General features: G+C 46.8%; 1 protein-coding gene across 4 annotated transcripts; it reads left to right on the top strand.

Annotated features, from left to right (window-relative positions):
- Window positions 1–60,476: 60,476 nt before the first annotated feature.
- On the top strand, window positions 60,477–121,246 carry STARD8 (StAR related lipid transfer domain containing 8). Of its 4 annotated transcripts, none has more exons than XM_012460834.2 (14): window positions 60,477–60,547; window positions 60,709–60,742; window positions 108,455–108,526; window positions 111,903–111,966; window positions 112,738–114,143; window positions 114,752–114,925; window positions 115,789–115,948; window positions 116,437–116,635; window positions 117,054–117,264; window positions 117,564–117,678; window positions 117,931–118,155; window positions 119,093–119,310; window positions 119,412–119,588; window positions 119,771–121,246. In XM_012460834.2, the coding sequence occupies exons 4-14, from the start codon at window positions 111,910–111,912 to the stop codon at window positions 119,886–119,888; spliced, it is 3,060 nt and encodes a 1,019-aa protein (XP_012316257.1). In that variant the 5' UTR covers window positions 60,477–60,547; window positions 60,709–60,742; window positions 108,455–108,526; window positions 111,903–111,909; the 3' UTR covers window positions 119,889–121,246. The 4 variants fall into 4 exon arrangements, with proteins under 4 accessions (XP_012316257.1, XP_064224983.1, XP_012316258.1 ...); XM_064368913.1 differs by lacking the exon at window positions 60,477–60,547 and adding an exon at window positions 110,847–110,928 and having other exon boundaries at window positions 60,713–60,742; XM_012460835.2 differs by lacking the exons at window positions 60,477–60,547; window positions 60,709–60,742 and adding exons at window positions 81,820–81,849; window positions 110,847–110,928.
- Window positions 121,247–144,179: the final 22,933 nt, after the last annotated feature.

The following is a 144,179-nucleotide window of genomic DNA, read 5'->3' as shown; positions in this document are numbered from 1 at the left end:
CCCATGTTCAGGAACTAGATGAGGATATCCACTTTCATCACCCCTGTTCAACTTCTATTCAACATTGTAATGGAGATTTCCTAAACAAGAAAAAGAAGTACATAGCATCCAGATTGGAATGAAAGACGTAAACCTATTTCTATTTGCAGATGGCACAATCTTATACAGAAAAATCACACACACACACACACACACACACACACACACACAGATAACCCCATAATAGCTAACAACTAAGTTCAGCAAAGTTGCAGACACTAAATCAATATAAAAAATTTGTTGTATTTCTATACACTAGCAATGAACAAAAGGGGATAAGTAAAAAAGTACAGCTTTTATACATGATTGAACTTAATATGTTATCAGTTTAAAATATATTGTTATAACTTTAAGATGTCTTAGGTAAGTCCCATGGTAACCACAAAGAAAGTACCTATAGAAGACACAGAAAAGAAAATGAGAAAAGAATCAAAGCATGTAATTACAAAAAGTCAGCAAAACACAAAGGAAGACAGAAAGAGAAGAAAAGAGAGTCTAAACACTTCATAAGACAGACCAGGCACAGCAGTCATGCAGATCATTTGAGGTCAGGAGTTTGAGACCAGCCTGAACAATATAGCAAGACCCCCATCTTTACAAAAGTTTAAAAAAAAAAAAGCTGGGAAGGGTGGTGTGCACCTACATTGCCACCTGCTCAGGAGGCTGAGGTCAGAGGATTTCTTGAGCCTAGGAGTTCGGGGCTGCAGTTAGCTGTAATTGTGACACTGCACTCCAGCTGCATGACAGAAAAATACCCTATCACATAACACAAACAAAACAAATGAACAAACAACCCTTAACACAGAAAACAATTAATGAAATGGCAATAGTAAGTCCTTTCCTGTTAGTAATTACATTAAATGTAAATAAATTAAACTCTCCAATCAAATAGACATAGAGTAGCTGAATGGATTTTAAAAACAAGATCCAACTATGCTGTCTACTAAGGACCCATTTTAGATTGAAGTATACAAATATGTTGAAAGTGAAATGATGGAGAATATATTCCATGAAAATAGTAGACAAAAGAAGCAGTGGAATAAACATTCTTTACTGAAGAATATTTATATCAGAGAACACAGATTTTTAAGTAAAAAACTATCAAAAGAGAAAAAAAGGACAATATAATGATAAAAGGTCAGTTTTCTAAGAAGATAATAATTATAACTATGTATGCACTGAGCATCAGAGCACCTAAACATATGGAGCAAACATTGACAAAACTAAAGGAAGAAATAGATGCCAACATAAGAATAGTGGGAGATTTTAATAACTCACTTTTAATAAAGGATAGAATACCCAGACAAAAGATCAATAAAAAAACAGAATTTAAACAACAATATAAACCAAATGGCTCTAACAGAGATATACAGAACATTCTACTCAACAACAGCAGAATACACATTCTTTCAAGTGCACATGAGACATTCTCCAGGACAGACCACACATTTGGTCACAAAATATGCCTTAACAAATTTAAGAAGACTGATGTTATATCAAGTATCTTCTCTTATCATAATGGAATAAAACTAGAAATCAGTATCAAGGCCAAGCATGGTGGCTCATGCCTGTAATCACAACACTTTGGGAGGTAGAGGCAAGAGGATTCCTTGAGCCCAGGAATTTGAGACCAGCCTGGCCAACATAAGGAGACACTGTCTCTACAAAAAAATTATAAAATTAGTCAGGATAGTGGTGCATGCCTACAGTCCCAGCTACTCAGGACGCTAAGGTGGGGGGAACACCTGAGCTCAGCAGGTTGAGACTGCAGTGAGCTATGATCATGCCACTCCAGCCTGAGCAACAGTAAGATATTGTCTCATAATAATAGTAGTAATAATAATAATCACTAGCAGAATGAAAACTAGAAAATTTACACCTCTATGGAAACTGAGCAACACTGTTGAACAACCAATGGGTCAAAGAAGAAATCAAAAGGGAAATTAGAAAATATCTTGAGATAAATGAAAATGAAAACATAGTATGCCAAAACTTATGGGATGTAGCAAAAGCAGGATGATGAAGGTAGTTTGTAGCTGAAAATGCCTGTGTTAACAGAGATGAAAGATATTTGATTAACAACCTATATTTACAACTCAAAGAATTAGAGAAAAAAGAACAAACTAAGCCCAAAGTTAGTAGAAGAGCAGAAATAATAAAGATGAGTAGAAATAAATGAATTAGAGATTAGAAGAACAATAGAAAAGATCAATGGAACTAAGAATTGTTTTTTGAAAAGAAATAAAATTGACAAACCTCTAGCTAGATTAAGAAAAAACGAGAAAAGGCCTAAAAAAATAAAATTAGAAACTAAAGAGAGACATTTCAACTGATGTCATAGAAATAAAAAGAATAGTAAAAGACTACTTTGAGTCATTATATGCCAACAAATTGGATAATCTGAAAGAAATGAATAAATTCAAGAAACATGTAACCTATTAAGACAGAATCATGAAGAAATAGAATCTGAATAGACCTGTAACTAGTAAGGAAATTGAATCAGTAATTAAAAACTTCTTAACAAAAAAAAAGCACAGGATGTGATAGCTTTACTGAAGAAATCTACCAAACATTTATAGAAGAATTGTTACCAATCCTTTTCAAATGCTTCAAAAAAAATCAATACGAGTCAATATTTCCAAATTCCTGTTTGATGCTACAATAGCATCAATAAAATAAAATGAGAAAAACATAGTCAATGAAGTGAAAGATTTGTACCCTGTAAATAAGAAAACATTGTTGAAAGAAATTAAAGAAGACACAAATAAATGGAAAAACATTACATGTTCATGTATTGGAAGAATTAATGTTAAGATATCTAAAGCAATCTGTAGGCTCTATGCAATCCCTATCAAAATCCCAATGGCATTTTAAATAAAAATGGGAAAACAATCTTAAAATTCATATGGAACCACAAAAGATCTCAAATAACCAAAACAATCTTGAGAAGGAAAAAAAGCACAAGGTCTCATATTTCCTGACTTCAAAATACATTACAAATCCACAGTAATCAAAACAGTATGGTACCTGCATAAAAACAGACATATAAACCATATAAACAGGATAGAGAACCCAGAAATAAACACAGACATATACAGTCAAATGACCTTTGAAGGGGATGCCAAGACTACACAATAGAGAAAGAATAGTCTCTTTAACAAATGGTGTTGGTAAAACTTAATATCCACATGCAAAAGAGGAAAATCGTACCCTAATCTTACAATATACAAAAAAATAAAAAAAATAGATGAAAAACTTAAATATAAACCTGCAACTAAAACTCCTAGAAAAAAACATGGGGAAAGCTTTGTAATATCAGTCTTGGCAATGATTTCTTAGATATGACACCAAAGCACAGGCACCAAAACCAAAACTAGACAAGTGGGACTGCATTACACTAAAAATTTTCTGTACAGCAAAAGAAACAAGCAACAGAGTGAAAAGGTAACCTACAGAATGGGAGAACGTGTTTGCAAACCAATATATGATAAAGGAACATTATCCAAATATATCCAAAATATATAAAGAACTCCTACAACTCAGCAAAAATCTCAAATAACTTGATTTAAAAAATTGTCAAGGGACTTGAATTTTTCCAAAGACGACATACAAATGGCAAACAGATATATGAAAAGATGTTCAATATCATTAATCATCAGAGAAATGCAAATTAGATCCACAAAATGATATCACCTAATGCCTGTTAAGATGTCCATTATTAAAAGAAACAAAACAAAACAAAAAACCAGGAAATACCAGTTGTTGATGAGGATGTAGAGAAATTGAAACTCTGTGTATTGTTCGTGGGAATGTAAAATGGTGCCACTGCTATAAATAAGAGTATGGACACTTCTCAAAAAATTAAAAATAGAACTACTACATAATCCAGCAATCCTACCTCTGGGTGTCTATCTAAAAAACCAGAAGCATGATCTCAAAGAGATATTTGCGCTCATATGTTCATTGCAGCATTATTCACAATAGCCAAGGAGTCGAAACAACCTAAGTATCTATTGATAGATGACTGGATTTAAAACGTGGTATACACACACAATGGAATATTATTCAGCCTTTAAAAAGAAGGAAATTCTGTTATATGCTACAACATGGATGAATCTTGAGGACATTACACTAAGTGAAATAAGCTAGTCACAGGACAAATATCGCACAATTCCTCTTGTATGTGATATTTAAAGCAGTCAAACATATAGAAGCAGGAAGTAGAATAATGGTGGCTGGAGGCTTGGGAAAAGGGGAAATGTGAAGTTGCTGTTCAATGGGTATTGAGTTTTCTTATGCAGGATGAAAAATTTCTAGAGATCTGTTGTACAACAATGTGTATATGGTTAATAATACTGTACTGCACACTTAATAATTTGTTAGGAGTATAGATCTTGAGTGGTTTTTACCACAACAAAAAAGAAAAAAAGATAATTTCATTTACAATAGCATCCGAAGGTTAAAATGCTTATGAATAAAATTTTGAAAGATGTGGAAGACACATACATTGAGAATTATAAAACATCATTGAAATAAATTAAAAGATGACCTAAGTAAATGGAAATAAATGCCATTCTCATGGATTGAAAGACTTAATATTATTAAGGTGGCGATACTCCCCAAGTTATAGTATATTGATACAATGAAATATCATTCAGCCATAAAAAGAAATGAAGTACTGTTACATGCTGCAAGATGGATGAACCTTGAAGACATACTCAGTGAAAAAAACCAGACACAAAAGGCCTCATACTACTGGTATGATTCCATTCATATGTAATGTCCAGAATAGGGAAATCCATAGAAATAGAAAGTAGATTAGTGGTTTCCAGGGGCTGGTGTGGTAGGAATTGAAGCTAGTTGCTAACAGATATGGTGATTATTCTTGTGACGTAAATATTCTGTTATTATATAGTGGTGATGGTTGCACATAATGAATATTCTGAAAATCACTGAAGTGCAGACTTAAAAATTGTGTAGTTTTTATTATGTGACTTATATCTCAGTTAAAAAAAATAATGAAATACCTTAACACAGCCACCAGAATGGTTAATATTAAAAACACTGCAATACCAAATATGATGAATGACGTGGAGCATTCATCATATTTGGAAATCTCATACACTGTTGAGAATGTAGAATGGCACAACCACTTTACAAAATTTGACAGTTCTTTTGCAGTTAAACATATGCATTTCATATGATCTAGGAATCTACACCTAAGTTGTTACTCATGAAGAATTTAAACTTATGTGCCCACAAAAACTTGTAGACAAATACTCATAGCTGATTTATTCATAATAGCCTGCATCTGGAAATAATTCATATTCCATAACTTTACAGACTGTGATGTATTCGTACAATAGATACTATTCAACAATAAAAGGAATGAAATTATACATGTAACAACATGAATGAAGCTATAAAATCTAATTAGTAAAAATTTATACATTCTATTGTTTAATTTATATGAAATTCTAGATTATACACTGTTATTTCATTTATATAAAAATCTAGAACTGGCAAAACAACTTCATGTTAGGGAAAATTGGTGATTTCTCTACAGGTCTGGAGCAGGGCGTTGTTGGAGAAAGGTTATTAGGGAGGCTTTCTAAAGTGATGCTAACATTTTATGATGTGATGGGGTTTGGGTTACACAGAGGTACACATTTTCCAAAATTTAGTGAATGTGCAATATGATTTGTGCATTTCACTTTATGTATTTTTTTTTTGAGACAGGGTCTTTCTCTGCCACCCAGGCTGGAATGCAGTGACATGATCACAGCTCACCATAGCCTCAACCTCTCAGACTCAAGCAATCTTTCTACCTCAGCCTTCTGAGTCACTGGGACAAGAGGTGTGTGCCACCACGCCTGGCTAATTTTTAAATTTTTCTTTTTGTAGAGACGGGGTTTTGCTGTGTTGCCCAGGCTGGTCCCAAACTCCTGGGCTCAAGTGATCGTCCTGTCTCAGCCTCCCAAAGTCCCGGGATTACAGACATGAGCCACCACACTTGACCTCATTTAATGTAAATTTCTAATGAAAAAGCTAATCAGTATTGAACTCTAGTTAATTATATGCATGCTGATGTGTTTAAAGGAAAATGTGCTGATGTCTGCAACTTACTTTGAAATGAAGCAAAACCTAAGGTGAGATTTAATAGATAGCTGGACAGATATATGATAAGGCAACTACAGCAAACTGTTCATGTTAGAATCAAAGTGATGAGTATTCACATGTTTATTGTAATGCTTCTTGATTTTAATGTGTGTTTGGAAAAAATCATTATAAAATGTTGGCAAAAGGTCTAAACTTAGATACATCCTTGTGAAATTCCGTAGCCTCAATGAGAGATGATCCTACAATCTCCCAGAAATAAAACGAAAACAAAACCCAAACATGGAACAAAGGACCAAAAATCAAAATGGCACCAAAATAAGATCAGTATCGGACCTCTCTTTAGTAACTGTGGATAACAGAAGACAGTGGAGCAATTCTCTCAAAATTCTGGGAAATATAGACTCTTGCTCTGTCACTAAGGCTGGAGTGCAGGCACCATCTCAGCTCACTGCAACCTCCACCTCCCAGGTTTAAGCGATTCTTCTACCTCAACCTCCTGAGTAGCTGGAACTACAGGCACGCGCCATCATGCCTGGCTAATATATATATATATATATATATATATATATATATATATATATATTTTGTATTTTCAGTAGAGATGGCATTTTGCCATGTTGGCCAGGATGGTCTTGAACTCCTGACCTCAGGTGATCCACCCGCCTTGGCCTCCCAAAGTGCTGGGATTATAGGTGTGAGCCACCGCACCCTGACAGGTTTACCTATCTTTGAATTCATCACTAATAAAAGCTACAAGATTATTTGCATAATGGATTAGAATAATCAGCTGGCGGGGCACAGTGGCAAATCATCTCATGACTGTGAGGGGAACACAGCCCTGGAATAAATTTGATACTATGGAGAGAGACAGAAAGAGCCCAAAACTTCGATGTTACCATGTAATCACTGATGAAACAATCTTTAAGCTTGCCTTCCCTGTGGACTTTCTCTTATGTGACTTAATGTGTTCCTCATTGTTTAAATAAACTTAAATTAAGCTCTTTGTTGCTTGGAGCCAAAGCATCCTCTCTAATGCAAAAAGCATGCATTACTTTTTTCAAAAAAAAATAAGTGAGTAACTTCAAGAAATAAAAAAGAGATGTACAAGAAAGTCATGAGCTAGATAGGAAGCAATCCTTGGAGAATAAGAAAAAATTTATTTGATATTGATGATCAGAACATTCTTCAAATAGTATAGTTTTAGAGACATACAATTAGATTTCCTTCTCTGCGGGCTCAATTACACTACATGATTCTGCAGTAAATAGTAATCGTATAATCCTAATAGTGTAAATACTGTTGTTTTTGGTATTTTACAAATAACACACAAAGCTTAGGCAGCATAATTATAATTATAGAAAATGTAAGTGCCATAAATCTGGAGAATTATAAAATTTCATCAGACATAGATTCTGGAGGTAGAGGGAGGATAGGGGCTGAGGGAAACTAAGGAGTTTAAATTATCTTATGTAAATCTCTTAGGTGAGGACTGCCTGACTTCCAATACTGGCTATACCACTTATTTGCTTTGTGAAACCAAATTACTTAATCTGTCTATGCCTCAGTTTCCTTATCTATAAGATGAGGAAGATAATAGTACCTACATCACAAGATTATTATTAAGAGAAATAAACTAATATTGCATAAAGAGCTTAAAAGAATATCTGTCATTTAGTAAGTGTTCAGTAAGTATAGGTACTATTATTTCTGTTATCTATTCAGAAACTGTGGTTTAAGTATATTATTTAAAGTTATAAAAGTAATTCATTGGAGAATTTAAAACATTATAACTCTAAAAATACAGGAGTAATGCAAATAAGCTAATTTCTTACCTTCGTTACCTTGGGTAAGATACAAGTTATTAAAACAAAGAAATGGATACACATATTATTTAAGGTTATAGAGTAAACCACTTGAAGAATTAAAACTAAATATGGTTAAAAATAGCTAACTCTGGGATGTAAGCCGGGGCAAGAGCCAGAGATTTTACTTTTAATTTCATGTACTCTGTTTTATTTGAAAATGTTCACTATTTGCATGTATTACTAATGTAAAAGTCGAATAGTATATAGCTTTTTTTTTCAAGTGGCTGGCTCTCTTGTTAGGCAGTAAGTGCTAAACTGAGGAGTTTTTTTGTTCTTTTTTTAAAAAAATTATACTTTCAGTTCTGGGATACATGTGTAGAACGTGCAGGTTTGTTACATAGGTATACACATGCCATGGTGGTTTGCTGCATCCATCAACCCATCATCTACATTAGGTATTTCTCCTAATACTATCCCTCCCCTAGACTCCCACTGCCTGACAGACCCCGGTGTGTGATGTTCCCCTCCCTGTGTCCATGTGTTCTCATTGTTCAACTCCCACTTATGAGAGAGAACATGCGGTGTTTGGTTTTCTGTTCCTATGTTAGTTTGCTGAGAATGGTGGTTTCCAGTTTCATCCATGTCCCTGCAAAGGACATGAACTCATCCTTTTAATGGCTGCATAATATTCCATAGTGTATATGTGCCACATTTTGTTTATCCAGTCTATCATCAATGAACATTTGGGTCTGTTCCAAGTCTTTGCTATTGTGAATAGTGCTGCAATAAACATACATGTGCATGTGCCTTTATAGTAGAATGATTTATAATTCTTTGGGTGTATACCCAGTAATGGGATTGCTGGGCCAAATGGATTTCTGGTTCTAGATCCTTGAGGAATTGCCACAGTGTCTTCTAAAGAGCTTCTGCACAGCAAAAGAAGCTATCATCAGAGTGAACAGGCAGCCTACAGAATGGGAGATAATTTTTGCAATCTGTCCATCTGACAAAGGGCTAATATCTAGAATTTACAAGGAACTTAAACAAATGTACAAGAAAAAAGCAAACAACCCATCAGAAAGCGGGCAGAGGATATGAACAGGTACTTCTCAAAAGAAGACATTTATGCAGCTAACACACATACAAAAAAAAGCTCATCATCACTGGTCATTAGAGAAATGTAAATCAAAACCACAATGAGATACCACCTCATGCCAGTTAGAATGGTGATCATTAAAAAGTCAGGAAACAACAGATGCTGGAGAGGATGAGGAGAAATAGGAACTGTTTCACACTGTTGGTGGGAGTGTAAATTAGTTCAACCATTTTTTTCATTTTTTAAACTTTTTTTCCTGTCCCTTGTCTACCCTAAACTTTCTATATTACTTACTTACTTATTTATTTATTTAAGACAGAGTCTCACTCTGTTGCCCAGGCTGGAGTGCAGTGGCATGATCTCAGCTCACTGCAACCTCTGCCTCCTGTGTTCAAATGATTCTCCCGCCTCTGCCTCCCGAGTAGCTGGAATTGCAGGTGCATGCCACCATGCCTGACTGATTTTCATGTTTTTAGTAGAAACAGGGTTTCACTACATTGACCAGACTGGTCTTGAACTCCTGACCTCAAGTGATCCACCCGCCTCAACCTCCCGAAGTGCTGGGATTACAGGTGTGAGCCACTGCGCCCAGCCAAATGTTTTATTTTGAAATAATTATAGATTCACAAGAAGATCCAAAGATAGTACAGAGAAGTCTTCGTATATCCTGATTTCATTTTACATAACTATAGAACAATCAGAAAGATGAAATTGATCAAGACTAAGAAACTGAAATTGGTACAACACTTGTGTATAATTCTGTGTTATTTTTTCTCATGTGTAGATTTGTGTAACCATCACAGTAATCAAGAGACAGAACTATTTCATCACTACAAAATCTCCTTCGTATTATCTTTTATAGTTACCTCCACCTCTTTGCCACATCCCTAAACTCTGGCAACCACTAACACTAAACTGTTCTCCATCTGTATAATTTTGTAATTTCAAGAATGTCATAGAAATGGAATCATGCAGTGTGATCTTTTGATATGGGCCTTTTACATTCAGCACAATATCCTTCAGATCCATTCAAGTTTTTGTGTGTATTAATAGTTCATTCCTTTTTAGTCCTGAATAGTAGTCCCTGGTGGAAATCTGTCCATTTTCTGTTGCTATAAGAGGAATACCTGAGGAATACCTGAGGCTGGGTAATTTATAAGAGATTTATTTGACTCACAGTTCTTCAGGCTGTACAAGAAGTGTGGTCCCAGCATCCACCTCTACTGAGGGCTTCAGGCTGCTTCCACTCAGGGCAGAAGGTGAAAAAAAAAACCCACCATGTACATAGATCACATAGTGAGAAAGAAAGAAAGAAAGAGAGAAGGGAGACATGCCAGGTTCTTCTTAATGACCAGCTCGTGTGGAACTAATAGAACCCACCCTCTCTCCCAGGAAGGGCATTAATCTATTCACGATGGATCTGCTCCCATGACACAAACACCTCCCATTAGGCCCCACCCCCAACAACTGGGATCAAACATCAACTTGAGATTTGGAGGGACAAACATTTCCAGGGGTGTCTAATCTTTTGGCTTCCCTGAACCACACTGGAAGAAGAATCGTCTTGGGCCACACATAAAATACACTAACACTAACGACAGCTGATGAGCTTTTAAAAATCGCTAAAAAAAAAAATCTCATAATGTTTTGAGAAAGTTTATGAATTTCTGTTTGGGCTGCATTCAAAGGCATCCTGGACCTTATGTAGCCCACAGGCCAAGGGTTGGACAAGCTTGATCTCAACTATAGGAGTATAGATGTGCCAGTTTGATTAACCATTTACCTACTGAAGAACATTTGGTTGTTTCCAGTTTTTGGCTATTATAAATAAGCTGCTGTTAACCATCATGTGCAGGTTTTGTGTGACTGTAAATACTCATTTTTCTGGGATAGATTCCCAGGAGTACGGTGGCTAGGTCATGTCGTAATTATATGTTTTAGTTTTGAGAAACTGCCAAACTGTTTTCCAGAGCAGCTGTACTATATTAAATTTTCACCAGCAATGTTTGGATCCAGTTTCTCTGCATCCCTTCCAAAATTCAGTATTGTCACTGTTTTTCATTTTGTCTATTCCAATAAGCGTGCAGTGATATGATTTTAATTTGCATTTCCCTAATAGCTAGTGAAGTTAAATGTATTTTCATGTAGGTTTTTTTGCCATCTGTTTACCTTCCTTACTTCAGCATTTGCTCAAATCATTTGCCCATTTTCAAATTGGATGTTTGTTTTCTTGTTCAGTCTTGAGAGATCTTTATATATTCTACATATGAGATCTTTGCGAGATTTGTGTCTTGCAAACATTTTCTTCTAGTTGTTAACTTATCTCTTAATCCTCTTAGCAGAGTGTCTCACAGACTAAAAGTTTTGAATTTTAATGAAGTCCAATTTATACATTTTTAAATAGATTGTGCTTTTGGTGTCATGTCAATAAAGTTTTCATCCATCACTAGGTCCCGAAGATGACTGATAGCTTTATGTTTTGTGTTTAAATCTTGATCTATTTTGACCTAAGTTTTATGATGTGTGAATTTTATTTTTTGCCTATGGATATGCAGTTGTTCCAGCATCATTTATTGAAAATGCTATCCTTCCTTCATTCAATTCATTTGTACCTTTTTCAAAAATCAGTTGAGCCTAACTTTGCATTTCTATTTATGGGTTCCCTGGTTTGTTCCATTCATCTATGTGCCTCTCCCTCTGCAAGCACCACATTCTCTTGATTCCTCTAGCTATATTGTAAGCCTTACAATTGGGTAGAATAATTCCTCCTACTTTTTCTTCGTCAAGATTGTTTTAGCTATTCCAGGACTTGTGCCTCTGTGCACAAATTTTAGAATAAGCTTGATTATAAAAAAAATGTGTTAAGATTTGACAGGAATTGTCAAATCTCAACAAAATTGTTAACTAACCTATAACTCAGTTTCGAGAGAATTGATGTCTTTATTCTGTTGAATCTTCCAGTCCATGAGCACAATATTTCTCTCAATTTGTTAAGATATTCTTTAATTTCTTCGTCAGTGTTTTGTTTTTTAGAGACAGGGTCTTGCTCTGTGGCCCAGGCTGGAGTGCAGCGGTGCAATCATAGTTTAAGGTAACCTTGAACTTCTGGGCTCAAGCTATCCTCCTGCCTCAGCCTTCCACAGGGGCTCATCACCATGCCTGGCTAACTTTTTTCTTGTGGGGATGGGTTGCGGAGACAAGAGCACACTGTGTTGCTTAAGCTGGTTTCAAACTCCTGGCCCCAAGCAATCCTCCTGCTTTTGCCTCCCAAAGCGCTTGGATTATAGGCATGCGCCATTGCGCCTGGCCTGTTCTGTATTTTTCAGCATACAAATCCTATATATGTACTTTTGCTTGTTTGTTTGAGACAGGATCTTGCTCTGTCACCCAGTTTGGAGTGCAATGGTGCAATCACAGCTCATTGCAATCTTGACCTCCCAAGCTCAAGCAATCCTTTCACCTCCCCAGTAGCTGGGTCTACAGGGGCATGCCACCATATCTGGCTATTTTTTTTTTTAAGTAGAGAGGAAGTCTCATTATGTTCCCCAGGCTGGTCTTGAACTCCTGGACTCAAGCAATATCCCTGCCTTGGCCTCCCAAAGTGCTGAGTTTATAGGCATGAACCAGTGTGTGTAACCTTACACATGTTTTTTTGAACTTCTAGTTAATAAAATTTAAATACATGTTTCAAGTTATTTATCTTAAATTGACAGACATAATTTCAGATATTGCTTCAACATACTAATTTTATGTCTTTTGGAAATGTACCCAGCAGTGGGATTGCTGGATCATATGGTAGTTCTATTTTAAATTTTTTGAGGAACCTCCATATTCTTTTCCATATTGGCTGTACTGATTTACATTCCCACTAGTAGTGTACAAGTTTCTCTTTTCTCCATATTCTTGCCAATATTTTTTAAATGTTTCATTAAAAATTTCTTTTATTTTAATGTTTGTGAGTACATAGTAGGTATATATATTAATGGGGTACATGAGATGTTTTGATACAGGCATGCAATGTGTAATCGCCTCATGTAAAATGAGGTATCCATTCCCTCAACTCTTTATCCTTTGTGTTACAAGCAATCCAAGTATACTCTTTTAGTTATTTTAAAATGTACAATTAGACCAAGCGTGGTGGCTCACGCCTGTAACCCCAGCACTTTGGGAGGCCTAGGGGGGCAGACCACTTGAGGCCAGGAGTTCAAGACCAACCTGGGCAACATGGTGAAACCCCATCTCTACTAAAAATACAAAAATTAGCTGGGCATGGTGGTATGCACCTGTAATCCCAGCTGCTTGAGAGGCTGAGGCATGAGACTTGCTTGAACCTGGAAGGCAGAGGTTGCAGTGAGCCAAGATTGTGCCACTGCACTCCACCCTGGGTGACAGAGCAAGACTCGGTTTCAACAAATAAATAAATAAATAATATTTAAAAATGAACAATTAAATTATTATTGACTATAGTCACCTGTTGCACTATCAAATACTGGGTCTTATTCATTCTTTCTATTATTTTGTACTCATTAACCATCCTCACCTCATCCACAACCCCCCACTACCATTCCTAGCCTCTGGTAACCATCCTTCTATTCTCTATCTCCATGAATTCAATTATTTTGATTTTTAGACCCCCAAAAGAAGTGAGAACATGTGATGTTTGTCTTTCTGTGCCTGGCTTACTTCACTTACCATAATGACTTCCAGTTCCATCCAAGTAATTGTAAATGACTGTATCTCCTTCTTTTTTACGGTGGAATGGTACTCCATTATGTAAAGTACCACATTTTCTTTATTCATCTGTTGACGGACACTTACGTTGCTTTCGAATCTTGGCTATTGTGAACAGTGGTGCAACAAATATGGGAGTGCGGATATCTCTGGTATACTGATTTCCTTTCTTTTTCTTTGTTTTGAGATAGAGTCTTGCTCTGTCACCCAGGCTGGAGTGCAGTGGCGCCATCACTACTCACTGCAACCTCTGCCTCCCCGGGTTCAAGCGATTCTCCTGCTTCAGCCTCCCTAGTAGCGGGGACTACAGGCATGTGCCACCACACCTGACTAATTTTTTGTATTTTTAGTAGAAACGGGGTTTCACCATGTTAGCCAGGATGGTCTCGATCTCCTGACCTCATGATCTGCCCACCTCGGCCTCCTAAAGTACTGGGATTACAGGCATAAACCACCACACTCGGCCTGATTTCCTTTCTTTTGGGTATATACCCAGCAGTGGGATTGCTGGATCACATGGTAGCTCAATTTCTAGTTTTTTGAGGAACCTCCAACTGTTCTCCACAGTGGTTGTACTAATTAACATTCCTGCCAACAGTGTACAAGGGTTCCCTTATCTCCACATCCTCGTCAGCATTTGTTATTGCTTGTCATTTGGATAAAAGCCATTTCAACTGGGGTGATGATGAGATCTTATCGTAGTTTTGATTTTCATATCTCTAATGATCAATGATGTTAGGCACCTTTATATATGCCTGTTTGCCATTTGTAGGTCTTCTTTTGAGAAATGTCTATCCAAACCTTTTGCCCAGTTTTTAATTGGACTGTTAGTTTTTTTTTATAGAGTTGTTTGAGTTCCTTCTATATTCTGGTTATTAATCCCTTATCAAATACATAGTTTGCAAATATCTTCTCTCATTCTGTGGGTTGTCTCTTCATTTTGTTGATTGTATCTTTGGCTGTACAGAGCTTTTTAACTTGATGTGATCCCATTTGTCCATTTTTGCTTTGATTGACTGTGCTTGTGGGTTTTACTCAAGAAATTTTTGCCCAGACCAATGTTCTGGAGAGTTTCCTCCTGTTTTCTTCCAGTAGGTTTACGGTGTGAGGTCTTAGATTTAAGTCTTTAATCCATTTTGATTTGATTTTTGTATATGGTGAGAGATAGGAGTCTAGTTTCATTCTTCTGCATATGGTTATCCAGTTTTCCCAGCACCATTTATTGAAAGGACTGTCTTTTCCCCAAGGTACATTCTTGGCACCTTTGTCAAAAATAAGTTCACTGTAGGTGTGTGGATTTGTTTCTGGGTTTTCTATTCTGTTCCATTGGTTTATATGTCTGTTTTTATGCCAGTACCATGCTGTTTTGGTTACTTACAGCTCTTCAATATAATTTGAAGTCAGGTAATATGATTCCTCCAGTTCTATTCTTTTTGCTCAGGATAACTTTGGCTATTCTGGGTCTTTTGTGGTTCCATATACATTTTAGGATTGCTTTCTTCTATTTCTGTGAAGAATGCCATTGGCATTTTGATCGGGATTGCATTGAATATGTAGATTGCTTTGGGTAGTATGAACATTAACAATATTGATTCTTTCAATCTATGAACATGGAATGTCTTTCCATTTTTTTGGTGTCCTCTTCAATTTCTTTCATCAATGTTTCATAGTTTTCATTCACTTCTTTGGTTAATGACTAGATATTTAATTTTATTTGTGGCTATTGTATATGGATTACTTTTTAAATTTCTTTTTCAGATTGTTTACTATTGTCATACAGAAATGTCACTGATTTTTTTGTTGATTTTGTATCCTGCAAGTTTACTGAATTGATCAGTTCTAATAGTTTTATAGTGGAATCTTTAGGTTTTTTCAAATATAAAATGATATGATCTACAAACAAGGATAATTTGATTTCTTCCTTTCCAGCTTGGATGCCCTTTCTTTCTCTTGTCTGATTGCTCTAGTTAGAACTTCCAGTGCTATGTTGAATAACAGTGGTGAAAGTGAGCATTCTTGTTGTGTTCCAGATCTTAGAGGAAAGGCTTTCAGTTTTTCCCCATTAGGATGATACCTACCTGTGGCTTTGTCATATATGGCTTTTATTATGTTGAGATATGTTCCTTCTATTCCCAGTTTTCTAAGGATTTTTATCATGGAAGAATGTTCAATTTTATCAAATGCTTTTCAGCTTCAATTGAAAGGATCATATGGTTTTTCTTCTTCATTCTGTTGATATGATGGATCATATTGATTGATATGCATATGTTGAACAATCCTTGAATCCCAGGGATAAATCCCATTTGGTCAAGATGAATGATCTTCTTAATGTATTGTCAAATTCAGTTTGCTAGTCTTTTGTTGAGGATTTTTGCGTCAATATTCATGTAGTGTTCCTTTTTTTGATGGATCCTTGGTTTTGGTATCAGGGTAATACTGGCCTTGCAGGATGAGTTTGGAAGTATTCCCTCCTCCTCTATTTCTTGGAATACTTTGAATAGGATTGGCATTGGTTCTTCTTTAAATGTTTGGTAGAATTCAGCAGTGAAGCTGACAGGTCCTGGACATTTCTTTACTGGGAGACGTTTTATTTCTGCTTTGATCTTGTTACTTGTTATTGGTTTGCTCAGGTTTGGGATTTCTTCCTGGTTCAATCTTGGTAGGTCGTATGTGTGTAGGAATTTGTTCATAGATTTTCCAATTTGTTGGCACGTAGTTACACATAGCAGCCACTGATAATCCCTTGAATTTCTGCAGCAGCAGTTTCAATATCTCCTTTTTCAACTCTGATTTCATTTATTTTAGTCTTCTCTCTTCTTTTCTTAGTCTGGCTAAAAATTGCCAATTTTGTTTATCTTTTCAAAAAACAACTTTCTGTCTCATTGAGCTTTTATATTGTTTTCTTCCTTTCAAATTCATTTATTTCTGCTCTGATAATTATTATTTCTTTTCTTCTACTAATTTTGGGTTTGGCTTGCTCTTGCTTTTCTAGTTCTTTAAGATGCATTATTAGGTTATTTATTTGAAGCTTTTCTTTTTTGATGTAGGCATTTACAGCTATGAATTTCCCTCTTAGTATAGCTTTTGCTGTATCCCATAGGTTTTAGTATGTTGTCTTTCTTTTGTCACTTGTTTCAAGAATTTTTTCAATTTTCTTCTCAATTTCTTTATTGACCCACTGGTAATTCAGGAGCATATTGTTTAATTTCCATGTATTTGTATAGTTTCCAAAATTTCTCTTATTATTGATTTCTAGTTTTATTCCATTGTGGTCAGAGAAGATGCATGATGTTATTTCAATTTTTTGAAAATGTTAAGATTGTTTTGTGACCTAACATATGGTCTATCCTTGAGAATGATTCATGTGCTGAGGAAAAGAATGTGTATTCTTTGGCACAAAAGTAGTCATGAATCAAAAAAAAAAAAAAAAGAATGTGTATTCTTTAGCAGTGGATGAACTGTAATGTAAATATCTATTAGGTCCATTTGTTCCATAGTACAGATCGTTTGGTGTTTCTTTGTTGATTATCTGTCTGGAAAATCTGTCCAACATTGAAAGCAAGGTGTTGAAGTCTGCAGCTATTATTGTATTGAGGCTTGTCTCCTTAGCTCTAACAATATTTGTTTTACATATCTGGGTGCTTCAGTGTTGGGTTCATATATATTTAAAATTGTTATATCTTCTTACAGAATCGACACTTTCATCATTATATAGTGATCTTCTTTGTCTTTTTTATAGTTTTTGTCTTGAAATCTATTTTGTCTGATATAAATATAACTATTCCTGCTTTCTTTTTGGTTTTCTTTGATATGGAATATCATTTTTTATCCCTTTATTTCCTTTATTTTCAGCCTATGTGTGTTTTTATAGGTAAAGCATATTTCTTGTAGGCAACAAGTCATTGAGTCTTTTTTTTTTTTTTTGACAGAGTTTTGCTCTGTTGCCCAGGCTGGAGAATACAGTGGCTCAATCTCTGCTCATTGCAACCTCTGTCTCCGAGGCTCGAGCGATTCTCCCACCTCAGTCTCTCAAGTAGCTGATATTACAGGTGTGTACCACAATGCCCAGCTATTTTTTGTATTTCTAGTAGAGATGGGATTTCACCATGTTGGACAGACTGGTCTCGAATTCCTGACCTCAAGTGATCCGTCCCTCCTGGCCTTCCAAAGTGGTGGGATTACAGGTGTGAGTCACCACAAGGTCTTGTTTTTTATCCATTGAGCCACTCTATTTCTTTTGATTCAATAGTTTAGTCCATTTTCATTTAATGTTATTATTGATATGTAAGGACTTTCTGCATTTTATTATTTGTTTTCTGGTTATTTTGTAGTCTTCTCTTCTTTATTTCCTTTTAGTGAAGGTGATTTTTCTCTGGTGATATGATTTACTTTCTTGCCTTTAATCGTTTTGTGTATACATTGTATAATTTTTGGTTTGAGGTTGCCATGAGACTTCTAAATACTATCTTATAACACATTATTTTAAGCTGATAACAACTTAACACTGTTTGTATAAATAAGCAAACAAACAAACAGGAAGAAAAGTAATAAAGATTCTATGCCTTTACGTCATCCCCCTGCTTTTTAACTTTTTATTGTTTCTATTTATATCTTGTTGTACTATGTCTTAAGAAGTTGTTGTAGTTATTATTTTTGGTTAGTTTATTGTATAGTCTTTGTACTTAAGAGATGTTTACACACCACAGTTACAGCATTATAATGTTCTGTGTTTTTCTGTGTACTTACTATTACCAGTGAGTTTTGTACCTTCAGATGATTTCCTACTGCTCATTAACATCCTTTTCTTTCTAATTGAAGTACTGCATTTAGCATTTCTTCTACAACAGATCTGATGATCTTTCATCCTTTTGATAATAACCATTCTGACAGGTGGGAGGTGATATCTCATTGTGATTTTAATTTGTATTTTCCTAATGATTAGTAATATCAAACATTTTTTCATATACCTGTTGGCCATTTGTACGTCTTCTTTTAAGAAATGCCTATTCAAGTCCTTTGGACATATTTTAATAGGGTTATTTGTGTTCTGACTTCTGAGTTGTTTGAGTTACTTATGTATTTTGGATATTAACCCTTTATCAGATACGTGGTTTACAAATACATTCTCCCAATTTGTGGGTTGTTTCTTCATGCTGTTGATTGTGTCCTTTGCTGCACAGCTTTTTTATTTGATGTTATCCTGTCTATTTTTGCTTTTGTTGCCTGTGCCTTTGGGGTCATATCTAAAAAATCATTGCCCAGATCAAGGTCATGGAGGTTTTCTCCTGGTTTCTTCTAGGAATTTTATAGCTTCAGGTCTTAGGTATAAATCTTTAATCTGAGTTGAGTTTTGTATATGGTGTGAGATGAGGGTCTAATTTCATTCTTCTGGATGTGGCAATGGCACTATATTTTACATTCCCACCAACAATGTACAAGGATTCCCATTTGTCCACATCCTTGCCAACAGTTGTTTTTGTCTTTTTTTAAATTATACTTTAAGTTCTGGGGTACATGTGCAGAACGTGCAGGTTTGTTACATAGGTATACACGTGCCATGGTGGTTTGCTGCATCAGTCACCCTGTCATCTACATTAGGTATTTCTCCTAATGTTATCTCTCCCTTAGTCCCCCACCTCCTGCTATCCTTCCCTTAGTTCCCCACCCCCCAACAGGCCCCAGTGTGTGATGTTCCCCTCTTTGTGTCCATGTGCTCTCGTTGTTCAACACCCACTTATGAGTGAGAACATGCAGCGTTTGGTTTTCTATTCTTGTGTCAGTTTGCTGAGAATGATGGTTTCCAGCTTCATCCATGTCCCTGCAAAGGACATGAACTCATCCTTTTTTATGGCTGCATAGTATTCCATGTTGTATATGTGCCACATTTTCTTTATCTAGTCTATCATTGATGGGCATTTGGGTTGGCTCCAAGTCCTTGCTATTGTGAACAGTACCACAATAAACATAAGTGTGCATGTGTCTTTGTAACAGAATGATTTGTAATCCTTTGAATATATACCCAATAATGGGATTGAGGGGTCAAATGGTATTTCTGGTTCTAGATCCTTGAGGAATTGCCACACTGTCTTCCACAATGTTTGAACTAATTTACACTCCCACCAACAGTGTAAAAACGTTCCTGTTTCTCCATATCCTCTCACAATGATGCTCAGGCTGGAGTGCAATGGTGCAATCTCAGCTCACTTCAATCTCTGCTTCCCGGTTTCAACCGATTCTCCTGCCGTAGCCTCCAGAAGTATCTGGAATTACAGGTGTGCCCCACCACATCTGGCTAATTTTTGTATTTTCAGTAGAGACAGGGTTTCACCATATTGGCCAGGTGGTGGCTCACACCTGTAATCCCAGCACTTTCGGAGGCCAAGGTGGGCGGATCACTTGAGGTCAGGAACTATTGTCTTTTTTATTCCAGCTACCCTAGTAGGTGTGAAGAATATCTCATAGTGGTTTTGATTTACATTTTCCTAATGAGTAATCATCTTAAGCATCTTTCTATATGTTTATTTGCCATTCATATATTTTCTTTGAAGAAACATCTATTCAAATTATTTGCCCATTTTTATGTTAGATTATTTGTCTTTTTGTTGTTGAGTTGTAAGAATTCTTTATATATTCTGGAAACTAGATCTTATCAAATATGATTGGCTAATATCATCCCTCATTCTGTGTGTTGTCTTGTCACTATCTTGATAATGTCTTTTGATGCATAAAAGGTTTAAATTTTGATAAAACCAAATTCATGTATGTTTCCTTTGATCCCTTGTGCTTTTGTTGTCATATCTAAGAAACTATTGCCTGATCTAAGGACACTCAGATTTACATCTATGTATTCTTCTAAGAGTTTTATAGTTTTGGCTCTTACATTTAAATCTTCGATCATTTTGATTTAATTTTTGTATAGGTGTGAGTTAAAGATTCAATTTAAGTCTTTTGCATGTGGATATCCATTTGTGCTTGCACTATTTGTTGTAAAGACCACTTTTTCTCCATTGAATATTATTGGCACTTTTGTCTAAAATCAATTGACCATAAATAGAAGGCTTTATTCCTGGTATCTCAATTATATTACATTGGTCCATATATCTGTTTTTTAAAGACGAGGTCTCACTCTGTTATCCAGGCTGGAGTGCAGTGGTGTGATCATAGCTCACTGCAGCCTTGGCCTTTTGGGCTCAAGTGATACTTCCACCTCAGCCTCCTGAGCAGCTGGGATTACAGGTGCACACCACTATGCCTGGCTAATTTTTTGTTTTTTTTTGTAGAGACAGGGGTCTTGCTATGTTGCTCAGGCTGATCTTGAACTCCTGGGCTCAAGTGATCTTCCTGTCCTGGCTTCCCAAAATGCTGGGATTACAGGCGTTAGCCACCGCACCCAACCTAGGTATCTATTTTGATTCCAGTCCTATATTATCTTTTTCTCCAAAATTTATTTATTTTAAATCAAGAGATAACATTTTATATATTCATCATGTACAACATGATATTTTGAAGTACATATACATTATAGAATGATTAAATCTAGCTACTTATAATATGCATTACCTCACATAATTATCATCTGTATGATGAGAACATTTAACATCCACTCTTAGCATTTTTCAAGAATACAATATATCATCATTAACTTGTAGCAGAAGTAGAGAGTAGAATCATATTCATAAAAGGTTGAGGCAGTTGTGGGGGAAGGTTGAGGAAATGTTGGTCAAAGGATACAAAATTACAGTCCTATACTATCTTTATTACTATAGCTTTGTGGTAAGTTTCAAAATCAAGAACTCCAATTTCTGTAATTTTGTTTATTCTTCAATATTGTTTTGGCTATTCTGAGTCTTTCATTTTCCTATGAATTTTCAAATCAGCTTGTCAATTTCTACAATAAAGGGACCAAAATTTTTATAAGGATTGCATTTAATCTTTAGATCTATAGGGAATATTGCCCTTTTAACATTATTAAATTTTCCAATTCACAAACATGAGATATCTTTTCATTTACTAGGTACTTAATTTCTATTTATTCATTTATTTATTTATTTATTTTAGAGATGAGGTTTCACTCGTGGCACAATTACGGCTCACAGCAGCCTCAAACTTTTTGGCTCAAGCAATCCTTCCAACTCAGCCTCCTGAGTACCTAGGACTACAGGCATGCACCACCACACCTGGCTTTTTTTTTTTTTTTTGGTAGACAGGGTCTTACTATGTTGCCTAGGCTGGTCTTGGACTCCTGGGCTCAAGTGATCTGCCTACTTCAGCCTCCAAAGTGCTGGGATTACAACTGTGAGCCCCTTTGACCAGCCCTTCTATTCCTAATTTGTTTAATGATTTTACATGAAAGGTAGCTGAATTTTTGTCAAATATTTTTCTTCTTTTTTTTTTGAGATGATCATGTGGTTTCTGTTCTTCATTTTATCAGTGTGGTGTATTTTATGTACTGATTTTTATATATCGAACCAACCTGACATTCGTGGGATAAATCCCATTTACTAATTTTGTTCTGTTTTCTTTTGAGTTGGGATTTCACTCTATTGCCCAGTCTGGAGTGCAGTGGTGCAATCATGGGTCACTACAACCTTGCCATCCTGGGCTCAAACTATCTGCTTACCTCAGCCTCTCAAGTACCTGGGACCACAGGCTTGCACTTCCACGTTGGGCTAACTTTTTGAATTTTTTAGATACGAGGTCTCATTATGTTGCCCAGGCTGGTCTCGAGCTCCTGGGCTTAAGCAATTCTCTCTTCTCAGCCTCCCGAAGTGCTGGGACTACAGACATGAGCCACTGCACCGATCTATTCATTGTTAATCATCCTTTTTATACGTTGCTAGGTCAGTTTGTTAGTATTTGATTGGGGATTTTTGCATCTATACCCATAAAGGATATTGTTCAGTAATTTCTTTTCTTGTGAGGTCTTTTTCTGGCTTTTCTATCAGGGTAAGACTGGCCTCATAGAATGAGTTGGGAAGCATTACTTCTTTGATTCATTGGAAACATTTTAAAGGATTGGTGTTAATTTTTCATTAAATATTTGATAGAATTGACCATTGAAACCATTTTGGTCTTGAGCTCTTCTTTGTAGGAATGTTTTTATTATTAATTCAATAACTTTGCTTGTTATAGATCCATTCAGATTTTTTCTTTCTATTTTCAGTTCTTTTTGGTAGTTTGTGTCTTTTTAGAAGTTTGTCTATTTCATCTAAGTTGTCTAATATTTTTGGCACAGAGTTGTTCATAGTATTCCATTATGGTATGGTTAATATTGAGTGCCAATTTGATTGGATTGAAGGATGCAAAGTGTTGTTCCTGGGTGTATGTGTGAGGGTGTTGCCACAGGAGATTAACATTTGAGTCAGTGGACTGGGAGAGGCAGACCCATCCTCAATCTGGGTGGGCATCATCTAATCAGCTGCAAGTGCAGCTAGAATACAGCAGGTAAAATAATGTGGAAGGACTTGACTTGCTGAGCCTTCCAGCTTTCATCTCTCTCCCACGCTAGATGCTTCCTGTCCTTGGATATCGAACTCCAAGTTCTTCAGCTTTTGGACTCTTGGACTTACACCAGTGGTTTGCTATGGGCCCTTGGGCCTTTGGTCACAGACTGAAGGCTGTACTGTTGGCTTTCCTACTTCTGGGGTTTTAGGACTCGGATGGGCTTCCTTGCTCAGCTTGCAGACAGCCCTATTATGCGACTTCACCTTGTGATTGCGTGAGTCAATTATCCTAATAAACTGTCCTTCATATATACATCTATCTTATTAGTTTCGTCCCTCTAGAGAACCCTGACTAATACACCTTATAATCCCTTTTGTTTCTGTATAGTTTCTAGTAAGATCCTCTCTTCTGTTTCTGATTTTATTAGTGTTCTCTCTCTGCTTCCCCCTCCCATCTGTCCAGTTAAAGGTTTGCTATTATTTTTGGCCTTCAAAGAATTAACTTTTGGTTTCACCCCAGGGCACCCTGGAAGGAGGAGCTCTGTGCTGACCTCAGAGTCCTGGGCTGGCAGTGAGGGACTCTAGAGCACAGGCCGAGCCAGGCCCAGGACAGGGGACATTCAAGGATCACTTAACCTCTCTGTCCTCGCCCCACCTAAGCTGAGACACAGAGGTATAGGGTGGCTCACCACTGCCTGCAGGCACTTGGACTGGGCAGGTGGAGCTGGAGAACCCGGGCCTGGCTGTTTCCCAGACACGTGCGGGCCTGTCATCTCCCCACAACCAACACCAGGCAATGCGCCAGACTGATGGAAGGCCGGGCCCCGGCATCCACTCAGCATCCACTCAGCAGACCCCTGGGCCATGACAGTGCCACCGGGCCCATTTCACACCCAGAATGGGCCTCCGGACTGATCTGACTAGCCCATCTCCAAGGGGCCAGGGGTCTTCTGCGGCAGGCAGATGAAGCACCACACCCCCCGCCCCTCCGGGAGGTCCGCCTACCCCAGCCCTAACAAATAGGTGGGGTCACCCTGGACAGAGCACTTGGTCACCGTGGTGGCACAGACACCTAGGGCAGGATATCCACCCTGGCGCCCCACCCCATTCCTGCCCTCCAGAGGAAGGTCACAGCATGCAGAGGGGAGATGAGCAAAGGCAAGCCTGCCTCTGACACAGCCCCACACCCCGCAGACAGCAGGCAAGGCCAGGAGCGCTCCCCTCTGCCCGGCTTGGTCTTGACCCTCAGCCCTCAAGCTGGCTCATCCCTGGCTAGGCCCACTTTCCTCATCTGGAAAAACAGGCTGGGCCTTGGCTCTAGGGTCCCTTTCTTCCAGAACGCCCCGCTTCTGTGAGCTCCTCTGTGTGTTCCCGTGGGGGTGAGTATCTGCAAGTCCAGTGTGCGCAGGGCTTCTGCAGAGCACGGGGGTGGGGGTGGCATGAGGGTCCTCTGAGGATGGGGCTACCTGGGGCCAGGGGAGGAAAGTGAGAAAAAGGAAGGGTGAGGAGCCGGGGGGAAAGGCAGGGAAAGGGAGGGCTGAGGTTAAGCCGCCCCACTGCTGGAGCCCTGGTCTCTGCCCCCAGCGTTGCTCCCAGATCACCCTGGGGCTGTGGGCATCCAGAGTCCTTGAGCAACCCTCAGGATCCTGCCTCCTTGCCTGGGATCCCTTCAAGTGTCCCTCCATGGCTCAGCTCCCAAGAAGACACCTGGGAGGGGGAGGAGGAGCAGGAGGAAGCAGAAAGAGAGGCTCTTCCTTCCCACGCACAGCCTCCACCGTCAGGCCCCCACGGCCTGACCCCATGCTGCCACCAGACCCGGTGCCCTGGAAGCTGGAGGGCTGCTTGTGGAGACGTGTTTGGCTTTTATACGCCCTGCCCCCAGCCTGTCCTGGCCAAGCCCTGTGAAGAGGGGTCTCTAGGGCAGGTGAATCTCAATTCAGAGTGGCTGAGCCTGCCCTCGGCCAACCACCCCACTGTCTCCTGACGCTGAAGGGCAGCCCTCAGAGGCCCCGGGATGACATGGAGAGGGCATGGGATGTGTTCGGATGGTGGGGGGCCACTCAGCAAAGGGCTCAGCTTAGCCTGGGAGCCCCTCTCCCCTCTCAGCAGGCCCCTCCCCAAGCACAGCTCCCCCCATCCCACTCCATACACACAGATTTACTAAGTAAGAGTTCTGATTCGCCCTCAGCCAGCGCTGGAACTTCCCCACACACATGCATCAGCCAGTCCCGGAACATCGGCCCCAGACCTTGTCTGTGCTGGGCACTGGGCAAAGGACAGGGGCAGAGAGTGTGGTGGGCAGGCCCACAGCCTGGCTCCCATGCCAGTGGGGGAGGCGATGGCAGCCCCAGACAGAGAACACCTATCCTAGGCAGTTGGGCAGCCAGGTCAGGTCCTGAATGACAGGGAGGGAGGGGCAGCCAGGCTCCCAGGGTGGACGGGACCTGATGACTCTGGACCAAAAGAACTCCAAGAAAGTGGTCCTGCTTCCTGACACCCAAGGCTCCCAGGTCAGGGCCAGGCAGCTGTCACTCTGGCCACTACTTTGTTTCTACCACGGAGGAGCTGTGTGACCTGGGTAAGAGTCTTGTCCTCTCTGGCTCTCAGTGTCCCCATAAGTACAATCAGACACTCTGATTTTCATATCTCCAAGGGCCCCATCATTCAACATGTTCAATTCCAGGACAAATGTATGGTGAGAAAAGCAACCCAGTTTGTTCTTCCCCCTTGCCTATCTGGGGGAAGGAGGAGTGGTGGCAGGAACTCCTGTTACAAAAAGCCTGCGCAGACATCGAAAAAAACTCAGGGATGTCACTTGCTCTCTCAACCTAACCAAGGTCAAGGCCTCCATTTCCCCAAGGATGGGTTCATTTTAGAATGAGTCCTGGGATTCACGACCAGACTCACTCCCTCCTTCATCACTCCAAATGTCAATGTGCTCCCTAAAGGGCTAGTTCAGAGGACTAGGAGTGGGCCCCTAGGGACAGCAGCAGTGCCCACTAAGGTGAGATTTCAGAATACTGCTGCTTTTTGTATGTTACCCAATAAAAGGACTAAAGGATTCACTGGACTATATCCCAGTTTTATTTTACCTCCCTGCCGGCAGGCGTGCACATATACCAGGACATGCAGCACATCTCATGAAAGTGTGACTCCTTATGTTATTCACCACATACTTTTCACGTACTCTATAGCCAGGTCTCCACGTGGCACCTTGTGTGTATTTTCACCTTTATTTTGTACTTGAGGTAACTGAAGCTTAGAGAAATGAATGTGAATGGCAGAGCTGGGCTATGACTCCCAAGACCACACAAACTTGATTCCGGGCTCAGGGCCAGAGGGAGATAGGGAGGTTATGGTTTGCTGAAGCTGCCTGTGAACCCTTCTGCTCCCCCCGTATGCGATTTCCTCATCCTGTGGTGTAGATTGTCTAAAGGCTTGGGTCTGTGGAGATGGCTCCAGGTTGGGGCCTGTACCCTGCCTCAGTTCTTCCCCTTCTCCTTGGTTAGCCCTGGGTCTGGCTCTTATACTCTGGGGATGAAAGCAGGATAGAAAAGGTGGAATGGGAAACAAATCATGGAAGAAAGCTGCAAATAGTCCAAAAGGCAGCATTCCTCCATGGGTATGCAAAATGGAATGGTCTGATCGTTACACAAGGTGGCCTGAAGTGTAAAATAATTTACTGCAATGTGAAATGCCTTTTTGAAAAGTTCCAGATGAGGAATAAAAACAAGACAGGCTCAAATGGATTCAAAATTTCAAAAAGTTAGAAAGTGGAAGGCTCCGTGAAGTGTTTCTCTCTTTCTTTTTCTCCTTCCACCAAAAACTTTCCATCAATCTTGCCTGAAAATTAATGCTGTACAATGAGAAAGGATACTTTTAGAGGTCCTTCTTATAGCATAGATGGGATCTCCTGTTTTAGTTTGAAAGAGTAATGTCTAGAAGACCACAATGGAATGATAGAATGAGCTGTGTCTTGACTCCATAAGGAAGCCTTATTTGAGCTCTAGGTCTGACATTAACCTGCTCTGTTAGCCAGGTCAGTTCCAAGTCACCATTCTCTTATCCATAAAATGGGAATGACGGGGGAGATGTTAGACTAAGTGATCCTTAAAGTCTGTTCTGGTTCTGTAGGTGACGTTTAGCCTGTCTCTTTTATCAAGAGTAGTTTCCTTGTTACAAAATGGAAGCACTGGGCTACATTACTTTGGAGGTCTCTGCCAGTTCTTCCATTTGCGGTCTGAGATGAAGAGACATTCTTGATTCACCTATCTCCTTTTCCAGCTCCCCACATGAGGCACCACGCTGGACAGCTGGTCCTTGAAGCTGAGGGAGAACCCCAGAAGAATGGGGTGTGGGTGCGTCCAGGCCAGAAAGGGAGGAAGAATTGTGGTATCGTGAGGGAACTGCAGAATGGAGAGGAAGACAGCTGGGTTCAACATCTAGTTCCACCGCTTCCCAGCTGTTGTGATTTTAAGCAAGTCACGCAACCTTTCGGAGCCTTACTTTACTTATGGTTAAAACATGCCTTGGGGGATGTTGGAGAGTTCAAGTGAGAGTGAAAGGGCTTAGGAAAGTGTTCATTGCTCTACAAATATCCCTTATGCTCCAGTATGATATTCAGCAGGCACCTACTGGTAGAGGTCCATTCTGATTGGTCAGAGCTTGTGCCGCAGCTGTGAAATATTTCAAGTACCACTTTCTGGGGGTACTAGTATTATTATTACAATTATTATTGTTATTATCCGAGGTTTCTAGAAAGCCACCCTCTTAGAAAAACTTGGAGGACCCCCCTTCCCAAGCCCTTGGGAGTCAAACCAGAGCTGTTCCTCCCTCCTTTCCAGAAGGGTTTGCTCAGAAACAGTTGAAGAGCAATTGACGAGCATGTGTGCTCCTTCAAGCTCTATGGTTATCAAGCGGTCCCTAACAGAGCTAGGTTGGAGGATGGCAAACCACAGTCATATGTGAGATATGAATGCTAAACAGACAAATTGAAAAGACATTTTAAATTGTGATGAAGACAAGCTCTTGGATGGTTTTCCATGAGGTTTTGACAAATGGGAGAAGCCCCACTTGTTTGGACTTGAGCAAATGCTGTCCTCCTTCCATAGAGAGATTAGCAGCCATGCTCTTCAAACTCTCACATGCATGGGAAGGACCTGGGGAATCCAGTGAAAATGCAAGTTCTGATTCAAAGGTCTGGGTTGGGGCCTGAGATTCCGCACTTGTAACAAGCCCCTAGCACTTTGAGGAACAAGTGGTTAGATGACCTCATTGGGACCATGTACCCTGAGATGATTACTTCTTTCTGGAACAAACGAATGAGTGCTAACCTTTGTTTCTCTTCGTCAACTCAAAGACAGAGCCTACTAGTGAGGAGAAAGGGGACGGGACAAGGAAAGTGGTGGCAGAGCTGCAGTATGAATGAAGTGAAGTCTTCTAAGGGCCTCTCCTATCCGTAGAATCCTCCCCTTTCCTGATCTTTGAGGGTTCCAGCCAGCATGGGGTGAAGCAGGGCACTCAGAGAAATGGCTGTTTACCAGCTCCCTCCCAGCTGACTTGGTCAGTTCATTCATTTCCTTATTCATTCACGAATCGATTTAACCATCCACCCTCCCCCCCACCTGGCTCCATGTCATACGCACCTGAGAGTAATAACTTAAGCATACCCTGAGAATGACCCTATGGTCTAAAAAGAATGTGTGCTCAGAGTTCTAAGCAAAGGAATCCAGGAGTGGCCAACCCGGAGATTCATTCCTTATCTATGAAGAACATCGGAACCCCTGGACCAATTCTTGGAACACAGGACATGCAAGAACCGAGGCACTTTGTTTCGGGTTAGATGGAGGTTGCTAGGGGAAGGGTGCTAAGTAAAAATACTGTATAAACTGCATGCTTTTTACAAACGGTAGTGGTTTTCCTGTCCAGCCCACCACTCCTGGACCACCCTGTATGTAAGTCTCCAATAAACCCTGTGTCTTGTTTTCTGGATCCAGCTCTCTTCTGTGGCCTCTCAGACACAGTGCTATCCCTATTGGAGTCAATAGGGGTCTGGCATGACATCCACTCAGTAAAAATTTACTAAGTATACTCTATTTCAAGCCTTGTGATAAGCACATTCATTCGGAAATGAATCAGATATAGCCTCATCCCTCAAGAAGCTCATGGAATAACAAATAAGCTGCAATTCAGTGTGATACATTTTATAATAGAATATTAACAAGATGAAACAGATTCATGAAGGAGGGGGATGTTTGCCATTTCTAGATAAGGATGATGATTAGAAAGGCTTCATAGGGTAGGAGGCGATACTTAAGTTGGGACTTGATGTAAGAGTATTTGTCATGCAGGTACAGTGGAAATACGTTCCAGGCGACAGGGGCACCAGCATGCACAAAGGCATTTACTAGTGTGTTAGGCAACCACAAATGGGTGGAATATGGTATGTATTAGTTTGGATGCTTTCAACTGCAGGTGAGTGGATATCCAACTAAAAGTATCATGAACACATGAACACATTGGCTTAATATCTCACATGATAAGTAGTTCAAAGGTAGGTGGTTCCCAGGCAGGTTCAGTGGCTCAATTACATCATCAAAGATTCAGAGGCTTTCTTATCCTTCTGTTCGATCATCTTTGATTTGTCAATGACATCTCCCTCTTTTTTTTAATTAATTTTTTTTTTTTTTTTTTTTTAGAGATAGGGCCTTGCTCCATCACCCAGGCTGGCATGAAGAGGTATGAACTTTCATCTCTCTTTTTGATTGCAAGATGGTTAGTGTGTGTTGCATGCAGGCTCAATGACATACAGTGACGAATGAGAGGACCCCTTCATTCCATGTGTGTTCTTATAGCAGACAGGAAAACCTTCCCCAGAAGCTCCCCATCAGACATTCCTTTCCCATGCCCTATGTAAGGCCGGTTGCCTTGCCGAGCATGGACGCACACCTCCCCCCCCCGCCCCCGCCCTCGCCGGGAGCTCGGACACACCCCCTTCCCTCTCGGGGAGCTCGGACACACCCCCGTTCACTGGGAGCCCGGAAAAAAAGCCCTGCTAGGACCTACCCGATACCATTTTGTCCCATCCGGGCTCCACTCCCTGCCATTTTGTTCCATCTGGGTCCCACTCCGCGCCATTTTGTCCCACTCACCTTAGGCACAACCAATCAAACTCCTTCACTCCCTATAAAATCCCACATCTGAGAGGAGTCCGCGCGACTTCTCCGGCCCCTCCTGTCCGGCCGCAGAACCTCGTCCGGGACCCTGAATAAAACTCTTCACATTGGATCTTCTTGTGCAGGCCTCAGTTTCTTCCCTTTTAAACTCAGCGAGAACAAACCTTACACCCTAAGTGCAAGACAGGCTAAAACGGTGAGTTTATGGTATTTTTAGCCTTTATAGTGGGAAGCTGTACCACAAGGAAGGGATGGCAGGACAAAAGTCTGAAGAAGTCAGGTCCCAAAGACCCTATTTGCCTGGCTAAGAATTTTGCATTTTTTTTTTTTTTATTGCATTTTAGGTTTTGGGGTACATGTGAAGAACATGCAAGATTGTTGCATAGGTACACACATGGCAGTGTGATGTGCTGCCTTCCTCTCCATCACCGATATCTGGCAATTCTCCCCATGCTATCTCTCCCCGACTCCCCAGCCCCCACTGTCCCTTCCCTATTTCCCCACAACAGACCCCAGTGTGTGATGCTCCCCTCCATGTGTCCTTGTGTTCTCATTGTTCAACACCCGCCTATGAGTGAGAACATGCGGTGTTTGATTTTCTGTTCTTGTGTCAGTTTGCTGAGAATGATGGTTTCCAGGTTCATCCATGTCCCTATAAAGGACATGAACTCATCGTTTTTGATGGCTGCATAATATTCCATGGTGTATATGTGCTACATTATCCCTGTCCAGTCTATCATCAATGGGAATTGGGTTGGTTCCAGGTCTTTGCTATTGTAAGCTGTGCTGCAATGAACATTCGTGTGCACGTGTCCTTATAGTAGAACGATTTATAATCCTTTGGATATATACCCAGTAATGCGATTGCTGGGTCAAATGGAATTTCTATTTCTAGGTCCTTGAGGAATTGCCACACTGTCTTCCACAATGGTTGCACTAATTTACACTCCCACCAACAGTGTAAAAGTGTTCCTATTTCTCCACATCCTCTCTAGCATCTGCTGTCTCCAGATTTTTTAATGATCGCCATTCTAACTGGCATGAGATGGTATCTCAATGTAGTTTTGATTTGCATTTCTCTAATGACCAGTGACGATGGGCATTTTTTCATATGTTTGTTGGCCTCATGTATGTCTTCTTTTGTAAAGTATCTGTTCATATCCTTCGCCCACTTTTGAATGGGCTTGTTTGTTTTTTTCTTGTAAATCTGTTTTAGTTCATTGTAAATTCTGGATATCAGCCCTTTGTCAGATGGGTAGACTGCAAAAATGTTTTCCCATTCTGTTGGTTGCCGATTCACTCTAGTGACTGTTTCTTTTGCCGTGCAGAAGCTGTGGAGTTTGATTAGGTCCCATTTGTCTATTTTGGCTTTTGTTGCCAATGCTTTAGGTGTTCTGGTCATGAAGTCCTTGCCTACGCCTATGTCCTTAATGGTTTTGCCTAGATTTTCTTCTAGGGTTTTTACGATATTAGGTCTTATGTTTAAGTCTTTAATCCATCTGGAGTTAATTTTAGTGTAAGGTGTCAGGAAGGGGTCCAGTTTCTGCTTTCTGCACATGGCTAGCCAGTTTTCCCAACAGCATTTATTAAACAGGGAATCCTTTCCCCATTGCTTGTTTTTGTCAGGTTTGTCAAAGACTGGATGGTTGTAGATGTGTTGTGTTGCCTCCGAGGCCTCTGTTCTGTTCCATTGGTCTATATCTCTGTTTTAGTACCAGTACCATGCTGTTTTGATTACTGTAGCCTTGTAGTATAGTTTGAAGTCTGGTAGTGTGATGCCTCCTGCTTTGTTCTTTTTGCTTAGAATTGACTTGGCTATGTGGACTCTCTTTTGGTTCCATATGAAGTTTAAGGTGTTTTTTTCCCAGTTCTGTGAAGAAGGTCATTGGTAACTTGATGGGGATAGCATTGAATCTATAATATCTAGAAGACTCCATCATCTCAACCCAAAATCTCCTGAAACTGATAAGCAACTTCAGCAAAATCTCAGGATACAAAATCAATGTGCAAAAATCACAAGCATTCCTATACACCAATAACAAACTTAAAGAGAGCCAAATCAAGAACAAACTGCCATTCACAATTGCTACAAAGAGAATAAAATACCTAGGAATACAACTAACAAGGAACTTTAAAGGACCTCTTCAAGGAGAACTACAAACCACCGCTCAACAAAATAAGGAAGGATACAAACAGACGGAGAAACATTCCATGTTCATGGTTAGGAAGAATCAATATCATGAAAATGGCCATACTAGCCAAAGTAGTTTACAGAATTTTGCATTTTCTTATGTAGGCTACTGGAGAGAAAATTGGATCAGAGGAGTAATACAGTCAAATCTGCATTTTGGAAAGATCATATTGCTAGGTACGTACGTATGTGTGAAAATACATAGAAAACGCCTGGAATGATCAATGCCAAATGATGATTATCTCTGAGGATGGGAGTGGGGTTGGCAGAGGTGAAGGGGGATGTGCACTTTTTAGCAATGGTTCTCAATGGGGGGAGATTTTGCCACCCAGGGGATATTTGCCCATGTCTTTAGATGTTTCTTAGTTATCACAACTGGAAGGGTGCTACTGTCATCTAGTGGGCAGAGGTCAGGGATGTTGCTAAATATCCTACAAGACCTAGGACAGCCCCCGCGACAAAAATTATCCAGTCCCAAATGTTAATAGTGCTCAGGACAAAAAACCCCAGGCTAAAGAAGTCTATAGACTTCTTTATTGTTAATACTACTTGCTATAAAAACCTATCCATGTAGTGTTTATGTTTTTGAAATGAAAGCAGAATTGCCTTACCCACAATTTGTAAGCAAATTTGGAAGGAAGACTGGAGGGGTGAAGGGTGAAGGCTGGAGGCAAGGAAAAGGGTTAGGAGGTTGTTTTTTCATATTTAACTGAATAGCTTATTTTCTTTATGCTGCCAGATGAAGTCCCTCTCCTCCCAAGGGCCTCTCTCTGTATAGGATGGCAGTAAGTCCTCCCCCCACTAGTGGCCTGACCTAGTGCAGCTTGGCCTCCTTCTCTAAGGACTTCAGGTGGACCCGAGGAACCCATCCCATCCCAACACTGTGGCAATATGTGTTCACCTTTGACGCCCAAATGACTTAACCTTGCAGACAATTAGGAGTGTATAATTCCGAATTAGAGGATTCTAGGAGGAAATAAAATGACACATTTCCATGGTGTTTTTCAATTTGCAAAAAAAAAAAGAAAAAAAAAGAAAAAATTTAGATGTTTGGATGCGTTGGCTTGTTTAATCCTCAGGATTAAGAATATCTGAAAACCAGTGAGAAAAGTGTTGGATTGTATCCATGTGTCTGCATATTTAAAACTCATGTGTGAGTTTCATTTGATTTAAATGTTTAACTTAGTAGAGGTTGATGTTAAAGTGAAGCTTCTCTCATAAAGTGTTCCAGTCTTATTAAAAAGGTATAAATAAGTTGAAAAGCACAACGCTCTCCTTGTCTCAGTTCGCCTCTCCCACAGCCAGCTTAGCTACTGGGACTTTGATAAATCCCCCCTCCATTTGCATAGCACTCACAGAGTCTCAGTTGCTCTGACATACTTTTTGTCATTTCATCATAAAAATAGCCACTTGGGAAGTGCACGGGATGGAGACTTTTATTGAGATTTTTTAGGAGAGGAGTCCTGGAGTGATGCAGAGATTTGCCCAAGCTCTCCCAGCTATAAGGGGCTGGGCTAGGACTATGAGGTACGCTTACTGTCTCTCAGCCTAGGCTTCCCTCCCTTCTAATATAAAGGTCTGATTTTCTACCTATTTACTTTCTTGTTTATGGTGTGTCTTCCCCACTGGAATGTAAGCTTCAGGAGGGCAGAAGCTGTGCTGCTGTCATTTACCATTGTGTCCTCAGTGAGTAGAACAACGTCTGGCATATAATGATAAATATTTGTTTAAAGAATAAATGAAATGTATACATGCAAGAATTGAGCTCTGCAAAGAAGTGTTTTGTCCCAAATCCCGTGGTCAGGCACTGCTTCAGACAGGACTGGCCCCCACGTCCTTCTTCCTCCTCTGCCAGGACGGTGCTTTCCCTGCTTGCATGGGGTCAGGAGTTAGCTCTAAAACTACTCTCTGTCGATTTGGGGGCTAGGACACTAGAAGACGGGCATCAGGCTTGGTGATCAGGTCCCAGTGCCAACAAGCCGATGGCAATTATTACAGTTTTGAGAAGGGCCACTGTGCCTTCGCTAGAGGAAAGCTCTGGTTCTGGCCACAAGCTGAGCCCCTAGACCTGGCCAGTCAAGGCCCCTCAGTAGTCTGGGGAACTGAAAAGGTTCCCCATCCATGGAAAGCATTTAGAGCGGTGTTTGGCACATAGTAAGTGCTCGATGCATATTAGCCATGGTTGTGGTTATTTTGTTAGAATTCATCATTATACTTTCTTCTTATTGCCCTGTTGTTATTTATTTTATGTTCACCACTCTTATCATTGCTCTTCCTACTCATATTTTGCTTTTTTCTACTTCCACATATTCCATGCATTTTTCTTCCTCCAACTCTATGGCTTGACGGTATATAGGGAAATGGAAGCATATTAGCCCAGCAGTGGCTTGTCCCGGGTCTCATGGTTCACCAAGTCACCAAGAAGGCCACAGCTTCACAGCTCAGGGCTTGCTTTTGCTGAGGCTGGGCCTCTTGAGAAGGCTTCTTGCCATAGTAGCATGATCTGAGTCAAGCTGTACAAGCTGAGTTGTGTCAAATGCGGGGTGGAGGCAGGCACTTCTGGACTGGCCGTGGCCCTGTGAGATGTCTACTAGCTAACCATGCCTGGTGCTCAGCTGCTGCTTACCTCCTTCCCCCGTAGCTGAGACCTTCTGACCCCACCTTCAGGCCCAGCTCCATCTCTGGCCCCCACGCTGACACTGGGCAGCTCTGGGCCGACGTGCTGGTCTTGTCAGACTCTTACTGTGGTTTGGGCTTAGCCCTGTGCCCTGGTTCTAGTCACTGGGCTCTGACTGGAAACAATGACCAAGTCTCTACCTTGCCCACGCCAGCTCTGATCCCTGGGTTCCATCCTTGGTAAACTGATAGCTGAGCTCTGGTTTGCTATTGCTGGTCCCCTCACAGACTTAAGTCTGGCCCCTTTTCCCCCAGCAAGGTCTTCTCACACCCCACCCCCGCCAACCACCAACTGTCCCCTAGAGTATTTGGCATCACCCGTCCCTGGAATCCTCATCAGTTGCTGTGCCTTCCCCAAGACGTTGTGTGAGACTGAAGATCTCTGCTGTTCCCTTGGGTGTCCCCGCTTCTGACTATCGCCTCAGCTCTCCAGAGAGCCTGTTCTGTCTGTTCTGCCTGCCTGACCACGAGTATAGCATAGCAGAGGTTCCCCAGCATTAGCTGCCACTAACTAGGGCTCTCGCTGAGCTCTGTTAGGCCTTGAGACATGCCATTGGGCCATCCAGGGGCCCTAAGAGAAGGCCCAGAGTGTCACTGGCCCAGACCTTGCTCCAAGCTAATCTGTTTCTTTCTCCTGCCCTGTTTCTCAGTCCCCCTCTCCTGATCTTTGACTTCTCTCTTTCCCTCCCCGCCAACCCTGCTCTCTCAGCTCTGCCAGGTTCTGGCTGACCTGTCAGAGCCAAGACAACAGCCCTGATGCCAGAGCATTTGGTGCCACCACCTTGTGCAGAAATTGCTCACGTGCTGGGCTGATGATGACCTACAATCCTGCTGGCAGATGCTTCTGGGATTCAGCCTCCGGTTGCCACCACTTCCTGTGAGGCCCAGCAGGATTGGCCTGTTGGCAAGTGGGCCTCTTAGAGAGGTAAAGTGGATTGGCCCAGGATGGAGGCTGCCAGGTATGGCTAGGAAACATAGCAGAGCCTGGTCCTCGAGGATCTCATATCCTCTGCCCCGACTCTAATTCTCAGCACACCAAGCTGGTTGGAGTAGGAGCCACAGGAGCTAGGAGGCACTGAGTTGACTACTTATGGGCAGTAGCAAATGTGGCAGGAGTCAGGGACCTTGTGTTCCTGAGCTGGGAAGTTGATATTTCCCACCTCAGGCCCTGCTGAGTGGAAGACCATACTTTCCAACAGCGGGAATTTCACTTCTCCAAGGGGTATCTCATGTCTTTTCTAGAGATCATGCTTAGGCCTGCCTCAGTTTCAGGCTGTTTGTCTTGATGGTCCCGTGATACACAGAACCCCAGTCTCCACCCCATCCCAAAAGACTCCTACAAGGCAAAGGACATTTTGCACACACGCACAAAATGATCAGCTGCCTTTCACCTGCCAGAACTCCCTGTAGTATGGGCATTTGGCACGGGACCTTTTGGAAGCTGGGAAAGGAATAGAAGGGGAATTCCAAAGTTTTTTATAGAAATGGTTGGTTCTCACTGGTGAGGGATGCTGGGGGACGGAAGGGACTCAGGGACATGAAAGTAGAAAGGTATAGCCTACCTCTCAGGTATAATCACTCTTGAACCAGTCACAAAGAATATTGGACCTAGGATACTTAGAGCCACCTAGTCCATTGGTTTTCAAACCTAGATGTTCATCACAATCACCAGAGAACCAGATTCTTCTCCCTAAGATTCTGATCCAGGAAATTTGGGGAAGAGCCTGGGAATCTACACTTTGGAATATACTTGTGCACTGAATTTGGAACCATTGGTCTAGTCCAGTGCTCTCACATTACAGGTAGGGGAAACTGAGGCTCACAAAGGCAAGTTTGCAAGATCATTTGGCAATGACTTAACCTGATGTTGAGGGTCCTGTATCATCTGGTTCTAATCTGCCCTTTCTCATTCTAGCTTCCCATTTATGCACTCTTAGGGTTGTTGTATAAAATACACGACACCAGTTAAAGGTGAGTTTCAGACATACGTGTATTAAAATTTATCTGAAATTCAACTTTAACTTGGCATCTTGTACTTTTATTTGCTCCCTATTTTATTTGTGATTCTATGCACCCTACACTGCAGACCTCTTGAATGAACTTCTTCATATGCAACTTCTGAATTCCTACTTCTAGACCTTTGCTTATATTGTTTCTTCTGTCGAGAATACTGATCCCATCACTTCCCCAAATCCTGCTCATCTGTAAACACAAATGCCACCTCTTCCCTCGAGCTTACTTATTCCTTGAGTTGACCCTCGCCTAGCCTCCAATAATACTTTCTCTGTCTCTCTTCTTCTACTCCCTCAAGCTGTATTTTGGATCAAGGCTCTTTGTCTAGTTGGCTTAACTCTCCTGTGGAGCATGAGTCAGCCCTTTGCCAGGGTGTGGGTCATATCTGAGCAGAGGGCAGAGAGTTAAAGAATGGGCTCTGGAGTTGGATGGCTTTTGCTTGAACCCTAGTTCTGTCACTTACCAGCTGTGTGACCTTGGGCAAGATTTCTTACCTCTCTGGGACTCAATTTTCTCATCTGTGAAATGAAAATTTTAAGAGTAATTTCTTCATAATGTTATTGTGAAAACTAAATGAGAGTGCTTAGAATGGGAAGAGTACACAAAAAGTGCCCAGTAAATCTTCGCTATTGTTATAAATCATCATCATAATCATCATCATCATCATCATCATCTCTGTATCCTCAGCGCCAAGCACTGAGTGGTAATCAGTAAGGTCTACTGAATGAACACATGAGCGAAAGTAGAAGGCCTGGGTGTAAGATCCTGTGACCTCATATGGTAGAAGGTGCTAGATGCTAATGTGTGTGGCTCTGCATTGAAAATACACATTCATTGGAATCCCATGTTCCCTCAGGAGAAAGTTTCTGCCCCTGAGGAGCTGTGTAAAATACCATGTTTCTTTCTAGGAGAATAAACTGCTGTCTGGAGATTGTTACAGAAATGTTTTTCTCAATAGGAGGACTTCTACACTTCTATTCTCTACAGTAATTATTGGAAATGGAAATCAAGACTTCTGCCTTTCACAAGTCCCTGCCTTCCTGTGGAATGCTAGAAACTTTATTTTCTTTCCACCGAGCTTTCTTTCCCTCTGTTATAGTGGAATGCATTAATTGAAAATTGGCAAATGCTCAGAGACCAGGAAAAAAAATGATGAAATACAAATGCCAAGTTCTGTTCAAGTTTACTTTTCTGATTCTTCACTATTACTCCTGTGATGGTTAGTTTTAGGTGTCAACTTGACTGAATTATAGAATACCCAGAAACCCGATACAGCATTATTTTTGGATGTTGCTGGAGGAGATCAGGGTATGAGTCTGAGTGGACTAGGTGGAGAAGGTCCACTCTCAATGTGAGCAGGCAATCTGCTAGGGGCCTGCAGAGAGCAAAACAGAAAAGGCGAATATATTGATTTACTTGCTGAAGCTAGGATATAGTCTTCCTCTTCTGTCCTTGGGTATCAGAATTCCAGGTTCTCCAGCCTTTGAACTCTAGACTTACACCAGTGCTTCCTCCCCAACACCAGGGTTCTCAGGACTTCAACCTCAGACTGAGAGTTACACCTCAGCTTCCTTTGTTCTAAAGCCATCAGATTTGGACTCGGCCATGCATGTTACCAGCATTCTAGGGTCTCCAGCTCGCAGACCTTGCAGACAGCCTGTTGTGGGACTTTTCGGCCTGCATAATTGCCTGAGCCAATTCTCCTGATAAATCCCTTCTCATATATCTATAAACATATACATTTATTATAAATATATATTATATGTAGTATATAATATAATATATAATTATATATATTATATATATGTATTATGTATATAATACATATATATATCGTATATAATACACACATGTTATATATCCTATTGGTTCTCTCTGGAGAATCCTGACTAATACGCCCTTCAACACACACAGTAGTCGAGGGTTCATTGGGTTCACAGCACTCACTAAAATGATCATAAAATAAACAGGTAGAGATTGAAATAAAAGGAGATGGGAGAGGCGCTTTTCTACTGCAATGAGATATATTATTCTCATCTGAAATCACTTATGACTTTTATTGGAACAAGGCACCCAGCAAATTGCCTGGCAGAGAGTAGATGTCACATAAACATTTGTCAAATGGATGAATGGATATTATTGAATCAAAAGTAGAATGTAAATAGATACCTAATAATTTTTAACAAAATAAATGAGGAAGAATTCTTCTAATCTTTTTCTGCCTACCATGTCCCTGGCTCAATGTGGAAAAGTGACTGATTTGGCAGTGCCATGGGAACCCTGCCTGAACTGTGGTGTAAGTACCATTTATAGTCACCTCTCTTGGGCTCTTGAGGCTGATAGGAACTCGAGTGGTTAGCTGAGCCAACCCTTTTCTCGTATGCATCTAGTGACAGGAAGCTCACTACCTTATTAGCATCCATGCTATGATCCTTGGATGCTCTGAAAATATCTGACTGCTGCATCAATGACAGGTCTAGTGCTAGAACACAAGCCTCTCTATCTTCCAAACTCGAGGACTCTCCAGTGTATCACAGCTGCCACCCTTAGAATATACAGCTGTATTTTATTCAAAGGTGGTGGGAAAATAACTTCCCTAGGAAGCAGGAAATCTGGATCCAACTCTGAGCTCTGCCACTGACTTTCTGTGTGAAACCGGGTATTCTCTTTCCTTATTTGGACCTCAGTTTCCTTTTTTTGCACAATGAGGGGTTTTAAACAGGATGCTCTGCAAGACTCTTCCAGCTCAGATGTTCCAGGACTCTCTAATGAGGTCTAATTAAGATCTTCCAATGCAGTGGTTCTCAAATTGTGGTCCAAGAATCCCTGGAAAGCCTGGGCAACATAGCGAGACCTTCATCTCTAAATATATTTATATTTATAATATATATTATGTAATATATATTACACAATATATAATAATTATATTAATATATAACATTAATATATGATATATTATATTATATATAATATAGTAATTATAATATTAACATATAATATATATTATATATATCCATGCTGTGATCCTTGGATGCTCTGAAAATATCTGCTACATCAATTTAATGTATATTAAATATATGTTATATATAGTATAATAATATATATTAAATGTATATATATATTAGTCAAGTGTAGTGGTGTGCGCCTGTAGTCCCAGTTACTTAAGAAGCTGAGGCAAAAAAGTTTGAGGCTACAATAAGCTATGATTGTGCCACTGCACTCCAGCTTAGGTGACAGAGTCAGACCCTGTCTCAAAAAAAAAAAAAAAAAAGAAAGAAAAGAATCCCTGGGGGTCACTGAGAATCTTTGCAAGTGTCAAGAAGGTCTTTTCAAACTAATATATCTGCAGGAGGCAGGATTTTCTTCATATACTTCAACACATAGCAGAAGCAGCTATGAGAATCCAGCTGTCTTCTATTAAGCCAAACATCAAAGAGAATAACAACAAATGTAAAATCTTCCCACTCTTCTCAGTAAATTTTTTTGTTTCGTAAAATATTGTTATTCTTCATAAAATATTAAAAATGTATTCCAAAATATTTATATTAACATGTTTAATTTTTAAGGATGTATTTGACAATGAATGAATCAATCAAGCAATATTCCTTAAATGTTTCCATCTTAATTTCTAATATAGTAAATATGGATAGATGTAACCCACATAAATAAAAACTCCTTGAAATCCTTCATAACTTTTAATAGTGTACAGCAGTCCTGTTCTAGTAGCTCTGACTTCCTTTCTCATCCCATGTAATTTTCTCTCTGGTCCCCCAATAGTCAAAGATGTGCTCTGCTCAATATCTGGCACAGGAACGGACACCATGACTTTGGGAGGGAGGCCATTCTTCCTTCCTCATGGGCCTAAGCCATACCAGGCCTGTCTTCTCCTTCACCTGGATTCCTTGGCATAGACCGGTTTCTTGGGCCTTACACAAGACACCCCTTGTGGGCAGTGCAAGTTCTCGGGTGGGGAAATCAAGCAGCTGATCAGACAAGGGTTGATGTGCTAGCCTCCCAGTTTGCCTGTGCACAACTGCCCAGCTCCTCTGGGTTCCACCTTCCCTGACTGCTATGGTCTCCATACCTGCCACTCAAAGAAAGCAGATTTAATGATGGCTATGCCAGTCATAGCAGGCCGTGGTGTGAGGCAAGGGAGAACCTACCAGATTCAGAGCCCCCATGGGGTATGTAGGGAGGAGGGAGATGCGGAGGGCGGACTGGTGTTAACTGAGAGAACCCACTTCACATCAGGCCCTGCATGTTCCTTCTCTCTTTTTCTTTTCTTTTCTTTCTTTCTTTCTTTTTTTTTTTTTTTTTTTTGAGACGGAGTTTCTTTCGGTCTTGTCACCCAAGCTGGAGTGCAATGGCATGATCTCGGCTTACTGCAACCTTTGCCTTTTGGGTTCAAGCGAATCTTCTGCCTCAACCTCCTGAGTAGCTGGGATTACAGGCGCCTGCCACCACACCTGGCTAATTTTCTGTATTTTTAGTAGAGACAGGGTTTCACCATGTTAGTCAGGCTGGTCTCGAACTCCTGACTTCAGGTGATCCGCCCGTCTCGGCCTCCCAAACTGGTGGGATTACAGGTGTTGAGCCACCACACCCAGCCTGTTGTTGCTTCTTTCTCAATGACAAACCTGGGAGGTCAGCAGAGATCTTTATCCTTATTCTCCTATTATAGTCATGGAAACCGAAGTTCCCAGAGGTAAAGTGACTTGCCTAAGGTAGTTACACAGCCAAAAGAGTAGCTAGGCTAGGCTTGGATCTGATTTCACGTCTAATAATGTCAAATCAATGTTCCTTCTGCTTTACCAGAAGGAGGTAGAGCCAGGAACATCCAGAAGATGAGAGAGGAAGGAAGCTAACATTTATTGAACACTTGCTATGTGCCAAGCATGTTATCTCATTCACTCCTAACAGCAGTTCCCTTATGTGAGCAGTGACTCTCAGTTTACAGATGAGGAAACAGGCTTAGGGAAGGGAAGTGGCTTTTGTAAGGGCACGCTGCTAGGAGGTAGCAGAACCGGGATTCAAATCTAAGTCTGTCCGTCTCCAAAGCCTCTGCTTCTTTAATAATACCAAATCACATTTATTTTTAATATTTGTTAATTATTTATGAAGAGAAACCATTTCTTATCCCACATATTTATACTTCATAGTTTAGGAACACAGGTCAGTGACAAACTTCTATGTTATTCAACCCAAATAAATTCTTTATATTCCAAAATCACTTTGTACTCTGAAAGATACCAGCCTTCCTCATCTCCTCAAAATCTTTTCTGTAAAAGTTTGCGTCTGCGGCTGAGTGTGGTGGCTCTTGCCTGTAATCTCAGCACTTGTGGGAGGCCGAGGCGGGCGGATCATGAGGTCAGGAGATCGAGAGCAGCCTGGCCAACATGGGGAAACCCCGTCTTTACTAAAAACACAAAACTTAGCTGGGCGTGGTGGTGGGTGCCTGTAATCCCAGCTACTCAGGAGGCTGAGGCAGGAGAATCATTTGAACCAGGGAGGCGGAGGATACAGTGAGCAGAGATTGCACCATTGCACTTCAGACTGGTTGACAGGGCGAGACTCCGTCTCAAAAAAAAAAAAAAAAAAAAAAAAAAAAAAATTCTGCGCATGCCTTCTTCCTTGGTTTGGCCAGAGCAAACATAGAGAACTGCAACCCTTAGGGAAGCAATAAATGCTCCAATAATATGAAACCCGTGGGTCTGAGGTTTCGTAGAAGCCACGGTAGTTATTGTCCTTGATATGTATGTTAACCTCAACCCCAAGTCCTTCCTGCCTGATGGAGAAATGAGCCACAAATAACATTTATTGAGAACTTACCTTATGCCAGACACTATAGTACATGCTTTAATTCATTCTGTTTAAACCTCCCAAGGAGGTAGGTACTATTATTATTCCCCATTTTATGGATGAGGACACTAAGGCAGTAACAGGCCAAGGTCCCCAGTTATGGAGTAACAGAACTAGGGTTTGAGTCCAGGCAGTCAACTTCCGAGTTCATGGCTTAAAACCACTTCAAGGCTAAACTGGTGTGAGAGACCCAGAACTGAAACTGAAGTCTCCTGGTTTCTTAGCTCAGTGTGGTGTGCTGTGCACTAATGCCTCCTGAATGAATGCCCAAAGGTACAGCTGACACATCTCCTCTGAGGGGCCGGAGTGGAAAGAAGGAGGTGAACCCCAGAGATCAAGAGACTATGAGGCCATCCTAGAGGGGCAGGCAACTTTTCCTGCAATACTTGCTCCCTGGTTCTCCATCCTCAGGCCTCTGGCTGCAGGGCAGGAGGGCATATACTCAAAGGAAAAAACTCTCTCTGGGCTCTGACTCCTCACTTTATTCTGCCCCCACATGCAGAGGGCTTGCCCTCATAAGCCTGTGCTCAGCTGGAGGTGGGTGGGAAGCCACTTGTCGAAAGCTTGCTGACTATCTTCCCGAAACAGCCCAACAGAACTCACATCTGAGACACCTCTGAGATCGGAGTTAGAGAGAGGGTGAGGTCAGTGATTGCAGCCTCCTTGGTACAAATGAGGAGACAGAGGGCCACAGAGTAAGTTGTAAACAGCTGGGGGGACTGTCACAGAGCCTCTGGACAAACCTCTGGACAAAGCCACTGATGAAGAAAGTCCTTGAAGGCAAGCAGAAGTTTGCTTAAAGTAGCCTAGGACCTTCCAGTGTCCCAGGACCTGGCCATTTGCCTGACTAGCTTGGGTCTTTGAAAGAGAAGTGAGGCCAGGGAGAGTAAGTTATTCTGGGCCTCGTGGCGACATGTGTCTCTAGAGACCCAAACCTGGACTTTTGCCATAGGGTCCCTGGGAGCCTTCTGGCTGCCAGCCATGGCACCCTGCCTTCTGAGGTCTGGGGAGGGGCAGAGAGAGGGGGAGGGTTATTGCTTCTTAATGGCTTCCTGCCCAGAAAGCCTCCAGAACTGCCCACTGCTAACTTTCTTTCCTTTGAAAGAACTGACTTCAGGGAATCCAGAGGGTTCAAGTTTAGTTCCAGGCTAAACTTCTGGGCTTAGAAGGTCCTGAGCATGGGACTGGATAAAGGAGGGAAGCCATCATCTCTTCAGAAGATGTTCAGAAAAGCGCATACACCCAGTCTATCAGAGCTGGGAGAGAGCCGTTATGCCCTGAGGCAGGGGGATGGCTGAAATGGCATTTGAGGGCTCAGATTCTCTTTGAGGCAAGACCTGACTTCCTATGGACTCCCAGGAGCAGCAGGGGAGTTCTGAGAGGAACTGTGATTGTCCAGAGTGGAGTTTCTTCGAGACTTGCCCTGTACCTAACCCCAAACAGATTTGCGACTTAGAGACCTCTAACCCCGCATCTCATTGTATCGCTGGGAAAACTGAGACCCAGGAGGAAGGGGCCTCTCCAAGATGCCACGGTGTGTCGAGTCCTCACTTTAGAGTGCTGGAGAATGATCCACTGAGGCAGGGCCAGCGCTCCTGTCTGAGACGGACTCCTAAGGCTGCAAGCTTTTCTTCTTCCTTGGACTGCATTCACACCTTGTTGCGTTCTGCTGGGGCCGGGGCTGTCCTTCCTTGTCCCTTTTCCTTGGCACTCTTTCCACAGGCCCTGTGTGGTCTGGGCCATAACGAGAGGTCCCCAAGGAGAGCTGGCGCGTTAGCCAAGTAGCAAGCAGGCAGGCAATGCCAGCATGCAGGTGGCGGGACTGGCCGGGGAGCCGGCAGGACACCCGGAGCCGGGGAACTGTAATGTTCAGGGAATTTCAGTTGGCATTGCTGTTCCGTTCCAGCCAACTGGTTAACGGTGCCGAGTTTGAATCAGTGACCCGCCTCCTGGTCCCTCCTCCTTAGCCGGCCTCTCTCCCTCCCTCCCTTCATCCCTCCCTCGGTGGCCCTCCAAGAGGCGGGAGGCGCCCGCTGTCGAGGCAGCTGAGCCCCGGCAGCCGAGCCCAGTCAGCCACTGCTCTCCGCCTCTCCCCTCGCGGGGCCGGCTCATGGAGCGCAGGTCCTGGGCTGGCTCTCGCCGAGCTCCGGGTCTCCTCTAGCCTCGTCCCCAGAGAGGGAGGGGCCGGTGCCCGGTACAGTCCTGCGGGCCCCGGCAGCTCCCCACAAGCCATCATGCCTCTGCTGGACGTTTTCTGGTCTTGCTTCAGGAAGGTGAAGGTAAGTGACAGCCCAGCTGCGGCCCATCCCGCTGCTCAGGGGGGAAGGAGGCAGATGCGGACCATTGCGCGCCAGCTGACAAAACAGACCAGATGGGTTTCTGAGACTAACTTAGACTCTCGGAGTTAGAAAGCCTTGGGTTCAAGTCTCGCCTTTGTCACTTAACCAGTTCTGTGACCTTCTGTTGCATTCCCATACAAACAAGTCGGCTAGTTGGCTCTTTATCATAAAACTTGCCTCTGTGGCTTCCCAGATCTTGCCACAAACGCAAGATGCTTAACCTCTGTGAGCCTCAGTTTCCTCTCAGCTTTAGAACGAGGACCATAGTGACACCCACCTTATGGGTTGATGAAGTTGGTGTTATTGTTTACATAGTAAATGTATGCAAATCCAGGAGATAACGAGTGTAAGCTTCCTAGCAGGATGCCTGCTGTGGAGTATCCACACAAGCAATGGTATCTATTGTTATTATTATTAATTTCTATCCACATATAGCAAGGCACCTACTCTGTGCTAGGCACCATGGGAGCTACACAAAGACCAAAAAAAAAGGGCTGGACACAGTGGCTCACGTCTGTAATCCCAGCATTTTGGGAGGCTGAGGCAGGAGGATCACTTGAGGCCAGGGGTTCTAGACCAGCTTAGGCAACATAGGGAGACCCCCCATCTCCATTTTTTAAAAGAAGACAAAGAAGGACATTGCTTTTCCTCAAAGAGAATATAAGAAAAGTGACAAATATTTACCAGGCACTTACTATATGCCGGACATTGTGCTATATAGTCAGTTTGTCAGTATTTGTTGAGTAACTACTATATCCTGGCCATGGGGGATACATGAGCACAGCAGAACCCACAAGGGTGTGTAAAGCATGATTCCACTCTCAAGAACCAAGAAACTAATATTTGTTTAGTATCTACTACATACCAGACCTAGGTACTTTTAATTCATTCATATGGTGGCGACCTTCAGCACAACCCATTGTTTCCCTGCTTTTATAGATAGGGAAAGGACACCGTGAACAGTTAAGAGATATTTATAAGGTTGCTCATATATGACTGGCAGAGCTGGGATCTGAGCTCCTAAGTCCATCCCCTTCTTAACGCTGTATGGCTTCCCACAGTCCAACCCAGTAGGAAGACTTTCAAATGACTAGCCTGACTGACTGCAAGACAGGATAAAAGGAATTCTGGGACCTTCAGGAAGGAAAGGTCCATTCCACCGGGAGGGACTTGGAGCAGTTTCACAGGAGGTCACATTTGGGCTGAGCCTGAGGCTTAAAGGAAGAGAAGAGTTTGTCAGTCCAAAAGTGGGGGAAGGGCATTCCAGGCATGCCTGGCAGAGGGAACTTCGCGAGCTAGAATTTGGAGGCAGTCAAATGGTGGTGGGCTGGGGGAAGGGTTTCTTTCGTGATGTGGCTCACATGTAGGGTAAGAGGGGATAGGGGCTGGAGAAGGGGAATCAGGGACTACTTCCCAAAGGGTTAGGAATTGGTATGTGGATTCATGGTCCTCACCTAGTCGGAGTCCTGCATGAGATTTTTCAACCATCTGTGGTGGAATGAGAGAAGAGTAGGGATAATGTCATGCAGTTTTCATAAACCTAAATTAATTCAACTCAAAGTACTATTCTTTATTTGGAGACTGTTGTATCCTTCCTGTGGGGGTGGGGGTTCAAATGATCTTTCTTCTACAAAATATGAGAGAGAAATTTTTTAAATGTCTGCCCTCAGCAAAATTACAAAGTTTGCGACATGCTGATTGTTTCCCTATTTATTTACTTAAAAACGTTTTCCTTATCCATGAAATCTGAAAGTCTGGTGACTACTGTTTTGGTAGATAAGGGGCTGATTTCAGTACAATAGGGATATAGTTAAGTGGATGGTTTTAGAAAAGGCACTCTAGCAGTAGTCGGTAGGGATGGTGTGGAGGGGCCCAAGCGGAGATGCAGAGGCCAGGAAGGAGTTGGCTGCCGTGGAAATGAAGAGAGGTGGGTAAGAGATGATGGAGAGCTGGATGGAATGGTAACGATGAGGGAAGGGTAAATTAAAGTGTCTTTGAGGTCTGATGCCTGAGAGGCACCTCTGTCCACTACCCTGGTTAACTGTACTAGGTGTTTGACATGGATTTAAATCTCTTTGCACGCATTACCCCAAGTTCTCACATGCCCAGCAAACATGTCCTAACCCCTGTCAGCTTCTTAGAAACTGTTAGGCTAGGTTAGGCGCGGTGGTTCATGCCTATAATCCTAGTACTTTGGGAGGCCAGTTCGAGAGGATTGAGGCCAGGAGTTCCAGACCAGCCTAGTGAGACCCTTTATTAAAAATAATAAAAAAATAGCTGGGTGTGGTGATGCATGATGCACACCTAGAGTCCCAGCTACTTGGGAGACTAAGGTGGGAGGATTGCTTGAGCCTAGGAGTTCAAGGCTGCAGTGTGCTATGATTTTATCATTGCACTCCAACAGCCTGGACTACAGAGCAAGATCCTATCAAAAGAAGAAGAAGGAGGAGGAGGAGAAGGAGGGGGAGGAGGAGGAGGAGGAGGAGGAGGAGGAGGAGGAGGCTGCCAGGAGAAGAAGAAGGTCAGGTATAGTAATTATAGGTGTGGCGTCACCTGTAATCCTGGCATTTTGGGATGCCGAGGCAGGTAGATCACTTGAGTCCAGGAGTTCAAGACCAGCCTGGGCAACATAGTAAGACTCTGTCTCTACAAAAAAATTTTAAAATTAGTCAGGCATGGTGGTGCATACCTGTTGTATCAGCTACTTGTGGGGCTGAGACAAGAGGATGGCTTGAGCCTGGGAGGTCGAGGCTGCAGTGAGCCATGATCACACCACTGCACTCCAGCCTGGCCATCAGACTGAGTTTATGTCTTAAAACAAAACAAAACAAAACTGGTGTGCTAGGACAGCCCCAATAGAAGGTTGAGGATCTCTATCCCAGGTCCCAGACATTTGCACACATGCACACATTCACTCATGTGCATGTCCACAGAGGACATACACGTGCATTTGGGCACACTCAGCCCCACATACATATGCATAGGCGCACCATTCAAGTGTGCATACACACATACACCTGGCACAAACAGGCAAATGCACATGTACACACAGACAGTGCACATTTCTAGCATGATGTAGACTCACACACATATGCACGCATATACAGAGGCAGGCACATAGGTGCATCACATACATACCCTCCAGTGCACAAGTATGACAGACACATAGAGACACAGCCAGGCACATCTCCAACAAATCTGTAGACACACAGAAGCATGCACACAGCGTGAAGGCCCATGTGCATGCACATGCACACACACAGGTCTGTGGTTGCGCATGTCCTTGGCAGGTGTGAATCAACACACAGCTGGATCTCAGGGCTAAGAGGCTTCCTGCCAGATCCACACACAGACTTGGATTGCGTGCTTCCTTTTCCAGTGCTGCTGCTTCAAGGCCCCAGTAAGAAAGGCAGGCTCTCTGGGCTTGGGAGCTCAGTCAAGGGCATGGGCTGCTGTGAGCCACCCTCCCTCTCTGAGCCAGGCCCCCTGAGTGTGGGAGACTGAGGGGTCTAAGCAGGGGGAATGGCCGGGACACAGTCTGTCAGAGCTGAAGGGGCCCTCTCAGATCATCTTATTCAAACTTCTCATGGTCCTGATAGGGAAACTGAGCCCTCTCCCTCCCACACCATATGGAGCCCTCCATCAGCTGAAGAGGTATGAGGAGGGGTGAAGCAGACAAACTTGGGTTTCAATTCCACCCCACACCCACAGGCACAATATTAACTATGTGCCTTTGAGCAATTCCTCTCCGAGCCTCAATTTCCTTGTTTGCCGACTGACACTAATCAGTGCCTGCCTCACAGAAATGTCACAAAAATTTGGTGAGGTTTTGTCTTTTTTTTTTTTTTTGAGACAGAGTCTTGCTCTGTTGCCCAGGCTGGAGTGCAGTGGTGCGATCTCGGCTCACTGCAACCTCTACCTCCCAGGTTCAAGTGATTCTCCTGTCTCAGCCTCCCTAGTAGCTGGGATTACAGGCATGCGCCACCGTGCCCAGCTGATTTGTGTATTTTTAGTAGAAATGGGGTTTCACCATGTTGACTAGGCTGGTCTCAAGTTCCTGACCTCTGAAGTGCTGGGATTACAGGCATGAGCCACCATGTCTGGCAAGGTTGTGTCTATAACGATACTGAGGGCACCACAGCAAACAATGAGGGTTATTCCATATTTGCAAATTCCAGGGTTAGGGTCTCAGGTCTTGTCTGCTCCTTTTCCACAACTCCTCCTCAGCCCTCTACTTTGACTCTGCCTGGGACTAGGAACAGAAGCAACCCATTTGGGAGATGAAGGTTGACACCTCAGAAGCCAGGGATGGTGGGAAGGTGGCAAGAGGCCAGTCCAGGGCTCAGGATTGCTTTGAGCTGCTCTTGTGTTAGGGGCAGCCAAGGGGCAAGACGTTTGAGTGTGAGATGAACCCAGTATAAATAGTTCCATACGTGTCTGCTGTGTCTTCCCCTGGAGGTCAGTCAGGGCCTGGAAGGTATCTATGGCCCCTTGGTACAACCAAACGTGCATATGAGTCAGTTTCTTACCTGCTCCCCATCACACACACACACACCCCACACACCACACACACACACAAATACACACACACACACCACATACACACAGAACCATTTCTTTGATGTGTCCTTTTGCTCCCTTCCAGCACATAGCATGGTGTTATGCACATAAGGGGTGCCCAGAACATAAATCCTATCTCATGTTACTTGGCTTCAGGTGGACATATCAGGTCCTAGAGGGCACTGGCTTGGAAGGTGGGAAATCTGCCTGGAGCACCATCTCAACCATGATCACTGGGTGACGTTGAGAGGGTCAATTCTCTCTCCTGTCCCTCAGTTTCTCCTTCTTATAACATAGGTAGAGAATCACACAAGATCGAAGATGGAAAGACCCTTGGAGATCATCTATTCTTCCTTCTCTCTTCCTCTCTCCAAACTACCAGTGAGAAAACTGAGGCCCAGAGAGGGGAGAGATGTGGCCAAGGTCTCAGAGGGTGTCAGGACACAGCAGGTTTCCAATGAGGTCTGTGTACTATACCGTAATCTCCCTACTTGTTCTGTGGCAAAAATCCAAACACAACTTGTCTCTGGTAAAATCTAAAAGCAGTACTGGGGGGATGTCTCTACACATGTCACACACACACATGCATACATACACATATGTGTTAACAACCCTGCCGTACCTAACCACAAGGCTTCTATGGGAGTTAAAGAAAATTGTGAACAGACAGTCCCTTGTGGACTGAGAAGGCTTATAGAGATGAACTTCCCAGTCATGGGCCGGTATGGGACCCCACACTTTTCCCTAGGCACCATACTCATACACTTAGGTCACGCACATGAGCATGTATGTGCACAAAGGCTTTCCTGAGCTCACCCAGGCATGCATTCTCAAGCATCCTCTCCTGTGACTGCTCTTACCCAAGTATGCATGAGACTTCATGTGGCTGCTCTTATACCCGGCTTCCCAAACACCTGTTCATATGGGTGTGAACTTTCACATCCCCTGTGCAGGCTCACATTCATGCACACACACATGCATGCATGCAAGGTAAGCATGCATCCTCCTTATGTGTGCTTGCCCACACCCCAGCCCCTCTCTGCCCCCAGGCCAGCTCTCAGCTTTCCAGTCTGCCTAGAAGCAGCCTGGCAGGATGTGGGGTGAACGTGTGATGATGACAGGGTGATTCAGCAGTTTCACTCCCAGCCTCCAGGATGTCTCTACTTTTTCATTCCTTTGCCCTTGTGATCCCAAGTAAGTCCAATTTGCCACATGCAGTGTGTTGTGGAAGGGGCAGGGGGAGTGTCGAGAATTCATGGGCACACATGAATGTGTACAAACTCCTGGGGCTGAAAAGGGACCTCAGACACTCCTTGATGCTATCACTACAGCGTCTCCGCTACCGCATCTTACCAAAAGAATGGCCAGACGCTGTTGCACCCCTCCAGTGATGTAGAGCTCACCACTTCCTCAGGTAGTCTCTTTTACCTCAGGTCACTGTCACAGGTCCGTTCATAAGTCTGGTGTGTGTGTGTGTGTGTGTGTGTGTCTGTGAATGGAAGTAGTAATGTAAATGTGTACATATGGGACAGTATATACAGCCAGCCACATCTCAATTACTTGTTCCAAAGAAAGAAATTATGACATAAGACTCTCAGGTTATGGAAAAACCACTCAGAGGGGGAAAGGCAAGGGCCTATACTCCATAGAAGGAAGGCTCACTCACAGGACCTTCTCTGCAGAATTCCACAGCCCACTCAAATAACATGTCAGCTCGGTGATAGGTACCGGCCCCCTACATGTGTGAAAAATCCAGACTGTGGGTTGTTCCTGACATGGTTAATTGTAAGATGCCTAGATGATGGGCATACGCTGTGTATCTCTGAGGTACAGGCACATGGGGTAGAGCAAAATAATAGGTTGTGGTAAGGTTATTGGCATAGATGGAGTTCAAGAGAATCGTGAGGCAGTTTCTGGGTAACCTAGGAAGCTTTTTTGGAGGAGTTTCTGGGACCAGAGTAGAAGGCAGCTTAGTCCAGGAGCATTGGACATAGAGTGAGACTGACCTAGATATTATGTCCACCTCTGCCACATCTAGGCTGAGTGGTCCTGGGTATGTCACCTCTCCTCAGTGGATAAGACTTAATGATATTGCCAGCATGATGATGTCTATAAAAGCCTGGTACGTGGTAGGTGCTCCACTGAATCTGAATCTGAAGGAATGATCTTTGGAAGAAAAGGGCAAGGAGTGTCTTCTATGCAGAGTGAGGTTGGAGACAGGTGAGGGAAGAGTCACAGACCCAAGGGACTTGTCCTGAGTGGAGGTGTTGAGAGTGAATGGTAATGGGAGGAGGAGGAAGAACAAGAGACTTTGAAATTTGTGTGTAGGAGTTTGAACTGGTGTTCTTGATGCAGTGAAAAGACCAAAACATCTACACGGAGTCAAGCCCTACACCTGTCTGAGCCACAGCTTGCTAGCTGTGTTGACCATGAGAAAGTTACTTTGCCTTTCTGAGCCTTAGTTTCTGCTCCATAAAATGTAGATAATAGTAGTACCCACCTTCCAGGGTTGTTCTGAGGCTTAAATAGTTAATATGTATAAAGCTCTTAGAAAAGTGGCACATAGTAAGCATTGACCATCTTTATTATTTGTACATTTACAAGGTTCAAATGAAATAATGATGCCAAAGCCTGTTGAGATGTTTGTTTCTTGTTATGTTGGACAAAATGTATGGGGGATTCTTAGGCTGAGAATAGCCTTAAGGAATTCATTCCTTCACTAGTTCAACCAAACAATATTTATTCAGGACCTACTATGTGCCAGACACTGTGATGGGCCTTGAGGAGATAGAGAATAGTGAGAAAAACCGCCGTAGGTCCTTACCTCATGCAGCTTACTGTCTAGTGGATATAAAATGAGTTTTTCACACTCAACCCCAAGTGCCCTGTTGGTGGGCACGATTGATTCAGTCCAGAAAATTTCAGGATATGAAACTGTTCAATGTGTTAACAGTTTTAGTTAATCTAGTACCTGTGATTGGCGATCCCACCTAGTCCTCAAGACAAAGGGAAGTCTGAGTAATTCCTGCAGCAGCAAAGCCTGGAATAATCTTGGACTCAGCCTGGGAATGAGGATGGGAACCCCTCTGCCAAATTTGCCTGATCTAAAGCTCCTAACCCCTGCTCCAACAGCAAAACTGGTGTGATTTATTCGAGTCATGTGAAATTGGATAATATTTGTTCTCGTGGGTGGAAGAGATGGGGATGAGCACTGGGAAGGTGAGATGGGGAGTAGGAGGCAAAGCTTCAGCTCTGACTTAGGTCTCCTCGGTTACAGATTCTTACTTTGCCTTTAGTTTCTTTGATGCCAAAAGGTATACAAGTGGGAGGTCCTGGGGGGTGGAGGATATACCTCCTATGGCTATGGTGAAAGTTGAGGGAGGCAGAAGTGAGTGGAAGAGGCTGCAGATTGGCAATACCAGGCTTGTTCTTTACCCCGAAAGAGTAGAGAAAGTTAGAACTAATACTGACTAATATTTGCGCTTTGATCTTAGCCAAGAGGTCGAGAAGTGATACAACTAATATGTGCAGAACACATACTATGTGGCGTACGATGTTCCAAACCCTTCACGTATATTAACTCATTTCACCATCACCATAATTCTGCAAGGCAAGCTATCATTCTCATCATCCTCATTTTACTGAAACACAGAAAGCTTTGGAAATTTATCCAAGATTTCAAACCCATTTAGTGGTGAATTTCGGATTTTTAACCCAGGTAATCTAGTTCCAAAGTCCACTATGTTCACGTAATCTGCACTGCCTTTCTCCACCTATAAAATGAGGAGGCTGGATTGGTTTATCTTTGAGAGTCTTTCCAGCTCTGACAGTCTCATTATATTTCACATATAGTTCTATGAACTTCCAGGCCAAATGAAAAAAAAAATTCTGCTCCCAAATGTCAGTGATTTCCACTAAAGTCCCTCGGGAGGAGAGTGGGGAGCCCAGGCTCAGGGAAAAGAGCCGACACTGGAGCTTGGTCTTCCCAGCAGCCTCCAGGGCCTGAGAACAGCTGGGGGCCTGGGAAGCTCTGGGAGCCAGGGCCCGGCCTGCATTTCCAAGTCACTTGTAACAATAACAAGGAGCAGCAGCTCAGGCAGCTTCTGCTGGGATTTGGGGTCAGAGGTTTCACAGTGGGTTGGGGAACGGAGCCCCTCAGTTCCATTCCTCTGGCCAACCCTTGAGCTGCTGCTGCTGCTGCCAGGGCGCTTACAGTCCAGGTCAATCGGCAGTTCCAAGGCTGAGGCTGCCAAGGGGCAGAGGAAAGGGAGTTCTGCACTTGGGGAACGGGAGTTGAGGCCCTGGAAATGGATGCTGACTTTCCCTGGCCCTTTCCTCTACCTTGAGTTGGTTGCCTTCTGGGAGCTGGAGAGAAGAATGTAGCATGATGATACAATGTAGCTGGAAACAGGACCCTGATCTAATCGCCCAGGTTCTGCCTCTTCTTCTCTTCTCTGAGCCTCAGTGTCCTTACCTACAACATGGGGAGACTATTCTCCACTTCATACTTGATTGCGACGATGACCTATGTGAAAAGGCCTGCCTCACAGTGGGTGCTCAGTAAATATGAGTTGGAGGTGAAGATAGTTGATTAATTGCTCTAGGTGACCTTGGGCCCATAGCTTGAACCCTCAGTTTTTTCATCTATAAAATGAGGAAAAATTTTTACCTGCCATTCCCTTGATTCCCTGGCTGAGTAGAGCCTAGAATTGGGGACATCCTGTGGAAGTGAAAGGACAGTAGAAAACACAGATGCGACTACAGTCAGGTTCAGGAAGTGGGTTGTTTAGGCAATTTCCTCATTCCTCGTGTACCTGCCCCTGGTCAGACTAGTTCAGAGTCTGGAAAAGAAGCTCCATCCCACACTGGAATCCTCGTGTCTTTCCCCTTCAGCCCCTTCCTACACTCACCCCTATAGGGCCCCTCTCCCGGAAAGACTCCCAAGTCCTGGGCAGGAAGGAGGGTCCCTGTTGGTTGGTGGGAAAGTCAAGTCTTTGGGATATTACATTCCTGAGATTATCCAGAGAACCCCTGGGGGTTGCAGCTGCTGCTGACTCTCCTCCCTGGCCCTACTCCTGGCCTGCTGTGGAGGCGGGGACAGTAGGGCCCAAGGCTGGAGAAAGATTGGGGGAAAGCGGCTCAAAGGCAAAGAGTCAGGCCTGGAGCAGCCCTGCAGGCCACATGAGGAGTCGGGATGAGGTGGGAGGAAAGGAAATCCTAGCGTGACTGGTAGGAAGGAATTAAGGGGAAAAGCGCCCAAGGCAGTAGGAATTTTTGCCAAGGGGTGGCTTATAAAACCATCAGCATTCCTGAGGCTATAGGTTGGGGGCCCTTTTCGAGGGTGGATGAGTAGGTATTAGACCACAGTCATCCTGGTGGGTAGAGATGGAAAATCAGGCTTTCTGAGAGGCCTTCTGTGAGGCCCACATACTCCAAGCCAGTGTGGGACAGCCTGCATTCCTCAGTGGGGAGACAGAGAGGAGGCAGGTGCTCTGGGGGTTCCTCAAAAGGATGTCTCACACTCTGAGTTCAACAAAAAACCTTCTAGAATTCATTTCTTCCATTGCTCTTCCCAGCTGGGATTGTTCCTCACCCTCTTCCTTGTGATGGAAGAATAAGAATTTTCAGGCACTTACAGGTAACTTTTAGGTAACAAGTCTGAGGCCCAGCAAGGAATTGGTCAAAGGTACAGGGTCAAGCCCAGAATGCCTGTGTCAGTCAGTCAGTCCTTCTCGAAACCAGGTCTCCTCTGCCCTTTTCAGGGACAGGATTGGCATCCTCCAGGGATGTAGCACTTCATCCCCAGCAGATACCACATCCCGAACGTGAGCACATGTCTCCAGCTCATTGACACGGGGTTTAAAAGTGGCACCGTGACACCAGTGCTCCAGTTTAGGACCTGGTGGCAGGCTCAATTGAGCCTCAGCCCACATACCACCCTCTATCTCTACTCAGCTGTCTCTGGACTGTGAGCTGCTGTAAGAAACCAGCCTGTGTCTGATTGACCCCTGTGTCCAGCGACAGTCTGGCTCAATGCAGTCCCTATTCTAGGCCTAGCCTAGAGAAAGTTTACCAAGTGCGTAGAACACGTGTGCACTCTCATGCACGTACAAGTGACCAAACGTACTGCACCCACCTTCCAGCTGAGAGACCCCAAGAGAGAGGAGTCAGCTCCAGAGGGTTCAGGAGAACCTGCTTTTCACAGTGTCATGGTCTGTGTTGGCAAAACTCAGGCTAGGCCTGGGGGTGGTGAGTGCCCACTCTGGAAGAAGGGAGGGCCAGGCTGTGAATAGGGCTCTGTGTGGCCCAGCTGAGAGGGCTGGGGGAGGCTGGAATGTGAAGAACGTGCTCTCATGACTGTGGCCCTAGGCCTGGGTCTATGGCACAAGGTTGGCCAGGGATGGGGGGTGGGGGTGTTGGAGGTGGTTAGGGAGGAAAGGGAGAGGTGGAACAGAGAAACCAGGCAAGGCAAGGACAAAAAGTCTCTCCAGACATCCCCTCATATAGTAGGACAAGGGCTGATCCTAGAGCCTGCAGGCTGAGCGAAGAGTGTGCTGGGGAGAGTGAGCTCCATCCCAGCCACTTGTGGCTGAGGATGGCCCAGTTCTGGACAAAGCTTGTCCATAGCCTTTGCAGCTTGTCTCCAAACCACCCCTTTCAGACCTCCCTACTTCTCACCCAGCAACCATCTTTCTGTTTTTATCCTCCTTTGGGCTCTGGCTTTCTCCTTTGCGCTCTTTCAACGTGTTTCCCTTGTCTCTGAAAAAACTCCTGATCTGTCTTTTTTTTGCCTGGCTACTGTATCTCCCACTACACTGAGAGCTCCTCCAGGGCAGGAGACACATCTGCTTTTGTGCATGTTTGCATCTGCAGGTCTACCCCAGTGTCTAGTGGACTGCTTGGAGCAGATGCTCCACAGACCTTTTTGAATCCAACAGGTCTAAGGGGAAATTGATTACAACAGGAAGATCTCCTTCCCATACACCCCCAAACCACTTTTTCCTCTGTTCCTGACCTCAGTTAATAGCATCAACTTCTACCCAGTTGCCAGGCCAGAAACACTGGGGTCATCCTTGACTCCTCTCTTATCCTCCCACGTCCTATCATTTACTTTGGGTCTACCATGTAAATCATCCATATATTGGTCCCCTTCTTCCTGCAAAGACCACTGCCCAATGGAGTTTCCCTCTCGTTACCCAGGCTGGAGTGCCATGGTGTGATCTTGGCTCACCACCACCTCTGCCTCCCGGGGTCAAGCGATTCTGCTGCCTCGGCCTCCCGGGTAGCTGGGATTACAGGCATGTGCCACCACGCCTGGCTAATTTTTTGTATTTTTAGTAGAGACCGGGTTTCTCTATGTTGGTCAGACTGGTCTTCAACTCCCAGTCTCAGGTGATCTGCCTGCCTTGCCCTCTCAAAGTGCTGGGATTTCAGCCGTGAGCCACCACGCCCTGCCTCTCATCTCCCTTTCTCTAGTTTTGCCTAAGGCCCCCATTCCCAATCCATCCTTCACTCAACAGTTAGAGTAACATTCTGAAACATAAATCTGACTACGTTACTCCTGTGTTTAGGCCCCTTCAATGGCTCCCCATGGGGCTCTAGATAAAGTCCCAAGTTCTTAAGATGGACTACAAGGCCCTTCATGATCTGGCCCCTACCTGCTGCTTCAGATTCATTTCTCACTCTCTGTCTGGCACTCTGCTCTCCATCTAGACTGAGGTCCTAAATGTTACACAGTTCTGGGCAATTAGGAGATGAACTGATGGGTGGGACAAACAGCAGGCTTTGACACCTCCTCACCCTTTTCTATTCTCTCCCTTCTGCCGGCCATGCTCTTTCCTCCTGTCTTCTTGATGAACAACTGCTTAGCTTTCAAGACCTGTTCTAAAAGCTACTTCCTTCATGAGGGTCCTTATGACAATGTACCCCCACTCCTAGCAACAAATTACTCCCTCTGCTCAGTTCCACAAGGCTTTATACTTTCCAATAGCACTCACATTGAATTCTGATGATTTGTGCATGTGATTAACTCCCCATCTGAGCTGTGAATTCCTCAAGGGCAGAGGATATGTCTGATCTGTATGAATTCCTGAGTACCTAGCACAGGGCCTAGCCATGAGGAGGTACCTAGTGAATGAATGAATGAATGAATAAATAAATGAACATATGAACAGATGACCCACTGGATGAAAAGATTGTCACCACTAATCCTGGTCTTCCTCCAGAGTGGCTGTCTTTATAACCGCTGGATTCTTCGCCTCTGGGTTCAGAACCTCCAAGTCAGAGGGATATGTTCTACAACAAGGAAACAAAAAGGGCCTTTACTTTGTAGCAGAACTCTTTGATGCAAAAGTCCATATGCCATCTTCCCCTATAAGTCTTTCAGCTAACAGAGTAGCATCAAGATTAAGGTTAAAAGCAGAGTGGGACTTGTGGTCCTGATCCAATCCAGGTTATTCTGGATGCCAGCGAGAAAAAAATAGAATGCCATAAAATTGGGAGCCAATTGGCCTCAAGCATAGACTTGGTTCTGACATTTACCTTGACCTTTAGCAAATCATTTTACTCTGGGCCCCATTAGCCTTACGTGTCACTGAAGATCATAAAATCTACCATGCAGGATGGTTGTAATGGCCAAAGAAGGTCACTCATTTGCAACCTATAAATCCCTAAATTTAAGGCCTAGTTATCTCCTGAACTATCTGTAATTTTGTTAAAACTATGATGGGTTGCGCTGGTAGGGTAGGGGGTAGGAGATTTAATACGACTAGAACATAGAGTACAATCTGTCCCAACCATCAATTCATCTCTTAATTTTCCAGAACTGTCATATTTAAGACCTCACAGGGGCCTGCTTTGTCCTTCTCTTCTACTCTCTCACCCTTTCTCATTCTTTCTTCCCCTTTTTGTCCACCACTGAGAATTATATTGACTTGCTTAATCATAGTTCCACTTTGTAGCTTTGTAGCAAACTTCCGTATCTGTCGCTCTCTATCGGTCTTGCTTCTCTGGTCATGCCGATCTCATTCTAAAACTTTTTATCTCCTTCACACTAACATCCCTCTAGGGCCCTGCCAGTGAACACTCGGGAGGACCTCCCCCATCCCTCCTCTCTCCTGTGGCCAGTTGTGGCCTTCAAGGGCATATCTGACCTTTAGTCATTTTAGGGTCATCTAAGGCTGAGCCAAATCTCTGAGGATTAGGAATCACTGTGGTCAACTGTCTGTACCTGGTGTGGCAGTCACTGGGCAGAGCGTAAGAGATAGACACATACTATGGCAACTATTTTTCTGATAACCTCTTGTTTAATTTAGAGGCTGGCTGCATAAAAGCAGAATAGGCAAGAAGACCCTTCTGCCTCTAAGAAGTACCCTTCTTTCCTTCTTTCTTTTCTCTCCTCCTGAACTATTGAATGAATGTCTCTACTACTGCCATTTTAGCCCAAGCCACTGACACTGTTTGCCTGAACTGCTGCAAAAGCCTCCTAATAGGTCTCCCCACTTCCACCCCGGCTCTACAATCCATTTTCTACCCAGGAGCCAGAGTGACCTTTTGAAGGTAGAAATCAGATCTTATCACTCTCCAGCTCTATATCTGCCAATGGCTACCTACTGTAATTTGAATCAAAGCCCAAATCCTTACCCTGGCCTTCAAAGCCTCTCATAATTTGGCCTTCCCATCTCTCTTCACCCTCTGCCTGAAATGCTCTTCAGTCAGCTCTTCACACCGCTGACAACTTCTTGTCATCTGTGTCTCTGCTCAGAGTTCAGCCCCTTAGAGAGACCCCTCTGGCCACCTCCCTATTCCCCCTACTCGATCACTCTCTACCTTCATCCTGTCTTTAAAAATTTCTCCTTCTTGATTCTTAGTGATGTCTGAAATTTCCTTATTTCTTTGTTTACTGATTTATCGTTTGTCTCTTCCCACTAGGAGTTCAGCTGCATGAGAATCTCATCTGTCTAGGCCACTGCTGTATCCTTAGCATCTAGCATACTGCTCTGCAGGGCATTGATAGTGTATAAATATTTGTTGGATGTATGAATTTACAGACTGCTTAATCATTTTAAAAAGTGCCTTCATGTACGTTAATTTGTCACAAAGCTTGTGAAGTCAGGATTATTGCTCTCCTAGTCTTATAAATGCAGACGCTGAGGCTCAAGAGGTTATGAGTGATGTTCAATGCCACATAACCAGTAAGCAGGGGAAGGTGGCCCTGAACTCGGGCTCTCCGATTCTAAATATTGCTCTTGCCACCAACACACCCTGCTTCTAGCCTTGTTGATGCTATATATCAAGGATGGTATGTGCCAAGCAAATGTTGACTTATTCTTTGATAATCTTTCTTATCAGGCCTTGAAACAGTACTGTGAGCTGTGGCAGACTGTCTCCAACTCCCTGACCTGGGGGCACTCTCATTCAGGGAGAGTGAAGTGAACCAGCAGGATCAGCCATGGGGTAGCAGAAAGTACACTTTTATGGAGTGGGCTGCCAGGAGTCTAGGTCTGGGCTCCACTTTGGTCCTTACTTTATTTTCCTTTTCTTTGGAGCTCCATATGTCTTTCTGTAAATTGGGTAGATGAAATTTGCTAACTTTAAGATTGCTTTAAGTTCGGATATTTCATCTCTGCACTGCCTTGACTTCTTCTTTGTTTCTTTCACAGTGCTTCCCATTGCTTCAGGTGAAGAAGAATGCTGGTAAGTACACAAGGTGGGCATTGCAAGTGGCATACAAAGAGACTGAGCTTCTCAGTGGTCCTCATGGGACAGCTGGTCAGGTCCCTGGGCAGCAGAGCCAACAGCTGAGATGCAAAAGCCAGAGACATCCTCTCTGTCTCCCTCCACTGGACATCTACTGTCCTACTTGGGCCCAGCTTTTTGGCTCATGTGCAGAGCCTCTTTATTTCTCAGCTGGAAGTTTTGCTCTTGTCGGAGAGCCAGAGGAGGACTTTCCTCCAGAGCTTTCAGCAAGTGGCAGCCACCCATACACAATTCTTGTTTTCAAATGCCCTCTTTCCACTGGGAAGTGTATTAGGGGTGGGAGATGCATCAGGAGGGAAAACAGGTAAGTGGAGGATAAAGGAAGGAGACTTGGCATTTGGGGTTCAGTGTCTATTATATTCCCAGCACTTGCTTTATCTAGAAGGTTTCCAAGAGGAGGTAGGCTTCAGAGTTCATTAGACTGAGGGGAAATGTGTAGCCTTTTCCTTTTGCTCTCTCACAAGTTTCTTTGAGCCCAACTTTCTATCTGCTTGTTGCCTCTGGTGTCCTACTTGGGTGTGGATAAGTGGACGGCATTCTGGGAGCAACTACCTTCCACTGAGGACACAGTTGCCTAGAGAGGGATAACAGCTTTGTGGAGGAAGAGAAAGAAGGCTACTGGCCAGGGAAGAGTTTGGTGCCAGAGCCTGAACTCCTGGTATCAGCTGGGCTTTGCTGAGGTCATCAAGGCCGTCCTCCTGGCTCCAGCCCAACTTCAGCCACTCCCATTGGCTCCAATTTGTCATCAGGATGAGCTCATGACTTGAATGAACGTAGCCCCTAGGTGACAGTTAGGGATGGGGTTGCCAAAACAGAAAGGCATCAATTAACAAGTGGCATGCTAAGGGCCTGTGAGAGGCATCCTGGGAAGACATTGGAAGAGAAAACCAGAACCCTTACTAATAAGGACCTTCCAAAGTAGTTGGAGCTGGTTTGGGCAAATCATACCAGGATGCAGAGAGGGGATTCTAGTGACTTCCCAAGGACCTTTCCATCTTATGACTCTGAGTTTTTGGGTGGTGGCTGCTACAAAACAAAAACTGACGGGGTAAGGGGTTTATTTGCATTGCCATGACAGCAGATAAGTGAGGATTTATTTTGAAGCAGGAACACTGCTTTGATCAGCATGCAGCGTACATCTGCTTCTCTACTTCCCCACCCTGCCTTTCCCCTCTCATCATCATTCCACGGCTTCTTGCTGGGCAGTTTCTGCTTTGCAACAGAGACTTCTGGGGGCACAAGGTCTGTGCACTGCCCATGCTAAGGGAAGGACACACTTCTCCATTTCAGAGACACCAGCTGCAAAGGCTAAAAAGAAACTCCTCAGGCCCTGAAATAGTGACCTCCCCCCCCCAGACGAATGCACTCACAGCTGCCAAGTTACCTCTTTAGAATATCTGTGCCAGTCAGAGATGCCAGCACTGAGGTCTGGGAGGGTGGGCACCAAGTGGCTGGGTGGTCTGTGGCTTCCAGAGGAGACAGGAGTATCCTTTGGGGGGTGGGGTCAGGCAGAGGAGGTTGCAACCTACAAAGCTGAGATGGGACTGGTCTTTCTGCTATTTCTTAGGTTAAAGTTTGAAAATGTCTATTTAAAGGCAAATGGGAACACATTGTCTCAGGCAGATTCAAAAACAATCTAGCGTAAATTATGAGTTTATGTGGATGTGGAAATGGTAGCAGCAAGGCACTGGAAATCAAGGCGCATGGATTTTAGCCCAAATTTCATCATAGATTCACTGTGTGAGCTCAGGCAAGCAGCTTCCTCTGTCTGGACTGGTGTCCACATCTACAAAATGAAGCTTATCGCGTGGGACTCTTATATGGATCACAATACATACAGCACAAATGGCAAAGTGCTGAACAAATGTGATTGATTGTTTCTGAAATTTAGGTCAGGGAGTGAGCAGAACTTTTCATCTGTTTTGTTATGCATTATTTGAGAAATAGGTAATGCCTTCACAGGTTTCAAAATTCAAGAGGTACAAAAATACAAAGTCTCTTCTCACCCCAAGTCCCCAACCACTCAGCAGTCCTCTTAGAGGTGATCAGTGTTAGCAACTTCTTGGCCCTCAATAAGTATAGCAAGTCTGAAGCAAGTGAGCTGTGCTAGATGGGACTGCGGCAGGGGCTGGCACCGCCTGACTGACCTGGGGATGGGGCTGAGGGGAGCTGCAGACAGGGCCGTGAAGCAGGAATCTCGGGACAGGAAATACGGGGTGGTAGACTCAGCATTCTTTTGGGACCCGGTCTTGACTGTGCCACTCATGGTGGAATGATACCAAGTAAGAGCCTTCCAGTCTCTGAACCTCAGTGTTCTCATCTGTACATTGAGCCTGTCGTATTCTCCTATGCCATTTCTCCCAAGTGCTACCAGAGCAGAACAGAAGAGGTAGAGAAGAGGACCAGCGGGGGACATTTTAGTGACAAAATTGTCAAGATACTAACAAGGCTGACAGTTGCACATAATTTCCTTCCTTCTTTCCCTCCCTCCCTCTCTCCCTCCTTTCTTTCTTTCTTCCTTTCTCTTTCTTTTTCTTTCTTTTTCTTTTTCTCTCTCTTTCTTTTTTCTTTCTCTTTCTTTCTTTCCTTTCTTTCTTTTTCTCTCCCTCCCCTCCCCTCCCCTTCCATTTCCTTCCTCCCCTCCTTCTTTTTTTTCTTTGAGACAGGGTCTCTGTCACTCAGGCTGAAGCACAGTGGTGCAACATAACTCACTGCAGCCTCAATCTCCTGGGTTTAAGGGATCCTCCCACTTCAGCCTCCTCAGAAGCTGGGACTACAGATGTGCATCACCATACCCAGCTCATCTTCTTTCTATTAGGATGAATCAAGTAAAGATTTATCTGACACACCATTGCTTTGGTTCTAGTGGTCCCACTGACAGAGGAAACCTTGGAAGGGCTGTCATAGGATTGCTTGGTACCACCTTATAGGAGAGCATTAAGAATGTCCAACTGGCTTCAACACATGTGGTGCTGCCCAGGCCCAAGACTATGACCTGAATTACTTTTGAAGTCCCTGCTATCACAGTCCAAGAAGCCACTAGCACAGTGTTTTCCAAATGTCACTTATTTGTGAACCAGCTTCAGAATTTTTGCCATCGCATCATCCATGGCATTAAATACTTAATATTTTTCTTTCGATCAACCCAATTTTAAATAATAACCTCAATCTAAGCCGTAATATCTATGAAATTAGGTTTGAGGCACTAGTTACGTTTTTCCTAACATGTAGTAAATTAAATATATGTCTATCATGATGCAAATGCCAATATACCGCCCCAAATCATCCTATGCCAATATGTATCAAACACGGAGAAACACAGAGCTAGCGGTAGTAAAACCAGCAGCTCAGGTGGAGGTGCAGGCCTTAGAGACTCACTCTGAGACGTGCTACATGCTCTCAGGCTCCCAGCATCACTTCATATTTCTTCCAGGCCCTCATATCCTGTTGCTTGAGCACTAATTGCTCCTAAGATGGGAAGGAACCCTCTTCCTCCAAATAAAACCTACAATTCAAAACTGCTTCTTAAGTACTGAAGTGAGAATACTTGATTGGGGCCAGAAGCTCTAGTTCCAGTTTTGGCTGTGACCTTTGCCAGCTGTGTGTCCTTGGGGCTGTCCCTTTCCCTCTCTGGGCCTTAGTGTCTCTAACTATAAAATGAATAGCTTGCTCTAAATGACCTCTAAGGTATCTTGCTGCTCTGAAATTCAATGACTCCTTGACTTACAAACCCCACAGTCCGTGGAGTCCATTAGCTCGCTTCCCAGCAGCCTGCAGAGGTGAGGAGGCTGCTGACCTTCTCTCCCATCGCCTTTGCACCAAATCTTCCCCGAGGTCCCCTGCTCCCAGTGCACAAAGCTCCTTTTGTTGCCTGGAGCCATTCAGGACTTCACTTCGGGCTCCTGCTGAAGTGGCTGAGGTGGCCTGGGGGGTAATAGTTTGCCTGTAACAAGAGCCCCTGCTCACAACCCAGCTGGCTCCAGTCTGGCTGAAGGCTTGGCCTCAGCATCAGACTCATCCATCAGCTGCCCCAGACCCCTCCCCCCAGCTCTGAGGGGGCGGGTAGACAGATTTGAAAGGTAGAAAATAGAAACACATACATTTATTTAACATGCTATTTGCTGTCTGTCACCTCCAAGGCTCAGAAGGGCAGTAGACAAAAATACTAAGCATATGAAAGTCATCATCATAATAATAATTCAATCCACATCCTTTCTTTTGAAAATGACCAAATCATTCTTATAACTAAGTCTGGACAGATCTGGTCATTTAACATTTGTTATTTTACAAAGAACATTCGCAGGGCATGGCTTATCTAACATTTGACAGATATTTTACCCAGCAACTTGGAATAGTATAAAGATCTACTTAGTTAAGGGGCATCTGGAATTTATTATCATTTGAGACAGGAAATCTTTTAACCATGATCTATAGTGAATTCCGCCAAGGTAAAAATGCTCGGCTGTGACTTGAGAGACCTAGGATCTAGTCTCATCTCCATCATTAACTCCTTCTGCGACCTTGAGTTAGTCACCTCTGCTCCCTGGGCCTCAGTTTCCTTGTCTGTAAAAATGAGAAGGTTGAACTACAAGGTCTCAAGGTCCTCTGCACTTTGATTTCGCGCCCCCAGCCCCCTCTCCTCCAGAAGTCAGGCTGAAAGGAAGGGGAGGTTGGGGTAGGGTCAGTGGAAAGGGCAATTTCAAGATGTTCTTTGGCATGGGGGAGGGGTTTCCAGGTCTTTGGAGGAGTGTAAGGACTTCCTTTGGGCCCCAAGGGGCTGGGAAGCCCAGGTTCTCAGTTGCTGTTTTCAGGAGTGCAAGACAGAGTTAGGTCTAGGTTTAGAGAGGTAGGTCAGGTATGTGTCTCGAGGCATAGGCTAGATGGCCATTTTCACAGTGTAGGCCAGTCCAAATCAGGGGCTGGAGAGGGCATGGGAACTTCCGGTGGAGAGACAGGTCTGAAAAGGGCCTGGGAATTGCTATTGGACATTTCCACCAGAAGGTCCTACGGATCCTTCAAGCTCAACACTAAAGACCATAATTCTTTATTATTCCTCTGAAAACCTCCTCTTTCTCCAGAATCCACTTTCTTGGTTAAAGCAACCCCATGCACCGATTCACTCAAGCAAGAATCACAGGCATTACCTGGACTTTACCTTTCTAATTTGTTGCCATTTAGTTGTGTGCATGGGACCTCTTTATAAGGCTTCCTAAATCTACCCCTTTTTTGTCACTTTGTTCAATTTTCCCTCCATCTGGACCCTAGCAGCTCTGGACTTGATGCTTGCGCCCACTTCCTAACTGGTCTTCCTGCCACCATGGTCACCCTTCCAGTTTACCGTCCATACTGCTGCCAGAGTTCTCTCTTTAAAAGAAAAATTCCAGCATCCTCAAAAATCTTTGATTGTTTCCTACCTTTGGTCAAAATCCAACTTCTTTGCTCTGGCATTCAAGGTCTTTCAAGCTTAGACAGCCTATCCTTCTTGCTTCCTCTCCCACCTCATTCCTACATTTCTGAGCCCCATGGGACAATTCACTATTTCCTAGACAGACAGTGAATTCTCATATTGGACTCTCCACTGAGTGTGTTTTTGCCAGCCCCCTTCTTGGCCTGTCAAGCCACCTCCTGGCCTCCCTTCCCATCTTGTTCATAGCTATTACATTATAAAACATCACACTGTTCTGCACTGGCCTCTTTTCTTTCCTGTCTCTCCCATAGACCATGAGCTCTTGGTGAACAATGGCTACATCTGACTGACCCCTGGATTCCCAGAACTAAGCATAAGGCCTCACATAAACAATGAGTCTGCCAAAGACTGGCTTTTATTTTTGATGGCATAGCAAAAGAACTTCTGGTAATTGGGCTGGTGACTTCTTCCTTTCAGCGGACTTTCTTCCCTATCATTTCAGCTCTGAAGTAGCTATTACAGATCAACATAGAGTCCCACTGGCTCCAGATGACAAAACCTCTTGAGACAGGGCCTTGAGGGTCCAGTGGCTCCAGCCAATGGTGCAGATCCATGTAAAACACATTTTCGCCAAACTCTTGAAACTTGGAGGTCACCCCACATCTCAAGGCAGGAAGGGCACTTAAGGACTATATTAACCCATGCTTTTGAAACTGAGTACTGAGGAGCCCTAATGTCCCCAGAGATTCCATAGGGGACATGAGAGGAAGACAGAGTTGTTGGATATCTCCTTCCTGCTTCATTCAACCAAATCTATTTGACTTTTTGAAGATCATTTGGAGACTGTAGTTGGCTGCATTAAAGTAAATGTTGGCAATCGTAGCTCGAATCTGATGTTCAGTATTCCCTTTTTTACCTTTCCTGCTACATGCACAACTTGGGCTCTGACCAAACACTTCAGGTATGGTGAAGCATCCTTTTTCATTCTATACCGTTAAAATTTCTTTATACTGAGCCAGAATCTGCCTTATAACAACTTCCACCCAGTGGTCCTATCTTCACCCGTTGGAGTCTCTTTGAAGCAGTCTGTTCTTTCTTCCCCAAGGCCAATCTGCTGGCATTTAGAATTTCCCAAAGTCTAAGGTAGGAGGAATCTTACAGCTCATACAGTCCAATGTTCTCATTGCAGCTGGATAATGAAGCCAGGAGAAAGTAAGTGATCCGCACAACAGCATAGAGTGAGTTGGTGGCAAAACTGAGACTAGAACCCAAATCTCTACTCATCTATAATGCCCTGCCCAGAGTCTGTTCTTTCCGAGCCCCTAAAATCGTTTCTCACAGTCCTGGTCACTCTTCCCTACAAGTACTCCTAACTGACGGTGACCAATGGCTGAAGATCAGCAGCTGAACTTGTGAAAGCTCCATGGCTCCTAAGCTTCGGTCTGCCTGGGGAGAGGGCAGAGGCAAAGCAGAACAAACTGCTGTCAGAAGGAGAGCCGTTCCCTCACCACAGCCTGACAGTCATTCTCTTCTTCCTCCTCTTCTTTCTGTAAAACTAAATTCCATTCAAACAGCCCTCCCCCCATGGCAGGGCAGCCAAGGGGCAGCTTTCAGAGGCCCCTTCTGACCTGTTTGCTAGAGGGTTCCTGCTGTGTGACCTTCCACATCCCAAGCCCAGAAACAGGAAGAGTTAGTTTGGTTTGCGTTTTGAGAAGAAAAATGAAAACATAGGAAGTAGGGCTCCTGAGAACAGAGGCTTCCAACTCTGTGTCCATTTGTCCCTGGAGCAGGATATTTCAGGGAATACATTCCACAGGGGAAGGGAACAGCCTCCCTTATTAAAAACAAAACACAAAGACCTTCAAGGTTTGGAAAAAGAAAAAGGCCAAAAGGAGACCGTTAAGAAGGGGAAGGGCAATTGTTTTCTAACCTCCAGACCTTTACCTCCCTCGGACACTTGGAGCTGTCATACTTTGATCTCACTGCCGTTATCAGCACATCTGGACCCCAGAGGTGTCCTGCTGCCTTTAACCTATGGCCCAAGAAAGAGTCCAGGTCTCCTTTCTTGTTTCCTGGAGGAGGACAAAAGTAGGCTGGCACTCAGAGTCTTCCACTAAAACCAAGAAAAAACAGATAGAAATTAATTACACAACACGCAAACAGCAGAACAACATTCAGGCCTTACTAAGTACATGCTTTTTGTTTTAAGAAGCCCAACCAAAGCAGGGAAGTGCTTTGCCAGTCCCCAGATATCTCCCAGGATAACTACTTCATTGCCCCAGATGTGCTGCCACAAGCTTGCCTGGCTTTCTCCCCTCTCAGCTGTCAGTCACTGGGAGGCAGGTGCCATCTTGTTTCCCTGCCACTGTTGCTAGAAGGGCCAATACAAAAGGTCTTTTAAAAAAAAAACCCTTCCAGAACTCCTAGGGTTCTTTTCAGTTCTGCTTTTTGGGCTGAGGAACATGATGAGTTCACAGATAGTTGCCAGGGTAAAAGTGTGGATCATTTTTGAGTGCCAAAGAAACATATAGCCCTGCAAGGAAACCAGCTCTGCCTACATCTGGAGCTTCTACAGGTACACGTGTACATGTGTCACATGTGTAGTGTGCAAACACACACATAGTCTATTTACCAAAATTTTAGTTTCATGGAATAACACGGTCTTCATCACCCAAAAACATACCGTTGTCTTCCCTGAGGCTATGGGTAAGCTGAACCTCTTCCTAGAAGAGGCTTCCAAGAGCATCTGCTTGGAATGGCTTGTATTTTCCAAAAAGATCTGAAAGATCTGGGGGCAAAATTTTCTTTCTTTTTTTTTCTTTTTTTTTTTTTTTTTTTGCGATGGCCAGACTGGAGTGCAATAGCATGATCTCAGCTCACTGCAACCTCTGCCTCCTGGGTTCAAGTGATTCTTCTGCCTCAGCCTCCCGAGTAGCTGGGATTACAGGCACCTGCCACCATGCCTGACTAATTTTTGTATTTTTCGTATAGATGGGGTTTCACCATGTTAGTCAGGCTGATCTTGAACTCCTGACCTCAGCTGATCCGCCCACTTCGGCCTCCAAAAGTGTTGGGATTACAGACATGAACCACCTCGCCTGGACAAAATTTTCATATCAAAACAAGCATAGAATTTTTGTGGAATAGAATACAAAATTCACATGACTTAGCTGGGCACAGTGACTGACACCTGTAATCCCAGCACTTTGGGAGGTCAAGGCTGGTGGATCACCTGAGGTCAGGAGTTCGAGACCAACCTGACCAACATGGTGAAACCCCATCTCTACTAAAAATACAAAAATTAGCCAGGTGTGATGGCAGGTGCCTGTAATCCCAGCTACTTGGGAGGCTGAGGCAGGAGAATCACTTGAACGCAGGAGGTGGAGGTTGCAGTGAGCCGAGATTGCCCAATTGCACTGCAGCCTGGGCAATAAGAGCGAAACTCCCTCTCATTCACGTGAATTTGTAAGATAAAAGTGGAGACTTGAAAAAAAGATTATCACTTGTGTTTGGCTGTGTGAGATTCTCCTCCAGCTTTTCAGGCCTGTGTGGGGAATAAATTTGTGTTCATTGGAGATACTCTAGGGATGCAAAAGTCTGAGAGCCACAGAGTAAAATGGTAGGCTCCTTGAGGGTAGCAACGTCTCATTTTTCTCTGTATCCTCATGTCTGAAAAAGAGCCAGCCACAGACAGAGTGCTTGGGAACTATTTGCTCCATCCATGCATCCGTCCATCCGTCCGTCCATCCATCCATCCATCCATCCATCCTTACCAAGAAACAAGCAAAAAAGGTAGCCTTAGAGTGGGGTGGAAAGAATACAATTTCTGGAAAATTCATAAACCTCTGGGTCTGAGTTCTGATTTTGTCACTTATTAGCTGTGTCATCACATTTCTAAGCCTCAGTTTTCTGTTTTTTTTTTTCTTTTAGATGGAGTCTTGCTCTGTTGCTCAGGCTGGAGTACAGTGGTGCAATCTTGGCTCCCTGCAACCTCCACCTCCTGGGTTCAGTCTATTCTCCTACCTTAGCCTCCCAAGTAGCTGGAATTACAGGTGCGCACCACTACACCCAGCTAATTTTTGCATTTATTTATTTCTTTGTTTTCTGAGATGGAGTTTTGCTCTCGTTGCCCAGCCTGGAGTGCAATGGTGCTATCTCTGCTCACTGCAACCTCTGCTTCCTGGGTTTAAGTGATTCTCCAGCTTCAGCCTCCCAAGTAGCTAGGATTACAGCCATGTACCAGCACGCCCAGCTAATTTTTGTATTTTCAGTAGAGACAGAGTTTTGCCATGTTGGTCAGGTGGGTCTTGAACTCCTGAGCTCAGGTGATACACCCGCCTCAGCCTCCCAAAGTGCTGGGATTACAGGCATGAGCCACTGCACTCAGCCTAATTTTTGTATTTTTAGTAGTGACAAAGTTTTGCCATGTTGGCCAGGCTGGTCTTGAACTCCTGACCTCAAGTGATCCACCCGTCTCGGCCTCCCAAAGTGCTGGGAGCGCAGACATGAGCTACCGTGCCTGGCCCTAGTTGTCTCAGTTTTAAAATAAGAATCCAAATACCCAACTCCTGGGCTGTTGTGGGACCTTAAGTGTGATAATGGGAGTGGGAGTGCTCTATAAGATCCCAGACAATATACAAATTATAGTTATTTCATGACTATCAAATTACCACCATGACTGGCCCAGGCAGTAGGGTGGGGGGAGGGGAGGATGCTGTCTCCAGCCAGAAGTTTGATTTGAGATTAAGAAAGCAGGAGCTGAGACCTCAGGAATGAGCCCCCGGGCCTCTGGGATGGAGAGGGCAGATGTTGAATCCTGGCTCCAGCTCCACCCCCACTCCAGGAAGGCAGTATGCAGGCCAGAGGGGAACTTGGGGTGGAATGATGGAAGGATCAGATGTGCCTCATACACTTCAGGTCTCCAAAGACCAGATGTGCTTTCCTTCTTATGTCTGCCAATGAGCCCCTTTGAGGCCCGGTTTGCAGCAAGGGTCATTCATCACTGGGGCTGAAATACAACCAGGCATAATGTGTTGACTTGTCTGCTAACAGACTCTGCGTCCTTGGGTAAGTCCCTTTTCTTCTTTGGGCCCCGATTTTCCTATCATTAAAATGAAGGGATTGGATCGGGTGGCCCCTCTGGTCCTTTGAGCTCCTACACACACTGTTTAAGACTTTTTTTGACCTTGATTTTCCAAAAAATGTGAACAATGTGATTTGCCAAAAATTTAATTGGTCTGATCATCTGATAGTTTGACACTGAATCCTGGATGGGCGAAAAAGTTCAAAGCAGTTGTGGAGCAGGGGACGGGCCTGGCTGGGACCCTCTTCTGTTTTTAAGTCTGCTGGTTCCTGTGGCTCCCTCTGTACGTGTCTGTGTTTGGCCAAACTGGCTCGGGTCAGCTGGACATCTCAGAGCAAGCTGAGATTGTAGCCCAGGTAGAGGGCTTGTGGATACAGCAGGTGTTTCCCAAGCCTGGGGCTCCGGCTCAGGTACCTCACAATATAAAATGAGGAAAGGAAGGAAAACAGGAAATCCTACCCACTATATGCAACTAATTGTTTGGGAAGAATTCCTTCTAGGCAAGCCTGTTGTCTCAGAAGTCAGCAACAGCTGCTGAGTTGGAATGGCTAACTGCTGCAGTCTCTGAGATTCTCAGGCTCCCCCCAAACCCCATCTCAATCTGTTTAGACCTCTGCCATTCTCTGAAGCTCAGCTCAAATACTGTTTCCTCCCTCTTTCAAATCCCCGTCTTACTATCTGTATTATAGCATGGATCATGCCTTGTATTTGAGCTATTTCCTTTCACATATGGATTAAAAATAAAATACGTGTTCTGAGTGAAAATTCCAACCCATGATCTTTCACTCTCACTTTCCAGAGTTAGCCACTCTGAAAAGATTTTTTTTTCAGCTTTCCAGAAATCTTCTATTGTCAAAGCTATTGAAAATGCGAGGTTGGGCATGGTGACTTATGCCTATAATCCAGCAATTTGGGAGGCCAAGGTGGGAGGATCATTTTCGTCTAGGAGTTTGAGACCAGCCTGGGCAACATAGGGAGACCCCTTCCCTACCAAAAATATAAAAAAATTAGCCAGGTGTGGTGGCACATGCCTGTAGTCCCAGGTACTCAGAAGGCTGAGGTGGGAGGATGGCTTGAGCCCAGAAGATTGAGGCTTCAGTGGGCCGTAATCACGTCACTACAGGCCAGTCTGGGTGACACAGTGAGACCCTGTCTGAAAAAAAAAAAAATTATGCTTTGAACAGAGCATTGGCTCTGGAGTCTAAGCACTTAGATTTAAGTCTCAGCTCTCCACTTGCTGGTTAGATCAGCTTCAGCAAATTCTATCTCCCCTTTGACCCTCAGTTGTCTGCTCTGTAAATGGGATAAACATTTCCTCTCCTCCTATCTCACAGGGTTGGTGTAAGGGCCAAAAAGACAAGAGATTGAAAGCACCTTGGAAAATGTAAGGGGCGCCCTATTTATCTCCATGCTTGTCACTGCAACTTGACTAAGCACCTTTGAAGCAGAAACTTGGCCCCTCAGGGGCTGCGTCCCCAGTGCCTCTTGTTCCAGTTTGTCCAGAATGGGAGGGTGGTGATGCCGGGGGATATGGAACCGAATCCCCAGGGTCGTGCTACACCTGGAGGTGGTGATGCACTGCTGCTCCTGCCGTGGTTCTGGGCATACAGCTCCTTGACCTTCCTTTGATGCCAAACCCAGCTGAGAGGACCATTTTTCTAAAGTTACTTGGCTTGCAAAATGCTGCTCCTCCACCAAGTGGGCACTGGCCCAGCCTCACTGCCCCAGTGTGCTTTTGTTACTTTGAAAATTCCGCAACTCTTGTTTCCCTTCTCTATCTCCTTCAGCTCCTAGTTCCTCAGATTCTGGCTCCATGTTATGCTTTCAAAGTTCCCCGTGCCCCCCACCCATCCCCCAAAAGTATAATAATACATATATATAGAGGGAAAGGAAGTAGAAAGAAGTGACCAAGAAAATTCCATTTTCTCAGTGGATCAGATGTAAAACTGTTGGAAATTACAGATAGAAAGCTCCTCAGATATCATTTAGTCCAACCTCCATCACTCCCCTTCATCCTTTAACAGACAGGAAACTAAGACCTAGAAAAGGGAAGGGACTTGAGCAGGGAGTTTGTGGCTCTGACAGCCAAGTAAAGGTGGGAAGGGGCAAGACTCTGAAGTTTACCAGTGCGCTGCTGAGAGGGTTAAAGTCAAGGAAACTAGCCTGGGGAGGGTGGGTAGGGTCCAAGAAGGGACGAGTGTGGCCAGAGACGGGAGGATAGATCAGGAGAAATAGTCGGGACTGGCTGCAAAATTCCCCTGGAAAGTGGAAATAGAAGAAACATGAGGTTGTGGTTTAGCAAGTTATTAAGAGTCTTGCTGAGCAAGGAGAGGGAAGACAGAGGAAGAGAAAAGTAGAGGGGGCCAAAACACGAGTGAAAACAGAAGAAGGAAGGCCAAACCAGACGAATGGACATAGAGAGGGATAGGATCAGTGAGGGCTGAAACACAGCAAATCAGGAGAGTCCTGTCCCATGTGGGGCATCAAGCCACCTTATAAGTTCCCACTAGATCTGCTGCCTGGTTTCTTCTTCTAGGCTCCGAGCACATGAGCCAGTCCTTACTTTCTTAGCAAACTCAGCCCTTTCCCACTGCCCACTGTTTGGAGAAGCGGCTTCAGACTGCAGGCTTTTTACCTCAGTAGAGTTGGCACATCAACACAAGGGCACCGTGCAGCCCGGCCTGGCTGCCAGAGCAGGCTCTAGAACACCCACTTTACAGTCATGATCTGATTTTGGTCACACAGTCAGACTGCGAGGCAAACTCAGCCCATTTTATAGATGAGGGGGTACAATAAATCTCAAATGGGAACAACAGTAAGAATAAACCTACATATATATTTGGAAACAATGCATGTACTGATTATGAATGAGGGCACTGGGGCCACATGGCCTGTATTCAGATCTCCATTGTTAGATGTATTCAGATCTGTATTCAGATCTCCCCTCATTAGTTGTGTGATCTTGGCCAGGTTGCCAAACTTCTCTGTGCAGGTTTGGAAGGATCAAATGAGTTGATCCAAGTGTATAGCCTTTGAACAATGCCTGGCACATAATCAGTGTTCAATAAATGGCGGCTATTCTTGCCATCGTCATTATTATGTGCCAGATGCTGTACTAAGTGTTTTACCTGTATTATGTCATGTAATCACAACTCAGAAGGTAACTGAGGCTCAGGTGCAAGAAGAATATATCCGGTTCATTGGCCTTTAAAACTTGGCTAGATGCAGACTTCTACCCCCCAAAATTGAATTCTATGTGACACCCCAATATATAAAACAAATAAAAACAGCATGGCTCTGATTGAAGCAAGCTGGGATAGGGGTGGGACCTGGAGATTCCTGGCTTGGCATTCTCTGTTCTTCCCTCACCCAGCATCCCTACGATAGGCTTTGAGCCTCTTCCCCAGCCGCTGATCTACTCCATCTAAACTTTTTATGCTCAGATAAAGATAATTGTAACTCTGGGAGGGCAAATAACATGCCCAAGGCTAGACAACAAGTCAAAGGCAGAGTGGGATACCAGGTGTGAAGGGGACAATCACCTGGTCAAAGAAAACAGCCCCTTTGGTTAAACTAGAACACAGAACATCCCAGCCTTGGGCAAAGAAGAGCTAGGAAAGGAGAGTGAGCAGGAGGGAAGGGAAGTCCCCGATGTGAGCAGCCCCACTGACTATTCATATCCTGCCAGGGCCACCCCAGACATCAAGATAAGACAAAGCCCTATCCACATGGGGCATCTCGCTGCACAGGGTTTGGGGTTCTGTTGTGACAGGGAATGTAGCCTTCTCTCCCTTAGGTCTCCAGTCTGCAGGATGCAGCTGACTGGGGCCAAATCCCACCATCCAGGCCTTCTGAATGGGCTCCTGCCCTGAGCTGGGGTTGTCACAACGCTCCTTCTCCTCCAGGGTTCTGGGGTGGCAGTCTGAATTCCAATCCATTGTTGTTGGGGGAAGTAAGAGGGGGAAACTTGACACTCTGCCCTTTTCATTGCTCACATGTATGTGTGCCCCTATCTGTTCAAGGCATGCCACTGTTTATCTAAGACCCTGTGTGACGCCAAGTTTTGTTTCCAGGACTTTGGCATGGGTTACCTGGGGACAAATTATAGGAGAAATTTTTCCAGAGAACTTCTTCAGAAACCCTGGGACTTCTCTGGAATTCCTTCTTCTGACCTGATCTCGTGAGCTACTCGGGCTCGTGCTAGTCCTGGAAGACAATCTGCAGGGCTGGGTGAGGGAGGGGCAAATGCTGGAGGTCGAAGCTCAAGTGCAAGGCCCTGAGTTGCTTGCTTCTGTTTGGATGGGCTGCAGGATCTCCGTCCGTCCCATGGCGGGTGGGCATGGATCAGATGCTCTCTGAGGAGCCACCAGCTCCAGGCTGGGCTTGTGTGGAAACCCTGACTACTCCGTGCTCTCTCAGGCACTGGCCTAAAATCCGAGGAGGCCATACCAAGTGATGGAAGCAAACAGGCCCCCCTGGCTTGTCACAAGAGGGCAAGCATGAGGATGCAGGAGGCAGAGTACTGATCCCCAAACTGCAGAACGCTCCTCTGACACCAAAGCAGCTTTTCTTCCTGGCAAGATCAGCTTGCCTGAATGGACAGAGCCCTGGAATCCTGAGCCAGACTGCAAGGCATGTGTTACTGTATGTTGATGCTGTACCCTGCCAGGTGACAGGAAGAGGAAAACAGGCTTATGCAAGTTTAACTGAGGGGAAGGTGTGTGTACTAAGGCCAGGAAGTAGGGGTGGGGGCAGCTGTGTGTGGGCACTGTAACTACTTCCCAGATAAAGGCAGAAGGAATCAGTGAGCATCAGATCTGAGTGGCCTATGTGATACAAAGGAAGGAAGAAAGCAGTGAGGCAGGGTGAAGGGGTAACTGGCGACTTTTCTGTTGGCAAACACTTCTTATTGACAGTTTCACATTTGATCCACCTAACAAACAGTTCAGGGTGGTAGGTATTACTGTCTCCATTTAACAAGTGAGGGAACAGGCTCAGAGTAGTTCTATGACATGTCATCTAGTACGTGTCGAAGCTGATGTTCACATCCAAAGCTGCTTCGAGAGTTGCAGTTCTTAGGGGCCCCTTCTCTGGAGCTGGTAAAATGTGCACACATACACATGTTTCTGCCATCCAGCAATGCTTCTTAGACTTGGCCGCAAAGGCCTAGGAATTATCCTTTCCATTTTACTAAAGCCCAGCAAACGTGAATGATTGGGCCATAGTCATCCATAGCAGGATAGAGACAGGCAAAAGGCTGAGACTGGGGGCCTTCTGACGGAAAACTGCAGCGCGCTGCTAAAAGTGGCACTCCCACTGTGGTTCCACCCGTGTCTGGTCACTTTCCACTTGCAAAGTGCTCTCAGATCCGTCATCTTGAGGTTTATAGGGCAGAAAAAAAAATCCTCAATTTCCTAGGTGAAGAAACTGAAAATCAGTTACTTGCCAAAGGTTACACAGCTACTGAACGGCAGAGTCAGGACTTGAGACCAGAGTTGTGTCCAAACTCCCCTTTACTTTTCTGCCAAGTACATGTGGCCAGCAAGGGAAGGACAGAGTGAGTTCACTGAAACATGTTTGAGACCAAAAGCAACAAACCCCAACTCCTTGGGGGGATATCCAAGCCCTTCACTCTTTTCCATATGAACCTCTGAATTGCAGAGGCCGGCATGCGGCCTTTGAGGGAGAAACAGAAAAGCCAGTGAGCTCAGTTCTCCAGAGCAGACCCCAAGAGCTGCTGGCTTTCGTGGCTAACTAGAAGCCTCATTGGCCCAGTGGCTTTGTGGTCAGGGTGCCAAGGTTGGTCCAGCTACACCAATGGTGGGACTGGGGAGATGTCTTCTCTCTCTTCCCCTCTCACCACCTGTGGTTTTAGTTCATGCTTGGTCATTGAGTCAGTAACATGGGGGAACGAAAACCTCAGATCTCTCAGCCACCATTTGGTTTGGTCAAGGTTGCTCCTGGGCTTTTCATTCACCCACCCACCTACTCACTCACTCTTCATTCAATTTTTTTTTTTTTTTGAAATGAAGTCTCGCTCCGTTGCCCAGGCTGGAGTGCAGTGGCACGATCTTGGCTCACTGCAACTTCCACCTCCTGGGTTCAAGCCATTCTTCTGCCTCAGCCTCCCGAGTAGCTGGAATTATAGGCACCAGCCAACATGCCTGGCTAATTTTTGTATTTTTAGTAGAGACAGGGTTTCACCATGTTGGCCAGGCTGGTCTCGAACTCCTGACCTCAAGAGATTCGCCAGCCTCGGCCTCCCAAAGTATTGGGATTACAAGCATGAGCCACTGCACCTGGCACATTCAATCTTTTAATGAATATTCTCTCCAGTAATAATGCTGTGCCAAATCCCTTCCTGAGCAATGGATATGCCATTAATAATAAAATACAGCCCCTGGCTGAGAGAATTCAAACTCTTATTGGGCAGGAAGACGTAGATAATTAAATTCAATACAGAATGATTGCTGATGTAACTGAGCTGTGGAGTCACCCAGAAAGGGAACAGCTTATGATATTCATAGGAAATACTGTACTAAAAGTGTAAGTTGGACTTTACCAAGTGCAGGAGATAGGGCAAATAATTTAACCTCTTCGTGCCTTCGTTTCCTCATCTGTAAAATGGGATAATAGTACCTACAGGATTTCCGTAAGGACTTTATGAGTTAAAATGGGCAAAGAGCTCAAAATAGCATCATGCACATTGAAAGCACCATATAAAGGTTTGTGAAATAAAGGAAATAGGGATGAGCATTCTTTTGTGAGAGAAGCACACATGTAACACACTGGGTGGGTTAAAGAGGTATAGTGTGTTCTGGGAATGCCACCTGCGTTAACTGGGCAGGCTTGTGTGGTGCTTTGAATGCCAATCTTAGAAGTGTCGACTTCTCCCTGTAGGTGATGAGCAGCCATTTCTAAAGCCAGATCTTTGCCACGGAGGGTGGCAGAGGACTCCTGTGTGAAATGCTAGTGCTGTATCTACCAGCTCAACAGGTGCTAGTTACAAGAGACTGCCACCAGCCAGGAAGCAGTCAGTTGTGAAATCTGAATGGTAGACCAGCCCTGTGCATGGTCCAGCCTCAGGCTTAGCTTCGATATGGGGAAGGTGTCGGTAAGGAGCCCCCTTGTCTCTGCCTTCAAGATGCTGCTCATCTAATTGGAATAAGGTCTGCTTCTGCCAAGAATCAAATCAATCATCCTGGTGGGAAGTGGTGGAGGTAGGCAGGCAAGAGAAACTCGCACGTAACCTGAGAGGGAATATAGTGGTTACTAGCTAAAGCTGACAGTCCAAACTGTGTGACCTTGCGCAAATTATTTAACCTCCCTATGCTGCAGTTTTCCCATTGAAAATGGTAGCAATAATAATTCAGCCTACCATAGAGTTATATATGGTGATTAAATAATATATAGAAAATGCTTAGAATGCTGACTCACATGTCAAACACTCTACAAACCTTAGCTATTCTCAGGGACTAAGGGCCTATGTTTACTGAACCAGGTGTCTGGTGTCCCTGGGGTGCAAGGCCATGGCCTGGAGGCATAGGAAGCTACTAGACTGGTATGGCCCCTCTTCCTGGAGTGCACATTTTCCTCAAAGGCTTAAAGAAGAAAAACATGAATTTTAATAAGAAAACAAGGATGCATACTAGAGTTAACTGAAAATTCAAGTGGGAGTTTAAGATAGGAGCTGGACTTCAAAGACATTCCTGCTTGGAGCCAAAGCCTCAGGTTTCATTATCAGCCCCCCAGGGTTTCCTCACATTCTTCCCTCTTAGCCCTTAGGGGTACTTGCATACAAAAGTTACAGTAACTCAAACACTTGTGAATTCAAGGAACTCTCAAGGGGATCAATCATTCTCTGGCGGTAAGGATGGGTAAGGATGATTATCACTGTTAGGTGGGTGAAGATGGAGACTCAAGGTCCCAATTCTGCCACTGCCACTTAAGAGCAATTTGGATTACCTTTGCTGCTCCTGAGATTCTCCATCTGTAAACTGGGGTGATGGTGATGTTGATGATATATATACTTCAGAGGATTGTGGTAAGAATTAAATAAGCACTTAGAACAATGTCTGGTATAGCTCAGGCTCAATCCACATCAGCTTTTATTAGATCCATTCTTGCGTCTCCTCTCCCAGCACCATTGTCTGCTATGTGTCATACTATGCCCATTATCTGGAGGAGAAACTTGACGCTGTGAAGGTGGGCATTCCTGCCTGGAGTGGGGAGGTGGTGGGAATAGACAACTTCGAATGTACTTCTCAGCTCCAGGGCTCTGTGATTCAAGTGAATCTTTGGAGCTCTTTCATATCAATATTCTGGCTGAGGCTGAAGCAGCAGAACTCAGGAAATAGGGGCGGGACTGGACAGGGAGGGAGATGCCTTAGCAGGGTAGGAAGTGATTGCTGCCGCCCTTCCTTCTAGGCTGTTGCCCTGCCCACTGTTGGAGCTGTGTCCTACACTCCCGCCCAACCAGAGAGCAAAAGGGAAACTCCTCTGCTTGGAGGAAGCTGACTGAAGTGTCCTTTTCCTCAGGGGTTGGGGCTGGAGGGGGGAGCTTGCCCCTGTGGCAGGGGCTGTGCGGGGACTGCTGGACTGCTGGAAACTCAGGAGTCAATGGGGTGGCAGCAGCAAGCTGGGCCCAGAGAGGGGCATCCCAGTGGCTGTTTGTCCTGCCTGGGCTAGTCCAGAATGGGGATTGCTGATAGGCCAGAAGGTGCTGGGAGAGAGAAACTGGCTTCCCATTGATTTATGATCATTTGAAGGAAAAAGAAAAATAATTCCGTGAAGTAGAAATGGCCTAGTAGGAGGAGGAGCAGAGTCAGATCTGTCTTGGTTGTGAAACAAACTCACTCTGTGACCTTGGACAAGTCCTCTTCCCCACATGAAGAATACATTCATTCAGTAAATATTTTGTGAACACCTACTGTGTGCCAGCATTGCCCTGGGGAAAAGGGATGCATGGCATGGAGATCAACATGTTAACCTCTGATTTCCTTCTGGCTCTGACACTGAGTGTATGAAAAGTGGGTGCAAATTTCATGCAAATAAGCACATATCAACTGGAAACTGCACTTCCTTTTTCTAGCTGATCCCTCAGAAATGGAGGAGCTTAGCTCTAGATTCCAGGAACAAGGTATGGAGACAGTAGAGACAGTAGAGGAGCGGGGCTGTGACCCGTATACCCCTTTATTGTTCACAAAGCACATTCATTATTCCCATCGTGTCTTAGGAATATTACCCTCATTTTACAGGTGAGGAAACAGACTCCGAGAGGAGAAATCGTCCAGGTTGTGCCACAGTTAATCCAGAGGCGGCCCTGTTAGAATCTTGATCCCTTTACTGGTCACTAACAGAAGTGGAATGGAAATGACCTGGTCTGAGAGCTGTTGGTAACTTTTGACTTTATCTCCATTGTAAACAAATTTAGCTAGGACCCCCCCACCATCCCCAAGTCAAGTAATGCAAATTTGCTTGCTGAGGTGGGAATTACTATTAGAGGAAAGGTTATGTGCCTTAGAGTCCTGGTCCAGGCTTTTTTTTGTGGCACATGTCAAGGGCTAAAGTCTTTGAGAATAAAAGCTAATCTTTCTTGATGGAGTCTATACTCCGTGCCAGGCACCATGCTCAGTCCTTCAGATCCTTACAAGAGTCCTGTAACATAGCGATAACTGCCCCAGCCTAGATGATGGCCAAGTCATTTGCATTCTTGGGCCTCAGCTTTCCATCTGTAACATAAGGGAGTCTATAAGGACTGTTTCCACTTCAGGATATTCTTGGTAGTAGAAAGATCTCAAAGTGTCGTTGGTGGAACCCAGCTGGTCGGTTGCTCAGGCCAGCCAGTCAGAAAACGGGGTTGCAGGGAGGAATGAAAAGTAGGTGACAGTGAAGGAGGCTGCGGAGTGAGTCAGTCTGCCAAGATGGCCAGAGTCATTGTTTCCTTTTTCCGTACTGCTGTTGCACAAGGTCTTCCTCCATGTCACATGGTTGGTGAGATTTGGGGCAGACAGGAGGTGGAGGGGCTGACCCGATAACTAGAAAGCCCCCCCCAATATCTTGCACTGGGCTATGAGAACAGAAAGGAGAGGAATCGGTGGAGAGACAACTCTCAAATGATGGGGACCAAGGAAAAGGCGAGAAGATGACTCCAACCTGGAAGAAGGACACCGATGGTGATGGGGAGGCAGAGTAGCTGAGCAGATGACTGGAGGCTAGAGAAGGGGGAGTTCCTGCTTGAGATGGGGGCGTGGAACTTTCTAGTCGCGACTGAGGGGGCGGGGCAACACAGGCGTCATCCGCTCAGCCCCTCCCTCCCCGCATTCCCCGCAGGTTCGCTCAGTCCCGGTGCAACTAACCAAGGCGCCCGAGGCGCCAGCGCTCTGGCTCGCCAGCTCGCTCTTGGGCTCCGGGGTCGCTTGGCACGGCGCGGCGCCCGCGGACACATGGCTCAGGCGCGGGGCTGGGGGCCGGCGTTGCGGCTCCCGAAGCCCCGGACGTGGACGCTGTGGGGTGTGAAGGGCACCCAATGGAACGCTCCGCGCTGGAATCCAGGTGAACAGACAGCCGGGCAGCCCCGGGCGGGGAGGTCAGGGCTGCGCTGCGCTTCACCGAGAGCTTCCCGCGCCTCCCTTTCCCGCGCCGGCTCTTCGAAGCTCCCTGCTCCCTCTGCCTCCTTGTTTGGTTCCAGTCCGGTTTTCATCATTGAATCTTATGTCCGTTTGTCTGAAACCTCACCACTGGCCGGCAGTGCCCCCTTTTGAGGCTTTCCATCCCGCACGCCTGCTTTCTTCTAACTTTTTTTTTTTTTTAAAGACGGGGTTTCACCATGTTGGTCAGGCTGGTCTTGAACTCCCGACCTCAGGTGATCCACCCGCCTTGGCCTCCAAAGTGCTTGGATTACAGGCGTCTTCTAATTCTTAGGCAGCTCTTGTCCTGCCCTGTGGGTGCCCCATCCTCTATCCCAGCAGTCTATCTGGCTTCGTCCCCACCCGCCTCTGTCTACATCCTCCCCTCAAAAAGAACACCACTTGGTTACTAACACATGGTAAGCGTTTAGTAAACCGTATGTCCCTTTACTCCCATTCCTCCAGCCACTTTCTTCGTCTCTGCCTCTGGTGTCTGTTCACCCGCCTGTCTTCCTGTCCCACTGTAAGTCTAAACCTCAGCCTATATTTTTTCCTTGTCATTCAATTGTTCGACTGTCCTTTCATCCCCCCTCCTTTTTTTTTTGCTCTCCAGATCCTTGAGTGTTACCACCTACACAGTAGCTCCCTACGTTCCCCTATTACTCAAAGGGCCCCTTACTTTCCCACTCTGTACCCCAGGTGCAGGACACAGCCCAGCAACCCTGGCAGCACCTTTATAGTCAACTCGCATTACCTGGGAGCACCATCCCAAGGAATGGGACTCGGAGAGATCTCCCAAAGTCTCTGGCACTTTGTCTTTTTAAAAATTGAGAAAAGGCCAGGCGTGGTGGCTCAACGCCTGAAATCCCAGCACTTTGGGAGGCCGAGGCGGGTGGGTCACCTGAGGTCAGGAATTTGAGACCAGCGTGGCCAACATGGAGAAACCCTGTCTCTACTAAAAGTACAAAATAATTAGCCGGGCGTTGTGGCGCTGTGGCGGTCACCTGTAATCCCAGCTACTCGGGAGGCTGAGGCAAGAGAATTGCTTAAACCTGGGAGTCGGAGGTTGCAGTGAGTCGAGACTGCGCCATTGCACTCCAGCCTGGGTGACTGAGCAGGATTCCATCTAAAACAAACAAACAAAAAAACCCATTGAAAAAAACGTTTTGGGGCACTTATATTTCCAGAAGTAGCCCACTACTTCTGAGTAATTCTCATACTCACTCTCTCTTGAGACTTGAACTTCTGAGCTCAAGCAATCCTCCCTCCTCAGCCTTCCAAGTAGCTGGGATTACTGAACCTGGCTCTAATTCGCTCTTGATTCCACTCAAAGGTCAGGGAAGATACAGCAAACTGGATTGGGTTTCTCACCATAGATTTAACATGGAATTGAACACTCTGAAACAAAGGATCCTGGGAGATTCTGAGAACACAGTCTCTGATTGTACTTATGGGGACACTGAGAGCCAGAGGGAACAAGACTCTCAGCCAGGTCACACAGCTCCTCCGTGGTAGAAACAACGTAAAAGCCAGAATGACAGCTGCCTGGCCCTAACCCAGGAGCCTTGGGTGTTGGGTCCCAGGACCATTTCCTTGGGAGTCTGTTGATATAGAGTCATCAGGTCCCATCCACCCTGGTGGAAGCCTGACTGCTCTGTCCTCCCTGTCCTCTGGGACCTGACCTGGCTGCCCACCTGCCTGGGATAGGAATTCTCTGTCGAGGGCTGCCATTGCCTCCCACACTGGCTTGGGAGCTCCAGGAAGGCATGGGAGCGCCACCCAGGCTGTGGGCCTGTCCACTCCACTCTCTGCCCCTGTCCCTTGCCCAGTGCCCAGCACAGACAAGGTCTGGAGACCGATGTTCCGGGACTGGCTGATGCATGTGTGTGGGGAAGTTCCAGTGCTGGCTGAGGGCGAATCAGAACTCTTACTTAGTAAATCTGTGTGTATGGAGTGGGATGGGGAGAGCTGTGCTTGGGGAGGAGCCTGCTGAGAGGGGAGACGGGCTCCCAGGCTAAGCTGAGCCCTTTGCTAAGTGGACCTCCACCAGCCAAATGCATCCCATGCCCTCTCCATGTCATCCGGGGGCCTCTGAGGGCTGCCCTTCAGCGTCAGGAGACAGTGGGGTGGTTGGCCGAGGGCAGGCTCAGCCACTCTGAATTGAGATTCACCTGCCCTAGAGACCCCTCTTCACAGGGCTTGGCCAGGCCAGGCTGGGGGCAGGGCGTATAAAAGCCACACATGTCTCCACAAGCAGCCCTCCAGCTTCCAGGGCACCGGGTCTGGTGGCAGCATGGGGTCAGGCCGTGGGGGCCTGACGGTGGAGGCTGTGCGTGGGAAGGAAGAGCCTCTCTTTCTGCTTCCTCCTGCTCCTCCTCCCCCTCCCAGGTGTTTTCTTGGGAGCTGAGCCATGGAGGGACACTTGAAGGGATCCCAGGCAAGGAGGCAGGATCCTGAGGGCTGTTCAAGGACTCTGGATGCCCACAGCCCCAGGGTGAGCTGGGAGCAACGCTGGGGGCAGAGACCAGGGCTCCAGGAGTGGGGTGGCTTAACTTCATCCCTCCCTTTCCCTGCCTTTCCCCCCGGCTCCTCACCCTTCCTTTTTCTCACTTTCCTCCCCTGGCCCCAGGTAGCCCCATCCTCAGAGGACCCTCATGCCACCCCCACCCCCGTGCTCTGCAGAAGCCCTGCGCACACTGGACTTGCAGATACTCACCCCCACGGGAACACACAGAGGAGCTCACAGAAGCAGGGCGTTCTGGAAGAAAGGGGCCCTAGAGCCAAGGCCCAGCCTGTTTTTCCAGATGAGGAAAGTGGGCCTAGCCAGGGATGAGCCAGCTTGAGGGCTGAGGGTCAAGACCAAGCCGGGCAGAGGGGAGCGCTCCTGGCCTTGCCTGCTGTCTGCGGGGTGTGGGGCTGTGTCAGAGGCAGGCTTGCCTTTGCTCATCTCCCCTCTGCATGCTGTGACCTTCCTCTGGAGGGCAGGAATGGGGTGGGGCGCCAGGGTGGATATCCTGCCCTAGGTGTCTGTGCCACCACGGTGACCAAGTGCTCTGTCCAGGGTGACCCCACCTATTTGTTAGGGCTGGGGTAGGCGGACCTCCCGGAGGGGCGGGGGGTGCGGTGCTTCATCTGCCTGCCACAGAAGACCCCGGCCCCTTGGAGATGGGCTAGTCAGATCAGTCCGGAGGCCCATTCTGGGTGTGAAATGAGCCCGGTGGCACTGTCATGGCCCAGGGGTCTGCTGAGTGGATGCTGAGTGGATGCCGGGGCCTGGCCTTCCATCAGGTTGGCGCATTGCCTGGTGTTGGTTGTGGGGAGATGACAGGCCTGCACGTGTCTGGGAAACAGCCAGACCCGGGTTCTCCAGCTCCACCTGCCCAGTCCAAGTGCCTGCAAGCAGTGGTGAGCCACTCTACACACTTGAAAGGATCCCTACACACTCTGTGTCTCAGCTTAGGGAGGGCGAGGACAGAGAGGTTAAGTGACCCCTGAATGTCCCCTGGCCTAGGCCTCACTCGGCCTGTGCTCTAGAGTCCCTCACTGCCAGCCCAGGGCCCTGAGTTCAGCACAGAGCTCCTCCTTCCAGGGTGCCCTGGGGTGGGGAGTGAGGCAGCCATGGTAGTCCCCTGGGTTGCAGGCTGATGGGGGTGCTCCTTCCAGGATGTAGCTTTCTATTCCCCGTCCACACTTGGCAATATGTAGACAGTGAGGCACCTGTGTGGCCCTCACCTTTTCAAGCCCCTCCCCAACACTACATGCCCCCTGCCCACATCTGCCCCTGCTTAGACTGTCTTCTTAGTGCAGGTCTCCCTCTTATGCCCATGGCTCCTCAGGACTTTTTTTTTTTTTTTTTTTTTTAATGAACCATGACTATTCTATATTGTGGGACCTGATCAATAGCCTCCTTTCATGAGTCTGGGCGGGGACCCCAGGCCACCAGGGAGCAGGCGTACAAGTGTCAGTGCCTGTGTGTGAGGCCACCCGTGCTCATGTGCTGGGTGGGACTGGTCTGGGTATAATTCATTTTCCCATCACTGCTCCTACCGCTTTTCTAAAACCTTCCTAGCTGAATTCCCTGAAGTGATTTGCTGCTGTTTCTTTAGCTCCTATGGAAAAAGTAGTAGAAGAGTCTATCTGGTTCCCTCTGGATATTAACCTACCCATTCCAGAGTGGGGGCATGGGTCTGCCTGCAATAGCTCAACAACTGCCACTCCCAGGTGGGGAGGGGGTGGGGACTATTTGGAGTCCTCAGACAGGCTCTCAATGGGACCCAAGGGTCTCAGAGTAAGCCTCAGGGGAATAATATATCCAACTGCTCTTTGCCACAGCCTAGAAGAAAAGGGCTGATAGGTCCCTCAAAAGGTTAGTTCTATAGCACCTTCAGTGCCATCCTGCCACCTGCCACAGGCCTTAACGGTACACTTTCACATTTATTGTCTCCACTCTACCCAGTGAGTATTGTGCTCTAGTCTTGTTTTATAGGTGAAAAAACATGGCTGGAGTGGCACAATGACTTGTCCTGGGTGGTGTAACAAGAAAGCGGTAGAAGTGGGGCCAGCATTTAGCTTTCCTACTTCCTCACCCAGGGCTCTTTCTACCTTTGCTCAGTGCCTCTGTCACCATATCTGATGCTTTATAAGTTCTTACTACGTGCCAGCCATCATTCTAAGTGTCTATTTAGCTTAGTGGACCTACGCTGCAGCGATGTAAGGTCAGTGTTGTGATGATCATTCACACTTTCCAGGTGAGGAAACCGAGGCAGAGTCACACAGCTAATAAGTAGCAGAGGCCATTTTTACCCAGGCCATCTGGCTCCAGAGTCCATTATACTCCCTTTTGTGGGACTCACCTCATCTGTGGTGGTGGTGGTAGAATAAGGAAAGCCTCATGCCTGAGGCATACACACACTCACATACGCAGGCTTCTTTGCCAACCCTCGGCCTGCTTCAAGCACTCTACATTCCCCTGCTTGATGACTGAGCTGGCATCCAGGGTAGCAGCAGTGGCAGCACTATAGGACACCCAGGCAAGAGTGAGGGCTTGTGGAAAAGGGGAAGTCAAGGACCTAAAGCCTCCAGTTATCTCCAGAGCCACTCAGGCTGCAACCTAGAAATGGGCCTGTGAAAAGGTATTCTTTTTCTCATCCATTCCAGGCACTACTAATCCATGCAAGACTCTGGGGCAGGGAGCAGAGACTGGCAGGGGTATTGAAGGGGATGAGCTATCTTTGCCCTACGGAACAGGCTGAGCTCTCCTGGCCAGAAGAAGAGAGGGAGATCCAAAAAGACAAAAAGAAATAGCCCTGATATTGCTTGGGCCGTTTCAAAATGTCACAGTGTGCGTGGCAAATATGATTGTAGCTTTCCCTGACAATTGTGTTCACTGTCATTTGACAAGCATTTTTATTGAACACCTACTCTATGCCAGGCACCGCAAAGTTCTCCTTCTAGGTATTTATAGCAGTGCCCCTTATTGGGGGTAGTTTTTGTACTATACCCTCCTCCTTTTTTGTTTCCTGGTTTGATGGCTTAAAAAAGAAAAACAGCTGGTGTCTCAAAACCTATCATACCTGATTCAGTTAAATGTGTTTACTAAAAGATAAGTTGACTTTGCTCATTAGTCATATGATTGTCATTTACTCTCGGTTGTGCTTTGAATACCTTTGAATATTTATTCATTCATTAGCAAAGAGTACTGAGGAAAGTTCTGTAAGCACTGTGCTTGGTGCCCTGGAGTGGATGGAGGCTTTGACAGGGTTTCTTGCCCTTAGGGAAATGATAAAATCATTGCAGGCCCCCCACTTTTATGTCCTTTTTAGCACTGTGCACAGGCAAGATGCCTTTGACCTCAACTCAGAGCCTTAAGGATACTTACAATTGTTAAAGCCCAGCCTCAGGATGGAGGTCATGTCCCTTCCCACCCACCAGAAGGATTTTGTTTCTGGGATTTACTTCTGGTGTGCAGGTCTCATCCACAGACCCACAGGGACTTGGCTCACCTTGAACAAATTGCCAGAGGGTACCAGCTGCAGTCCTCCCATCAAGAGGAAAAGAGGGATACACGTGGTACACACAGTGGCGGTAGTGTCACTTTATCGTTGCTCTTCTGACTCTCATCAGGGGAGCAGGGAAGGAAGGTGGGAGATTTTCAGTTTGTCCTGGTGAACTGAAGGCTAGACAGGAGAGGGTCACCTGGGGCTGGGTTAGGTCTGGCTCTGTCTTTGCCTGGGTGACCTTGATAAAGTTGCTGCCCTCAGAGACATATTTTTTCTCTCATCTGTATTGGATACTCTAACAAGCGAGTTAGATGGACACGGTTCCCGCCTTGTAGGAATGATACGGAGAAAATAACCATTGTACACGTATTGGCCCTGCCATGGATTTTCTGGGTAAATCACTTGAGGCCAGGAATGTGAGACCAGCCTGGGCAACATAGCAAGACTTCATCTCTAAAAAAAATGTAAACATTAGCTGAGCATGGTGGCACAGACCTGTTAGCTACTCAGGAAGCTGAGGCAGGAGATTTTCTTGAGCCCAGGAGTTCCAGACTGGGTAGCCTTAAGTGAATCACCTCTGCTCGGTCTCTGTCTTTCTGTCTTTGTAAATGTGAGGGATAGCAGTTGAACTGCATGAGATCCTGGATACTCTCAGTCCTGGCTAATAGGAGTCCTCAATTCAATAGTGAAATCAAGGTTGTGAACTTGTATTGGACCCTTGTGATGAAAGGCCAGAGAGAAATGAAAGCCGAACGTTCTTGTTTCTTACTGAATTTGAAGATTCATTCTGGTGGTGCCTGCTATCAGAACTCCTGGAAGCCCTCCCCTGCCACGATTAATGTTGGTGCCCTAAGTTTTCCATGTATTTCTCCACGAAGGTAGAGTTTGGACTGGGGGTAGAGGACAGAAGGCTGGGGTATTGGGGAAGTTGCAGAGCCGCTGGGGCCTCAGCAAGGTAGTGATGGCAGCTTCCTTCTCAAATACCTAATTACCAGGTTTTCCCCTACCAATTGGAGATTTCACAGAAGTTGTGTCTTCTGGACACCCCATAAATTAACCCGAGCAAGTCACCGAACCCTCCCGGGCACATGGAATATGTATTTAAATCCCCCAAACAGTGCCAGACTCATTCAGAAGTCAATAAATATTAGCCTGTGTGCCTGGCTAACTCGATCCTTGAGCTCAGTCGTTGGGCTTGCACCTCGTCCCTGGCAGCAGTGTGACCCCAGGGAAAGGTAGTGGCGCGGGCATTGGAGGACCGGCAGGCAGAGCCCCGCCCACCCAGGTTTGGGCGACTTTCTGGGGAGTCCAGTGGGCCACACTGCGCCCCCATTGGCCGAGGGGAAGTGGGCGGGGCGTCCCTACAGCACAACTCGCCGACGCTCCCTCCCCACCTGCGCGGAGTGGACTCGAGTTGACAACGGCTAAGCAGCGGCGGCAGCTGCTCCTCTGGCTGGCACCGTTACTCCTGCCCGACCCCAGGCCCCACGTGTGCCCCGGACGGAGCAGTCCCTCCTGGGCTCGCCTCCTGCCCGCTCGCTCTGTGTCAGCTCCCGAACCCAAAGGGGTGGACGCGGCCTCCAGGTAGGAGTTGGGGCGACAGCAGGGGGAGAGCCAGACGAACCGGGGCGCCTGGGTTCCGTCACCCCGCCTAGCCTCTCTGGCGCACTCCGGCTCGGCCCCTTTCCTAGCGGTTCCGCCGGACGGCATACGCAGGAGATTGGGAGGAAGCGAGCCGAGCCACCTCCGCCCCTGGGATTGGGGATCAGAGTCGCCGAAATTGGGAGACTCCCGAGCGCAACAGTCGCGTGTCTCCCAGAGAAGCCTCTCGAGTGGGGCGGTGGAAGGCAGATGTCCGCCTGTTACCGCCGGGCGCGCGGGTCTCACAGCCGTTGCTCTGGGGCTTTGGAGGGGGGTTGCAGCTGGACGGGGGCGGCAGGGCTTGAGGCTCTGTGGCCGGGTCGCACCGGTTCTCCTGCCCTCTCATTTCTCTGCTTTCGAGGGCATTTCCAGGAAGCCCCCGTCCAGCTGTATGGGCTTTCCCGTCGGCCACTGCCTCATTGCTTTCCCTTCTGAGAAACGCCCAGGACTTCTTGGTATTAAGGTAGCTGCGGGGAACAAGCGAAAACGTTTGGACAAGTTCTCATCTTTATAGGCCTCATTTTCCCATAAAGTCCAAAATGGATTTGGATTAGAGGAAAGGCCTTTTAGTGGAAGTTTCTGGGATTTCCAAATTAGGTAGTGTGGGGTTCTCTCCATGTTCCTCCTGACACTTGTGAAAGTTGCGCGCTGAATTACGACTCAGGAAACGGGGGTTCAGCCAGTCCATGTGACCTTAGGCGAGTCATACTACTGTGTGGGCCATAGTGTTTTCAGCTGCACCTCAGGTGGCAGCTTGATTTCAGTATCTAAAGGGCCCGGTCTTTTTCACCCTGACATTTGGTCACTTTGTACCTGGGGTCAGGCTCCTAACTGGCAGATAAAGGGTTGTCTCTGAGACACTGGAGAAGACAGGAGCTATGCACATGGAGAGCTTTGTGGTGATTATGCAGCTAAGCCAGCTGGAAAACTAGAGTGTGCAGGCAGGGGTGGGCGACAGCAACCAGACCAAGGTAGGGAGACGTGGGAGTTTTCTTCCAGAGCCTGGGGCTCCAGATGTTGGGGGCCTCAGAGACTGGGCTGGCTTGGAGCCTATGCTTACCCCCAAGTCCCAGGGCCCTGGCTTCTCTCCCAATCAGAGCACAAGCGGAGAGGAGGGGTTAATGAATCACACCCAGGGCTATTTGCAAACCCTGACTCCTCCTGTGTGACCTGCTCCCACCCCCAACACAACCTGTATTCTTGCCCTCTGAGTTTTCCTCTCATTTTCATCTTTCTGGAATGAAAGGGGGACAAATCTTGTCTGCAGATGGGATGGGAAGGTGGGCAGCCCAAAGGCATGGAGAAGAAGGCTGCAGGTGGTTTCTGGGTGGCTTTTGCAGTGGCAACAGTGTGATGGAAGGGTGGTGTTTCACTGTAAGGGGTAGGGGTCGGTAGTGAAACTCCCTCTAAAGGTACAGCTGCCATCTAGCCGGAGATTCTGGGCTGGTGCTCATTTTAGGGATGTGGCCTTTTGTTAATGTGCTGGACTTTGGATTTTGGATTTCTGTTCCCTAGACCCTAGGAAACACCACACTGGACACTGCCTCTCGTGTTCTTTGAGAAGTATGCCAAACCTCTCTGTGCATCTCCAGCTCCCCTCCCCGACCTGGAGAGGTATCTGGAGGCGTTTAGAGCAAGAAGAAGGGCTGAACTGAAGGTGTGCAAATGCGAAGGGGCTCTGTGCCCTGTGTGCTTGCTTGAGACAGGTTTTACAGTGAGTCATATGGGGAGGATGGAAGAGCCTTCCTTATTCAAACACAATACATCCAGAGTTCCAGCAGAGGAGCAAAGAAAGTGGCACCAAGAAGGCTTGAATGTTGTCCCTATTTGTCCTCTTGACATTTTAAAATTCCATTATTGGGACTACAGATTGCAGAGGGAGCGGATGACCCTTGTGTCCAGGTTTAGAGGATAGCAACAGGGACACAAAGGCAAGAAGATCCCAAAGGGAGGAGGGATGGAGTCTCCAATTGGGAAGCTGTTGCAGCTGCAGGGGCTTTGCTGCTAGGAGACTCCTGGAGCTCCATATTTGAGCTATGGAAAGTTCAGGGTCAACAGATGGCAGGTTTATCACAGGCAGGCTGTGCCCTCACCTCTTTTCTGGCTGGAAGAAGGAGTTGCATCTGCCTTGAAAAGAAGAGAGGGACCTTTTCCCTTAGGCTCCCAGTTTAGGCAGGATCAGGTGTCGTGGCCCCCTGGGCCTTAGGAAAGCTGTTCAGCAGATAAAATAGGGACAGAAAATTTCAAAGATGCAAGAGCTTTAGGGTGGGAAGTGTGAGCCCCTGGAGATCTAGGTGAGTTTTACATTCTTCCCCACCCCACAACCTCAGACAGGGTAGCTGAGCACTGGGCTGGGCACACAGTTGCTGGTGTCAAGTGTTTATTAAGGAGTCTTGGTTTGTGTGTGTGCATGTGTGCGTGGGCATGCCTTGGGGGAGGGTCCTGGTAGATAGGAATCAGTGGGCTGGAGGCCACAGCCTGGGCCCTTGTCACAAGTCTGAAGTGCTGTGTTTGTGGGTCGAGTTTCCTTTTGCCCAGCCCTCCACGTTGGTAACTTTCATGCTAAACAGTTGCTGTTCCTGTTTACCTCGACCACACATGGGAATTTTAGAACTGAATGTTAAGTTCCCTAGGAGTCTGGGGTGGCATGGAGCAAAGAACAGGGGATTGGGAGTTGGACACGGGGAGCTTTAACTCCAGACTCTGCAGCCCCCCTCAGATTCTCAAACTCTGGCTTTCTTCTCATTTTTTCCACTTCACTGGATTAAATGAGGGGATCCATGGCTAAGTACTTTGTAAACTATCACGTGCTGTACAAATTATTAGTCATTAAGTTCAGGCTTGGCGCTAGGTCTTATGGAGGACACAGAGTTCAAACCCCCAGCTCCGGGGAATCTACCATCTAGTTTGGGAGTTAGTGGAATAAATAATACATGCCACTAATTATTTATATATTAAATAATAATACCTTGGTGAGGGCTTTTAAAAAATTACTATGAATAATTTCAAACATACATAAAAATAGAGATAATTAGTGTACTAAGACCCCATGTACCCATCACCCAGTTTCAACACCATTAGCCCATGGCCAATCCTGTCCTGTGCACACTCCTATCTGCATCATGCCCTTGTTATTTTGAAACAAATCCCAGATACCTACCTTATCAGTTCATCTGTACATATTTCAATACGTATTTCTAAAAGATAAGGATTCATAAAAAACAACCATTATCACACCTAAAATAGTTTCTTAGTATTATCAAATAACCGGTCAGTGTTCATATTTCCAATTGTTGAGAAGGACATTTTTGCCCTGGGGGTCCATTCTGCCTTGGGAGTCCATTCCAAGGAGTGATTGCTTTTGACTGAGGGGAAGGTGATGGACAGAGATAGTGACATTTGAGCTGAACCTTGGAAGAGAGGCCCAGGAAAGGTCCCGACCCAGATGTTAGCCACCTCTAGGGCTCCAGATCCGGAGGCTGACCCATGGAGGCTTCTTGCGGGACTTCCTGCCTTTGTTTCTCTAGCAGTAAATGACAGTTCTCACTCTCACACTTGCCTCCCCAGTTCCAGGGCACCCAGGAGTTTGGGGTCCACAGGTCTGGGAGAATTCTGGGAGGCTGCTGTCCACCCAGGCCCCTCCTCTGCGCCTGGCCCCTGAGGCCAGTTCAGAGCAAAACAGGATGCATTCAGGATGGACGTCTTTCCCAGCTTGTCATCTAATCACCAAGGCCCAGCTTGGAGCTTCCTCTCTCATTCATGATAAAAACCCTCACTGTCTCTCTTTTCCCTTCCGCCCCAGTAAGGGTGTGCTGACTTCCTCTATATCCGGGCCAGCCCTCTACCCCCATGCGGGGCTGTGGGAGAGATTCCCTCAGTGCAAGACTCTGTCCCCACCCACCTCACCGCAGCCTGTTGGAGAGGGAGAGAAAGACCCCAGGAATGTTCTCCCTGACTGCAGGCTCCTGCTCTTGGGCTGTCCTTGGGAAAAGAGCAGCCTCCTTCCAACAAGCCTGGGGTCCTGCCACTGCTTGGTTAATCATTGAGCCACATAATAACCACCTTGGAAAGTCATCTCTAGGGGATGGTCATTAACTAACTCCCTGTCCACCCCAGGCCTTAAAGAGACCCTATCCTGAACCCTCACCTTCCCCCAAGGGGACATTAACATTCAGTCATGGGAACTTTTGAGGCCAGTTAAAAGTCTGTCCCTCTGTCCTTTACTTGGGCAAACAGAAGCAGTTATTCACACAATTTGAAGGATATAGGTTCAGCTTGGATGGTATTGAGAAGGGGAGGGGAGTGAGTGGGTGCGGATTTAGATGGGCAGTGGGGTCCAGCATCAGAGTTAAAAAGGGGTAGAGGTGTTTCTAGGAGCAGTTGATCCCCTCATCTCAACATGAAAGTCTAAAAGAGCGGGAAATGCCCACCCAAAGGGTCTGCCGATGCTGGGGATGGGATGAGGCCATATGAATGTGTGTCTGTTTTCAGTACAGCAGTGGGTCCCTTTTCACCAGGCTTCGGTGGGAATGGGGACAGCCAACCACACGGTTGCTGCTGAGAGGCTGAGGGCCTCTGTAAGTGGAGGAGGATGCCTTCCTCTGGGAACCTGTATCTACTCAAGCAGTGGCGCTTGGGAAGGGTTGGGCCAGGACCCAGACCCAGACCCAGACCCAATTTAGAAAGCTCCAGACCACATGCAATTTTCTGTAGCTTCAGTGGGAAGAAAAGGAACACCCTACAGGCCTACTACGGAGTTAGGAAACTTGGCTTCTGGTTCTGTTCCCTTTATAGCTTTGTCTCGGTGAGTGATTTTTGCTTTCTCTGAGACTCAATTTCCACGACTATAAAGTGGGTAGAGCAGGTGGCAGGCAGACTCAGTGGTGTCTCAGCCTTCCTTTCAGCTATGCAAGTATGCCTTCCCACTCAAGACCCTTTTCTTACCTACTGGGCAATGGTGATCTGGCTTCAAGTTCAGCCAGGCCCAGTGGCTGAATGCTCTCAGCTGGCTGGGTCAGTTTGAGCTGGCCAGGCCCTGAGTTGTCACAGCTTGGGTTCTTCTTGGGCATGGGCTTTTCTGCAGTTTGCTCTCTGGCCCCTCCCCAAGCCTGTGTCTGTCCCAAGTGGCCAGCCACTCTCTGACCCATTCAGCCACAAGTTAATGATTGACTTGCTCTCCCTGGGTCGCACCAGCCCATGGTGCTGCTGGGATCCCATGTCCCTGTGGGAAGGAGCTGAGGGCCTAGCCAGCTCCAGTCACCTTTATGCTCTCTCCCACAACCCCTCTAGAGGTAGGTATGCAGGCAGAGCTCAGGGGAGAAGGACCTTTAGAGGGCACTAGGTCCAACTTTCCTTCTGAAGCTTGGGGCTTCCTGACAGGTACTTGTGCAGTTCTTGCTCACTCATCTTCAATACCTGGGAGTGTGATATATCTCAAGCAAGTTGCTTTTGTCTTTGGAATGTCTGAAAGATTTTTCTCATGTTGAACTTAACTGTGCCTCCCTGAGGCTTCTAACCCTGGGTCCCGGCTGTGTCCCCTGAGACCTCCTGGACCCTGTCTGCTCTCTCTGACCTTCAGGGGTCTGAGGATGAAACTCAAGTGCACCTGTGTCTTCTCCAGGCCAAACAGCCTTAAAGCGTCTGTGCTCCTCCTCAAACCTGGGGCAGCTCCGTTCCCGGCCTCATCGCTGTCCTCTGTCTTCCCTACATGCTACTCTTTATGGTCCCTTTAACATGGTCCCCTGGGGGCAGGAAATGGGGCACTGGAAACCCCTCAGTCCCCTTAGTTTATTTATAGTCTGAACTTGTCCAGACGACTTCTCCGTAATCCTTTTTGGTTACCCCGACAGGTAGACTCCTAACTCCAGAATCTTGGGTGCAAATACCTTATACAGTGCTCTCTGATTTGTTTCTTGTTCAAGTCCAGCCAGTTCTCATGACTGGAGAGCCCTTGGAAGTTAGGGCCTTCTTACTGGTGCTCCCTTAGTGGAGGACAAGCCTGGTGTGAGTAGGTGTTCCCCTTGATGAGTTGAATACAATGTAATACGTGGGGGGCTTCCAGCATATCCTGCTTTCCTGCCACTGGGTTTTATCTTTGGAGCTGGTGGGGGGTATGGGGAAGGGAATATTTTAGGGAGTACTGAAGCCGGAAATGAGTATGAGCCATACCCACAGTGGGGCCTAGAAGAGTGAATCAGACAGGGAGAAATACCAACTTAGCCATTCCTTCCCCTAGCCGTTGATGATGATGAATGTGAGTCCTCCCACTTCTTCAGTTTTCAAGGCACTTTCACTTCCATGATCCCATTCTGTTCTCAAAGCAGCCCTGTAAAGTAGATGGTATGATTTCCCAGAGTGATCCATGATGGTCTCCGGCTGAGGCCCAGGGAAGGGAGGAACAGTCTCCAGTGAGGGAGGATCTGGAGCCCAGGTCTCCTGACCCTCAGCCCTCCTTGTTTTCCCCAAGCCACACCCAGTAGCCCCAGCAGCCGGGGCTGACTTGGCAGCTTCCTCGCCACAGAGGAACCCCTGCTCCGGCTGCAACTCTGTTCCTGTGAGAGAGTGAGCTCCAAGGGAGGTGGCCTAGGATTTCCTGTCCTTTATCTGGGCTGGCCAAAGGCTGGCCTGTCTGAGGTGTGAGATAGGCACCTGCAGCCAGCCTTTCTACTCCAGGCTAAGGTCAAGTCAGGCTGTGGCAGAGGCAGGGAGCTTATGGGAAGAGCTTGTCCCCAAACATCTGTGCTGAGCAGCGCCCACCGCAGCAGGGTCTTGTAAATGGGGAAAACAAAGAGGGGAATGTGGAAAAGGGGTCAGAGTGGAGCAGAAGTAAAACACATCCTGAGCTGCACACATGCTCTCGTGTACACAGTGCTGGGAGACTTCGGGCAAATTACTTAACTTCTCTGAGCTTTCATTTTGTCAGCTCTAAAATAGAGATATGTACCCACCTCACAGGGTTGTTGAATATTAAATCCAACAATATACATAAAATTATTGCCATTATTGTTGTTTGGTAGCACCTTCTGCTGCCCTGTCATTTTGCTGTTTTTCACTGACCAGGGGGTGTGCAGTGCGCAAACCTGCCACCTCCTAGGCATTCCAGACTCCTAGGTCTGGACTTCGCAGTAATTTCAGAGTTCACCTCATCCAGAAAAGTGCCCACCTACAAGGCTCCCTTCCTCTGGCCTTCTTTAGTGGCATTTATGACACTGCAACAGGCTATAGTAGTGATAGTGACACCAATAATAAGAGTGAACTCTTCTAAATTCTTGACACATTTTAACTTCTTTAGCATCCATAGCAATTCTGTAAGGTAGGTACTGCTATCCTGGTCTCTATTTTACATGTAAAGAAACTTAGGTAAGTAGACATTAAATAAACTTGCCCAAGGTCACATATCCAGGGAATGATGGAGCTGGGATCAGGACCTAGGAGGTCTGAGTCCACCTCCTGATGTCTTTAAGACTCAGCCATGCCTCTCTCTCCAGTTGCCTGGCCAGGAGGCAAGAGCTGAGGTTCGGGTCTCCTTCCCCTCCTGAGTGCTTATCACAGTCACCAGTGATCAGTCACTCCTGGGCCTGCAGTCCGAGATCCTTGCCTGTCTACTCTGTGCACTTCCCCTCACCCTCCATCACTAAGATGGACAGATGGATAGGAGGGAAGACATGGAGGAGTGGGTAAAGTAAAACACTAAAACAGAGCTGCGTTGGGGTGGGAGGGTGTGCAGGAGGGAGTTGGGTGGCGGGAGTGGCTGTGTGGTTCTGACATCAGCACTAGGCCTGCCTGATTAGCACCTTCCAGTATGAGGGGTGGAGAGCAGGGTGCTGGGTGGCATCAGGGAAGAAGAGACATTTGAATACTCTGTCTTGACAACTAGGTTGCATTATTTAGAAGGCGTGGGTGGTTAGGGGCAGGCAGGAGGCTGGCTGGATTAGCTCTTGTGATCACTAGCTGCTGTGTCCCATGCTAGAATTGGGTGGGAGGAGGTTGTCCGGAAGCTCTAGCCCTCCCTGAAGTGCTTCCATCTCAAGGTCCCGGGGGCTGCAAGCTTCCTTCCCTCAGGCTTTACTAGCTGCCAGCTCCATTGCTTCAGGGTTCATTCCCCTTTATCATGCCTTCAAAGCAAGCTCCAGGGAGTGCTATGAAGGCCAGTCCACGTTAGGCTCTGTCTCCCTGAGAAGGATGGGCCTGGAAGCAGCTCTGGCCAAGTGCTGCAGTAGAGTTCAGCTTTTGTTCTGTTTTCAGACCTTGGTGCCCAGTGTAGGGCTTGGCACCAAGTAGATACTTGGGTATTATTAGTTGAATAAATGCACAGATCATGGGGAGTGGATTCTAAGGGGAGAGCCGAGGGAGGCTGAAACGGGAACAGATCAGCACAAGGGCTATGGGTGTAGGTAGGTTTCTGGCCCAATCTGTAGTCCAATAGAAGCTACTTGACCTACTGTACCTCAGTTTCCCCATTTGTACCATAGGCATTACCTGCTTTGGATGAGTTCTTGCAATGACTAAATGACATACAGGATGATCAAGTGCTTTCCTGGCTGATGGGAAGTTAACTTCAGGCTAACCACTCATCCTACAAAAACCCTGGTAGATGCTTTTTGTGGCTGCTGTGTGCCAGGCCCCAGCCTAGGCAGTTTCTTTTCTTTAATGAGGAAGATTCTAACTTGGTAGCTCTGACTCCAGTGCCAGGATTTGCATCTTGGCTCACTACTTCTTAGCTGCTGACCTTGGGCAAGTTGCTCTGTATATCTGGGCCTCAGTTTCCTCCTCTGTAAAATAGAGAGATTATTGGAGCACTTACCTCACAGGTTTGTTGCGAAGACATAAAAAGAACTTAAAGAAGTGCCTGGGACGTAATAATGGCACAATATAAAGTCCGTGGCCCTGGGCACGTAGTAAGTACTCTATAACTATTAGTGTCTGTTATAGTTTATTATTAATTACATTCAGTATCATAAATATTGCTGTCATTAATGAGTAAGAAGTATAGAGCCAGTACCGGATGTGATGGTAGCTCACACCTATTATCCCAGCAGTTTGGAAGGCTGAGGCAGGAGGATTGCCTGAGCCCAGGAGTTTGAGACCAGCCTGACAATATAGGGAGACACCCATCTCTACAAAAAATAAAAAATACAAAAATTAGCTGGGTGTGTGGTGCATGCCTGTACTCCCAGCTACTCTGGAGGCTGAGGTGGGAGGATTGCTTGAGCTGGGAGGTAGAGGCTGCAGTGAGCTGTGGTCGTGCTACTACACTTCAGCCCAGGTAGAGTGAGACCTCATTTCAAAAAAAAAAAAAAAAAAAAGAAGTACAGAGCCGTGACTAATAGGCTATGTCTTCAGGTGGCTAGCCTGTTACTCTTCCCACTGTACCCTGTAACCTCTATGCCCATAGGCCTTACAGAGCTTTAAGACCACGATTTGGGGTTTTTCTTCTCTTGGCCCTACCGTGGCCTGACCATGCAGGTTGTCACTCTTGTCCCCAGAGCCGTAGGCTCCCATCCTCTGCTATGCGCTCAGCATCACAGCCCTCCCTCTGGCTCTCCTCAGGGCTAAGGGAGGGGTTGTGTCTGCTCCCTTCCCAGGGAGGTCACTTCTCTCAGGCCCATTTCCTTTCTGTCAGAGACAATTTTCTCTGGATCTCAGGGTGGGGCCAGGCTCCTTCAAGGCATTTCCTGCCCAGGAGTTTATATTTGGCCTGAGCAAAAGGAAAGGGAAGTAGGCAAGGGGGTGGGATGCAGACGTGGTGGCACGGGGTCAAAACAGACAAGCGCCAAGACTTTCCAGGCCAAGAGAGGGAGGCAGGAGGCAGACAGGCCCCTTCTCTCAGGTGAACTTGGATGCCGTCCCCTGAGCTTAGCAGAGTGGTGAAGTGCTCCTTAGGGTCATAATGCCAGCACCACCAAGCAGAGTTCATTTTCTGTTCTCACATCTCTGGGCCTTGGTTCCTGTCTGTGTGGTTTCTGTCCTAGGGCAAGGCTTTGAGGTGAAGACATGTGCTCAATTCCCATCTCTAGTGCTGTGGTGATACCAGACAAGGGAGCAGAGTCAGAGGCCTGTATACTGTGTAGTGGGAAGTAGCTTCCTGTCTGTGTGTTGCCAGAACATTCAGTAGCCCTTAATACACTGCAGTGGCAACACAAAGACCAATAATACCCAGTGCAGAGAAGCCCCCAGTTGAATGGGGGATAGACTCATGTGCTGCCGAGATGATAATGGAAATGTGTTAGGGGGCCGCTTAATTGAACCAAGACATTGGATGTTAGGGAGTTGGTGAGAGGTCAGGGGAGGCTTCGTGGCGGGGGTGGGGGGTGTTTGACCTCCATCTTGATGAATAAATAGCAGTTTGAAGCTTCAAATCAGGCTGCGTCTAGATTGTACGGAGCCTTGAGTGCCAGATAGCAGTCAAGTCTATCTGCCCCAGGCTGTGGGAGCTCTTTAGGTTATAGAGAAGGGGAATGGCCAGGTTAGAGCTGGGCTCTTGGAAAAAGCAGCTGGTAGGATGGCCCCTTGAAAGGAGAGGCTGGAGGCTAGGAACTTGGAGGACTGAAGCAATCCAGGCAGGAGAAGCTAGAGCACAGTTGGGCAGGAAAAACCCCAATCATTTGATGGAAAAGTTGGTACAATTTGGTTACTAAATGCATGTGGCGAGAAGAGGGCAAGGATGACTTGAGGTTTAAGCCTAGGCAGTGGGCGCATTTGGAGGCGGGAACATCAGGAGAGCTGGTTTGTGGGGAAAGATGGGTTTGGTCTTCGTTCCCACTGAGGATCCTCGCTTGGGTCCTCAGAAGAGAATGTGAAGGAAGACAGCTCCCCACAGGGAGACAGCCACTACCCATCACACACATGTCTCTGCTGCAGCTCTAGATTTTGGGGAACGGCCATTAGGAGCTGGGGAAACTGATGTTCAGACAGAGGTAATGGCTTGCCTGAGGTTGTGCAAGTTGCTAGTGAAGCTAAGGCCAGAGGTAGTTCACTTGACCTTCAGTCCAATACTTTCCACTCAAACCACAGTGGAGAGCAGTCACTGCTGGTCTAATCTGCCCCAGACCAGTTTGGCTGGCATCATTTGTCTCTAGGCCAGGGACTGGAGATGGTGGAGTAGCACACGGCTCATTGAAACACCTGTCTCTTTCCTGGGCATCATGACCTTGTCAGAGCACCTGGGACTGGGTTGGGGGCAAGAAAACTAATGGAGCAGCTGCAGCAGAGCAGGTGGCAGCTTTGACCTTCCCTGTCATTGGGAAACCTGGGGCCAGGCAGGAATGTCAGCTGTCCGCTTTGGTCCTGCCTATCAAGCTCAAGCCCGGGAGCCCACAGGCTGGGCCGCCTCTGTACCCAAATTCTCCAGCAGCCTCAGTGGGCCTGAGGTCTGGTTTCACCTCGGGGTCCTCGTGACTATCTCTCATTTACAGCTGCACACAGGAACTCAGGCCACTGCTTCACGGAGGGGAGTGGGAAACCACAGTTGGGGATTTCTTGTGTAACTTCCATTTTTAAATAAAATGCCAAACCAGAACTGCCACCTCTTCCTGGCCGCTCCTGCAAGGTGTCCACAGTGTGCAAAGGTTAGGGACCGCCACTGAATGTGGCACCCATTCTTCCTTCAGCCCCCAGGACATCCTGAGGGGAGGGTGAGCTGCCCAGAGAAGCCTGAGGCTCCAGTAAGGCAGAGGCCAACTCTCAGAGTCTCATACTTCAGATCTGGAGTCAACCTTTCTTTGTCTGGGGCTGTCTGGTGTGGTGTACGATGTTTAGCAGCATTCCTGGCCTCTACTGAGTAGATGCTAGTAGCATTCCCCACTCGACCCCCACCAGTTGAGATGACCGAAAGTGTCTCCAGACATTGCCAACTGTCCCCTGGGGGAAAAATTGTCCCTGATTGAAAATCCCTGCGGTAGAGGCTAGAAGTTTTTTCTGGGGTGTGCAGTGTTGACAGGGATGTTATATAGAAAATAGAACCACACACCTGAATCTGCCACTGGCCAGCCAAAAGATTCGGTGGCTTGCTTTTCCTGCCACCCTGTCCTAGGGGCCCCTCCTGGGCTGTTTGCTTTGCTGGTGCCTCATTTGTGACAGGGAGGCTCCAGAAGTGTTGCTCGCATGGGCCCGGAACTTGGCATCCAGCTGTATCCCCCGCCGAGACTGAGGCTGGCATCTGAACAGGTGCAGCAGGGCCCTGAGCTCTGCCCGGTGACCTAACAAGCCAGAGGCCAGCCAGGGTCCAGCACTGCCAAGCTAGGCTGGTGAAATACAGTGGCCCTTCCTGTGGTGCCCCTCCTGTGAGGTTTGGAATGTGGGATGAGAGCTATTTTGGTCCTGTCTCCTTTCCTCCCTGTGCCTTCCTCTGTAAGAATCAAGTTAGAGTTGTGATCCCAGTGAAGAGCAGCAGGAGCAGAGAGAGGCGCCAGTGTACTGGACCGCCCTGCAGATAGGGCATTGCAGACCCCCTTGCATGTCTGCTCCAAGGTCAGGAGGCAAAGTCTTGGCGGCCCTGGAATCCCTGACAGCTTAGTACAGGTCCTTATGAAGGTCCCTCTCCCATTGTCTCCCAGGGAGAGAGGTAACATAGCCAGCCAGCCACCCATTGCAGCACTTCTGCTAGGGACACTGCCAACCTAGAGGGTAGCTTTGTGCAAATTCAAATGAAACAGCGCCCCTGAGGGATGCAGCCCTGTGCCAGGGCTCAAGGCTTGGTGGGCAAGCTTCTTTTGGCCGGGATCCCTTAGTGTTTCCTTAAGGGAGGGTGAAAGGAGCTACTCAGAGCAGTCGGGGCCACATGCTGAGGGTGGTAGCTTCTGAGATACAAGCCTTCTGCGAAAAGACCAGCACCTTCTCCTTGAGAGGGGGTCCCTCTCTAGATTTGGAGAGTGGGCGAAGGAAATGGTCCTTGTAGCAACCAAAAGGAATGATCTGACAAGCGGTTTGCTGGGGCCCAGCATTTCTGAGCAGCAGTAGCAGGGCCTGCAGTGGTAGGTGACCCCCTGCCTGTCTCCCAGCCCTGCCCTGAGGGACCAGCCTCACAGAGCCTGCCTTGGGAACCGTGTTTGTCACATAGACAGTGGCATCCCAGGTCTTTCTCCACTGCTTAGGACACTGGCTTTTCCCGCAGTACTCACTCAAGGTAGGAGAGACCAACATGGAGAGCAGACCCTGTTTTGGAGGCCCCCATCCTCTGGCGAGGGCCACGGAGGAGACGCTTTTCCAAATAGGAAGCTAAGTCAGGTAAAGGAGGCCACCACATGTTTAAAGTCACCTTAGGGAGCAGGTCAGCTAATTGAATGACCTTCACAGACAGCCACCACCTGCCTTCCCCCAGCTATCATAGGCATTCACATTGATGCTGGTCACTCTCTCCTGCCCCAGCACTCAGGCCTAGAGAGAACGTGGGCCTGTGAGTAGAACAGGCCTGTGACTGGCCTCTGTGTAGAATTTTCCAGGGACCTATACCTGTGGCTTTTTAGCAGGCCTTTTCTGTTTAGGGCAGTGGTCTTTATCTCCAGCTGTACTTTAGAAGCACCAGGAGAGCTCTCAAAAACAAGCAAACAAAAACGAACCCTATCCCCAGAGAGTCTAATTTAACTAGTCATGGGTGGGGCCCTTAGGAAAAGCTCCCCAAGAGATTCTCATGTGCAGCCGGATTTGAGAGGTGAAGGAGGAATGGCATGGGACACCCAAGAGCTCCAGCAGTAATAAAGGATGCTTTCATCTAGGTCCCTGTGACATCCACCCATTGCTTGTCTTGAGTCCTATGTCTTCCCGCCTGGTCCCCATGCCTGAACCCAGGGCCGGGGCAGCTATCTTATAACCCACTGAGTGACCAGAAGGTACAAGGACTCGAGTTGCCTAGTAGTGGTGTGAAGAGGGGGTACCCAGCCCTCGAGTGGGGTTAGTGACACTGGCTGGCTGAGGCCTTACTTCCTGTAGTCTAGATGCTTGCTGCCTTCTCTCTTCCTCCTGGCTCTTTTCTCTCATCTCTTTGCAACTGGTACACAATCTGAACTGTGTCTTAAAGACTAGATGGGTACAAAGCTCAGTTCATCTTAACAAAAATAGCCTTTGTTAATGATAACTTTTATATAGACACTTTCAAAACCAGCAAAAGCCTGATCAGATCTATAAGGTAACTACAGCGGTAGACGGTAAAGTCATTAGTCCCCACTGTATACATTTGGAAACCGAAGCTTAGGGAATGACACGAGTTGCCTCAGATGACTTAGTGGCAAGCATGGAAGCTGACTTGATTAGAAAAAAGCTTTTTTTTTCCAACTTAGTGAGCATCTTTGGGCATTATTGCATCTCCCAGTGAGAAATGTTGCTGCCCCTTTCCTGGGTGCATAAGCCCTACCCTTGAGTGTTTCTCAAGACCAGAAGGCCGGCTTTTTTCCTGGTTGCATCCTTCTCGGCATAGAAGACTGCTCTGTGCTGTCTCTGGGACATGGCCTGTGTAAGTGTGGGTGCAGATACCGTCATCGACCTCGGAAAACATGTGCCGCTGCTCAGCCTTTCCTTCTTTGATGCTCCCACCAGGAGACCTGTGGGTTTGGCTGTGAGGCCTGATTGGACTCTGGAGCTTTCTAGTATGCCCTCTCCCCTGACTCTCCCAGCCTGGATCAGCTGGGCTCCTCCCCCAGGGAGAGTCTAAGTTTAAGTCTCAGTGGAATCCAGTTTGTGCCAGCTGACTGCTGTTACTGACCTATCCCGGCACATCACCTTAGCTTTGGCCAGAGCATGCACCGCCTGCAGAATGTAGCCATTAAAACTGATGGCAGCCATGCCTTGGAATCTGCACATCTGGATACAGAGGTAGGGCAAGGGGCCACAGACATTCCTACCTCACTCACCTCAGCCTGCCCAGTGTCACTCTCCCCGCCGGATACATAAGCCATTCTTCAGTCTGGGCCACCTGGGCTCCAGCTCCAGGTGAATTGAGTCTACTGGGGTGGGGGTGGGGGTGGGGTCGCTCCTGGCCTCAGCCTGGGCAGGCTGAGATGAGTGGGAGGGACAAAGCAGAGCATCTCAGTTCAGCCCTTAATCACCAAGACATATGTCCTTGACTGCTCCATCTGGGAGGGAGCCTTGGGGCCTCCCAGCTCTCCATGAGGTAGTGTATTATGGGGAGCCAATGTCCCTGACATCCTGTTTGGTAATAACCCATTACATTCTCTAGATTCCTGCTGAGGAGGGCTGGGGGGGAATTCGGTCTGTAGCCCTACTCCAGACTCCTTTGCTCCTTTGTCTTTGGAGCAATTGTAACCTCTTTGAAACTTCTGCCTCCTAACCTCACTTCCCCCCGGCCATTTGGCTGCAATTCTGACAGTAGTCTGGGCGAAGCAATTGTCTGGACCCACAAGGGAACGCAACAGCTGGGCTTCTTTCTCTAGTTTCCTCTTTTTCTTTGGGACCCTTCAGAGTCAGAGTTGGGGTGGAACACACTTGTTGAGTGGTTGGTATTATGTGCCAGGGGCTTTTACTTTCTCCAGTATTTTATTTAATGCTCTCAGTAGCTATATGACATGGATGCTGGCTGGGTGTGGTGGCTCACACCTGTAATCCCAGCACTTTGGGAGGCTGAGACAGGGACACAGGAGGATCACTGGAGGCCAGGAGATGGAGACCAGCCTGGGCAATATAGTGACACCCCATTTCTACAAAAAACTAAAAAGAAAATCAGCCAGGTGTGGTGTGGTGCATGTTATTATAGTTCTAGCATGCACCACACCACACCTCAAGAGGCTGAGTTGGGAGGATTGCACAAACCCAGGAGTTTGAGCCTGCAGTGAGCTGTGACAGCCCCACTGCACTTCAGCTTGGGTGATAGAGTGACCCCAAAGAAAACCCCGTAAGCATGAAAAAGAACATAAACATTGAAAAAAGATGTGGATACAATCGCTCCTATTTTACAGAGGAGGAGATGGAAATCTAGAGAGCTTATACAACCTGCCCAAAGTCAAAGAGCTAGCGATTGACAGCACCAGGATTTGAACCCTGGCTTGTGACTCCACTAGACCAGAAGGAACAGGAAAACAGCCTGGGGGTTCGGGTTGGTTCCTTTGACTCTGGGCTCCTTGCTTGGCTGGCATGAGGGCAGGTGGCATAATGCAATGGCAAAGAATGCTGAACATGGAGTGAAAAGATCAGGGTTATAGTCTCAGCTGTGACACTTTGCTCTGCATGAGCTTGGAAAAGTCTCTTGGGCCTCAGTAGGCCTCATACTATAACTTTTCAAAAATACCAATGTGGAGAGTGGCACCAGCGATCAATTAAGTCAGCCTTCTGGGGAGGGGCCCCGAGCACTGGTATTTTTTTAAAAAACACTTCCTAGCTGATTCTCATGTGCATTCAGGGATGAGAATCACTGAGCAATGTGATTTAGACCAGGGCTTCTCAACCTTTAGTGTGTTTGTCTAAGGGTCTTGTTAAATGTATTGGTTCTGGGTGTGGGGCTTGGGATTCTGCATTTCTAACAAGCTCCCGCGTGATATTGATGCTGCTAGTCTGGGACTACACTTTGAGTAGCAAGGGGCTACAGGGCTCTAGGTAGTCATGAAATAACTCGGCCCTGACCTGAGTGAGATGGTCCCTTCTGCCACCCCCAGCTAGGGCCAATGTCTAGCATCAGGGGTGGGAAGTGCATCTCTCCTTTCCTCTCCAGTAGCCATGAGTAACAGGGTTGCAGTGGGATTTTAAGGGTGTGTTCCTAGCATGGAGGTCTACCCTAGAGATTTACTCCCCTTCCTTGGGCGGCCACACTTATGGCCCTTTAGGGGCCACTGTCCACTCCTGTGCCCGCCTCTCTGGAAGTCCTAACCTGGTCCATCTTCTGGCACCTCCCTTTTGTCCTGATAACAGGAAAGCAGAGCTGGCTGTCAGGATGGGTGCTGAGATGGGGAAAGGGTCTCATCCCAGGGATGTGACAGGAACAGGGACAGGGAAGTGGCTGTGGCAGCTAGCTCAGCTGTCCTAGCAACAGAATCGTGATCCTTAAAGGCTCCCTTTGGGCTGGTCTTACATCACCCAGACTACCCATATCCTGGCCTGGAGCACGGAATCCTTTTTCACGCTTGCATTGCCCCCTGCCAGACAGGTGGAGGTACTGCCAGCAGGGCTCTGTCAGACACTTGCCAGGCCTCCCGTCAGAGGTCCTGGCGATTCCTAGATCTCTATCTTAGGTTAGGAAGTTGCAGTAACATAAAACATACATGTGTGCACACACACACAGGGAGAGAAAGAGATGACAGAGAGTGAGAGAGCGAGAAAGAGAGCGAGAGAGAGAGGCAGAGAGAGAGGTGGGTGCATGCACAGACTGTGGTGCCTGTGGGTATATTCAGGTGCACGGTCCCACAGTGATCCTCATTGAGTCATAGGCATGAGCAGATTTGGCTACAGCTACATGTAGAGACAGATGCTGGGGTGGGCACTGACCTGTTGCATGCACTCACAGAAATGCACAGGTGGTCATCCTTGCCCATACCCCAGTTTGCTCCCAAAACCCACAGGGACTCCAGGAGCTGCAGAGCCCTCTCTTCTTCTCCTCAGATCCTCATCAGTGTGTGACCCTTGACTTTTAAAGGAGCCCGTTACTTTTTCTGACTGACTTCTAACTTCCCCCACACTTCCCTCCCCGTCTACTTACCCAGCATCTCTGAAATACTGCTTTATCCTTCATCTTATCTGTCTAGCTGATAGGATTTCATCCCGGGTTTCCTTGTGAGTGAGCACTGGGAAGAGAGAGCTCTTCCTGTCTTGGAAAAACCTCACCAGTCTCCTTAGAGTCCTCTGGTCAGGGAGGCCAGGCGAGACTGTAGCCACAGGTGCTAAGGAAGTGGAAGACGTGTTGGGGGCAGGACGCCATGGCCAGATCAGCTCTGCTAAAGCCAGCTGACTTCCCCCGCCAACCCTGCGATACCAGGTCCTGTGGTCCCAGCCCCACTCATCTTGGCACCACCTAGGTGGGAAGCAGAGGCCCCAGAGCAGGGCTTTGCTGCTGGTATTCGGTCTACCTTGACTAGCAGCGCCTCCTCTGTGGCTTCAGTCCAGCTGCACATCACTGTTGGTGCTGACAGGGGTGCCCAGCTCTGTGCCAGAACTTCCAGAGCAGAGGCAACAGGCTGACCTAGCCATGGCCCCCCGAGACCCTGACAGGCCAGCACTGTCTTCATGACACTCAGCACTGCACTATGCCACAAATAGGCCACGAGAACTGAGGCAGTACTGGCGAGCTCCCTCAGGAGGAAGGACTGGAACAGGCGTAGGGTAGCTGCTGTCCGACTCAGCTGGGATTCCAACCCTGGCACTGCTGCTTTGTCCACTGTGAGGCCATAGGCTGAGCCTGTTTGTATGTCTGTAAAATGGGGATAGCAAAGCCATCACTGGTTATTGTGTGTGTTAAACGAGATTTGGCTGTCAAAGTGCTGAAGAAAGTTAGATCCAATGATGAGAAAGAAAGATAGTTACAGCTGAACATTTCTATTTCCTGCCTTGACTAGGGTGGTCTACCCAGGGCCTTGGAAAGGGGTGGCTTCCTCAGAAAGGCTCAGCAGTGGAGGACACAGCTGTGGCTTATCGAAGCAGGCTTCCTTGACCCCAGATTATCCTGGTTCCTGGGCAGAGAGTGGGAGACTGGGAGGGATTTGGAAAAGGCAGAAATGAGGCTGAAGAAAGCCAGGGCCAGGATGCTCAGAGAGTAGGGCTTGGGGAGCAGAGGGCCTCCTAGCTGGCTATGACCTGGAACAAACGTGCCAGGCCCTCTGGCCTTCTCTTGCCATTGCTGGATCACCAGAATGAGACATGCCTGCCTACTGGGAGTGGGCAGCATACACCTAGGGCCCTGGCGTCAGCACCCTCCTAACCCCATTTCCCTGCCTGTTTCTTTCCCTTGTTCTGTTTTAGAAGCCGAGGCCAAAAGAGCATGTGAGTGGCTTCGAGCAACAGGATTTCCTCAGTATGTGCAGCTTTTTGAAGGTAAGGCCACTCAGTTGTTCTCCCTCCCCCATTCCAAAACTTTCCTTACCCCTCAGTTTTCCTTCTGTTAAATGGGGCAAGTCAGAGTCTCTGTCTAACTACACATCAGCAGTGTCTCCTCGCCCTGCTCCGATTTTTTTCAGGGACTTTGCTTCTGCAGTTGTACCTTTCTCTCCTGCATCATCTCTCTGTGGGATTGCTCTCACCACTGCCACAACTCTGCTGTTGCCCATGCCTTTAAAGTGCCTTGTCTTAACCAGGGTCACCACGTGGTACCACTCCTGAGGACGCCACGTAGGTACACACGGTGTGAAGAATGCCGCCTGGAGTTGTACACCCTGTGGCCCAGCCGTGCCCTCACTTGCCCCACAGTGATGGCCTCATTTCTCTGTTTTTCTTCATCTCTTAATTTTTGTGTTTTTCTAGAGTTCTTCACACTTGCTGCTTCCCTTCCCCTTTTCCTCCCACACCCCTGCTGCACCTCGGCTTCACCTCCACTTCGCCTGGTCAACTTGCCTGGTCAATTCACCAGTGACCCCCACGTGGTCACATTCAGCGGCCACTTCCCAGTCCTCATCTTGCTCCATCTCTCAGCAGCATGCAGTGCCGCTGGCCACTCCTTCCTTTGGCTTCTGGAACACCCCTCTCTCCTGGCTGTCGTTCTGTCTTCTTAGCTGACTCTGTTTCCTCTAACTGATATGCAAAGATCAGGATATCCCAGGGCTCTGTCCAGGGCCGTCTTCTCTCAACATTTCTTTCTCATGAGATCTTTATCTAAGTCCCATCCATATTCTGATGACTTCCAAATGTCCAGACCTCATTCCCAAGCTCCAGATTCATCTATTCACAGCTGCCAGTTCAGTCTCTACTCAGATGTCTGACGGGCGTCTCAGATTAAACAGGTCTAAAAACCAACTCCTGATGGTACCACCATCTACCCACTTGCTCAAGCCCCATACCTAGGAGTCATCCTTAATTTAATTCCTCTTTGTCCCCATCTCCTATTTCTAACCCCTCAGCAAGACCTTTTTCCCTCCAGAACATATCCTGAATCAGTCCACTTCTTACTCTCTCCACTGCCACAGTCTGGGGTGACCCAGTGTCGTGGCTCACCTGGGCTGGTTCACCAGCCTTGTGTGCTCTTGTACTCTCATTTCTACACTGCAGCCGGAGGGCTCCTGTTGGCCATGGGTCTGACTGTCACTCCTGCTCCAAACCCTCCGATGGCCTCCCAGCACAATCAGAATGAAATATACCCAGATGCTCTGCTCTGGCCTGCTGGGCTGCATTCTCCAACTTCCGTTGATTCTCTTACCTTTGCTCACAGGGCTCCTCTCTACCTACACTTGCTCACACCAAACTCTTTCCCCCTTCAGAGTCTTGATGCTGCTGTTCCTCTTGCCTGGAACTCTCTTTGCAGTTTCCTTGCACAGCTGGCTGCTTCTTATCTTTCAGGACTCAGCTCGATGTCACTGCTTCAGAAAGCTCTCTGCTAACCACCTCTCTGCAAGCAGCCCCCACCCCTACCAGCCTCCCTTTACACTATCACGCTGGCTGATGTCTTCCATGACATTTGTAACTACACCATCTTGGTTTTAAGTATTGTTGCTTATCTGTTTCCTTTAAGAGTGTAAATCGATGGATGCAGGAAGCGTTTGTGTTGTGTTCACTGTTGTATGCTGTATGATTTGCTCAAGTGCCTGGCACAAAGTAAATGCTCAATTAGATACTCATTAGTTGAATGAGTAAAGGAACAAATGGGCTTGCTTCCCCAGTAAGGTACAGAGCTGTGAGACTTCTTAGATTCTCTCTCCTATTTTCCCAACTCCTTTCTTTCCCCTCTCCCCTCCCTAAGTTCCAGGGAGTGGGCTCCTACTGCTGTGGGCCACAGGAAGATGCAAAGTATTGTTTGGCTACTGGGCTATCCTGTCCCTTCTGTCCTTGCTCCCACCCTACTCCCCCAAGTTCACCTTGGGCCAAGGAGAAGTTTCCCTGCCTGATCAGCCCAGGATTCAAGGGCAATGGGGGAGCCCATATTGGGCTTTTGGCAGCCACCCAGGGTCTTGGGCCCGCTACCCCCATGGACCTGCCTCGCTGACTGGAGGGATTCTTGGGTCCAGCTCAGCCTTCTAGACCTCTCCCTGACCTTTCCCCTGAACTCGTGGGGCACCCTCCTTTATTCCTGGCTTTTTTCCTTCTGCTTTGCCTCTTGTCTTCCTGCTCCCCCTCCTTCCTGGCCTTTCCCTTCCAGCTCAAGGGCAGTTGAGGCTGAGTTTGTGATCTACCACTGGACTCATCTTTACTTCTCTCTGCCATACAGAAGGTTCGTTTCCCCTGGATATTGGCTCTGTGAAGAAAAACCACGTTTTTCTGGACGAGGACTCTTTGGGGGCCCTGTGTAGGTAGGTGGGCTGAGGGCCAAGCCTGGGAAGCCAAGGGCCCAGCTTCGGGCTTCCTTGTGGAGAAAAAAACATCCCTTGTACCCTCTAATAGAGGAGGAGCCCAGCTTAGAGCTCATCTTCTGCGGTCACATTGTTTATTCTGTTCTTCTTGTTTGTGACACCCTTACCCACCCAGTCACTCCAGCTAGAAAGCCAAGATCTGGCCTTGTTTCTTTTCTCCTAAAGTTATATCCCCCAAATATTCCTCTGCTTCAGTCCGTTTCTACTGACACCAGCTTGGCCCTTGTTTGAGGCCAAACCATGGCTTCTGCTTAGATTGATCACAAGGCTTCAGTCTAACCGGCTCTAGTCTTGATAGCTCTCCTCTCTGCCTTCCCTCACCCCACTCCCAGATCCATCCAGATACACCAGCGTCAGCATTGTAAAAGCTCCAAGTGGTTGTTCTTTCTGCTTAAAATTTGTCACTGCCTAAAGATAAAAATGCAAAGACTTTTTAGCATACCACCCAAAGCCCTTTGCAAGCTGGCTCATTAGCCTTAGTGCCACTGGTCTCATGCCCACACTGGTCTGTTTGCTGACTGTGTACCTGCAAGGTCCTGTGTAAGCTTGGGATAAGAGTCCCTGTTTCTCTCACCATCAAAATCCCATTTGTGTCCTTCAGGAAGCCTTCTCTGACTGCATCCCTCCTTCATGGAAGTTGCTTGTCTCTCCCTGAGTTTGTCTGCTGTGCCTTCTGTCTGTTCTGCCGTTGAACACATCCCATTTCTGTAGGGTTTATTTCTACTCTCTTTGTAAGCTCCTGGAGGGCAGAGACCATAATCTTCCCAGCATTGAGTCTGGTGCTTAAACCTTCACGAACACTGGAGCTTGCAAGAAGTTTTGATGGCTTGGGCATGGAAGTGGTGGGCGCATCTTAGGCTCTGCCAGGCTTTGGGGATTGGGACACTTGGGTGGACACTTCCGTTTTGTTGCAGGAGGCTAATGACCTTGAACAGTTGTGCCTCGATGAAATTGGAGGTTCATTTTCAAAGCAAGCAGGTGAGTCATGGCAAGCGTGTGGTCTGTGGCACCATAAGGAAACCCAGGGCACATGTAAACCATTTGTAAAACTAGCTCCAGTGTTTCAGGAGTCTGAGACGTCCAGAGCAGTGCCTTTCCCCAGCTAGTGATAGAGATGGAGGAGATCTATGACCCCATTCTTTCCTAGGAACGAGCTTCCTTGCTTTTTTTTTTTTCAGGGGCTACAGAGGCCTGTAGTCGGGTGGGGTAGGCAAGTTACCGAAGCCCTGGGCTGTGAGACAGGAGGCCCGTGGGGCCTGATCTCAGCTCTGCCACTGGTTGCTGAGTGACCTCAGGGAAACCTCTTCCCTTCTGGGCCTCAGTTTCTCCATTTTGCAAAGAAGGAGATGAACTAGAACATCTCAGATTCCCTCCAGCTCTGTGTTCTGTGATTCTAATCCAAGACTACAGCCTAGAGCTTGGGAAGGTCTGTCACTGACTTAATGCATGTCATTGACCTTGGGTGAGTGGCTTCTGGTTTGTAGGTTTATTTCCCTATCTGTAAAATTGGAAGGGGGGTTAGATTAATTAGTTGAGCATTACTGTTACCATACATCTGGGCTCTGTCTGTGACTCCTGGCTTCCCCTGACACTCCCAGAGCTAGCTCCCCCAACCTAGGCCATGTTCTCAGCCAGAAAGCAGGGCCCTTCACCTCATAGTCCTCCAGGAGTTTGGAAGCAGAGAGTGAAGTACAAGCAAGGATTTGTACCCTGGGCTTCTCTGACTTGACCCTGCCACACCTTTCCCAGAATGAAGACTCGGAAGAGGAAGAGCAGTGTACCATCAGTAGCCACTGGGCCTTCCAACAGGAAAGTAAGTGCTGGTCTCCTGTGGGGTCCTCTGATCTGTTGGCCCCACCGAGCCCTGGGCTGCCAGTGACCTCAAGCTGTGAGAGCGTCCTCACCGAGCTTAGCGCCACCTCTCTGCCAGTCATCACAGTGAGTCTACCGCCCGAGCCAGCAGACTTGCCTTTGCCAGGCTGTGCCCCGACCCCGAGTGATCGGTCCCTCCTCAGCCCCACCCAGGGCCAGGAGGGTCCCCAGGACAAAGCCAAGAAGCGCCATCGTAACCGTAGCTTCCTCAAGCACCTTGAGTCTCTGAGGCGGAAGGAGAAGAGTGGCAGCCGGCAAGCAGGGCCCGAGCGTAGTCCAGCCGCCTCAGAGAAGGCCTCCAAAGCCTCATCTTTCCGCAGTTGCCGTAGCTTCCTCTCGGCCGGATTTTACAGGCCCAAGAACCGGGCTGCCACCTCAGCCGGTGGCAGTGGTGCTGACACTCGGAAGGCCTGGGAGGCCTGGCCTGTGGCCTCGTTCCGTCATCTTCAGCGGACACACCGGGGTGATTGCCTGGTGCACGTGCCCGGGGACCACAAGCCAGGAACATTCCCTCGCTCCCTGTCCATCGAGAGCCTGTGTCCTGAGGACGGACACCCCCTGGCAGACTGGCAGCCAGGTAGGCGCTGGGGCTGTGAGGGGCGCCGGGGCTCCTGTGGCTCAACGGGCAGCCATGCCAGCACGTATGACAACTTGCCCGAGCTGTACCCAGCTGAGCCTGTACTGGTTGGGGTCGAGGCTGAAGATGAAGATGATGAGGAGAGTGGGGGCAGCTATGCTCACCTAGATGACATCCTCCAGCACGTGTGGGGGCTACAGCAACGAGTAGAGCTGTGGTCTCGGGCCATGTACCCAGACCTGGGGCCTGGAGATGAAGAAGAGGAGCAGGCCACTTCATCAATAGAAATAGCCACAGTTGAGGTCAGAGGCCAAGCTGAGTCTCTGGGCCAGATGGAGGTTCCGGCCCACAGAGAGTCCCCAGCCTGGGCGCAGGCTGAAGTCCAACCAGCAGTCCTGGCTCCGGCTCCGGCTCAGGCTCCGGCAGAAGCTGAGCCATTGGCACAGGAAGAGGCTGAGGCCCCGGCCCTGGCTCGGGACAGTGAGCAGGAGGCACATTCAGGCGGGGAACCCACCTCTGCCTCTAGCCTGTCTGTGGAAGAAGGACACTCCATTTCTGACACTGTGGCCTCCTCCAGCGAACTTGACAGTAGTGGGAACTCCATGAATGAGGCGGAGGCCGCAGGGCCCCTGGCTGGACTCCAGGCATCAATGCCACGTGAACGGCGGGATTCAGGTGTTGGGGCCTCACTTACCAGACCCTGCAGGTGAGAGTTTGCATTGGGATGGGGCGCAGGTAGGGGCTTCTGTTCTCTCTCTGTCTCTGAAGCTGATTTCTTAGTCATGAGGCCCAGGGCCAAGTGCCTGGGGGCTGCATTATCCCCTCATAGCCAGCTCAGGAGAGAGAGTACAGGACTTGGGAATCCAGAAAGTTCAGTCCAGAACCTGCCCCTGCTGTGGCCTTGAGAAAATGATGATCTATCTCCTCTTTGGACCTCAGCTTCCTCCTCTGTAAAGTGAGGGAGGACGCTAGAGGAGATGGTCTGTGGTCTCCAGCTTTGCCCACTGGGGTTCCCTGGAGCAGCCCCTCCATGATAGTCTTGGAATGGGCAGGGGGCTGCACTGCTTGTTGGCCCTAGATGGGCCTGAGCTCTGTGCCACCCTCCCCAAGAACTTCTTGGCCCTTAGGAAGCTGAGTCCAAGCGTTTTCTAGCCCTGGGCCTCAGCAGCAACGTGAAAGTGTTCCAGCTCCCTGCATTTTCTCTTTGGGGAGAAATATGGGGACCAGAAATATGGGGACCTTTTCTAAGGTTTAGCCAAACCTACTCCTCTGGGCTTCTCCACCCTTCTCACCCCGTCCTCCGCCCCCCACCAGGAAGCTCCGTTGGCATAGCTTCCAGAATTCCCATCGGCCCAGCCTCAACTCGGAGTCGCTGGAGATCAACCGGCAGTTTGCAGGCCAGATCAACCTCCTGCACAAGGGCTCGCTGCTGCGGCTCACTGCCTTCATGGAGAAGTATACTGTGCCCCACAAGCAGGGCTGGGTCTGGTGAGTGACTCCTGGGTCATGGAGGGTGGGGAGCTGCTGACTCAGGTCCACAGCCCTGGGCAGGATCAGCCCAGAAGGTGGGTGCAGGCAGGCAGAGCCCACAGGCCAGTGGAGTGATGTGATATGCTGGAAGGCTGGAGGGGCTAGGTGAGGCTGAATATAGGGCAGAGGACCTGAGGTCCTCTAGCTGTATCTTCTCCATCCCAACTTCCATGCTGTAACTAGTGAGATTGTCCTAAAATGCAGCTCGGTTGTCACTCTCCAGATAAACACCTTTCTCTGGCTCCCCATCATGCAGATTCCCTTCCACCATGACTCCTTCCTGTTCTGGTCCTGCTCCATCCTTCTAGCTCTTTAGCCCACCGCTCCTAAGCAGCCCCACCTTACAGATCAGTGAGACCAGTCATCCTTCTGTGAACGTGCTGTGCTCTTTTTTCTGCCTCTTTGCCTTTGTTCGTGATGTGCTCTCTGCATGGAATGCCTTTTCCCCATTTCTCCTCTGGGACAACGCCTTCCTATCCCTCAAGAGCCTGCTGAGTTACCACATCCTCTCTGAAGCCTTCCCTAACCCGCTAGGTACAGTTCTCCTCCCTCAATGGGGCTTCACCTAAGTTCTTGGCCACCTACTGGCCACATGAGTTGTCACTGCCTGTTGACACAGTAATCTCCTTGGTCAGACTGAGAGCTCTCTGTGTTCCTCTGTGACTCCTTAGGGCTGGGCCCAAAGCAGGTGCTCAGTGAGTGTTGACTCTGTGGCTGTGGTGTGTGCCTTACCCTCCTCACCCTACCTGATCCTTCGAGACTGCAGGCAGAGTCTCCAAACTGTTTTCCCCTCTTTGATCACTTGTCATTCTCCCAAACAGGTCAATGCCCAAGTTCATGAGGAGGAACAAGACCCCAGACTACCGGGGACAGCACGTATTTGGGGTGCCACCCCTCATCCACCTGCAGCGCACGGGCCAGCCGCTGCCACAGAGCATTCAGCAAGCCATGCGTTATTTGCGCAGCCAGTGCCTGGACCAAGTGAGCCCTCTTGGGGCAGTCTGTGGGGGAGATAGTGCGGGGATGGGGTGGTGGTGAGCATTGAGTGGAAGGCGGAGGAGCTGGGGAGGAGAACTGCTCTGGCCTTCCCCCTCACTTGGGCTGGTCCACCAGAGGCCTCTGCTGTTCTCAGGAAGGCCCAGAAAGGATGAAGCTCCTTTCTACTCCGAGGCCCAGCTCTGTGTTACTTTCTTTCTGGCCCAGGCTTCCCGGTCTTCTGGGAGCCTGAGTTAGCCTTGACCTACATTTTCCTACTCATCGCCACAAAAGCATCTTTCTCTTCGGCCCTGAAGCTGTAAAAATCCTTGTATTTGGTTTTGCCATTTGTCTCCCTACCCTGCCCCTCAGGAAGCCTGACAGGCTTTGAAGTCCAGGGTGGCCTACGCCCCCGACACTCCGTCCAGGACTGGCCTTACAGTCTCCCTCCTACTCATACATGACTTCCTCCTTCCCTCCCCTGCATGGACCAGGTGGGCATCTTCCGCAAGTCCGGGGTCAAGTCCAGGATCCAGAACCTGCGCCAAATGAATGAGACCTCGCCTGACAATGTCTGCTATGAGGGCCAGTCGGCCTACGACGTGGCTGATCTGCTGAAGCAGTATTTCCGGGACCTGCCTGAGCCCATCTTCACCAGCAAGCTCACCACCACCTTCCTGCATATCTACCAGCGTGAGTCACTCACTCATACCCCCAATAACCTGCCCCATTCTCAGCCTCCCTGAATCCCAGGCCTTGTGGAAGATGAGCCTGGTGCAGGCACATGTAGCTGGACCTGTGAGCTGATTGGAACAGTTACTATCTGGAGTTGGAAAGGCCCTTGGAGAGAGACCATTCTGCTCCCAAACCCATTATATGGAAGGGTAGACTGAGGCCCTGAGGGAAGAAAGGGGAACTACCTAAGGTTACACTGTACGTTAGTAATAGAGCTGGATCAGGCACCCAAAGCCCTTATAGAACTGACCCTTTTCCTTCCCTCTCACTGCTCCCCTTGGGACTGCCATGCCTTTTGCCCCCTTGGAAGCAGCACGCTTGCTGCTAAGGCCTCTGGGGAAGTGAGGAAAGTTCTCTTTCTATTGCTTCCTCACAGTGCTCCCCAAGGATCAGTGGTTGGCAGCAGCACAAGCTGCCACCTTGCTGCTCCCCGATGAGAACCGAGAGGTGCTACAGACCCTGCTCTACTTCTTAAGTGACATTGCCTCTGCCAAGGAAAACCAGATGACAGCAGGCAACCTGGCAGTGTGCCTGGCACCCTCCATCTTCCACCTCAACGTCTCTAAGAAGGATAGCCCCTCTCCCAGGTGAAAGGGGTCAGGGCATGTCAGGGCCGGGCTGGGTCCAGACACTTCGGGCCCCATTGGACTTTTGGCCTTTGATGACTGGTGGTGCTATGTCTCAGCCTCACCACAAGGAGTGAGCCTGACTCCTCAGGGGCTCTGGGCTGGTGGGATGCTGTGGTGCAGGGCCTTCCAAAAGGCAGCAGGTTGTTTTGTGGCCAGGTTTGACAAAGTTGCTTCCTGGCAGCTGGAAGGCAGCGTGTTGGCCATCTTGTCTTGTGTCCTTGTGCCATCTCTCCTCTTACCACCTCCTGCCCATCTAGGATCAAGAGCAAACGCAGCCTGGTTGGCAGGCCTGGCCCTAGGGACCTGAGTGAGAACATGGCAGCCACCCAGGGCCTGTCGCACATGATCAGTGACTGCAAGAAACTTTTCCAGGTGAGTAACCCCAGGCCATGGCACCTACTTACCAGACCTGAGAGAACCATCAAGTCTGACCTTGGTGCCCCAAGTCAGGGATATGACCCAATTTGACACATACCCCTCAAGCTCATACTCTTCCCCACAAGGTTTCTCATCTACTTTGCTGTGGTAGCTGCACCTCTCCACTGCCTTTAACGTGAACCTGACAGACCCCATGGGGTCTCCTGCTCTCTGGAGCTGCAGCCCAGTGTGTGTGTGCACTCTCAGGTGCCCCAGGATATGGTGCTGCAGCTATGCAGCTCCTACAGCGCAGCTGAGCTCAGCCCTCCCGGACCAGCCCTGGCTGAGCTGCGTCAGGCCCAAGCTGCGGGGGTGAGCCTGAGCCTCTACATGGAGGAGAGCATCCAGGACCTGCTGCGTGATGCTGCTGAGCGCTTCAAGGGCTGGATGAGCATGCCAGGGCCCCAGCACACGGAGCTGGCTTGCAGGAAGGTGAGTACCACACCACGAGTGGCTGCTATGGGGCTGAGAGAGCATGGTGCAGGTAAGGCGAGTCTGGAAACCCAAAGGAGGGAGTCCAGGAGCTGCCCTCCCAGTCTCGCAGTGCCTCGGCCTGATCCTTGGAGAATGTCAGAGAGCCGAGAAAGTACATTAAGTAATCAAGAATCAAATGAGACCAAGGGAGCTCTCTCAGGAACCACGTGCCAGAATGACCTTCCAAATGCCCCGTTCCAGACAAGACGCTGCTTTGATAGCCTCAACTCCCATCTCTCCCTGCCCCGCAGTCCAGCTGAATCCTTGCATTTGCACCTTGTGTGGTCCTGCTGCCTGGACTGCCCTGACCCCAAGCATTACATGTCCCGAGCCGACAACGGAATGTGTTACTCCTCCATTTAGCATCTTCTGTCATGCCCCAGGATGGAGGGGATTTCTCTCTGTTCCCCTCTGGTCACTGGCCATGCTCTTTCTTGGACGTGGATTCTGAGTAAGATTGCAAGCCTGAAGTGTCCTGTGTAAAAAAGGTCATAATAAAACCTCCCATGTAGGATCAGGGTGAGTGCCTGGCACATACAAAAGGCACTGTATGTAATACATGTGCTAGATGGCGAGCTCCTTGATAATCATCACCATCTTCCTGCACTTACAAGCACTATGCCCATCATGGTAGGGCCTGAGAGGCCTCTGAGAATGTGTGTCCCATCATCTCTTTATGATATCTAACAGGCTGAAAAGCAGACATCCAGAAAAGAGAGATGGAGAGAGGGCAGGGAGCATGGGCGCACTCTCAGTCTGGCCAGGGTTAGCAGAGGAGCTCTGCAGCCTACCCTATCGAGCCTCAGGCCCTGCAGTTTGAGGCCTGGACTTAGGGCTGGAGTCAGAGTTCTCCAGCCCTGACAGCTGCCCCCATCCCCACTCCTGTGGCTCACAGGCACCAGACGGGCACCCCCTGCGGCTATGGAAGGTGTCCACAGAGGTGGCAGCCCCCCCAGCTGTGGTGCTGCATCGTGTTCTCCGGGAGCGGGCCCTCTGGGATGAGGACCTGCTGCGGGCCCAGGTGCTGGAAGCCCTGATGCCAGGTGTGGAGCTGTACCACTATGTCACCGACAGCATGGCACCCCATCCCTGCCGTGACTTCGTAGTGCTTCGGTGAGGGGCCACAGCTGCCACTTCATTGTGCTTGCGGGGCCGGGGAAGTGGAGTGGAAACCAGCACTGGGAATCTGAGCCTATGTGTCCCTTCTCCGACAGGATGTGGCGCTCTGACCTGCCGCGTGGGGGTTGCTTGCTTGTCTCCCAGTCCCTGGATCCTGAGCAACCAGTGCCAGAGTCAGGTGTGCGGGCCCTCGTGCTCACGTCCCAGTACCTCATGGAGCCTTGTGGTCTGGGCCGCTCTCGGCTCACACACATCTGCCGCGCGGACCTCAGGTACCAGGCCTGGGATGGCCTGCTCAATCTTCTTGGCCCTGACCCTTCCCCTGACTCTGCCCCTACTCTCTGCCTCATGCTATTGATCCCTGAGGCTGGGGACAAGTCCTTTCTTCCTTCTCCCTGGTGAAGGCTCCAGGGAAAAAGCCATCGCTCATGCCTGTTTTCTTCTACTTCCCTAGGGGCCGTTCTCCTGACTGGTACAACAAAGTATTTGGGCACCTGTGTGCCATGGAAGTGGCAAAGATCCGGGACTCCTTCCCCACCCTGCAGGCAGCAGGCCCTGAGACAAAGCTGTGAGCCTTGGGCTGGTCCCAGGGTGGCACCACCAGGGCCCCCGGGCACCAAGGGAGTGAGGGGGAACCAAGAACAGAGCAGCCCCCTGGGTGCTGCTGCCGGGAGCAGAGCCAGGCCTCGGTGGCTCCAGCTGCCTGTCCTGCCCTCTTTCCTAAAACTCCTCTGCACATACAGGGGAGAAAAAGAGAATTTAGGCAACTCCACTCCCCCTTCACCCCCAAGCCTGTATTCTACTCTCCCAAAAAGAGAAGAGAATCGCATGAGTAGCAAGAAGACTGCTGCCACCTGCCACCTGCCCATAAGGCCACCACTTGGCCTGAAGCCACCGCCACAGCTCCCCGCCTATAGAGACAAAGAAGTCAACAGCAGTGTGTGATTCCAGGTCTCTACCAGACTGAGAGGCCAAGACGTCTTGTTTGCTGCGAGGGTGATTTTGAGATGGGACAGGAGGTTCTGGTCCTGCCTTCAGGGCCAACCTTGGCCCTGAAGTGGCTTCTTTAGAGGAATTGGACTGGAGTGAATGGGCACAGGGGTTGAGCTCAGGGCAGCCCCAATCACCGTGAGCTGTTTCATTTGTGTAACTACGATGCTGAATTTTATGAGGCTGAGTTAAGAGTGGGCACTGACGGGCCCCTAATACACGACATGACGAATTGGCATAGATTGGGATGGGAGGGTGGAGAACCTTCCTTTCTCAAGTCTCAAGATGCCAATGAAACCAGTTTTCCCTGACTTGGATTTCACACTTTATCTGCCACCCCATGGGATCCTCTGTAGCCTTTGGCCACGCACAGCCACTGCCCAGGCCAAGCAAAAGCAGAGCATGGTCAAGAGACAAGGGTCTGTGTCCTTGTCCCTTTTGCCTATGGTAATGGGCTAATATAACAGCCCCTTTCTCAAGTAGAGACCTGGCCTCTGGGCCAGCCAGATGGAAGGGCCTATCATAGCCAGCTGGAGCTTAAGCCAAACCTGTTGTCTCCCACTGGCCAGCCATCTTTGCTCACATGGAAATTCAAATGCCACTCAAAGGCCACTGGTGCTTTATTTTTCTATCTGCTGAGTAAACTGAAATGGTGTTGGGTCCCAACCATCTCTGTAATTTTCAAGCCTATTTTATTTGTACCTGTAAATACTGTACAGCTAATATATATATGTGTTTATATAGATACGTATACACACATATATATACACACGCATTTGCACACACACACACATATATCAATTCTCACAAATTATCATCTCTGGATGGGGGTAATGGTCTGGAAGGCCTGAGGGGCACTTCAGGTGAGAATGGAGATGTAGGGAGCCAGGTGCAGCAGGATCCCTCAGATCAATAAAGCATTACCAGAGATGCACTTTAACTGTGTGGCTGTCTTTTTGATGACAATGGGCTGGGGAATGGGGTGGGGGTTGCAACTGAGGCTTCAGTGTTAGGGCTCAGAGCATTGAGCATTCACCTCGCCCTCTGCTGAGTTTCAGCTTACTGGCAGCAGGACTTGGGCAAGTCCACAGGAGGAATGGGGAGGGCCTCAGCTCTTCTCTTTGGAGGGGGATTTTCCGCCAGGCGTGGTTGGGAGGTGCAGGGAGTGGGTGAGTTAGCCAGAACTTGGGCAGAAGCTGCAAACCCCATCTCATGACCTGGCCCCAAGGATGACCTCAGGCATCCTAGGGAGAGACGAGCCTGGCTAGGTGCCCATTCCTTCCCCTTCTAAATGGCATGAATGAAGAGTGAAGTCCCAGCCCAGGAGGCTTAGGGGGTCCTGTGCCACCCCTAAGCCAACCTAAGAGGTCTGAGTGCTTTAAGGGAGACTCTGGTCTGGCTCCATTGACCCCAAAGCCCAGGGGGCTAGAGAGACCCTCTCATCTTGATTCCCCCAAAGGAAGGGACTTTCCTCTGCCATATTGTGTGGCCATAAAATTCCCAGGCTCCGAAGAGCAGCTAGAGAGAAAGTCCAGGCTTTGGACGTTTGCATCCGTGAGGGGCTGTCAGTAGACTGGGAAGGCAAGCCCTGCTCTCTGGGTAACCTAGCCTCCTCATGGGTCAAAAAAGGCCAGTCATGCCTTGCTATCTGCCTTGGTAGGTGTTCGGGTCGCACCACCCAAGTCTGCACTCCTACCTGACCTGAACAGTGGGTTGCCTGCCCAGTCCCACTGCTCTGTCACCTCCTTCCATTCTCTCTTGGATTTAGTTGTCCCTATATACCTTGGCTTTTGTTCACTGTTGCCACCTGGGGGTCTTGGCTGGCCCTAGAATGGAGTGAGGTAGAGCAGGGGACCCAGTTGGTCCCTTGCATTTGGGAAAACTAAGTGCAGGCCCCTCGTGTGTGAGTATGGGCTGGGAGATCACTCTGGCGGTGCTGGGCTTAAGGGATATCAGTGTGATGCTCTGGCTAGTAGTTCTTGAGGAAGGCATTGGGGCCTTCTGGCCCAAGCACTGGCCACCTTGTCTTGGAAGGAAACTGGTGGTAGGGTATAGAGGACAGGGCACAGCACTCGGGTCATGGCTGCTAGGATATGGATGAAGAGGAGGGAGGCTCTTGGAAGGGCCAGAGAGTTCCCCAGCCTTGCAGCTCTGGACTCTGCTACCCTGACCCAGTCGCCCAGTGTCTGGCAGTCTGGAAGAGGTAGCTCCAAGTAGGAGAGCTTCTGCTGAGCCTTAGCATTCTCCTGTGTAAAGCAGGGCCCCCATCCTTCATTTCTGCCTACTCCATCGTGCCTCTAGATGTAGGAATGAATTTCATGATGAGGCTGCCCAGGCCTCTCGTTCTTACCCACAAAGCAAGCACCACCCCTAGCCATTTCTAGCCCTGAGTCTCATACCTCTACCCACCCTGAGTAGGCTGCATTTCTCTGGTGCCAGAGAACGTGTCTTCAAATTCCCAGCCCCACTACCCATAGTCTCTCCTCTTGTGCTTTCCCTGACCCACTGCCTCAAAGAAACCAGGCCGTAGGGGAATCCTGCATAGAAATCTGACAATCTGCCTGTGAACTTTGATTATTATTTCGTAGTCTCTAGTGCTCTTTTGCCAGAGTGGCTGAGGGTAGATGGTGGTCAGACCCAGGCTCAAATCTAGCTATATCATTTCCTGGCTGTGTGACCTTAAGTGGCACATTTAACATTTCTGATTTCTTTTTCCTCTCAGAAAATAAGGGTAAGAATCATTTGTATTTTGTAAGGTCGTTGTCAAGGCTAAATGAGCCGATAGTTGTGAATGTGGTTCCACAGTGCCTTGTACATAGTAGACATCAAAAAATGGTAGTCCCCCCTGCCCTGTGACTTTCCTGCCAGTCAGACTCCATAGGGAGAACTTGGTCCCCTCACCTGGCATCTCCAGCTCCAAGATGGGGAGGAGCTGGTGGGCTCTTCTCCTATCAGAAGAAAGATGAGCAGCCAGCATCTGCCCACTGTCAGTGAAGAAAATGAAGTAGCAGGTTGCAATGGAGACTTCATGGGGAGATGGCACCATGCAAGTGGGCTCCAGTGGTGTGGATGGAGGAGAACACACTGGTGTAGGCAAAGATGATGACAATGGCAGCCAGGAGCTTTACACCTGTACGTAACAAAGCTTCTGAGCTCCTTGCTTAAGGCCTGGGGGTGTGGAGTTGGGTGAAAGAAAGCCCATGGCAGTCTGGCATGGAGGTACACAGGGGATAAAGTTGGGGCTATGGAGATCCAGGGAACCTCAAGAGCTTATGCCCCTCACCCAGTGATGGAGAATAGTCAGCAGTCAGGGCCATCAACAGGGCATGTAAACAGTAGAACTCAGAGACGGGCATGGGGACTCCATTACATGAAGTTGCAGCCAATGGGGAAAAAAGTCTCAGAAAGTGGCTTGGGGCTGGCAACCAATGCACTGCTTTCTGTGCAGAGTCACTCGCGAGCCAATTGGTAGCAGGGTCTGAATATTAGCTACCCACCAGGTGCCAAGAAGGGAATCAGAGCAACACTTTCCCCTTCATCAAGGGCCAGATAAACTGGTCAGGAAGCCGGCAGCTTGGACCCTGCCCATCATGTCCCCATCCTCACTCAAGAAATTGATAGAATGGAATAGCCCCGGGCAGCTGAACTTGCCGGTGCATCAAGCTGGAGAGGAAAGGAGATGCCATTGTTTCCATGGCAGTTTCCCGAGGGGTCATAGCACCAACGGAACAGAATAGAGAAGCAGAAACAAATCCACACACCTACAATGAACTCATTTTTGACAAAGGTGCCAAAGACATACACTGGGAAAACGACAGTCTCTTCAATAAATGCTGCTGGGAAAACCGGATCTCCATATGCAGAGTGAAATGAGACTCCTCTCTCTCTCCATACACAAAAATCAAATCAAAATGGATTAAAGACTTATATCTAAGGCCTCAAACTATGAAACTACTACATGAAAACACTGGGGAAACTCTCCAGGACATTGGTTTGAACAAAGATTTCTTAATCTTTGTGCGATACCCCACAAACCCAGGTAACCAAAGCAAAAATGGACAAATGGAATCACATCAAGTTAAAAAGCTTCTGCACAGCAAAGGAAACAATTAACAAAGTGAAAATATCTGCAAACTACCCATCTGACAAGGCATTAATAAACACAGTACATAAGTAGCCCAAACAAATCTATAGAAAAAAATGTAATCGAAATGGGCAAAAGATTTGAATACACATTTCTCAAAAGAAGACAAACAAACGGCAAACAGGCATATGAAAAAGTGCCCAACATCACCGATCATCAGAGAAATGCAAATCAAAACTAGAATGAGATATCATCTCACCCCAATTAAAATGACTTATATACAAAAGACAGGCAATAACAAATCCTGGTGATGATGTGGAGAAAAGGGAACCCTCGTACACTTGGTGATGTAATTAAGGGTAATTAAGTACAACCACCATGGAGAGCAGTTGGGAGGTTCCTCAAAAAACTGAAAATAGAGCTACCATATGATCCTGCAACCCCCCTGCTAGGTATATATCCAAAAGAAAGGAAATCAGTATGTCAAAGAGATATATGGACTCCCATGTTTGTTGCAGCACTGTTTACAATAGCTAAGATTTGGAAGCAACTTAAGTGTTCATCAGCAGATGAACAGATAAAGAAAATGTGGTACATATACATAATGGAGTACTATCAAGCCATAAAAATGAATGAAATCCAGTCACTTGCAACAACATGGATGAGACTGGAGATCATTACGCTAAGTGAAATAAGCCAGGCACAGAAAGACAAACATCGCATGTTCTCACTTATTTGTGGGATCTTCTCTGGCTGCAAGCTATATCACTACTTAGTCTCTGACTTTAAGGTTCTTCCTCTCTGAGATTCTCCTTTCAAGACCTTCCACTGCTCAGACCCTGATAGCTTGTGTTTCATTTTAATAATGCTGTCCATTCCCTTCCTGAAAACTACGGGAATCTCAAACTTAAATTCCTACAAGAACCACGCAGTTAGCACAGAGAAACAAAGCATACTGGGTAAAGACTATGATTGCAGAGTTCATGCCCCATCTAAAGAGGGCAGCAGCTATTCCCTTCTCATCCATTATGGACAGGAGGGAATGTGGGTCCAGATATAGATACCTACATCTGCTGATTTTTCCAGGGAGTCTAGAAATCCGTATTAGTTTTTTTTTTTTTTTTTTTTTTTTTTTTAAACAGCGTCTGGCTCTGTCACCCAGGCTAGAGTGCAATGGTATGATCTCAATTCACTGCAACCTTCACCTCCTGGGCTCAGGTGATCCTCCCACATCAGCCTCCTGAGTAGCTAGGACTACAGTCTTGTATCACCACACCCAGCTAATTTTTGTATTTTTTGTAGAACTGGGGTTTCACTATGTTGGACAGGCTAACCTCGAATTCCTGAGCTCAAGCAATCTTCTCACCTTGGCCTCTCAAAGTGCTGGGACTATTGGCATGAACCACCACGTTTGCCCAAATCCTGATTTTTATGTGAAATCTACCCTTTTAGAATATTGGTGGCCAGGTATGGTGGCTCACACCTGTAATCTCACTTTGGGAGGCTGCAGTGGTAGGACTGCTTGAGACCAGGAGTTCAAGACCAGACTGGGAACACAGTGAGACACTATCTCCACAATAAATAAATAAATAAATAAATAGCCGGGTATGGTGGCATGCGCCTGTAGTTCCAGCTACTTGGGAGGCTGAGGTGAGAGGATCACTTGTGCCTGGGAATAGGAACACATTATTACACTTCAGCCTGGGCAAGAGAGGGAGATCCTGTCTCCAAATAATAATAATAATAATAAAATAAAATGTTGGTGGAAAATTTTTAAATAACATGCAACAGACTCAACATGCACATATGAATACATGAATAGCCCACTGGTTTACACCCTCTACTCTAGAACAAAGTTTACAAAATGTGACTTTCCTTCCAGGGTTATGGCCAGGGATCCTGTCCCTTTTAGTGCTCCCCACTCTGGTGCTGCCCTAGCATCACAGCATAGGCACTGAAGACAGTATATGGGCTGTGCTTGGACACAAAGCAGGTGTGCGTGCAAACCTAAGAAAGGTTCCCAGGTAGGTGGCTGTTATTAGTCTGCTTTCACACTGATATAACGACATACCCGAGACTGGGTAATTTATAAAGAAAAGAGGTTTAATTGACTCACAGTTCCGCATTGCTAGGGAGGTCTCAGGAAACTAACAATCATGGAGGAAGGGGAAAACACACTTACAATCATGGCAGAAGGGAAAGATGCATGCTTTACATGGCAGGTGAGGGAGAATGAGCAAGAGCAGGAAAAACTCACTTATAAAACCATCATATCTCACAAGAATTCACTCACTATCACGAGAACAGCATGGGGGAAACTGCCTCCGTGATCCAGTCACCTCCCACCAGGTCTGTTGCTAAACACCTGGGGATTACAATTCAAGATGAGATTTGGGTGGGGACACAAAGCCTCACTATATCATTGGCACAGGTGTTAACTCAGTCAGATGTGAAGCAACAGGTTCTCAAAGGAAGAGATGATGTCAATGTTGGACTTGCCATTGTGCATAGTTTTGGAAGCACTAGAAGAAATTATTGGGATAAAGAAAGCCCGTGTGATAGCTGGTGCTAGAGTGTGGAGGGGAAGCATCAGCCCCAAAACAGCCAGGCCCTGGCAGGGCCCACAAGGGGGCACTGCTGCTTTGTGTGGGAAGGTGGGCCACAGACAACAGGAAGCTGCTGGGACTCAACCCCAGCCTCTGCCACAGCCTCCAGGTCTTCTCCTTGGTTTCTGCCCCTTTTCCTTCACAGGGTCTCCCAGATCTTGTTCCTTCCCCTGTTCCATCAGCTTCCTCACCCCTCAGCTCTTGCCTTTCTCTATCACAGAGCCCTAAAAATTCTGTCTCCTTTCCTCTTCCACTGTTCCCTTAGGGTAGGAGAATTTCTCTCCAAGTTGAGATTCACTGCCTAGTTCATCTCCTGATTGAACAAATGAAAATGGGGATGTGGCCAGGCACAGTGGCTCACTCCTGTAATCCCAACGCTTTGGGAGGCAAGAGGATTGTTTGAGCCTAGGAGTTTGAGACCAGCCTGGGCAACAAAGCAAGACCTCATCTCTACAAAACATAAAATAAATTAGGCAGGCATGGTGGTGGGCACCCATAGTCCTAGCTACTCAGGAGGCTGAGGTGGGAGGATGGCTTGAGCCCAACAGGTTGAGGCTGCAGTGAGCCATGATTGCACCACTGCATTCCAGTGTGGGTGGCAGAGAGAGATCCTGAAAAAAAGAAAAAGAAAGAAAGAAAGAGAGAGAGAAAGAAAGGAAGAAAAAGAAAGAAGAAAGAAAGAAAGAAAATAAGACCCCCAAAAAAGAGATGTAGATGAAATAAATAGACCATCAGTGAGACCTGCCCAAGGTCACTAGGAGGGAAGAGGCAGTTCTGGGATGGAACTCATGTCTGTTGGGATCCAAGGGTGTCCTTTCTAATGGGCCAGTTATTGGTTCAACAAATATTTACTGAGTGTTTATTATGTGCCAGGCACTGTTATAGATACCAGGGATAGAGCAGTGAACAAAATAAATAAGAATCCCTACCCACATTGAGCTGCCATTCTAGAGGGAGGAGCAAACATAATTCTATGACATAGTGTGTTTGAAGGTGACAAGTGCTTTAGAAAAAAAATAAGCAGGAAAGAGGGATCGGAAGTGCTAGGATGAGGAGTGTTGCCTGTCATTTTAATAGGGTGATTTTAGAGAAAGTGACATTTGACACAGGTGAAGTATGTGAAGACATGAGCTGTGTGAAGACAGAGTGTCAGGCCTTGGAGGGCCAGATGTGAAGAAGACCATCTTAGTGAACAGCAACTGGGAGGCAGTGCTCAACTGCCAGAAAGAAGTCAGCCTCAATAAAACTAGCATAGGCCAGGGGTGGTGGCTCATGCCTGTAATCACAACACTTTGGGAGACTGGGGCGGGAAGATCCCTGGAGCCCAGGAGTTTGAGACCAGCCTGGGCAACATAGTGAGACCCCATCTCTACAAAAAAAATTTTTTTTTAATTAGCTAGATGTGGTGGTTCACATCCATAGTCCTAGCTACTTGGGAGTCTGAGGTGAGAAGATTGCTTGAGCCCAGGAGTTAGAGGATGCAGTGAGCTATAACTGTCCCACTACACTCCAGTCTGTTTCTATTTATTTATTTATTTTTGAGACAGAGTCCACTCTGTCGCCCAGGCTGGAGTACAGTGGCATGATCTTGGCTTGCTACAACCTCAGCTCCCTGGCTTCAAACGACTCTCCTGCCTCAGTCTCCTGAGTAGCTGTGATTACAGGCATGTGCCACTAGGCCCTGTTAAATTTTGTATTTTTAGTAGAGACAGGGTTTCACCATGTTGGCCAGGCTGGTCTAGAACTCCTGACCTCAGGTGATACCCTCGCCTTGTCCTCCCAAAGTTCTAGGATTATAGGCATGAGCCACTGCGCCCAGCCAGCCTGTTTCTACTTTTAATAAGAAAAAGCTGGAGCAGTTTACACAAATGCATGACATGGATGAAACCTTCATGTCCTTCCAACACACCCAGTGTGAGGTATGTGAATAGAGCTGCAAATGGATTGACTTATCTGGCTCTAAAATTTGCTATAATATTTAATCTAGCTCCTGGTCTTCTGGAAAGTGTGATGAGATCCCATGGATGGGATGGCAGTAGGGAAGGCAGGTTAGGGAGCAGAAGAGTGGATGTAGAAGTCGTAGCCAGAGCAATCAGGCAAGATAAACAAAGAGCATCCAAATTGGAAAAGAGGAAGTCAGACTATCTCTGTTTGCTGATAATATGATCTTATACCTAGTAAACCCTAAAGACTCTTCCAAAAGACTCCTAGATTTGATAATTGAATTCAGTAAATTCTCAGGCTACAAAATCAATGTATACAAACCAATAGCACTGCTATATACCAACAGTGATCAAGCTGAGAGTCAACTTAAGAACTAAAGCTACAAAAAATACCTAGAAATATATTAACCAAGGAAGTTAAAGATCTCTACAAGGAGAACTACAAAACTGCTGAAAGAAATCACAGATGACCAAAACAAATGGAAATACCTCCTATGCTCATGGATTGGAAGAATCAATATCGTGAAAATAACTATACTGCCCAATGCTATCTACAGATTGCATTTGCTATCAAAATATAATACCAACATCATTTTTCACAGAATTAGAGAAAACAACCCTAAAATTCATATGGGATCAGAAAAGAGCCCAAATAGCCAAAGCAACACTAAGCAAACAGAGTAAATATGGAGGTATCAGAGTACTAGACTTCAAATTATGCTACAAGGCTGTAGTAACAAAAACAGCATGGTACTGACATAAAAGTAGTTACATAGATCAATGGAATAGAATAGAGAAGCCAGAAATAAAGCCAAATACTTACAACCAACTGATCTTTGATAAAGCATACAAAAACATAAATTGGGGAAAGGACACCCTTTTCAACAAATGGTTCTGGGAAAACTGGCAAGCCACATGTAGAAGAATGAAACTGATCCTTATCTCTCATCTTATACAAAAATCAACCCGAGATGGATCAAACACTTATATCTGACCTGAAACCATAAATATTCTAGAAGAAAACCTAGGAAAAACTCTTCCTGACATTGATTTAGGCAAAGAATTTGTGATGAAGACTCCAAAGGCAAATGCAACAAAAACAAAAATAAATAAATAGGACCTAATTAAACTACAAAGTTTCTGCACAGCAAAAGAAATAATCAGAGTAAACAGACAACCCACAGAATGGGAGAAAATATTTGCAAACTATGTATCTGACAAAAGACTAGTATCCAGAATCTACAAGAAATTCAACCAAATCAGCAAGAAAAAAATCCTATTAAAATGTGGACAAAGGACATAAATAAATGTTTCTCAAAAAAAGATATACAAATGGCCAACAAACATATTAAAAAAGTTCTATGTTACTAATCATTAAGGAAATGCAAATTCAAACCACAATGAGATACCACCTTACTCCTGCAAGAATGGCCATTATTAAAAAGTCAAGAAACAATAGATGTTGGAGTGGATGTGGTGAAAAAGGAACATTTATACACTGCTGGTGTGAATGTACATTAGTACAACCTCTGTGGAAAACAGTATGCAGATTTCTCAAAGAACTAAGAGTAATTCTACCATTTGATCCAACAATTCCACTACTGGGTATCTACTCAAAGGAAAAGAAATCATTATATCAAAAAGACACCCGCACATGTATGTATATCACAGCACAATTCACAGTTGCAAAGATATGGAACCAATCTAAATGCCCACCAACCAATGAGTAGATTAAAAAAATGTGAAAAGCTGAGAGTCAAATGTTCATATATATATATATATATATATATATATATATATATATATTATGCAGCCATAAAAGGGAATGAAATAATGTTTTGTGGCAACTTAGATAGAACTGGAGGCCATTATTCTAAGTAAAGTAACTCGGGAATGGAAAACCAAATGCCACATGTTCTCACTTATAAGTGGGAGGTATGGGTATGCAAAGGCATACAGATTGCTAAAATAGACATTGGAGACTCAGAGGTAAGGAGAGTAGGATGGGTGAGCAATGAAAAATTGCCTATTGGGTACAATGTACACTACTTGGGTGATGAGTGCACTAAAATCCTAGACTTCACCACTATATAATTCATCCATGTAACAACATCAACAACAACAAAAAAAAAAAACGACGTGTACTCCTAAAGCTATCGGAGTAAAAAAATATTTTTTAATAAAAAAGAGTGGGTGTCCAAAGAAAAGCAGGGCTTGGGGTGTGCACTCCCACTTTGGGTCTGTAAATATGTATATCATTTTATGCTTGGCATCCAAGTCTCTACCTACCCTCTTGTTCCTCAGACCCCCACAGCCTCAGCTTACACCATACTGGACACACCTACCTCTTCTCCAGCCCTGAAACATCCCAGTGGCCTCTTTGCACCCTAACGAATGATTGGTTTTCACTTAACGTCCTCCTTGAGAATGTAACCCTATGGCTGTATCTTCTTTCTTGAACCCTTCCTTCCTCCATGCTCTAAGACCTTGTCTCAATTCTTTGATCACAGCTCCTCGGCCTTCTGTCCTTGTCCCCTGTCACTTCTTTTCTCCTTCAGCCTTGCCTCCGCCTCAGGAATTCCTCAAAATTCTTCTTTAGTATTCACCTCCCTGCTCCACCTTGCTCATTAAGGACTTTGTTGATAGTCACTGTTTCAGTTTTACGCCTCTGTGCAGATGCCCCCGGCAACATCATTCACCAGAGTCTCCATCTCTTTGAGCTCAGGCCGGTATTTCCCACTATATGAGTGGCCAGTTCCACCTGGAGGCCCCACATACGTATCAAGCTCAACAGGCCCAAGCCAAGCTCATCCCCCACAAACAGTCTGCTCCTCTGCTCTGTCTCTGTTGGTGGTGTCCTTATTTCCCCAGCTGCTCAGCTCAGATCCTCAAATCAGTTGTAACTCCTCACTCCTTGCCTTCCCCTACAACCTATGCATGCATGCTTTCTTCCATTCCACAAATAATTCTTGAATGTTTGCTATATGCCAGACACTGTTGAGGTGCTGAGAATATAGGGGTGAACAAGACAGACAAGGCTCCTACCTTCTTTTCGAGCCCCATCTAGTAGATGGATGAGTTGGGGGAGGTATATGAGAAATAAACACACACACAAGCTACCTTCCACTATGCCCAGAGCTACGAAGGCAGCAGAGCAGGAGGAAGTAGTAGTGACTCGGTGGTTATTCAATTGGTTGGTCAGGAAGGGCTTCTCTAAGGAGGTAACATTTGAGCTAAGGCCTGAATGAGAAGAACACATCAGCTATGCAAAGATCTAGGGGAAGGTGTCCAGGCAGAGGAAATAGTGAACATGTGCAATGGTACTGGGGTGGGAACTTGGTCAGTATTTTCAACGGTGAACGGTCAGTGTGCTTGGAGTGCAGGGAACAAGGGAAGAGCAGTAGGAGATGGGGTGGGAGAGGTAAGTAGGACCAGGTCATGTCATGTCGGCCCTGATGAGGAACTGGCCAAGTTCTGTCTACTCCATCTCTGCAGCATCTCCTGTGCCCAGCCTCTGCCCCAGTGTCTCCAGCACCCTAGTTCCCATTCACTCCTTTCCACTTGAATGTCAGGGAGAGGCCCTCACCTCCTTTCTCTCTTTTTCTGTTCATTTCCCACTATACCGATGCCAGTTGAACCTCTCTAAGGGTAAGCATCATTTTATGTCTTTCTTCTCAAAGCCCATCCATGCCCCTACCTCCTGCTAATTGACTACTAAATTGTGGCATTCAGGACCCCACTATGTGGCCTTCGCCAAGTTTCTCTTCTCCTTCAAGTTCCTTTTCCAGCCATGTCCTGAATATGCTCCTTTAGGTCCCTTTGCCAGGAGTGGAGGTTGGGCTGCTGTTGGGCTCAGAGAACCAAGGTTCCAAGTCCCAGCTCTGCTAGTTCCTGTCTATGGAGCTGTGGGCAAATTATTTAACCTTTCAAGGCCTCAGTTTCCCCATACATAAAATTAGGCTCAGAGAGATGTGTGGATTATTTAGCAATATAGGTTATTTATTGCAAAGTGCTATCATCCTACCCAGGGGTTACTATATTTTAAGCTCCCACTGGTCTGGCAACATTCAACTCAAATATGCTTCCACCTTGAAATCATTCATCCTTGAAGCTTCCAGCAAGGTGTCATTTATCTCTCTGAGTTGTGATTGTGCTTGGCATCTCTTTCAAGGCCTCCATTACGGCTCATCTTAGGGTCCTTTGGGTAGCAATCACATTACCAGCGTTTCCGTTACTCTGTGAACATCTGGGATCATGATCCTCACAGGGCTCAGGGAGGTAGGTAGGCCTAATGAAAGCACCTGGAGCCACATACAGAGGTGGGTTCAAATCCTTGCTCTGACACTTCTTAGCAGTATGATCTTGAGCAAGCCACATCACTCTTGAAGCCTCAATGTTTTCATCTGTAAAATGGGTGTAGGGTTGGTGATATGGTTTGGCTGTGTCCCCACACAAATCTCATCTTGAATTGTAGTTTCCATAATCCCCATGTGTCACGGGAGGGACCTGGTGGGAGGTAATTAAATCATGGGGGTGGTTCCCCCATGCTACTCTTATGATAGTCAATATGTTCTCACAAGATCTGTTGGTTTTATAATGAGCTTCCTCGTTTGCTCAGTTCTCATTCTTCTTCTCCCTGCTACCATGTGAATAAGGACATGTTTGCTTCCCCTTCCACCATAATTGTAAGTCTCCTGAGGCCTCCCCAGCTACGCTGAACCATGAGTCAATTAAAACTTTTTCCTTTATAAACTACCCAGTCTCAGGTATGTCTTTGTTAGCAGCATAAGAACGGACTAATACAGGTGACTACCTTGATAGAGTGTTGAGAAGATCCCATAAAATGTGAGTTATGCACCTATCACAGTGCTCAGTAGAGTCATAGGCATAACGTGAGTGTTTAGTCACTGTTCATCATGTTGGCTCATTATCTCCAGGACCCCACGTGGCATGCCCTCCTTTCCCCTCTCTGGGTTAATTCACACCTTTCAAGCCTCGGCCGCCCTTCCCTAACCAACCCACCCCTGAGCACTTGAAGCATTTTTTTAAGACAGAGATTTCCTCTGTTGCCCAGGCTGGAGGGCAGTGGTGCAATCATAGCTCACTGCAGCCTCAAACTCCTGGACTCAAGAGATCCTCCTGAGTGGCTAGGACTATTGGTGTGCACCACCCATGCTCAGCTAATTAAAAAAAATTGTGTGACGAGATAGGGTCTTCCTATGTTGCCCAGATTTGTCTTAACTCTTGGGCTCAAGCTATCCTCTCCCCTTGGCCTCCCAAAGCAATGAAATTGCATGTTTGAGCCACCGTGCCTGGTCTTATGAAGCACTTTCTCAAGTGGATTTTTGTAATATCAAACTAACCTCAAATGTATAAGCCAGTCTCCTGGCCTAAGCTGTGACATTAAGGGCAGGGCCGGGTGAGAGTCATCTCTTTGGCTCCAGTCTACATCACAGGGTCTGGTCCAGAAGAGCCACTGCTTAGGGAGGTCAAGGAGTGGGCACTGGATGCAGTTAGATATCTGTGTGTAGGAGCAGGGAGACATAAGAGGACATGAGGCAGGGGTTGTGGGGATGGAAAGGGACACTGGAGCTCCAAGGAAACTGGGGAAGGGTGGGTGAGGACGACATCAAAAACTCTTCCATTCCCCGGAGGCGAGGGGAGGGTGCACACGAATACTGATATACACTGTGCACCAGGCACCATGCCATGTACTTTCCCACACAATATGTCGTTTGAACCTCAAAAATACTCCATAAGGTTTTGGCATCCCCTTTTTCTGCATGGAGATCTGAGAGCCTGAGAGGCAAGGGACTGGGACTTCAACCCTGACTCCCAAGCCTGTCTTCTTCCCACTGCAGCCCAGTGCAAAGAGAGCAGCGACTCTTACCTCCTGCTGGTGGTTTCAGGAGTAGGGGAGACAGTCGGGAGGGAAGCAGGAGTGGTAGGTGTGAGATCTGTTAAACAAAGGAGGAAATGCTTTTGAATAAGGGCGCTGGAGGAAAGCTGGCTGAAGACAAGTGAGAGCCGGAGGGAGGAAGTCGGGCAGGGCTGCTAGGATGCACAGCAGTCCGTAGAGGCTGCTTTCCTCCACCTCAGCCCACCCTGACGGCCTGCTGGGAGTCGGCCTTCTCTGCCCTTCCTCCAGGATTCTGGCTATGGTCAGGAATTGCCCTTGGGTGGCTCTCAGCTGCCACAGCACCTATAAAACAGGCCAGTGGTGATGAGCCCGGGATTGAGCAGCAATCAGGGCTGGGTATGAATTTTCATAAGCCCTAAGTGCTTTTGCTTTACTGGGCCCTTTCCTCCATAAACAATATTAAAATTGTATTATATGACTGCATTGATATAATGACAAATATGTCCAGGTTGTATCAATTATCATATTATTATTATATTCATTTTTTTCTTCCAATGTTAAAATATATTAAAATTAAAACATTTCTGTGAGCCCTAGGTGTTGAGCTCCAGGTATTGGGCCTACTATGGCTAATCATGATAAATTGGTCCTGGCAGAGGCCAGCACAGAGATTGCAAAAGGGTGAAAACATTCCTGTCCAGGGGAGAGAGGCACTGAGGCCTGGGCAGCTGGAAGTCTGTCTCTACGCTCAGCACAGCTCACACTTGTGACCAAAGCAACACTTGCTGCGTCCCTTGATGGAGCAAGTGTAGAGATTTCTCATTTCTCAACTCCACCACAGCCATACCTCCTAGTCCAGAGAGGCAAGCAGCTTCCTGTTAGGCCCTCTATCTGGCTCCTACGACCTTGGGCAAGCTTATCACTGTCAAATGAGAGCCATTTATGGCACAGGGCTCCTGACTGGTAAAGGTGGCTCTAGGGAGAGAGGCTGAGGTGGCTGAAGAGCTGGGCCCAGTCTGAGGCTGGTCTCCTTTCAATCAGCACCCCCGGGGGGGGGGTGGAGAGATGGGCAGCTGAATCTGTGGCTCAAGAGTGTCCATAGAGTAGAACACATTGTCCAGGTCACAGAAAACCACCAGAATAAATAACCGCTGCTTGTACAGGCGCAGGAAATTGCCATGTCCTGGCTTGTGACAACTTTATGACAAGGAGAAACAGATGAGGTAGAGATGGGGAATAAGATAGGGGGTAAGAGGGCAAGGTGCTTAGAAGGAAGGTGGAGCGCTGGGCCCAGGACAAGGAGGAGGAATCACAGAAATAAAAACTCCTCTCCAGTGTGGTTGATACAGTTCGCCCACCTGTTTTCTCATTAGATACTCACAAAACCTTGCAGGCGGGTAGACTTTTGAATTCCCAGTTTAGGGGTGCAGAAATAGGCTCTCAGAGGTGAAGGAAGGAACTTACCTAATGTTATGCTCAGCTAACTAGTGATGAAGCTAGACTTAAACGAATTAGTCTGTGTGACTTGAAAGTGTTCGGTGGGTGGGAAAAGACAAGTCAGTGAGGTGGTGGTGGTGAGGTGAGAGATGGGTGAGACGAGAGTGCCTTTTCTCATGGTTTCACCCATCTTGGGAGCCAGGTCAGTCTCTGCACTGCTTCCAAAACAGTGCACTTGATTTGTTTCCAAAAGACCCTGGGGTGGGCATCAGCATAGTAGCTAACATTTATTTAGTGCCTACAATATATTGCTTACCCACTTTATATCCCTTTCCTCCTCTAACGCAGGGGTCCCCAACTCCGGGGCCACAGACCGGTAGGGGTCCATGGCCTGTTAGGAACCACACCACAGAGCAGGAAGTGAGCAGCAAGTGAGCCTTACCGCCTGAGCTCCGCTTCCTGTCAGAGCAGTGGCGGCATTAGATTCTCATGGGAGCATGAACCCTCTTGTGCACTACGCATGCGAGGGATGTAGGTTGCCTGCTCCTTATGAGAATCTAATGCCTGATGATCTTCTGAAGTGGATCAGTTTCATCCTGAAACCACCCCTCCTTCTCCCACCTTCCAGCCTTATCTGTGGAAAAACTCTTTTCCATGATACTTGTCTCTGGTGCCAAAAAGATTGGGGACCGCTGCTCTAACATACTGTGTACTTATTATGCCAGACGTAGATTGAGTGCCTTATATTCGCCGGCTTGTTTACTTTTCGCAACAACCCTGTTATTAATACACCACATAACAATATTTCAGTCAATGATGGACCTCATAAGTGATGGTGGTCCCATAAGATTGTAATACCATACTTATACTGTACCTTTTCTATGTTGAGATGTTTCGATACACAAATACTCACCACTGTGTTATAGTTGCCTGTAGTATTCAGTACATGCTGTATAGATTTGTAGCCTAAAGGCAATAGGCTATATACCATAGGGCCTAGGCAAGTAGTAGGCTATCTAGGTTCATGTAAGTATACTCTATGTTGTTTATACGGTGACAAAATTGCCTAATGACACATTTCTCAGAATGTATCCCTGTGGTTAAGTGATACATGATTGTAGTTTCATTTTATGGATGAGAAAAACTGAAACCCAGAGAGGTGAAGGGACCTACCTTCACAGAACTAGCAAATGAGGGAGGCTGCATTTGAAGCTTTGTCTGGCAGACTCCAAAGGCCAAAGACAAATTGGAATTGGGCAGGATGATGGGCATGCAAATCAGTGGGCTAAACTCAACAGAGCTAGAGGGACTGAAAATGGAGCATAGTCAGAGACACAGCAACAAAAGACTGAGCTTTGTCTTTACCCAGGGGCTGTTGAGAAGTGGTTTTCCATATCCATGGAGGAACGAGAAAAGGCAGGTTTAGGAAACAGCTGGAGAAATTGACGTAAACATTAGGAAGAGCTTCTTTATTCTGTGGGTCACTAAAACATCCACTTATCTGGTGCATCTTGCTTGGAAGCAAGGGGCTGTCTAAAATAACTCCCATAAGACCAGGAGGTAGAGCCAGAATTTGGAGAGAACATGCAAGGACTCAAATTCCCTGGAAAACAGCAGTGCTGAGCTCCTCTTCTGGGGACAGGCCATGGGGACAGGTGCACAGGCTGAAAAACCCTGGTCTAAGTCAAATCCCCCCAGCTGCAGTTGAAGTTAACTGGCCAAGACCAATAGGACCAAGGTCCATCAAGCCAGGGATCGAGGGTGAGAAAGCAAAGGAAGAAGAAAAAAGGAATATAAGGAACTGACTATGTACACTACATCCTATTCCCAGAGCTCTGAAGGAGAGGCTGTCACAGCCAGTTCAGCTTGGGCATCTGGATGCAGGCAGACAAGGCAGGCATGTGGCTGAGAGAATTGTTCAGCAGGTACTCAGAGGGTGCCAAGCAAGCAGACAGGACCGAGCTCCCTCCAGATGCTCAGCATTGTGCCAGTCATGCCAGGGAGACAAAATATCGAAGAATCATCCCTCGCTGCCACATGGCCCTTTCCACCCAACCAAGCATTGCTCTGTTTATTGGCTTTCATGGGTTTCCCGAATGCTCCATGAGAGGCAGGATGAAGGTTGTTCTCTCTGATCTAGGGCACTAGGAAAAATACTTCTCTAAGAATAGGAGCCATGGGATCTTGTCTCAGCTCTGTTGCTTGTGAACTGAGAGCAAAATCCTCCACCTTGCTCTTCCCAAAAGTCCATCCAGTGGAAGTGGAGACATGGTCTAGGGACTGGAACTAGGGCCAGTCATCCATACTGCACATCAGTCCCAGAGGGTGAACTTGGGGATTTCCAGGCCCCTGTTGTCTGGGAAAAGCCCCCTGTCCCTGTCCTGTGTGCAAGTAGGCCTATGCACACACACACATACCCACAGACATGTGCACCATATATGCGTGCTCATGTGTGCACAGAGGAGCACATATGACACAGAGCCCAGATCCTTTGCTCCTTGGCTGGAGCAAATGTGAAGAGAAGAGGGGAGAGGGTGAAGAACTCACAGAAAGTACAAGGAATTCAGCCCAAGAAAGGGGTCCAGCAGCAGCTAGATGAGATTGTTGTTGCCCAGCATCCTGTGAGGACACTACTCAGCAAAGAGGGAACAGCAGGTGGGAACTACCAGGCAAGAGCTGTAGCTCTGTGATGGGGAGCAAGCAGAGGTGTGGTCTCCAATCTGCTTTTCCCCAGACAGTTGCTCTCATCCTCGACAGCTGTCAGGAAGGTGTCACAGAGCTGCCCCAACAATGGGGCCAAGAAGTTTGTGAACATCCAAGGTAAAGTCTTTCTTCAAAGATGGGCCTTGCCGGGCCTTGCCAGACCTTCAACCTTGCATTATTCTCATTTATCCAAGCACAAACGTCGACTGCCAGCAACTGCTGTGTGAACTGGTCTCATTGTTTCACCATTCACTGAGTAATCAGGCTGTGTGATCAAGGTTAAAAGTCGCGTAAGTACCCCCCACAGAAGAGACCAGTGCATGAGTCAAGGTCGTGAGAACACACAACACGTACATCAGTCTCTAGTGGCACAGTGTTTACTTACAGCAAGAGAGGAGAAACAGTGTGCACAAGATCCAGGCTCTGGATTAGCGCCTCATAAAAGGGCTTCAGGTTGAAGACAGCACCCCCTTGCCCTTCCACCCCTTCCACCATTTGAGGACGTAGGCTAGTTCCTTCCCTTGGGAGGATGTAGCGAGGTGCCATCTTGGAAGCAGAGAGCAGCCCTTACCAGACACCAGTCTTGCTGGTACTTGATCTTGTATTGCTCAGCCTCCAAAACTGTGAGAAATAAATTTCTATTATTTATACATTACCCAGTGTGTAGTGTTTTGTTATGGCAACACAAATGGACTAAGATGCTCAGTCCCTTTCTTGACTCTCTTTGGTCTCCACTGTGTCCCCAGATGGACAGAAGCCACTCACAGCCACTCCATGCAGGAAAGGACTTGAAAGAGCTGTGGAGCCAGTGAGCAGATGCAGTTTTGGAAGCTGTGGGAGCAGAAGGGTCCAAAAGGACAGAGCAGATTTCAGGGCATGGACAGGGCCGAGCCTGGGGTTTACCTGGGAAGTGGGTGTTCTGGAGACTCCAGGAGGGCTGGCTTGAGTGGAAAAGCAACCTCTGAAGAGTGAATTTGACTTAAGAGAGAAACACATGGTAAATTTATAGTTAGTCATGAAAGGCACAGACCTCTTTCTCTGGTGAGTCTTTCTGTGAAACATTTGTTTTTCTAAAAGTTCTTTTTGCCTTGAAGTGTCTGCTCCTCGGTGAGCAGGTATATGCAAACCTATGCCAAAAGGCCAAGGAAGCTGAGAGGCAGAAGAAAGAGGCTGAAAAATTCAGGTTTTCAGGAATAAATATTTAATAGGGACTTAGGAACAGAAACCATGTCTCAGACAGCTGTGAGTTGAGATGCTAGATTTCCCACCCACACATATTCCGTGTCGTTACTGTTGCCCCCTCAGCCTCAGGGCTCATATGCCATAGGAAAATGGATATGCAGGACAATTGCTTAAGGGCAGGATTTATTGTAAGTATAATAACATCAGAGTTGTTTTGACTTAAGCGAAGATTTGGGAAGTACATGCTCTTACATCAGGAACAGAACATAAAATAGAAATGTCAGAGGCATTCCTGGAACTGGGGTTAATCAGAAGTCAACATGGTGGATTAGACTCCCAGACGGCGTCGCTTTAGCCTCTATGTGTCCTATTGCCTTCTCATAAGAACAACTCCCCCAAAGGGGCTGGTCAACTCACTGGTGCCCCGGGTTGCCAGGCCAGCAGGTGAGAGGGTGGAGATAGTTCTGTGCAGCACATTCGCTTGCTGGAGACACAACTTACAGTCATGGTCCTTGCAGCAAGAGTGGGGACTAAAGCCTTGGTTGTCTTTGTTAAGAAGGGACTTGGTAAGATCTGGGGTAGAGAGAGGTGATAGATGTCACTCCAGGCCTGACCAGTGATCTCTGGGACCGGACACAAGTATAACTCTTGGATACAGGGTCATCTACAACTGGGAACTGAACAGCCCCCAACCAGAGCTGATACCCAGTGGCTAACAGTCATGGGTTCCAAAGCAAATGCCAAGGTCACCTCAAACTATAGTTATTTCTGGGCTGGGTGCTCATTCTATCTATGGCTCTTGGTTCTTTAGTAAATGGCCCCCATATGTCCCACTCCCAAGCCAAAAAGCTGAGCACTTCCAAGTTTCTCTAGCCCCCAAACTCTCAGCCTCATCCCTACTCCCCAACCACCAGCCCCAGGATCCTTCCAGAAAACCTAGCCCTCACAGCTTTCTCAGATCTCACATGCCCTCGAAAGCCTTGGAAGTGACAGAGTGGATTGAATTGTCTAAAGAAAGCTACGAGCACAGAAGGATGCTGAGGCACCTCGTAGTGTCCCATACTCTCTGGCCCCAGAGGAGCCCAACACCCGAGGGAAGAGCCAGTTATCCCAAAGCTGTCCTAGGCCCCACTGACTCTCTCGGGTTCCAGGCTTTCTGTCTTGGCCCACCAGAGACCTCATTTCCTTCTTTCCAGCAAAACACATGGGACTTCTCCAAGTCAAGTGGGACCTGCACTGGGGGTCTGCATGGAGGAGGAGGCAGTTAATTAACTTTGGAGGAGCTTGGTCAGCCTTTTCCCTGCTGTGCGGCTTGGGTCTGATCATTTGTGGTATCTAACAGTAAGTGGCAACTCCATCCAGTTGCACAAGCCAAAAGCCTTGCAGCCATCTTTGACTTCTATATTTCCCTCATACCACACATCCTGTCCAAGTTCTGTTGATTAACGCTCCAAAATACACCAGGAAACTTACCACTCCTTCCACTTCCACTGCGCCTATCACAGTCCTAGCTAATATCACCTCTCACCTGGATGATTGCAGTGGCCTCTTGACTGACCTCCCTGCTTCCATGTTGGCCTCTCACAATCCACGCTGAAAACAGGAGTCAGAAAAATCCTCTGCTCAAAACTCTCCAATGGCTTCTGACTTCACTTAACTTCTTATGATTGTCTCCAAGGCCCTACCCAACTTCACCCCTTGCCACCTCCTTGACTGACTACCACTCTCCTCCCTCATGCTGCCTGCTTTGACCGCACTAGCTGTTCTTGGAACATGCCAGGCATACTCCTGCCTCAGGATCTTTGCACTGCCTGTCTCCCCACGTAGCTGCACAGCATGCTCCTTAACCTCTTTGAGGTTCTTACTCAAAAGTCAATGAGGCTTTTTCCCTGACCACCTGTTCGAAATGGCAGCATATACCCCCCATCCCTGGCCCCACATTCCCTATACCATTTTCCTACTTTATCACCCTCTGACCTAATATGTAATTTATGTATTTATGTTCATTATCTGCATCTCCCCCATTAGAGCAGATGCCCCATGAGGGCAGGGATTCATGACAGGTTTTTTCTCTGCTGTATTTCCAGCATCTAAAACACGGTGGGTGACACCTAGTACACACTCAGTGAATAAGTTCTGAATGAGTCAGCCAGGAAATCCTTCCAATCATTCTGGGAAACTCTACCCGCTCTTCATTTGGGCTGGTGCTGAGGTGGGAGAATCTCCAACAAAGGCCATGAGTCCAACAGGGCAAGGGCTGTCCCCAGCTGAGGCAGGATCTGGCAATTCATAGGTGCCAGTGTTTGTTCAATGGACAGACACTCGGGCTAGGTGGTAGGCACATATAACGTGACCAAATACTGGTTTCTCCTTAGTGGTCTAATGTTTGCATTTCAAAGGAGTCTTCTGAAGACACAGTGCTTCAACCTCAAGGATGAACCTGTATTCATGAAAATTCAGGACCTGCAACATGTTCTGAGAGCTACTCTTTTGGAACAAATAGGGCTTTAGGGACCACTTGAGTCATATTCCAGCCCCCAAGCTCATCCTCCCTACCCCAAGTTCCTTTATTCAATAAATACTTATTGAGCACTTATTATATTCCAGGTTCTATGCTGAGTGCCAGAATTTTGCCCTCAAGGAAGCCCATCCAAACCTTAATCTTGGCCTTTCCCTCTAGCTTCTTTCTTTTCTCGGTTTCCCAACTCTGAGCATCAGAAGAAAGGAGAAGAAAACAGACTCAGGGAAACAAGAGGCGCATCATCCAGGTGGAGGCTGGCCAGGGCTTGGACACTCCAGCATCCTCCTGTGGACATAGGTGAGTCCCCGGGCTTTTACCTCCCAGTTTGACCCCATGGTCAGGGCACAGTGGAGTATAATAGAACCCTGACCCTCCACATGCTGCGTGAGGGCCACAGGAGGGCCACCTGGCCTGGGGCTTGGGCCATTTGAGCTTTTCAGCACATTGTTTCTATCAAGTTAGGGAGCACTTCCGAATTGGGGGCTGGCCTGGCCCAGTGTGCCTGTATGCCAATAATCTGAGAGCTCAGCCATTCCTACTGAAGCTGTATAGAGTATCTTGCATAATATATAGCTGTTCAATGTCAACACTATAGCTTGACACCTAGAACCTAGGCCATTCTAAGAGATACCTGACAAAAGCCTCCATATACTTGCTTTTCTCTTTCATTCCTCTCTTTTTCTTAAGTTCCCGTTCTCCTTCTTTCTTTCTTACTCTTTCTTTCCCATCTCTCCATCTAGCGTTCACTAAGAACTGAGAGGCCCAGTCCTGGGCTCTGAGCCCAGAGGTGAATAAAATCCAGACTCTGCTTATAAGGCGCTCAAAATCTCACATAGGAGACAAATATTGGAATAGTTTTATTACACGGTGGTAACTAACAAGTCAGAGATAGGCACAGAGTGTGAGAGGAACACATACCTGAGCCCACCAGAGTAAGGGATTGGTAGTGAGTCAGGGAAGTCAGGGTAGGCTTCCTGGAAGAGGCACATTCTAGAAGTCCTGAAAGGGGCAGGGCACAGTGGCTCATGCCTGTAATACCAGCAGTTTGGGAGACTGAGGGAGGAGGACTGCTTGAAACCTGGACTTTGAGACCAGCCTGGGTGACAGAAAAATACCCTGTCTCTACCCCAAAATACAAAAATCAGCCAGGCATGGTGGCATGTACCTGTGGTCCCAGCTACTAGGGAGGCTGAGGTGGAAGGATCAATTGAGTCTAGAGTTCAAGGCGGCAGTGAACCATGATCACACCACTGCACTCCAGCCTGGGCAACAGAGTGAGATCATGTCTCAAAAAAAAAAATAAAAATGAGTTTTAAAAACAGTCTTGAAAGGTCGTAGTAATTAGTCAGGCAATGGGGAGGGGCAAGGCAGGCATTCCTGTTGAGGGGAATGCATGAGGGAAGATGAAGAAATGAAGGTATGTGGAGGTATCAGGTCCCAGAGAGTCGCATATGGCATATCGACTCAAGGCTAATGTTCTAGGAGAAAGACATGACGCAGAAGGGTCTGTTGTCAAAGAAGTGGGGCAATAGGCTTA

Source organism: Aotus nancymaae, unplaced genomic scaffold (genome assembly GCF_030222135.1).
Source record: "Aotus nancymaae isolate 86718 unplaced genomic scaffold, 86718_ANA_hifiasm-v0.15.2.pri h1tg000081l, whole genome shotgun sequence".
NCBI lineage: Eukaryota > Metazoa > Chordata > Mammalia > Primates > Aotidae > Aotus > Aotus nancymaae.
The sequence above is the reverse complement of the archived record's forward strand: the minus strand, read 5'-3'. Positions and strand labels throughout refer to the sequence as shown.

Bases quoted from the DNA above. Each gene is read 5' to 3' on its own strand.
- STARD8 (XM_012460834.2), top strand. From the start codon at position 111,910: ATGACCTTGAACAGTTGTGCCTCGATGAAATTGGAGGTTCATTTTCAA. The intron at 117,679-117,930 runs GTGAGTAACCCC...GTGCACTCTCAG, and splicing joins ACTGCAAGAAACTTTTCCAG to GTGCCCCAGGATATGGTGCT. The intron at 118,156-119,092 runs GTGAGTACCACA...TGTGGCTCACAG, and splicing joins CGGAGCTGGCTTGCAGGAAG to GCACCAGACGGGCACCCCCT.